Source organism: Tenrec ecaudatus, chromosome 14 (genome assembly GCF_050624435.1).
Source record: "Tenrec ecaudatus isolate mTenEca1 chromosome 14, mTenEca1.hap1, whole genome shotgun sequence".
In the NCBI taxonomy this organism is placed as follows: domain Eukaryota; kingdom Metazoa; phylum Chordata; class Mammalia; order Afrosoricida; family Tenrecidae; genus Tenrec; species Tenrec ecaudatus.
Window position 1 is genome coordinate 121,113,126 of NC_134543.1, and position 144,179 is coordinate 121,257,304.

The following is a 144,179-nucleotide window of genomic DNA, read 5'->3' on the forward strand; positions in this document are numbered from 1 at the left end:
GCCTGGCCCAAACCAGTGGGTCGGAATTGACTCAGTGGCAGTGGGTAAGTCAAGTGAAAGCAAGGAGCACTGCTGGCACAGCGGGGAAGAGCCTGGCTTCTAACTAAAAGGTAGGCACTTTAACCCACCAGCCAATCTACAGGCAAGTGATGTGGCCGTCTGCCCCCATAATGAGTACAGTTATGGAAGCCCATGGGCCAGTGCTACTCTGTCCTTGGGGGTCACCATGAGACAGCATTGACTCGGCAGCAATTGGAGTTCTTAACAGGGTCACTGAAACAAGTCTGAAGCTAGGATTGTGGCACAGTAAATAAATATGAGAGAGCTTCAAAAAGTTTGTGGAAAAATGGAATAAGAAGATAATCGAATTTTTCCAGGAACATTTTGAGGCCCCCTTGTATCATATCCATTAAAAATGTAAATAGGATATAAGTTGGAAGGATAAAGGTAAAAAAATGCTGGAAAACAATTGTTGGTTGAATATGTAATTTTTTAATTTTCAAAGAAATTGGTATAGGTAGGTGTATATTTAACAGCATAAAAAGGAGAAAATTAAGAAATGAAAATAATCAACAATATAGAGTGGTGTAAGAAAGAGTGTGGAGAATGTTCGGACGCATTCGAAAGCAATCCTCAACTGTGTGCTGTGCGTGAGCTGCCCTCCTCAAGCCTGGTGGTGCAGAATGTTGGCCAAGAAAAGGACAATTAAATGTTTCCTGCAAATGCTAGGAGAGGGGAAACTAAGTTAGTCACTTTAAGGTTAGACAAAATTGAATACAGGGTACAGAGCACCAAATGAGTCACATGTGGGATTCAACTGTGGCCACAGTACCGGTCACTGAAGATGGAAGCACTGCAGAGCACAGCATCACGATTTATACCTAAGATCTATAGGTACTGGCATCCTCAGCTTAGTCTCTCTCTCTTTCTCTCTCTCTCTCTCTCCTCTCACTGAGAAACATGTTGTCATGTCTTGGGGTGCTTCATCAGCACTGTGGATCCACATGGTCAGGAACTGAGTCTTCCAAGCAACAGCCAGGTAAACCAATCTCCTTCCGCCTCAGCTAAGCCTTCGAATAACCAACAGCCTGGCAGTAACTTCATGACAGGTCTGAGCCAGAACCACATAACTAAATTGCTTCTGGATTTCAAGACACTAGAAATGTTGTGAGATTAAAAGTTTTGAGATTAAATATGACGGGGCATGGCACCCCATCAGACTCGACCTGAAAGCATGCCTAAAGGTCAACAAGCAGACCTGGAACTATTTGTAGGCTTTCCTTTTTTTGTCATTGTTTGTTTACTTTTGTTGTTGTGTTTTGCTCTGCCTTGTTTTTGTGCATATTTATTGTCTCTGAATGTCTATCTAGATAAGATAGGTGGGATAAACAATCTGGAGGAGCAAACGAAGGTACTGACAGTTCCAGGGGCACATGGGAAAGGAGAGGTGGGGAAAGGAAGTGGGGTTTAACAAACCCAGGGACAAGAGAACAACAAGTGATCTAAAATTGATGGTGAGGAGGGTGTAGGATGCCTAATAGGGTTTAATCAAGGGCAATGTAACAGAGAGGAATTACTGAAACCCAAATGAAGGCTGAACATGATAGTGGGACAAGAGGAAAGTCAAAGATAATAGAGGAAAGACTAGGAGGCAAAGGGCATTTATAGAGGTCTAAATATAAGCATATGTATATGAAAATATATTTTATATAATGATAGGGGAATAGATCTATGTTCATATATTTATATGTTAAGTATCAAGGTGGCAGCTGGACATTGGGCCTCTACTCAAGTACTCCCTCAACGCAAAAACATTTTGTTCTAATAACCTGGCATTTCATGATGCTCACCTTCCTGACACGATCGCTGAAGACAAATAGGTGCATACCAAATGTGGTGAAGAAAGCTGATGGTGTCCAGCTATCAAAAGATATAGTGTCTGAGGCCTTAAAGGCTTGAAGACAAGCAAGTGGTTATCTAACTGAGAGACTACAAAGTCCACATGGAAGAAGCACACCAGCCTGTGTGATCATGAGGTGTCCATGGGATCAGAACAAAAAAATCATATCAATGTGAATGAGAGGGAGTACAGAGAGGAGACCCAAAGCCCATCTGTAGACAATTGGACACCCCCTTACAGAAGGGTCACAAGGAGGAGAGGAGCCAGTCAGGGTGCAGTGTAGGACTGATGAAACATACAACTTTCCTCTAGTTCTAAGATGCTTCCTCCTCCACCACTATCATGATCCCAATTTGACCTTACAAATCCGGCTGGACCAGAGCATGTACACGGGTACAGATAGGACCCGGAAACACAGGGAATCCAGGACAGATGACCCCTCAGGACCAATAACAAGAGGAGTGATACCATGAGAGTAAGGAGAAGGGGGAACCCATCACAATGATCTACATATAACATCCTCCCAGGGCGACAGACAAAAGAAAAGTGGGTGAAAGGAGACATTGGCCAGTGTAAGACATGAAAAAATAATAACAATTTATAAATTATCAAGGATTTGTGAAGGAGGAAGGGGAGGGGAGGGAAGGAAAAATGAGCTGATACCAAGGGCTCAGCTAGAAAGAAAATGTTTTGAAAATGATGACGGCAACAAATGTACAAATGTGCTTGACACAATAGATGGATGGATGCATTTTGAAAAGAGCTGTGTGAGCCCCCAATAAAATGATTTTTAAAATAATAATAATAATAAACCAAAACAACAACAACAAATGCTCATTGTTCTTTACAGTCACTCTGTTTGGTGGTAGTTTCTTATACACCAGTAGAAAACTAACACAAAAGAGAGCCACAAAGGATCCTAATGAAAAAGAAGGAAGCCTTTATTGCAGATAAAACCAGAAAGTGATTAAATAGAAAAAAACTAGGACAAGTTGATAAATGCAAAAGTTGATTTACTCTGAAGGGGGGAGTGTAGTACCTATTTAAATCTAGACAAGAATGGCTGTACAGAAGGACACCACACACGAGATGATAATGTTGGAGTAAGTTGTGAGGCCTTTCTTTCGAAGGTCCTCTGGGAGAACCAACCCTCTAATTTTTTGGTTAGCACCACGTAGGGGAACTGGAAAGCTTTGGATGCATTTCTGCATTTTAGGCCCTAATAGTACCTGAGACATGACAGTGGGTTTGTGTGGAATTTCCTGGGGCTGCAATGCATCGCTCTTTCCTTTATTGTCTCTGGTAATTTTACAAAACCCTTTAAACCCATTTTAGCCCAGTGGTTCTCCACTAGAGGTGGTTTGGTCTCCATTCTGCGCCCCATCCCCCACACCAATGGCAATGTCTTGAGACATTGTTGGTTGTCACAGCTGGGATAGGGAGTGCTACCAGAATCTAGAGGGCAGGGGCCCGGTGCACATGCTGCTAAATAGCCTTCACTGTGTAGGACAGTCTCCCACTGTGCAGAATCATCAGACCCAAAATGCCAGTAGGATTAAGGCTGAGAAAATAGCTCAGCTCAGTTTTTCCATTGGCTGCCTACTTCAGGAGGTCAACAGGGGCTGAAAAAATTTAAAAACTTGTCCTCAGTTCTCTAACACTCTCCATCTAGAAACACACACACACACACACACACACTCTCTTGTATGTGCTCACATGCTCATTCACTCATTCAGTACTTGCTTGCCTTCATAAAAATGAAGACACATCTTGTATAGGGTAAAATGAAATACAAGAGGCAAATCGAGAGTTTCTAACAATGATATGAAACCGTACATCAAGATTTCCTTAGGTAAATTGGGGCTGATGGTCACCTTAACCACCTGGCAGTCAACTGTAGGAATAAGACATGCAGCAGCCAGTGGAGAGGCTGGGACTCGGGCCAAAGGACCAAGTGAGCATCAAGCCTGAGGTCCAAGCTCATTTCTGGTTCATGTGTTGAGCTCAAGACATAAAGGAATCCAGAGCAAAGCCATAACCATTGCAGTCAGCTGTTTATTTTTGGAAAAGGGAAATTAGCCTGGAACTCCCAACAGCCAAGGGACATACGCTTTGCTAGACTCAAGAGGCCAAGAGGCCAAGGGCACAGTGGTTGAAGTGCTCAGTAGCTCACCATCAATGGAAGGTTCGAATCCACTAGCTGTTGAGGAGGAGAACGGCATGGGAGTCTGCTGCCTTAGAGATTGACAGTCTCAGAAAGCCTCTGTGGCACTTCCTGATCCCACAGGGTCACTCTGGGTGTGGGGACAGTCGCCATGGCAGTGGGTTAGGGTTTTGATGGTTGCTCGGAGCTGTTATTATGGGTTGCCGGTAAGTAACCTCATGCACAGACAGAGCGAACCTCTGCCGATCCAGTGTCATCTTCATGGTCAGTGGTATCTGATCCCACTGCCTGGATGCCCTCCAGCTCCAGGGAGCAGGATTCAGCAGAGCTTCCAGGCTGCACGGAGCAGGTGCTCAAGAGATGTCCGCTAAGGACCGCCCCCTGCGCTGTCCCGTTGGACACGTAGAGACCCTGTATTCATTCCGAAGGCATTTAGCACTTCAATTCGACTGGCCTCCTGCGCCGAGCCTAGGATGCAGAGATCAGGGCTACCATTGTGTCTGCACACAGTAACAACGAATTAGACATTTTGGTGTTGCCCCCCCCCCCAAAAAAAAGGAAATTAAAGTCCAAACTGTTCAGGCAGCATTAATAATTCTAAATGTCAGGGAAGCGGCTTTCCTGTTTTCCTTTTGATCTGCAAGGTTCCTGGTGGATGGGATCATCTTTATGTATATTGCATGTGGTAAAATGTTCGGAACGGGAGTTTCTGCACCCATCACACTCTTCCTTCGGTAATTAAGCCTGTAGGGCTGGCGGGCTGAGATTTTTTAATGCCGTCAATTTCTGTTAACACTAATTTAGAGTTCATAGCTCCATATAGCATAGAAATGGGAGGGCGGCACAATTTAAACAACACATGTTTTGAGTGGAGTTGGACCCACTAGAGATCCTTTCTGCACTGACCGCTGAGCCTCCCGGTTCGGATGATGGCCAGGTTCATGCAGCAGCTCAGGTCAAGCTCACCTCTCCGGGTTCTTACATTTGAATTTCCCAGGCTCATCGCCTTGCAACTCTCTTTCCCTTCTATACCTGCCCGCCTGCTATAAATAAACCGTATGTCTGGGTCTTTGCCACGTGTTGTCATTTTAATTATGCCCCAAACCCTAATATAGTCTGTCCAACTCCTGTTTTCCCATTAGCTGGGGAAGCAAAGAGGCAGCCTGCTGGACTTCACAGGAAACACTACAAGGGCAGTGCAGGTGGAGGAGGGGGTGGGACTTTGATCTCATCCCACCTGCAGCAGACAGAACAATAGGCAGCTCTCGTCTGTGATACTCACAACTAATTTATCCAACCAGAAGACAGGTACCGCTCTGCACTGCCCGCTCCGATCTGAAGAAGTGCAGTAAATTCGCAGCTTAATAGTAGCTTCCCAGGCAGGAGGGCAGCATATCACAGCACTTGGTTTTTATAATCTTCTCGGCACGCTGACAGCCAGGAGCACCCGGCCAGTGCATGTGCCCTCCTCCGTGGGGCTTAGAATGCATGTAACTGTTAGATAGTGACACATTGTGCCTGTAAGCAAATTTAACTATTTTATATCCCCTCTGATCTGCAGCTTTTATGCATCTGTTAAGCAGCCTCTTAAACTTCAATGGGCACATCTGTGGAGCCGCTGACTGGAAGTTCTGCATGCGGCTCAGACCCGGTGATGGGGGTTCTTTGTGCCTGCATCCTGTTTATCTGCAAGGAGTTTCTCTGTTACACTGCCGGGACACAGTTAAATAAGTTGTCTTGGCCACAGATAATAATAAGCCTCTGACCACCGGGAGGAATGTACTCAGCAAGGCTGACCAAAAATCTTGTCTGCAGAAGCAGCGATTAAAAAGCAAACGATCAAATGCACCTGCTGTCACCGAATATGACTGGAACAGGAGGGGGTTTCATTGGGTCTATTTTTGTGCCCCCCCAAAAAAACCCACAACTGAGCCCAGTACTAAATAAAACAAACACATCTAAAGCACCACAGAGAATCTTAACCAGGATGAAGTGGTCACCTCTATGACCTTTCAGAGAGACTCACTGGAAAATTTCGAGAGCTCAGTTCCGATTCGTCAGGTCCTGGGAAAATATTCCAAGGTTTGCAAGTTTAACTTCAGGAAAGAGCTAGCCGAGAAACTCGGTCTTTAAAGAAAATGTTCTCATCTCTTAATGCTGTAAACTGTTCTCGGGACAGATCCATGCCCCCAACTGAAGGCTGTAGGTGAATCAATACTCCAATAGAATCCCTGTGCATGAACTGATCATTTTTAGTACACACTGTCATGGAGTGATGGCTGTATCCATTCTGATGGCCAAGGGTCCATTGGCATAGGTCGGGGCTTATATGAAGCTGGATTCTCTGCAGAAGCAAAACACAAGTGACACCTAATAGATATATAAGACAGAACTTTATATCGAGAGAGAGACTCACATAGCCACAGAGTGGGCAAGTCCAGTCCATCCTAAATCTGCAGGTCAGATGCTAAGTTGGGGAATCCTTTCTAACTCATACATCTGCTGAGGCTGGAGAACCAGGAAGCAGGAAGTTGCACGAGGCGCAAGAGTCTGGTGGATGCAAAGTGGAATCAGGAGGTCAGGTATTTGGTTCTGATGACTCCCAGGTGACCAGGCAATATGGCAGGTCACTGAGAGCTGTAGGCAGGCAACACAGGGAGTCATGAACTCAAGTTCAAAGAACTGGAAGTAGATGCGACAGATGTAGGATATGCACCAGTAAGGTGAGAGAGAGCTATGTTCTCACAAATCTCCAAGAAACACAGGGCTCATAGACATTGAATGTAAATAAAGGACTTGCTCCAAGCTAAAAGAGAGACAAGACCTTCCTCTAGAGCAGTGGTTCTCAACCTTCCTGATGTTACGACCGTTTACTACAGTTCCTCGTGTTGTGGTTATGCCCCAACCATAAAATTATTTTCGTTGCTACTTCATAACTGTCATTTTGCGACTGTCATGAATCCGGCAACCCCTGTGAAAGGGTCATTCGACCCTCAAAGGGATCGCATCCCACAGGTTAAGAACCGCTGCTCTAGAGCCAGTGCTCCACAACCGGTATTTCTGGCTTCCTAAAAAGTAAATGTGAGAGAGTAAGTACCTATTTATTAAAGCCATCCATTTATGGAATTTCTGTTAAATTAGTACTTGGTAACAAAAGCAGCAACTATAGGGTTGGCTAGGCAAGTCAGGGATCTATAGGACAGGCCACCAGGAAGGAGGCTGGAATTTTACTGCTGAAGGCATCATCCACAGGTAACCCTGACCTTGGCATTTAAGGTCGTTCGACGGATTGACTTATCCACCCAGGTTATGTAGGAACGTCTCTCTCACTTAAAGTCAGCTGATTATGTGCTTTGATCCCATCTACAAAATACCATCACAGCAACATATAGATTCATGTTTTATGGAATAACTAACTGAGGACTGTCACCCGGCCAAGTTGATACATTTATATATAAAAATAAATATCATCCTGTGACTTTTGCCACGGTCAATCTTTTGTCTTTAAAATATATACATGTTATTGTTGAGAATATACACAGCAAACAGACACCAATGAACAGTGTCAGTGTGCACAATCTAGTGACACTGATTACCATCTTTGGGCTGTGCTGCCAATCGTGGACTCCTTTTCTGCATGGTTCCTCTCTCATTATGGCTCATTACGGCCCCCTAAGCTTCGCATCTGAGCTTTTAAGTTGCTCTTGTCCATTTGATCTTGTGAGAGTTAGGTTTTCTGTACATTTGGATTCCCCTATGATCTGATCCAATGCAATGTGGTCAGCTCCATGACCGGATCTTCTGTGAAGCAGCCAACCAGCTGTGGAGAGGCTAGACCTCCTTCATTGGGCCACAGCCTGGACAATGACTGAGAGAGAGTTCGCTCAGGGTGTAAATTGAGTGTGTGGAAGTTAGCTCACTTCAGCTGCAGGGTTTGGATTCCGCATCTGGTCTCTCGATGTGTCCTAGTGCCTGACAATCTCAGGAGCTATCAATGGACTGCCCATGACATGGATTCGTTGAGTATCCACCAGCCTGTGTTTTTTTTTTCTGCTTTGTCTTCCTGCTTCCTGTCCATCAACCTCATGCAGATATAAGAGTCAGGAGAAACCTTCTGCTGACATCTGACCCATGGTCTTGAACTGGACTGGATTTAGCCACTTGTACAACTGTGTGAGCCATTCCTGGATAGAACTCGCTTTTTCTATAGACAAGCACATACGAATGTCACTGGATTTGCTTCTCTACAGAACCCAACCTAACAGAGATCCCACATAGGAGGCAGACTAATGTTTACTAGTTAAGCTAAACTATTACTCAGTTTTAAGAAGAGTTCAAGGGATATTTTTGGTTTAATGTCATATCCAATTTGTTAGAAGCAAGGGGACAGTGATAGCTCAGTGGCAGGATTTTCCTCGTCCATTTGTGAGACCTGGGACCAATTCTTGGCCAATGCAAACTCTGGGGATCAGTACAATGGCTTTTTCCATTATAGGGATGGCCAGAGCTTCATTCCATTGTTCATACGGACATCACAAATCAGGAAGCAACTTGATGACAACTGATAATAGCATATCTTCTTCCTTTTTTCACTAATTAAGTTATTTTATTGGGGGCTTGTACAACTCTTATCACAATCTGCACATACATCCATTTCTTAAAAGTGAGTCTCTAGGTCCAGCCCACACTCAAAATTGGGGGAGCAGGGCTAGGCTAGGGGGTGGCTATTACATAAAGGTATACATACCAGCAAGCAATAATCTTTGAGAACCATTTTATAAGACTATCTAGCAGAGCCACTTTTTAGTTTTGCAAAATAACTTTTGCAAGGGCAAATTCTTTGAAAAAAATGCTCCTACCTCTAAAGAAGACTGCACAGTCATTTATATGTGTTGAATTAATTATAAGTAAATGAATGAGGTCTTGCTCAGTGGTTAATTACACAGGTTTGGTGAGCAAACATAGCTTGCAACTTTAAGTGAATAAATTCAGTTCTGCACAACAAACATTCTAATAAATGTGGTTTTCACTAACAAATATTTATCGTCTCAAGGTTACAAGTCAGGGTTGCTCAGAAACACTAAACCTCTGAATATTATAAGTAAGTCCTTTGGCCTTCTTATTTTAAAAATGGATATTGAAACTTCCTTGTAAGAAGGCAAAATACCCCCAAAATAACTATAGATCTACTTGAAATATTATGAGCATTAATTCATAAGTGTTGAACAATCTTCTTTCATATGATTATTATTACTATTATTTAAACAAAGGGTAATAGTAAGCCCAGTATTTCACTCTCAAAATCTTTTATGTCAAATAATTTGTCACTGATTTTATTAAAGATCGGGGGGGAGGAGATGAGTCAGTCAGGGTGCAGTGTAGCAATGATGAAACATGCATCTTTCCTCTAGTTCTTAAATGCTTCCTCCCCACCCACTGCCATGATCCCAATTCTACCTTGCAAGTCTGGGTGAACCAGAGGATGTACACTAGTACAGATAGGAACTGGAAACACAGGGAGTCCAGGACAGATGATCCTTTTAGGACCAGGGGTGAGAGTGGCGATACTCAGAGGGTGGAGGGAGAGTGGGTTTGAAAGGGGGAACCGATTACAAGGATCTACATATAACCTCCTCCCTGGGGGACAGACAACAGAGAAGTGGGTGAGGGGAGACATTGGACAGTGTAAGATATGACAAAATAATAATTTGTGAATTATCAGGGGTTAATGAGGGAGGGGGTGGCGGGGAGGGGGAAGGAAAAGATGCCAAGGATTTAACTGGAGAGTAGATGTTTTGAAAATGATGAGGGTAATGAATGTACAAATGTGCTTTATACAATTGATGTATGTATGGATTGTGATATGAGCCCCCAATAAAATGATTTTTAATACCAGAAATGTCAAATTTCTATCATAATTTCAACCAAAGGTGAATTAAAGAATTTGGAGCCCACCATGCTCTATGTCCATTGGAAGACCAGAGAGCTATTCTATACAATCAAGGGCCAGCCAGTTACAAGTGAACAACATATATGCACCTGTAGAAGCTTTGAGATGGAATAGAAGCACATGTAAAAGAGGCAAGCAGGCACACAAATGCAGAGCCTGGCGTAGAACAAAACCCAGTGTGGTTGAGTAGATTCGGCTCCTAGTGACCTTACAGGATTTCTATTCCACGGGGTTTCCAAGCTGTACATCTTTACGGGAGCAGACCATGACTATCTTTCTCCCATGGAGCTGTTGGTGCATTGGAATGACCATTGTTTTGGTTAGCGGTTGAGCAATCAATCACTGACCCATGCAGGGTTTTTTCCCCCTAAGAAGCGCAGGGGGAAGGTTATGGCAGTCACCAGAGCTAAGATCATGGAAGTTCAGCTGGTCTCCACAAGATCTTCTCCCATTTTCACTCTCGCCCTTGGACTCCTGTTTAGAGATCAGACACCCAACTCCCCAAAACCTTAAATTCGAACACAAACATCAATAGCAAAGATGCTACAAGCCAGTACCTATACATCATCATTAAGTGGCATAAACAGTAAGTGCTGTGCCTTCTGAGGGACTGCTATTGTGTGAAATTGCTTGGGAAATAGTTATGGAAGACTTCTACTGGGATTTGAATGATAGATAGGTTTCAGATCAGTAGAAAAACCAGTGAGAAAGCAGTGGGGTTCATCGATAAGTATTTATTGCATGCCTAATTGAAGTGAAGCAATGTGCTGGCAGCTGGATGTATATGAGTGAATAAAGGAACATCGTCGAGGAGTTGCCATTTGGAGAGGAACCCACGGGTAAAGAGGGTAGAGCTGTGCACATTAAAATAGGAAAGGGATGACTCAAGCGCTTCCAGAAAAATCTAGCCTGTGTTATCACCATCTCAAGAGGTTAAGCTAAGATACCTACAGTTTGGAAATTCAGGCAGCCCTTGCAGGTTCTTTTAGCAATGGGGAAATATTTCCTCTATGTGCCTCATAGAAATGGCTTCCATCTCCATGGACTTGCCCCTTCCCATCTCTGAATGGGTCATAGGAAGAGGTTACCTCCTATTGTAGAAGAAAGAGGAGGAGGAGGAGGAGGAGGAGGAGGAGGAGGAAGAGGAGGAGGAGGAGGAGGAGGAGGAGGAGAAGAAGAAGAAGAAGAAGAAGAAGAAGAAGAAGAAGAAGAAGAAGAAGAAGAAGAAGAAGAAGAAGAAGAAGAAGAAGAAAATCTAGGTAATGCCACTACTTTCTAGTGGCAGTTGATTGGGAGTAGAAGGTTTTGACTTTATCTAGGGGTATAGCAACTTGGATGAAACAGAGGCGCAGAGAAGGAAGCTGGTATCCGAGAGGGCAGACCGGAGCTTGCAGAGACAGAAGGTACTAAGTCCACAGTGCTTTAGAGTCTTATATGGATCAAACCTCATTTTCTGATTTCCTTACTATTCTCTGCCCCAAGAGAGAAATCCTACAGGGGAGAGATGATAGTCCACATTTATTAAACAGGCATTACATTTGTTTGTTTGTTTCTCATTTGTTTTCTTCTCCATTTTAAACCCTGAGCTGTTGGTTTACTCTAACACTTAGTGTTAAAAATGAGCGGTTGCTTGCTCTGTGGTCTAATGCGGAACAAGCACTCTCATTTCCGGTAACCCCACTTTTAATGACTCCCGAGGGCTTAGCAAATAGGGAGCTGGGGGTGGCGGGCAGCAGCAAGTCAATGTCGTATAATAAGATCATCAACAAGTGTTCTGCTAGGAAGGCCCTGGTGTTTCATTCATATTCCATTACCTTCTCGCCCTCCACACACACTTTTGGAAAATTTGGAGTGCACACATTCCTGGCTTGTTAAAATGAGGGCTTCTTGGTTCAGAAGCAAAGCAGGCCCTGTGGCATGCCAAGTTTCCACTCCTTGCTAACAGGCTCCAGGGAGATGGCTCCCAAGGGAGTCAGAGCAGCTTTAGGAGAAGGGAATCGGAACCTGATCCCACATAAGCTGGAGGGACAGGAAGGGTAATGAGGGAGACACACTTATTTATTTCACTGCCTTTACATATTGATGAGGTCCTTATCCCTGCCTCTCCCTCAAGCCCCATAAATCCCTACAAGGGGGCAGTGAGATCAGATCATACATTGAAATTATTTTCAAAGATGTCAAGCGATTCCAACTTCTTTAATACAGGAACCTCTTGAAGGAGCAATAAATCTCCCAACTGAGGAGGCTTCCCCCTTTCAAATTTTAGCGGCGAAAGACTGATTATGTATTTAAGCTTTGGAGCTGTGTAAAGCTTTGTTAGGCAAATCAGGGGCCAAACCGTCTCTAGCCAAAAAATCTACAGCTTCTATTTATATATGATGAATTTTCTAGGACTCTAAGAACAGGCTCCTTCACACGGCCATCATCAGTTCTCTGCTTAGCATCCGAAGAGCCAGGGACTTGGTGGAGCCGACGGCAGATGTTTCACTTCACCACATCTCACCACTACAATGGAAATCCAAAGGCCAGGAAACAATGTACATAGCTTCCCTGACTAATTTTATTAAGCAGACACACTTGATGGCTCCTGCTACAATCACACCCATGGTGGGAAACGGTCTGAGATTGTGACGATCACACTAAATTGACAAGGATTATCAGTCATTAAAAAGGAGCAAAATTAGCATCAAACAGTCATATTTTACACTTATGAAATCTTCTGCTGGTCAAGGTCCATTACTGTACGACACCATAAAAGCAAGAACCATCAGCTCATTCTCCAGAACATTTAAATCTCTATTGTATTTGTGTAGGATATAATTTCTGGTAGCAATAAAGCCTAATAAAAGTTACACCCCAATGAATAAAATCTTAATAAATTGACCCATGGCATTTAAATGGATAATTATATTTGAGATAAAGGAAGAATCTCTCATTTCATCGAAGAAGTGCCCGACTCAAGTTCCTCAGACTATGGGATAGTTTTACATAGCTTTCGAGTGATATAAAATACTAATGTTTCTGGATACAATTGTTTTCGATTTATTATTCTTTGGGTTTTTCCAGCAACGCCTGCCTATCAGAATCATCGAGACTAGATTTTAAATGTTTCCACATGTTAAAGAATTGTATGGAATTTGACTGTTGCTTGGGTTTCTAAGCACGGGTTTGAAATGTGAGGATTTTTCTTCCTCCAAACCGCCATTCCTGCCTCAGTTGTGTTAGCCTGTCAGCAGGCATGGTCTCCATGAGCCTGAGCAGTGTACAATACAATCAAGAAGTGACTAGGTGGCAACCGAAAGAGATGTAGCTGAAGGTGATGTCTTAGATCCAACTGGACCAGTTCAACATGTTATGTTGATGTTTCTCAGCTCTCGTTACAGAACCCGTGCCACAACTAACCAAACCTATCTGAGAAACACAGGACAACACCAAACAGAAGTGCTCGAGGCTGCAGGGGTGCAAACATGGCTACCTTTCAGACTCTTGGGTACAGCGTCTCATCTATAGCTCGTGTATTGCATTGGGCTCAGGAAACTAAGACTGGGCGGCAACACAACTCGTGCTAACTTGCTTCACCAATCAATTAATATTGAATTCATCAATTCATTCAACAAACATTCATGGCACTCATTATGTACACATTAGATTTTTCTTTTCATAGAACACTGGTTGTAGTTTCTCACATAAATAGAATATATCCATTAGTCTGCATTCTAAGAATAAACCCTAGAGAATTCAGTCACCAAGATTATTGTCTCTTTTAAAGTAGGGATTTAACTTGTATTGTCTTTATATGCCAAGTGCTTAGCATTAAGTATTCAGTTAGTAAATGAATACAATTTGTTTTGGGGAGCAAATTCCCTTTTTACCAATATGGTGGAGTAGAAGCTAAATAGATCACCATCGACGTTACAAGGACCCATTTCGAGAAGTAGTGTTGAGCTGGAAAGTTATATATATAAGTTATATATATATATATATATAAGTTATATATATATCTTTTTAAATGCCACAAATACATTGTAAGTCAGAATCCATATGTACATGCCTTTGTTTAGACCTGTATAAATGCCCTTTGCCTCCTAGTTCTTTCTTATATTTCCTTTTACTTTTCTCTTATCCCATTGTCATGCTCAGCCTGCATTTGGGTTTCAGTAATTCCCCTCTGTTACATTACCCTTGATCTGCCATACCATGCCTCCTACACAAGCCTCACCACCGGTTTGGATCACTTGTTGTTCCCTTGCCCTTGGGTTTGTTAACACCATTTCCTTTCCCCCACCTCCCCCTCTCCCATGCCCCCCCCCCCGGAACTGTCAGTCCCATTGTTTTCTCCTCCAGATTGTTCATCCAACCTATCTTATTTAGACAGACCTGCGGAGACAATAACATGCACAAAAACAAGACAGAGCAAAACCAAGCAACAAAATAAAACTAAACGATAATAACAACAAGCCAATGACAAAACAAAACACAACAAGAAAGAAAATCTTGTAGTTAGTTCAAGGACTGTTTGTTGGCCTTTAGGAGTGTTTTCTGGTTGAGTCTGACGTGGTGTCAAGCCCTGGCCCCAAAGTCTATTTTTGGTATTCCCTGGGGACTTCGTTGCTCTGTTCTCCTTGCTGTTCTGTTGCACGCCCTTAGTGTTTTGCCTTGGTGTGGTGGGATCAGATTGGGCGGAATTCCCACTTTGTGTCTCCAGTGTTGTCCCCTGTATGGCTATGGCCTGGGTCAGTGAGGGATGTTGTGTCTCATAGTGGGGCTGGCCATATGGTCTTCTCTGTGGATTGGCTGCTCTGAGCAGGAATATCGTTCTCAAGGGTTGGTGGGCCAGGTTGTGCTCCACTCTCTCTTAACTCCCCCTTCATTTGCTCCCATGTTCTCTTATCAGACATTTAGATTCAAAGGGACATGATGGGGAGGCCCTCAGGAAATGGGGAGCTAACAATATCGAGACCACGGAAAAAGGAATGCCCTGGAACTGAGTCTACTGATGGTTGTGTAACTCCTATGGAGCTGACCAAACTACCAAAGGGAATGAGATGTAAATTGTACGTCAGTGAAATTGTTAAAATTGTTAAATTGTTAAATTAATTTATTCAAACTAATGAATAAACTAATGAAAACAAGGCAATGTCTTTTAGACGGAAGAAAAAGAAATCCAACTGTAAGCTTAAAATTCTCTTTTTGAGAATATGTATACATATTTGAGAATATGTATATATATAGAATATGTATATATATTCACCATAGTGAATGAAGGGGGAAGTGCAGAGTGGAGACCCAGGGCCCATTTGTCGACCACTGGAGATCCCCTCATAGAGGGGTTCAGGAGAGGAGATGGGTCAGTCAGGGTGCGATATAGTACCGATGAAGAATACAGTTTCCCCCAGATCCTGGATGCTTCCTCCCCCCCCCCCCCCATCTACCATGATCCGAATTCTACCTTGCAAGACTGGATAGGGCAAAGGTTGTACACTGGTGCATATGGGAGCTGGAGGCACAGGGAATCCAGGGTGGACGATACCTTCAGGACCAGGGGTGTGAGGGGCGATGCTGGGAGAGTAGAGGGTGAGTGGGTTGGAAAGGGGGAACTGATTACAAGGCTCCACATGTGACCTCCTCCCTGGGAGATGGATGGCAGAGAAGGGGGGGAAGGGAGACTCCGGATAGGGCAAGATATGACAAAATAACAATCTATAAATTATCAAGGGCTCATGAGGGAGGGGGGAGTGGAGAGTGAGGGGAAAAAAAAGAGGACCTGATGCAAAGGGCTTAAGTGGAGAGCAAATGCTTTGAAAATGATTAGGGCAAAGAATGTACGGATGTGCTTTATACAATTGATGTATGTATATGTATGGATTGTGATATAAGAGTTGTATGAGCCCCTAATAAAATGTAAAAAAAATTCTCTTTTTGTAAATCATTTTATTGGGGACTCATACAGCCCTTATTAGAATCCATCCATCCACTGTGCCAAGTACATTTGTTGCCCTCATCATTCTCAAAACAGTTTCTTTCTACTTGAGCCCTTGGTATCAACTCCTCATTTTCCCCCTCCCTCTCCAATCCCCCTCCCTCATGAAGCCTTGATGATTTAAAACTTATTATTATTTTCTTATATCTTATACTGCCTGACGTCTCCCTCCACCCACTTTTCTGTTGTATGTCCCCCAGGGAGGAGGTTATATGTAGATCCTTGTAATCAGTTCCCCCCTTTAACCCCACCCTCACTCCACCCTCCTGGTATCGCCACTCTCACCACTGCTCCTGAAGGGATCATCCTCCCTGGATTCCTTGTGTTTCCAGTTCCTATCTGTACCAGTGTACATCCTCTGGTCTAGCCAGATTTGGGATCATGATAGTGGGTGGGGTAGGGGGTGGGAGGAAGCATTTAAGAACTGGTGGAAAGTTGTATGTTTCATTGTTGCTTCACTGCCCCTGACTGGCTCGTCTCCTCCCTGACACCCTTCTGAAAGGGAATGTCCAGTTGCCTACAAATGGGCTTTGGGTCCCCAGTCTGCACTCACCCTCATTCACAATGATAGGATCTTTTGTTCTTTGATGCCTGATACCTGTTCCCTTAGACACCTCTTGATCACACAGGCTGGTGTGCTTCTTCCACGTGGGTTTTTTTGATTCTGAGCTACATGGCCACTTGTTTACCTTGACGACTTTAAGACCCCAGACACTGTATCTTTTGATAGGCAGGCACCATCAGCTTTCTTCACCACATTTGTTTATGCACCCATTCGTATTCAGCAGTTGTATTGGGAAGATGAGCACACAATGATATGAGTTTTGGTTCTTTGATGCCTGATACCTGATCCCTTCGACACCTCTTGATCACACAGACTGGTGTGCTTCCATGTGGGCTTTGTTGCTTCTGAGCTAGATGGCCGCTTGTGTAAGCTTAAAGTTCAAGGAGAAAAGGTAAGCACAGAGATTGATAACTATATGGATGAAACGAAAGTAAGGTCCATTTTGTAAAACAACAATTGTCTCATTTGTTTGGATTGATAAAAAGTAAGAGATAGCTGAAATATTAGAAGAAAATAGTGAATAAGCTAGGCTGGGGATGATCTGATAAAATGGCATACACCAGAAACTAGGAGAGGGTCGCAAAAGAAAGCGACCGGCCAAGAACCCATTTTGGACGTTGAACCTGTACAACTGCGAGAAGTAAAATTTTGGTGCAGTAAAGCCACTCACTGCTGGGTCTTGGGTTCCAGCAGCATTCAGTAACCAGACTACTCGCTGTTGAGTTTATTCCAATTCATAGTGAAGCCACGTGTGTCAGAGTAGAACTGGGCTACATAGAGTTTCTAATGACCTTTTTTTTTTTCAAAAGCAGATTGCCAGTCCTCTCTTCCAAGTACCTCTGGGTGGAAATGAACCTCTAACTTTCCAGTTAGCAGCCAAGCATCACCTAGGGACTCCAAGAGAACTAAGACAATAGATACTTTCCCGAGACTACTTCTGACTGCAGTGTAGCCTGATGTTGTCATTGATTCAGCAATATTTGTATCCTGGTAACATTAATGAAATTTTTCCAAATTTCTCATTTGTTTTCAGAGAGCAAAATCCCCCTTCTATTTCCCAAATGCCATTTGTCCTTTTCATCTTCTGGCAACAAAGTGCTTGAAACCCAGACCTTGTTCCTATGACTCATGGGTGCTTCACACACATGTGCTTTCTGAAAGCAACCTTGAGATGGAACTTGAAAATCGTGCCAAGGTGATGACAAACACGAAGTTTGCTAACCACGTTGCTAACTATGTTGCTAATCCTTTTGACGACAGGCTCTGTTTCTGTTGCTGCTGTTGTTGTTGTTTTTAAAGGTTTCATTGTCTTCCTATGGAGGAAACTCAATGGACCAAAGACCTTTTGTTCAGTTACAATAAGGATCATTGTTGAAATGATATCTGGATATCTTTGATGTGGACACTTGGCTCTGACACACATGGCTTCACCATGTACTGGAATACAAATGATGTGGAATATAAAGGATGCAGTCTCCACTCACCAAGACTCACCAAGATGGTCAGGGTCCCAGGATGAATGGGATGAGAAAAGAAAGGCCTATGTTTATTTTGTTCTCTAATCCACAACCATCTGGTTCTCAGATCTGCTTAACCTTATAAACCACCAGGATAACCCTCTGCCATCAAGTTGATTCCAACTCATAGTGACTCTGTGCAGGGTGTCTAGAGACTGTGAATACTAACAGGAGCAGACAGCCTCATGTGTTCTTCTCACAGCAACTTGTGGTTTTGAAACACTGGCCTTGCAGTTAGCAGCCCAATGCAGTTAACAGCGCACAAGGCCGCCAGGACTCCTTCAACCACTAGTTTAAGTAAGCCTTTACTACTGACAACAGGGTTTAGAAAGCTTCTTTTTTGTAATTTGCTCATCTGTTTTTATTACTGAATAGATGTGTGATTTTGAGCAGATCACTTATGCAGTAGTCAATATAGAGTGGCTGCTATTAAAAATAATAATAATAACCCTACAGTCTTAGGGGCTTAACATAACAAGTGGCTATTTTTCACTTAGTTCAGTGTAGGCTCGGCGGATCTGCTCCAGAAGAAACCAGGACCTAGGGTCCTTCCATTTGCCTACATTGTCCTCACAGGAGGTCTCTAAGTTTCCATCGGGGGATGAGGAAGTGCCAAGAGAAGGCCCACTCTCCTACCTGCCCCAGCCCAGAATACAGAGTGACGGTATCACTTTGCTCCCATTCCATCGGCCAGACTGAATCAGGTGGCTCCACCTATTTGTTAAAAGGCTTGGGGAGATAGGCTAGCTCTGCGTCCAGTAAGAGGTAATGGGATTGGCGAGCATGCTGCCAATCACCATGCTCCTCTCATTCTTAGGGGGTTTCCATTGCTTTAGCTCTTAAATCGTGATGATTGTTTCTGCCGAGCCTAATTCATAGAACAGTCGTGATAACCAAATGAGAGCATGCTGTATAGAATGCATTTACCATTGAAAAGACATCAAGCACTATAATTTCTAATACTGACCCACTGGGTTTCAGAAATTATATTGTAGAAAGACTCACCCTGGAGTCCAAGTCAAATCCAGAAAACCAAACCCATGCCCATGAGTCACGTCCCACATGCAATTGCTCTAGAGGACAAAGCAGAACTGGCCCATGGGATGTCAGAGGCTGGCAGTCCTTGTAGAAGCACATGGCCACATCCTTCTCCCAGGAACATCTGGTGATTTTGAATGGTAATCTTAACCCACTCCCCCAGCTCCCTGCAAAGTCTATCCAATGCTGACAGAATCCAGGGCATTGCTTTCTAGGCAGAATTCCAATAGATACTTGATCATACTCCAGGGGCTACATTTGTTTCCTTTCTTACCCATTTTTCTCTGATCCTGTCGATTTCCTTTGGAGCTGAGCTGTCCCGTAACCCTCTAAGGGTGAAATACACAACAGATTCCAAAGGCTGAGCATGAAAAGAAAAAGAATATAAAATATCCCATTAATATTTTTTTCTATAGAATCCGTATCGATTTGACAATGTGTTGGACATGTTGGGTGACATATATATTATTAAAATCACTGTTACCTGTTTATTTTTTTTTTTACTTTATTGTGTCCGCCACCTAGGAAACTTAAAAGATCCTTGGAGATGTGATGGGTTGTGCACCACCAGGTCCGCTGTCCCTCCTCAGAAGAAAGGTGAGGTTTTTTGCTCCTGTAAAGAGTTGTGACCTCAAGAGCAGTTCTACCCTGTCCTGCATGGTCATGATGGGATGGCAGTGGTTAGGGGTTCGGCACTGGTACATCAAAGCGCCAAGCTCACTTCCATTCAATCAACGTTGACTCAATGGAACCCAACAGGACAGGGTAGACGTGCCCCTGTGGGTTTCTGATGTTGTAACTTTTGAGTCATTCCCACAGAAACGCGTGTAGGCTCAGTCCAAGGTATAGCCACTCTACCACCAGGGCTCCTGGTCCTAGAATAGAGGAGCTCGCATCTGTGGCAGTTGTCCCGTTTCTAATGGATAGCTGCCACTCTGGAACTTTCTCTGTTTTAGTCAGACATCTGTTGATGTGCTCATTGACTAGTATGTGCCCCTCACTAGACTGAAAGCACCAGGAGAGTAGAGACCCAGTAAGGTTCCACTTGTCAGCAAAACCATCTAGCAGTCTTCACTCACTCACTGCCTTTGAACCATTGTTGACTCACAGGTATCCCCTAGGGGAGGGTAGAACTGCTCTGATATGCTAAACAAACAATTGACCTTGTTTTCACACCCTGTTAATAGTTTGATCTTTCTCTTAAAAAACAAACAAAAACAGTTGCATTACACTTCATCTGCATATCATACAATTCAATCATTCAAGCTGGATCTCTTTTTAGGTCAGTTTCCCCACTCCCACAGGGAACCCCAAAGCTTCCTTTTAGAGACAGGCATTCTGGGTAATATTCATCTTTTTATTCCCCAGAGCTCTGGCCTGGAAGAACCCATGCAAGTAGCCCAATACCAGTGAGGTAAAATGGATTTTCAAAGTTGAATCCTAATACTTATGTTGTTCACATCTCCAGTTGCTCACCAACCCTTTGTTGGAATTAAACTATGCAATGTGGCTCATCTGTCATATAAAAAACTATTTTATTGGGGCTCATACAACCCTTATGGCAATCCATATATACATCCATTGTGTCAAGCACATTTGTACATTTGTTGCCATCTTCATTTTCAAACATTTTCTTTCTACTTGAGCTCTGGGTATCAGCTTCTTATTTTTGTTCCTCCCTCCCCCACCCTTTCTTCCTCATGAACCCTTAATAATTTACGAATTATTATTATTTTGTCATGTCTTACACTGACTGATGTCTCCCTTTACCGACTTTTCTGTTGTCCATCTCCCTTTAAGGGGATTACAGGTTGATCATTGTGATCGGTTCCCCCTTTCCTCCCCCACTTTCCCCTTGCCCTCCTGGTAATGGCTACTCTCAATATTGGTCCTGAGGGGTTTATCCGTCCTTGATTCCCTGTGTTGTGAGCTCTTATCTGTATCCATGTACATGCTCTGGTCTGCATGGATTTGTAAGGTAGAATTGGGATCATGATAGTGGTGGGGTTGGGGATGGGGCGAAAGGAAGCATCTTAGAACTACAGGGAAATTGCATATTTCATCGGTGCTGCACTGCACCCTGACTGGCTCGCCTCCTCCCAGTGACCCTTCTGTAAGGGAATGCCCATCCAGTTGCCTACAGATAGGCATTTGTCTCCACTTTATCTCCCTTCCCCTTCATTTGCTCCTGTGTGCTCTGATCAGACATGTCCCTCTCCCTGAGCTGTAGCTTCAGTGCTGTCCTCTGAAGTGAATTCTTCCATGGGGAGGGGAGGCTGTCCACGTAGTTGGGATTGGCGCCGGCCCTTATTTATATTTTTAACCTGAGATCCACACTTTACATTGGGCAGCATTTGGGGGACGACCTTCTTTGTATGTTGATCACACACCCTTTCCCACATTCCTCCTCTTCTCTCTTACTGGGCTGATTTACTCATTGCTTTCCCAGCCTCCATGCCACTCTCTTAGGAGAGGACCTTTCCATTTCATCGCCATATTTTTGCCTGTTCTCTTCTTGGCAGTTACCCCTTCCGAAAATGCTGAAGGTTCCCTGGCAACGCTGCCCTCCAGGAAGTCTGTTCCCTCACTGAATGCATGCTGGGTAAAGTAGAGGGTGGGTGGGAAAGAGGAGGTCCCTCCAGGAGAGGCGCCGATGCCGTGGCTGCTATGGTGGGCTCCGCCAGGGCCAAGATGGGGAAGGCGGGCAGCCAACGTCTCCTTCTCTCTACCCTGGGTGCTTCTGAGTCGGAACTGACGTGGCTACATCTACCAAGAACCCTGTGCAAAAAGATCTTCACATCTTAATCATCGAGTGTCAGATTTTAACTTAATTTCCTCTGAGCCTCCTTTCTCTCCAGTTGCTTTGTCAAGTCTTTGCGGGCTGGGAAGTCACTCTGAGCCGGGAAGTCACTCTGAGTCAGTCTGAAGGCCTTCCAGTGGTGCCGTGGGGAGCAAGGCACTTGGCTGTGGGAATCCACCAGCTGCTCCTAGGGAGGAAGATTATTGGAAGATCTAACGCTGCCCCATAGGATCGCCTTGAGTTTAAATGGACTCCCAAAGACCAGGTTGGTTTTGGATTTTGTTTGCAATTATATTGCATCCTGAATGTTCAATAGCTACTTGGAGAAATATTCATATGTGCATTATCTACTAGCAATTGTTGCTGTTATGAGTGTGCCCCCCGGGGTGGTGAGGCATATTCTTTCTGGGAGCAGGCCACCACATCTTTCCCTCGGAGTGGCTGGTGGGATCGAACTTCTGACTTTTCAGTTAGCAACAGTGCTCACCAGCTCCCCTACTCTAACATTCAGTCGGAGTCAACATCGACTGAACGGCAGTGAGCGTGTTTGTTTTAGGAGAGTGCATTCTGGATATAGGACACAGTTCAACCTACAGAAATGCATCTCCGACAGCCTTCAGGGAGGGTGCTCGATTCTCCGGGGTCTTTTTGCGGCACTTCCTATAATGCTGACTCGCAAGGAAATAGGGACGCGTTGTCTTTGCACTGCATGTTCCGACGGGCTGACACCAGTTCTTAACGACCAGGTCCCAAACCCAGTGGCCATGACCTAATTTAGCTCAGTAATTGCCTGCGGCACGCACTCTGCAGCGAGAGCTACGGGATGTAAACCACTGCCTATATCACAGACGGGCAGCACGGCGAGCAAGCGCGCACCCAAGCGTGTCACTCCTCTCCAGGTGCGCGGGTGAGCGGTCTCGGTGCCTCTGTGGCTCCCTTCACACGCAGACAGCAAAGTGTGCCGTCATGTCGCCACTTTGCTGCCTCCCTGTGATCAACCCGCATGATAACTTATAAACTGGAATATTCGAAAGAGGAAATGAGTTGCCAAAGATGAAAGTGCAGGAAAAAGGGGAGGAGTTTCCCCTCTGGACACGAAATTCGATGTCATCGGAGATCTGAAATAGCAAATTGCAGGCAGGGTGAGACCTTTGCCTGCATGAACAATGATATTAAAGCACGTTGCATGTTCTAATAAACAGACCGAAAAACTCCTATAACAACAAGGTAATGAAGGTTAGGATTTAGATCGAACATAGCTAAAATTATAGAAGGCATAGCTGGGCATGGGTGTGCTGATTTTGCCACTGTGCCATATCTAGGTAAAGTCTAGCTATGCCCTGGAAGCGTCCTTGGGTTGTGCAAATGCTCAACTACTAGCCAAAAGGTTGGTGGTTTGAATCCACCCAAAGATTCCTCATAAAGCAGGGTTGATGACTTGCTTCCCAAACCTCTAGGGAGCAGCTCTTCTCTGCACCCATGGCGTCACCACAAATTGGAGTTCATTTGACGAACATCAACTACTGTGTGCAAATAAGGCACAAAACGATAGCCTTTTCGTGCGGCACGATCCGGCTGGTTTCATTTGTGCACTATGCCGATGGTTTGACATGCTGATACCTTCCGTTTCTTTTCTCCTCTTCGTTCCTGTCCGGTGGAGGAGGACACCTTTGCCCTGGGAGCCTGCGGATGCCCAGGTTTGCTTCCCAGGCATAGCCCCTCGGCAACCTTTCGCTGAGTTTCTAAAGCAGCCCTTTGCCTGGCTCACTGCTCTGCAAACTGCTTTCTTCAATTGGGGCAGAAATCACTTTCTGCCCCAGAAACAGCCCTTGCTAGGGGGGCTGTCCCCAGACCAGGAGGTGCATGAGGCTGCACACCCCAGGCTGGGGAGGCCACTGCAGGCAGGGAAGGCCAGGCTGCTGTTGTTGCATTCCTTGTCCCCATTCTATCCCATCTCACCAAGGTCAAGAGGGCACCATGGGGCAGGCGGGAGAGCCTCAGGTACCAAAGATGTTGTGCATCCTTTGCTTAGATGAGACAGAGTCAACTGGCTGGCTGGGAACCCTGCAGGGCTGGAGGAGTGTGTACTCACACCCACACCTACTTGTGGCCTGACTTTACGTGGGGCGGGCACCTTGGGACTAGCCTGTGTTTCCGCGATGACAGCCCTGTGTCGAGCCTTCCACCCAACCCTCAGCCCCTGTCATACATGATATGGCAGGTTACGGGCTGCCACAGATGCACAGTGACCATGGTTTCATCTCTGAGGAACTCCCAAACCTCATGGAAGACTTCTTGATCCTGATTTATACTCTATAGAGTAACATTTTGGGACTATTGAATGAGGGTGAATGAGGCTGACATTCCCTGCTGGGAACGTCAGGAGATGTGTATGATGTACATGTGTATGGACCTGAAATGCCAGGTATTTTAAACACAATCTTGTCATCTCTGCCCATTGGCTGTATATACCTTTATTTACTGAAAACATGGTATCGACAGCCAGAGGAACTTCATGACGACGCTTACCAACACAACGAGGAAAGAGCGATGAAAAGATGAGGGCATCCTAGAAAAAGTGGACCCGTGAAGACATCTCCTGGCATCAAAAACCACAAACAATGAAATGTCAGCAGCTCAGCCAACCTGAGAAAGGAGACAGTGCAGCCTCAGTCCCAAACCTCCGCAGCAAGCCAGCACCACAGTAAAATGAGTCACGTGGGGTTTGGCTTTCACAGTGCATAGAAAAGTTATGTTCACATAGTACTGTAGTCAACTAAGGGCTCACATGTGAATGGAAAACGGGTATTGAAGGCTTATGCAATGCAGGGTGGGCACACATTGTCAATGCAGTCTTTGCAGAGCAGAAGAAGGGGAGTTTGCATTACATGGAGGCGTGCCCATATAACAGTTGGCCAATAGCAATGATGATGTGTCACCCTCGTGTCACCCTCATGACAAGGGCAAGGCAAGCACTGCACCAACTTCTCTCTCCCAGATCTCATCTTTCCGATGCGCTCCTGAGCACTACATGAACCACGGCAGAATATTTTCTCTTCCAATATTTACAAAAAAGATATTCACAAACATTTAAAACAATAAAAAAGATATTCACAAACATTTAAAACAATAAAAAAAGTCATTCACAAACATTAAAAAAATTAATTTATTGGGGGTTTGTACAATTCTTATCACAATCCATACATACATCCACTGTGTCAAGCACATTTGTAGATTTTTTGCCATCATCATTCTCAAAGCATTTGCTTTCTACTTGAGCCCTTAATACCAGCTCCTCATTTCCCCCCCTCCCTTCCTGCTCCCCCATCCCTCATGAACGCTTGATAATTTAAAATTATTATTATTTTGTCATATCTTACACTGTCCAATGTCTCCCTTCACCCACTTTTCTGTTGTCCATCTCCCAGGGAGGAGGTTATATATAGATCCTTGTAATTGGTTCCCCCTTTCTACCCAACCTTCCCTTCACCCTCCAGGTATCGACACTCTCACCACTGGTCCTGAAGGGGTCATCTGTCCTGGAATCCCTGTGTTTCCAGTTCCTATCTGTACAAATGTACATCCTCTGGTCTAGCCAGATTTGTAAGGTAGAATTTGGATCATGATAGTTGGGGTAGGAAGCATGTCAGAACTAGGGGAAAGTTGTATGTTTCATTGTTGCTACCCTGCAAACTGACTGGCTCATTTCCTCCCGGCAACCCTTCTGTAAGGGAGTGCACAGTTGCCTACAGATGGGCTTTGGGTCTCCACTCTGTACTCATCCTCATTTACAATGATATGATTTTTTGGTTTTTGATGCCTGATACCGGATCCCTTTGACACCTCGTGGTCACGCAGGCTGGTGTGCTTCTTCCATGTGAACTTTGTTGCTTCTGAGCTAGATGGATGCTTGTTTATCTTTAAGCTTTTAAGACTCTAGATGCCATATCTTTTGATAGCCAGGCACCATCAGCTTTCTTCACCACATTTGCTTATGCACACATTTGTCTTCAGTGATCATATTGGGAAGGTGGGCATCCACTGATAGGATTTTTTTGTTCTTTGATGTCTGATACCTGGTCCCTTCTACAACCTCATGGTCACGCAGGCTGGTGTGCTTCTTCCATGTGGGCTTTGATGCTTCTGAGCTAGATGGCTGCTTGTCTACCTGCAAGCCTTTAAGACCCCAGATGCGATATCTTTTTGATAGCCAGGCACCATCAGCTTTCTTCACCACATTTGCTTATGCACACATTTGTCTTCAGCGATTGTGTCAGGAAGGTGTGCATCATGGGACGTCAATTCAATAGAACAAAGTGTTCTTGCATTGAGTAAGTACTTGAGTAGAGGTCCAAATTCACGAACATTTTTAAGTGTTTCTATATCATCAGAGTGGTGATTTCAATGTAGAGTGATAAAACAAAACAAAAAACCCTCTAAGTCAGTGGTTCTCAACCTGTGGGTTATGACCCCTTTTGGCATCTAATGACCCTTTCACAGGGACTGCCCGATTCATAGGAGTAGCAAAATTACAGTTATCAAGTAGCAACAAAATAATTTTATACTTGGGGTCACCACAACATGAGGAACTGTATTAAAGGGTTATAGCATTAGGAAGGCTGAGAACCATTGCTCTAAGTAACTCATATTCTTTTTATTTTAAAACATTTTATTAGGGGCTCATGCAACTCTTATCACAATCCATACATACATCAATTGTGTAAAGCACATCGGTAACTCATATTCTTAATGAAGATTTCTTGTAGGTACTGTCAGAAATGTCTAACAATGTTAAAGAAACATCATGGGCACAACTTTTTTTATTGTTCCTAGAAACTCAGTAATTAAAAATTTAAAAAATCAGCCTGGCTAAAATTTTTTACCAGCATAATCCTCAGTACCCAAACTAAAAGACCAGTAAAAGGAAAAATACTCAGACTCTGTAGATATCACAGAAATTTCCTTTAAATGGGAGAGAAAAAGTTTTAAAAACATATGGGATCTACTAAAAGTTCTTTTAGCAGGTTATCCCGGGAGCTTAATTTAAAAATAGAAGTTAATGTTATAAAGATGTTTCAATGCAGCTCCAAAAATCTTTTATAAATACAACCATGTGGAAGGACAATCCTGGCTCAACAGAATGTTGATTCCTTGTGTAGCTACATAATGTGCCTGGCTCAGCTCAGCTGTGAGAGTTGTTGCTGTAATTTCCTCCAGAGGAGCCGTCATAACCACCCTGGCTGCCACTCTCATCTCTGGACGTTCCCTCGCCGTATCCAGATCCAGATCCCAGGTCCACTGCCAGACCTGCTGCTCCCATTGCCCTGGTCCCCACCACCTTTAGAGCAGCTGCGACCAGGCCAGTGAGCACCAAAGGCACCCCTTCTCATTTCCCAGACAGACTTGCCCACCTGCTCCACAATATCTGGAGACCATGCAGGGGACTCTCCCTTCCTGGTTTGCACGGCATCTAAAGCCCATTCGGAATCTGCGAAGGTGATGGATCCCAAACCCTGGGCTTGTTGTCTCCCAGTCCTTGACTGTAACTGCCTCGGCGACGGGCCTGAAGCTGCTGGAGTGGTCTTCCAATGCCTGCTCTTTGGTGTTGAAGGTGAGACTTCCCACCAAGAGCTTCCTTTCTTCACAAGACAGGGCAGTGAATTTGTATCCGGGGAATTTTAAAACAGAGCAGCAAGTCTGGAAGGGCAGAGAATGAATGAAGTTCTAAGTATTTTCTTTTTAAGAAAAACCACATGTAATGCGAATTGGCTGAAGACTTCTAGAGCAGAGCATCCCATGGACATTCAGCAAATCATCTACATTTAGTTTGAACGCTTTCACTGCAATCCACTCAACTGTGACGTCACTTAGCTGATGTCATAACTATACTTCTTGTTTCCGTCCCCACTTTCTTGCTTCTTTCCAGCTGCTCTGAAATTTGTCCTTTTGTGAATGCTGATCTTTTCATCTAAAATGGTTGACTGTTCCAAGAAGTGTGTCTACTTATAGACTTGTCTATTGTTTGTCTGAAAATTGAGTCACAGGAACGAATTTAGTCCTAGACCCGAAGGGTGAGTAAGGGCCATAGTGGTGGGGGGTCCACCCATCTCTATATGACCAGAAGACCTGGCTTTTTTTATGCCTCCCAGTTTGTCCATGTCGTTCTCCCACATTTCAGGACCTACTGTGCTTCAGAGCAGCTTGTAGTGGTGGTTGGGCACTGTTCAGTTCTTCTGATCTCAGGAACCTGGAGACCGATGTTCAGGACAGACCATTCGACCATTGGATGAATGTTTCCATGCATCTTCAATTTTTATCACCTTTCTTTTCTCCAGACAGGGATGGGTCAATAGTTGCTATTAGTTCATAGCTAATAGTTAATAGCCAGTCACTCATGACTGTTCAAAACACTCTTGTTAAGTTTTTACAATTAAACAGAATACTGCAATCGTCAATGTTTCTGGTGATTTAAATCTCAGGGTATTAAGTCAACATCAGTCTTACTATTTTTCACTCCCTGTGCATTTCTACTGCCAGCAAGAAAAATTTTAATGTTTTGACAAAAAATAATCATAATTAAAGATCATGGAACAACTGCATTCACACCTCTGCTCCCTACTGACTATTAAGATTTCTCTGTAGGATTTGAATGGCTCCATATGTTTATCATTCTTTTTTACAGTTCTTTGCTAACTCCCATGCAAAGCAAGGAGAGCCTCTATAATCTGTTGACTTTGTGTATATGTTTCACTTAAAATTTTAAACATTAGAAACAAATTTCCATATGGTTAGTTTTCCTAAGGGCTACTATTCTCTAGGAGACCAGTTTTGCTCCTGAAAAGATGATTAACACTGAGTAAACTTATCAATATCTAGAAAGGACTCAGCTGTAGGGAAAAATAGCTCCTTTATTGAAGAGCTGTCAGCAAGTCTCATTTATTAACCTTGTCATCTTCTTGACTGGGATCATGAATCTTGTATTAGTGATCAAGAAGAAAAATACTCGGAATGCCTGCCATGGAAACATTCTCCGCATATTTCCTAAAGGTAAACATATATATCACCTTAGTCTCCTACATGGGAAAGTTTGATTGCCTACATCCCAAGAGATGAGACCCCATGATAGATGTCACATGGGTGGAAATGGCATACCACCCCTTTAGTTTATGATAGGATTGCGATGCCAAAATGAACGAGCGATTAAAATGCCAACAGAGACAATGAAAGATGCCTTCGAGCATCTGTCTTTGTTACCTGCTGCTGCCATAACCAAATACTCCACCAGTGAGTAATTTTAAACAACAGAAATTTTAATTTTCTCACAGTGGCGGATGCGAGAAGTCCCAGACCCAGGGTGGATTGTAACACATGGTATTGCATGCGTGCCACAGAGCTGTGCTCACAAGCATTTGCATGGCTGATATTTCTTAAGCAGATTGGCAAGCTTTTCTTCCAAGGCACTTCTGTGTGAACTTTAGGATTTGGACCCATTTCTTGATGGGATTCCATTGAACTAATAACGATCCCTACAGTAGTAAAATGAGGTCATGCTTATTTTCTTTAGGAAATAGAACTAGGAGGTAAGGTGTTTATAGTAAAAAATAAGGAGGCTTAGGTCTGAGTCTGAGCTTTAGATCTTCGTGAGTTCATTCCCTGATGTCCCAGTTGCCGTTGGTTCCAACTGCTAGCCACTCCTAACACACGTGCGTCTGCATTGAACTGTGTCCCATAGTTTCGATGAATGGTTTTCTTAGGTGTAAATCTCCAAGCCTTCCCCCTCACCCCCAAGGACTCAAACCTCCAATGCCCACGTGTGTTTGAAAGCGTTCCTATGGCCCAGGTTGCTTTCAAAGAGGAAGAAGTGGTTTACCAGAAGGAACAGCTTTTATCAACTGGCTGTGACAGTGATCAAGTTCTGTGATGAGAAAGGCTCTCCCAGGCCGTGAGGATGATGTTCCTGATTAGAGCAGCCAGTCCACAGAGAGGACAACATGGCCGGGCCCACTATGAGACATGATGCCCCTCACTGACCCATGGTGCTTCAGGGGACAGCACCGGAGACACAGTGTGGTAATTGCACCTGACCTGATCCCACTACACCAAGGCAAAGCACTGGGGGAGTGCAGCGGAACAGCAAGGGAATGGAGTGCCAAGGTCCCCAGGGAATGCTGGGAGTGGACTTTGGGGCCAGGGCGTGGTGCCCCAACAGACTGGACTGGAAAACACTCCTAAAGGCCAACAAATGATCCTTGAACTAACTACAAGCTTTTCTTTCTTGATGTGTTTTGTTTTCTTCTTTGTCAGTGCTTTGTTGTTGTTGTTTTGTTGTATACTGTTGCTTTGTTTTCCTCTGTCTTGTTTTTGTGCATGTTATTATCTCCACAGGTCTGTCTAAATAAGACAGGCTGGATGAACTATCTGGAGGAAAAACAATGGGACCGACAGTTCTGGGAGGACTTGGAATAGGGGGAGGTGGGGGGTAAGGAAGTGGTGTTAACTAACCCAGGGACAAGGGAACAACATGGTATCCAAATTGGTGGTGAGGTGGGAGTGGCAGGCCTGGTAGGGAATCATCAAGGGAAAGGTAATGTAACGAAGAGTCATAGCTGTAACCCACATGGGGATGGAGCAAGATAGTGGGACTGGAAATAGAGGAAAGAGCTAAGAGGCAAAGGGCATTTATAGAAGTCTAGACAAAGATATGTACATGCAAATATATATATATGAGGATGGGGAAATAGATCTATGTGCCTATATTTATAGATTTAGTATTAAGGTGGCAGAAGGACCTTGGGCCTCTACTCAAGCACTCCCTCAATGCATGAATACTTTCTTCTATTAAATTGGCATTTTATGATGCTCACCCTCCTGACACAACTGCTGAAGCCAAAGCGGGTGAACAAGCAAATGTGGTGAAGAAAGCTAATGGTGCCCGGCTATCAAAAGAGATAGTGTCTGGGGTCTTAAAGTCTTGAAGATAAACAAGCGGCCATCTAGCTCAGAAGCAACAAAGCCCACATGGAAGAACACACCAGTCTGTGTGATCACGTGGTTCTGAAGGGATCAGTTATCAGGCATCAAAGAACAAAAATTCATATCATTAGGTGCACACCTCCATGATACAATCACTGAGGACAAAAGGGTGCATAAGCAAATGTGGCAAAGAAAGCTGATGGTGCCCGGCTATCAAAAGAGATAGTGTCTGGAGTCTTAAAGGCTTGAAGGTGAACAAGCAGCCATCTTACTCAGAAGCAACAAAGCCCACATGGAAGAAGCACACCAGCCTATGCAATCACAAGGTGTCAAAGGGATCAGGTATAAGGCATCATAAAAAAAAAATCTTACCATAGTGAATGAAGGGTGATGTGCAGAGTGGAGACCCAAAGCCCATTTGTCGGCCACTGGAGATCCCCTCACAGAGGTGTCTAGAGGAGGAGATGAGTCAGTCAGGGTGTGACGTAGCACCGATGAAGAATACAGCTTTCCTCTAGTTCCTAAATGCTTCCTCCCCCTCCCCCCTACTACCATGATCCGAATTCTACCTTGCAAGTCTGGATAGAGCAGAGGTTGTACACCAGTGCAGATAGGAGCTGGAGGCACAGGGAATCCAGGGTGGATGATACCTTCAGGGCCAGGGGGATGAGGGGCAATAGTGGGAGGGTAGAGGGTGAGTGGGTTGGAAAGAGGGAACCGATTATAAGGATCTACATGTGACCTTCTCCCTGGGGTACGGACAACAGAAAAGGGGGTGAAGGGAGATGCCAGATAGGGCAAGGTATGACAAAATAATAATTTATAAATTATCAAGGACTCATGAGGGAGGGGGGAGCAGGGAGGGGGGGAAAGAGGACTTGATGCAAAGGGTTTAAGGGGAGAGCAAATGCTTTGAAAATGATTAGGGCAAAGAATGTACGGATGTGCTTTACACAATTGATGTATGTTTGGATTGTGATAAGAGTTGTATGAGTCCCTAATAAAATGTTAAAAAGAGAGAGAGAGAGAGAGAGAGAGAGAGAGAGAGAGAGAGAGAGAGAGAGAGAGAGAGAGAGAGAGAGAGAAAGGCTCTCAGGCCTGGGCAGGACGCAGTTTCGATCAATGACGATGACTGCCGGTCAGAAGCACAGGCAGCAGAAGTGACAGTATGCACATTATGTAGCTGCCATCTGTGACAACCAGATTAGGAACTACTTGAGTTAAAGACCATGCCTAATTCATGCCCCACACAGCATTTGACAAACAGGAGTTAATAATTGTTGAAGAACGTAGAGTGAATTGTTGCCAAGGACTGTTTTGTTTGGTAAAATATACACAACAGAGACTCAATTAGCCCAAGCCCAGTTCATGATAATCTCAAAATGCTAGACTCTTCTGTCTCCGATCTAATCAGAAGTAGTAGTAATATTAATAATAATAATTAATTAATTAATCATGCAACAAGGGGCTCAAGCATAGGAACACGTATGAGGAGGGCGCAGGACAGGGCAGTGTTTCCTTCTGTTGTGCATAGCGTCTCTTTGGGTCAGTCCTGGCTACATAAATATGTAGAAACTAGCTTTCAGAGCTTCAGTCCGGATTCAGTCGAAAGTTTTTTAGCCCGAGTTTCATATGATGATGAGTGGTGTTGGAACCCCAGCCTTGGGAGCTGTAAGGACCCCTAGTTTTGAGTTTTCAAGATCACCAAACTATTTATTAAATGTAGAAAGTGGGCCTCTGCGTTTCTCGGGGATTTTAAATGGTAAGGCTTCATGCATTTTAATTTTATTATTTCAAAAGGAAGGACTCTACAGACAAGGCTGCACACATGGAAACTTCCCCCACGAGGCTGTAAACTCTTGAAGAAGAGAGATGGTGTTTCATTCAGCTCTGTCTGTATTCCTGCACCATCTGGCTCCATTCCTCCCACATTGGGATGGTCAATAAATGTCTGATGTCTGAGTAAATGAATGATCACTGTGGGGATTGGTTGACCACATATTTCTGCCCTGCAGAAAGCCAGAAAGGTGCATAGGAAAAGTCCTTGGAACTTAATTCTTCCACAGAATGTACCTGTAGACACTGTCGCTTTGTCTTTTGGGATTAATCTCAGCATCAACCTTTTTTTTTTTTTTAAAGGTGAGTAGCTCTTTGATAGGTCTGGTGCTTTGGTGTTGGGCTATGGCCAGGCCTTCCAGAGCTAACCCAACTAGCATTGACAGCTAAGTGAGGGCTTGGGAGGGATGCTGGGCTCAGAGCTTAGAGACCTGGATTTTAGACCTAGGGATTATACACCTGTGAGCATGCTTCCTTTAATTTCAGTTGGCTCTTCTGTCAAATGGGCTTAATAGAACTCTCCTTGTCTTCTCAAAGTTGCAGATCAAAAGGAATAAGTCCTATTAAAAGTCATTTGAAGACAGTGAACGCTCTACAACAACAGGTGGTGGTAGTTTTCTGCCCAAATTCTGCAGCTAAAGGCTGCATGGACTTGGGCCCATCCTGCATCCTTTGCCTCACCGGGGTAACTTCATCTTGAACCTGAGAAGGTGGACCTAGCGCCCCTGCAGTGTGGCCCCAGTCCTTCATCTTATGTCCACGCAGCTGGGGCTCTCATCTATGGGGAGCAGGAAGAGGATACGACGCTTTCCTGTACAGGCTTAGACAACTCATTTGTTACTCCTTGGCCCTCTTACAATGCGTAGCTATTCTAGGCTATCAGATTCCATTGAGGAAAGTGGGGCTGAAAAACGGGTGTTTGGGATGGTCAGGAGCCCTGCATTTAGTCCCTGGAGTCTCCATTTGGGAACTGGAGATGTTCTGAAACCACATGAGGAAGAGATTTGGATATTTAAACTTAGGTATGCTCGTCTTCCATAGTTTTCCTTAAGGTTCATTTCTCAGGTGCTGAAAACCAGTCCATAAGAACCTTATGCAGCACAACGGTCCAATCTCGTGGACCAGGAAAGACTAGGCAGCGTTCCCTGCCGTGATTCATGGAGTCCCCATGAGACCAGGACTGGCTCAAAGGTAGCTAACAACAACAACAACAAGGTGCATAAGTCAGAGATGGACACACAGATCGTTCTGATGTGTAATTGCATGTGAACTGGAAGACAGAGGCTGTAACTTTGTCTACAAACCTCTGTAGGCACAAATCACGGTGAACACACACACACACACACACACACACACACACTTCTTGGAGACACACTGCCATCTTACCACTAGGGATGTATGTAGATCCCGATGCTGTAGAAGATTGCTTATTCCCAAACACTTCCCCAAGTGAGGGTCCTCTGCTCAGACACCCTCCTTCCCAGGCTGCAGGCTCCCACTGAATCCCCAGAGGAAAATTCTAAATGACTCAATCCCCTATGTCTGTATTTACAACCTAATGATAGGGCATTAAGATGCAAATTAAGCAGAATCTTGGGAAGCAAATCATGTCACTTTCTAATGGATACATCAATAAAAGCAAGCACTGAGGCACCGCACTGTTGCCAAACCCTGGAGAAAGATGTCAGAGACCCACCTGCACACCCCAGGCACACAATGTGTTAGAAATTCTCTCACCAGAAGTACGTATGGTCAGGGTTATTCCCTCCCCCACCTCCTCCCCTGGGTAACTGAACGTTCCAATATTATCCTCCCACCACCCTCCCCATGCTAAGAGAGTCAGGCCTCTGCAAAGGCGTGGGTCTCCAAAGGTGTTGTGGTGTACAAGGTGATGAGGAACAGCACAGCCTTCTTTGAAGAATGCACTTCTGCCACCAAAATGTGGTTCCACGTCTGCTCTGTTTTCACTGTTGCTAGTTGACTGCTTCTCCTGGCTTCCTGCTTTCCCTCCAAAGAATCAGTTTTGAGCCTCTAAATTAAGGTATCTCTTTCTCTGTCCTCTCTCTCCTTTCTCTCTCTCTCTCCTCTCCCTCCTCCCCCCTCTCTCTGTCTCTCTCTGTCTCTGTCTCCTTCCCTCCCTCCCTCCCTCCACATAAGGATTTTCATAGCTAATTCCTCAGAGGTGGACAGTCTCTTCCTTCTTTGTAGTCTGGCCTTAGTCTGGAAGCTCCGCTGAAGCCTGTTCCCTTTGGGTGACCCGGCTGGCATTTGAAACACCAGTGACCTAGCTTTCAGCATCACGGCCACAGGCAAGCAACACTTGATAGCACCTCTCAATAGTAACTCTCTCGCTCTCTCTCGCTCTGGTTAGATCTGGCTTTGCCTGTATACAAAAGCAACCGCATGAACCTCATTGATCTGTGTCACCAAGTTTAGAGGCATCACTTGATCTGATGGTTCTCAGAGGCCAGAATGTGTGCCACACATTTCACCGTTTCCAGCCCTCAGCCTCGGACTGGTACTGAAGGCACTAGGAGTTTAACAATTGTTTGGGGGAAGTAGTCTACTCTCCTTAATTTCACCACCACATCCTTATATGACTGTGCCCTTAGAAAGCTAGAAGCCCTAAGGGCTAGTCCTAATTCAGCCCCTAAATCGGTGTGAGAATGGGCAAAGTCTTTTCCCTCTTACTGGGATATCTTCATCTACTGAAGGACCAGCATGGTGGTCTCCATAGGCCCATCCTGTGAGGACAGGTCCTTGTATGCCCTGCTCACTCTTGTCTCCATGGAATCGAGGACATACATAGAGTGGAGAAGACTCTCCCAGGACATTTGTGGAGGGAGAAAGCTTTTTAAACGCTGTAATTCTTGATTTTAAACGAGTGACATTGTTCAGTGTACTTTGAACTTGTACGCGGCTGGCAAAAGCAAAGCAAAATAAACCAGGTCTTTATTGTTTCGAGTGTTTCTGATTTCCTGCTATCTGGTTTTCAGATGTTAATACTCAATTGCTGGAAGCCTTTGAGTTTCTTTTACAAATAAAATGCTACATCTTTCTCCAAGCTGACTTACTTATCTGATGACAGGTGCTAGGATTTACAGGGCATCCAAGATAGGATGTCCAGATGAGGAATTCAAGTCAATGCATCTTAAAAAAAAAAAAAAGTATTCACTGGAGCCACCTACTGTCTGATGTGACTGTGAACAGCAGTTGCACTGAGAGGGCCATTTTTGGAGACTTTGTCCAGGCCTGCCTGGGTCCTGTTGCTTATGGGTCAGATGATGGGTGATCAGAAAGTTCATGGAAATGGAATCAAAGACAACGGAATTTTTGAAAACTCCCTCATATTTTTAGGGAGCAGTTCAGCATTTTCCAGCTCCTCCAAAAGCCTTTCCCAGACAGAGTCGGGACAGCTACGTTTTTACACAGGTAGCGTTGAATTTAGCTCTAGATCACAGCATTTTTGTAAGATTTTTTTTTAAGTTTGTTTGTTTGCTTTGTTTTAGCCAAGGCTCAGAAGTAGTTTCCAAATAGGGGGTCATGATTTTTGAGAATCATCTGTAAAATTGTATGTGCACAGCATGCATTTTTCTGAGATAGGGTTCAAAGTTTTTGAAAAATGTCCCAATGCCCCTGACATCATAAGAACCCTTCACGTTTTGTGCCTTCATCTCTACGACAGCAAGCATCCTGCTTTCCTCTCCCCCAAGGCCACACATTGTGTCGGGCATCCAATGTCCCTCCAGTCTCTTTTTGCTTCTAGAAGCTCTGAGACGCATTGCTTCAATTCTAAGGCGGCATGTTTATTGAGAGAGGACAGTCATGAGTTTCTCTTCGCTTCTCCATCAGAATAATTAAGAAAGATTCAAATCCATCAAGTGATTCATTACAGAAAGATTCAAATCCATCAAGTAAACTGAAAATCCAAGAATAATCCAAATGCCAAATTTTCATTCAAATTCTGAAAGAAAAGTAAGTTTTTCCTGTTGTTGGGAATGAAAAAGAATGGCCTAACTCCTTATGAGTACTGCCAACCAATGGGAGTGAAAGATGCTGGATTAAAGGACACTCTTGTGTTCAAGGTTGGGAGGCAAAGGGGAGGAGAGTACATCGAGAACAGAATTATGAACTATAAGATAGTCATTGTGTTAGGCTGGGTTGACTAGAGAAACAAATCCCGTGGCACTCATGTAGGTATATGGAAGTATTTTATATTAGAAGTAATTTTATATCCAGAAGACATGTCAGCTGAGTCCAACTCAAGTTCACAGCCCAATGCTAGCAGACGTCCCCTTCAGATCCACAGAGCTGCAGGCTGACGAAGCAGAAAGGTGAAATGGGAAGCAAGGAGGTCACAGGCTAGTAGTGTGGGGTCATGTGGTTCTCAGGTCAGTGGGAACCTGGCAGGGCTGCACCAGCTTCCGGGGTTGGTAGTCTACCCGGGGCTGGCTGTAGTGGCAGTCACAGAATCCAAGCAAGCCAGAAGACAATGAGCAATAGAGCAATAGAGGTTTCCCATGTCTCTATCTCTCTGAGAAAAAATAAAAAACCTCACCTCCATGGAGACATCATCAGGCTGTGTCCTGATAGACAGTTGGACTGCACCTCTACACTTTCACCCGGGTCTAAGTTGACATAGAATATCACTGCCACAGTCCAGTGTGTACACGATGTTATACATACTCCCATAGCTGTTGCTGTGCCTTCCAGAGTTTCTGGAGTAAGAGAATGACATGGATAAGTAGTGGTGCACTCAACTGTTTTTCTTGTGTAACCTAAATTGTTCCTTAGGGAAAGGAATATGTGTTGAGGAATAGCTTTCGACACTTAACCCTTATACAAACTCAGTTGATTAAAAAAAATAACAGCAAATAAAAACAAAGGAGAGGAGAGGTCTCCAGAAGAAAAGTGGGATTGTGCATGCCTTTTGCATAGAGCATTGTGCATTGTTTTGAAATGACTAGTTATGATGCAGTGATTTACTTGATAAGGCTCTTATAGCTATAGATGGTCTTTGTAACTCCCACCAAAATGACTCTTTTTTCCCCCTGATGGGTCCGAGAACAAGAACATAGGAAGAGGCCGATAGGATGATACGATTCAGTTGTGAGTCCGTGTGAATAGCGTTCATGGTGATCGTAAAGACTTAGAACTCTGACATGGGGATTGGTCGGTTTTGCCATCCTGCGGGGGATAAGGTCTATCTCAGCAGCAGAAGGCAAATCTCACCATCATCCAGAAAGAAGAGCCAGAAGCCGAGCATGTGATTCGAGCTCTGAGATCCCTGCATGCTGAACCTCCTCCATGTAGGAGCCTGAGAGTTGTCACCGGAGGAGTGTCAGGGGAGCAACAGCAGCAGAACCAAGAGACAAAGCACGGGACAGAGCACTGGGCTTCCTGGCCGACAGAACACGCACATCTGGGTATCTCTGGACAGGAGGCTCACTTGTCTAGTTGGGCGCCTCTAGACACTTAAGTGAGGAAGCTAAGGTTGCTGGCCCGTGGAGCTATAGCTGCGTGCCTTTGGACTGAGGCTTTTGACAGAATGGGACATTTATTGGCAGTACTTCGAGAATTTTGTAACATTGCCAGAGCAGGGAAGAGGCCATGGGGCTAAATGGCCGAGGGGCCAAGGACCAGTGAGACACATGGCTCTGCGCATAGCTAAGAAGAGGTCCTTCTAACCAAAGAATTGTATCCTGAGGATGTCTGAGCCTGACTATGATCTGCGAGCTCACTGTGGCCATTGTAATGAATTGCAAAATCCTTGGAAGGGGCAGTTTGTATCTGAATTGATACAGCAGGTTGGAGGGTAGAGGTGTATCTGACCTCAGCTTCATGGGAATCAGCCTGAGGGTGATTCTCCCGCTCCCCGTTGTGAACCCAGAGCAAGTTCGAGGTGACCCCATGCTGTTCTTACCGTCACGCAGGTGCCAAGGCTTCCTGGGAATGTGCGTTCTAGAAAGGTTGTCCTCAGAGCTTCTTCTCCGGATCTTCAACACCCAGCACAATGTCTAATCTAGTGTAGACCCTCAAATACCCACCGAGGCACACATTGCTCTCTAGTACTCACTAGCTCCGTGACGTGGCCTGTGCTTCCAGAGGACAGCTCTGTCAGCAATAGAATCCTGGATCAGAAGAACCTGGGGAGAAATGCTTATATTCCGATATCATTGCCTACACCTGCCTCACCTGACCCCCAAGCCAAAAACAAACACCATCCAACCAACCAACCAAACTCACTGCCATCGAGTGGATGCCAACTCATTGTGACCCCATAGGGCAGAGTAGAATTGCCCCTGCAAGTTGTTGGGACTGGAACTGTCTATGGGAATAGAAGCCCCATCTTACCCATCTGAGAGTAAAAAAAGTTATAGACAGACCTGCAAAAACAGATTCCTATGAAAAATACAACAACAATAAAGCTGCTGCCTCAGGTAGAAGGTTGTCAAGGATGGTAATCTCACGGAAGGGGCTCTGCAGGCCTTCCTTCCGCCCCACAGCTGGATGGATTCAAACTGCTAATCTTTTGGTTAGAAGAGAACAAACTGCTCCACACAGGGATTAAAAAGAAGGAAAGGTCTCTTTCCAAGAACTATAGATGGGTTTAAAAGATTCGTCCTAACAGAATCACAGAGCAGTAGCTAACCCTCCCTTCCCTTGTGCCATCACCAATTTTGCCCACACACGCAAATAGCTACCCAGTCATCACTTTCCCCTAAGTAGGTATAAACAGGTGAAGCTGAAATGAGATCTTCTACCTTAGGTTGGCACGATCATTCCCTCCATTTCCGACCGCAGAGACACCATCATTCACACCACGGAGCCTGCCTTCCTGTACACAAAGGCCTCTTTCCCAGTGACAAAACACTTCCCACACGAGTTAGCTCATGTGCATGCAATCAAGGCATGGGGCAAGGGAGCGGGGGGCCTGAGAAGATGGATCAGGTAGTTAGGAGCAAGGATTGGGGTAAATGGCATCGTAGTGATGCCGTGGGCAATGTGGTGTGGCCCTCACGGGCACAGGCAGAAGTCAGGAGGAACTGCATCCTTCTGACCTGTGCTCGGCTCTCAGGGACGTGCTCTTAATTGAGAAGTTGTGAAGACGAGCCCAATTTCTCCAGGTGAAACCCTGGTCTCCGCCAGGTGATCTTTGTGTACAGTGCCGTGTGCTCTGCTTGCCAAGCAGCAAACCCTTCTGGCTGCAGACCCCAAATTTGGTTGAAAATCCCCCTTATCAAGTACAAACTACGAGCAGTAGGTATGTGAGGAGAGGGGTGGGGCATGGAGGAAGAAGAGGGAGACCTTAGTAAGTGGCCTCTTTCTCACTGGCCTCTGTTAGAATGAAGGGGGCAGAAACCTAGGAATCCGCCTAAATGAGTTCCCTCCCCCAGACCCACCCCCACCATCCCAGGCATAATGAGGGAGGATAATTGCTAGCTCTAAGATGAATTAATTCACCAGCTCTCTTGCTCATGATACCCTCCAGGATAACAGGTGTGGGAAGTGGCCAGAAGGGACAGAGATTAACGAAGATGTCATTACCCAGCTGCCTTGAGGGAGCCCATGCGGACTCCATCCAGCCGTGCCGGGAAGTCCTGGCAGGGCCAGTTTCCCCTTGACTTGGCAGTTTTGAGCTGAGCTATGAACCAGGAATAATTTTAGCCCCATTTGAAGAAGAGTCGGCGTTCCTCAAGCACCCCAGACACGTTCTGTCCCCCCATCGTCTCATGACACGTCCTCAACAGTCCCCCAGAACACACTTGGGGCTCCTGGGGGCCTCAGTGGGAGCACCGCGTCTTCTCTTTCACTGAGCGTTCAGTTAATTAGGAAGGAGATATTTGAACAGAGACTTCACTGGGAGGCCTGCTATGGAATACTGAGCAAGTTTCACACTCATTCTTTCAATATTTGCCATGAAATTCTGGGCTCAATTCTAATGGGAGGCTGCCACTCTCCCAGGGCCCCCTCCCCATGTACCAGCAATGCATGCATTTCTTCGTCTCTTCTCACCAGACGCTGTTTCCAAGAGAGCTGACTTCAGCAGTGAGGCACCAGCTTCAATGGCCGGCTGCTAGGAACCACATCTGCCGAGAGGGGGAACAAGAAAGGAGGGACCCATCACAGTCCCAGGAAGGACACTGGGACACTGGGACCGAGACCATGACAGGGGCCCAGAGAAGTGGTGGCAGACGAGAGAGACAGCAAGGGCATGGTGTGAAAGGACTAGGAGAGGGAGAGGAGGATTGTAGAGGGCAGGTCCAAGGGCGCAATAAACGGACGGGGAAGACAAAGCCTACTCATGGTGACCATGCACAAGATCTCCACACAGATCACCAGCCTCACGGTTGAATATACGGCCCTGCTGAAGGCGGAGCTCAGAACATGACAACTTCGCAGTCTGGGACCCAGGTTCAAGGGGATCGCACTGATGTTAAGGGTTTATCCTCTTGGTTCTGCGGGAGTCCCCTGACTGCGTAAGAAGGACCACACGCCAGGCAGGGTTGACAGCAGACCTGGGGTGGAACCTGCTTTGGCCCTGGTGGCCCCAGGGGCTTCCTGGCAGCCTTTGGCTCGGGGCAGCATCACTTGTTCCGCAGCCTGTTTGTGTTCAGCTTGCTTTGTCTCTTCTTTTTCTTTTCTTGTGGTTTGGGTGGCAGTCTACTGAATACATTAGTACCCCACTAAAAACCAAACAAAACAAACACAAGAGCACTCATGCTGCCTCCCAAGGTGATGTGTTGACTTCTTAATGGATCAAAGCTCCAGTTCCTGCCCCTTAAAACCCACTTCTGTATCTTCCACCAAAACAAGAAAGAAAGCAAAGGATGAAGGAAAGAAAACGCCATATGCATCGGACTGTTTTAAAGATTAAGTGAGATATGCATGAATAGCTCTTGGTTTATACCAAGCACATGGGGAGCCATTAGTACATCTCAGATATTTATTACGAATATTTTCATGAGCATCCAGCATCTCCCTCCTCCTGGAGTAGATCCAACAGTTTGGAAGCCAGTGTTCAAATTTTCATAGTTAGATTATAACAGGTTCACTTCTCATATTAAGTTTTATCACTGCTCCCCAAATGAAATTACACAGCCATATATGTGTGAGTAGTTTTGCCTATTAGCTTTTTTGGCATATTATTTTTTTTTCAGCAACATGATCACAATCCCACAGCGACGGTGCCCAGGCTTCCTGGGTTTCATGTGGGTGGCAGGGCAGACAATTTCAAACGTCCCGTCCCACTGTGAAACCGGATGACCATGCGCACTAACTAGTGACACAGAAAGCAGAGCCTCCCTCTGCATACCACCACTCTGCCTCTGTGAGCAACCCTCTCTTACATGGATCATTCAGTCCAAGAGTTTGGGGTGTTGAGAAGATTGCCTTGAAATCTCGGCTGTTCGTGAACCTGAAAACCAGAGCAGTGGGTCAGGGTCAAGAGAAGTTGCGGCTTTTAAGGAGCGAGGTTTGGTATCTTTAGGATGATGTTGCATTTGCCTGGAAGGCTTGTGGTTGCTGAATCAAGAGGAGTTATGCCCCCACTCGCTCTCATGCCACCCACACCGATGAGACACAGCGGGGACCTTGGGTGTCTTCACGGCAGAAGACAAAGGTGGCCAGAAGTGTATGGGCCACCTGCTTGGCCTCTCCAATCCTGGAAATTTAGGACAAATGGACCCACCTGGACAAACTCAGCTGCAGGTGACACGACGGGTCAGGACCACTCTCCATTTGAGGTGCGAAGTATAGAAGGCAAGTCCCCAGAGGTTCTCCCTCTTTGTTTTTTGGAATCCTTGGCCCCTTACATACACAACACTGCATGCAAATTGACCTGTTTGGACACCAAAAATGTCACAAGATATCACCAGATCACTTAGGAAATCCAGAAAACCAAAGAAATACTAGAGCCTACTCGACTCTCCAGGCAGAATAAACAGGCTGAAGACCAGCCCATTCTGAGGACTTCCAAATACGCACAAAGCAAGGGGATTCATATTCCTTTACCTTCGTGAGCTGCGAGCCACCAAAGAACAAGCAAGACTGTGATGCCCATCTAATCTTATTACTTTCGTATTATCAGGGCCTTGCTTCTCCCAGCTCGAGAACATAAAGGAATTCGTTCCACTGCAAGCCCCTGCTCTCATCCGGGGTTACCACATGGTGAGAATAAACCACTGTGCTCAGATCAGCCTGGGGACTTGTCACACGTAGGTGGGGTATTGCCACCTCTGGCCTCCATAGCAGATGACTGAGAGCCGGAAATGATGCTTGGTCTGCTGGCTTCGTGGTAGGGCACTGCTGGGGCTTGCTCCACTGTTGCAGCCCCCTGTGAAAGGAGCTGGCAGCCCATTGCTAGTGGCTAGAAACCCCTGAGCTCAAATACAAGGGGGTCACATGTCTCCTTCTGCCAATCACACTACTCTCTGCCCACTCTTGGTACCTACCAAGTTAGGGCCAGGTTCCCACAATCACAGCACTGAGGCACGCAGGCTCCTTGATCCACAGTTTGAGGAAGTGCCAACTGGAATCTGCTTAGAAACATTGGTCTGACTTAAGGTCCAATCTTTCCCATTCACCTCATCATCATGATTTTTTTAAATGTTGGTAACTCTCCCCAGGTTGCCTCCACGTCTCTCTGTCTGGATGCCATGGAGTTAGGTGAACGACTAGACATTTAACACAAACTGGAATCCCTGGGTGGTGTGAAGTACTTGGATGGGAACTGTGGTAGATAAATGTTTGTCAATTTGAGGATTGAGAGTGGAGGGGTTAATAAAACTATTTAAAAAAAAGAGTGTAGGGGTGGAGTCTACCTTGTCAATCAGATCATAGTCAATGAGGCTTCCATGTGGGCATGACCTTCTCCTGAGAATTCTGGGAAATCTGGTAATTTCTCCTTGGAGGCAGAGACATCTCTCTCTCTCTCTCTCTGCTACTTCCTGGGAGACATTGCAGAAGACAAGCCACATGAACGTAACCAGACTTTGGAAGCCAAAGAAGCCACAGAGAGACCCCTGCCAGTGCGGAGGTGTTTCCAATGACACTGGGTCCAAAGACTTTCTGCCTGTGACCTTCTGCAATCGGCGCCATTGCATGTGTTTTGTGAGTCTTTATAGATTGGTATCAGACATATGGGCTAATATCGGACTTATGGACTTGATATGGATTGGGCTGGGATGTTCTCTCCATGTTCAGATGCTCTTGTATATAACTCTCTTTCTTATACACATGTGTGTCCATGGATTTGTTTCTCTAGTCTACCCAGACGAACACAGTAACCCAAAGAATTGCGACTTAGGTCCATCCAGAGGTGAACCAGAAGAACAGCCTGGCATTGACTTGGGGAAAATCACCACTGAAAACCCGTGGGGCATCGTTCTACTCTGACATACCAGGGGTCTCCATGAGTCGGAGCTAGTCATTTGGATGGCAATTTTGGGGGGTTGTTTGCTTTGGATTTTAGCACAAACTAAACCAATGTGTCACTCTGCTAAGAGATAGTTGCATTTTAGAAAGGTCCAAAAGATGAAGGACCCAACACACTGATGGGCTTTCAGGCAATCCGACCCGTGGGTGGAGGACAGCTTTGAGTTGCGGGGTCCTTCTGATGCTTGTGTAAAACTTCTCTGTGGAAGCCATGGCCTCTCCTGCCACTGGAAGGGCCGTCACTTCCAGGCAGAAGAATTGAACGAAGACTAATCTTTCTCAAGATAAGGTGTCGTAAAGACAGTGTCGTGGTATGATATTTGCATTTCATCGCTCCTATGTCTACATACTATGGACTGCCCAGAAGAGAAACAAATCTGCCTGGGAAGAGGTGCGATCAGAATGCTCCTTACAAGCCAGGATGATGAGACTTCATCTCATTTTCTTTGGACATGCTATCAGGAGAGACCTGTCCATGGGAAAGGCCATTGTGCTTGATAAAGCAGATGGTCAGAGAAAGAGAGGAAGACCCCCAATGAGATAGACTGACACAGCGGCTGAAATGATGGGCTTAGACATAACAATTGTGAAGATGGTGCAGGACCGGGCAGAGTTTCCTTCTGTCGGCCACTGTGGCGTCTACTGGATGGGGCCTAACCACCACATGCTTACATACAGAACCTGGGAGATTTGCACAGCAGTACCGGATGCGCAAGGAGGTCGAAGCATAGCATAATAACTAGGCACGAGGAGAAAGAGCTCTGCGATCTCTGTTCAGCTCTTCCACTTCTTACCTACCCGAGTCTCAATGTCTTCATCTGCATGACAGTCTCACAACACCAGCAGCCTCATGAAGATCCTGTGAGACTTGAAGATGATAACGTATACACATGGTACATTAAAAAGCACTCTACAGATGATACAAAAAACTCAAAACACTGCCACAGGGTCCATTTCAACTCTTATGGCTCTACTGAGCCGAGTACAACAACCGCTCCATAGCTTTCCAAAGCTACGATCTTTATGGCAGAGAAGTGCAGGTGGTGCGGAAGTTATGTGTTGGGCAGCTAATTGCGAAGTCACCAGTTCGAAACCACCAGCTGCTCCTTGGGAGAAAGGAAGAAAAGAGTAAGCTTCAGAAACCCACAGGGGCAGTTCTACCCTGTCCTATACTGTCACTGAGTCACCAATGGAGGTGAGAAATCTTTACAGAAGACAGCATGTGGGCCATCTTTCTCCAACAGAGTGGCTGGTGGGTTCATACGCCTGACCTTTTGGTTACTGGCTGAGTCTCTGCACCGCGAGGGTACTTCGACAGACACAGGTAATGTGAATCCATGACCAGGTATGACCGAGTGGACTGTTGAGTTTTCAGCTATGGATGGTGAGACACCATATCCCCTCATTGACTCACAGAGCTACAGGGGACAGTACTGGAGACACAGTGTAGGAATTGTTCCCAGTCTGAGCCCCCCACCCCCTCCATACAGGGGCAAAACAGGAAGGGAGCACTACAGAGCAACGAAAGGGGGTCTCCAAGGAATCCTGAAAGCAGGGCTTGGCTCCTCATCAGATCCCATCAGAAAACATGCATAAGGGTTAGCAGATAGACCTGAAACTATTTATAGGCTTCTCCCCACGTACCCCCACATGCTCCCCACCCCATGTCTGTCTATATAGACAGGATTGTTTATAATCCCAAGGAGAAAACAATGGAATGGGACTGATGGTTCCAGGGGGACATGGGAGAAGAGGAGGTGGGGGAAAGGGAAGGGGGAGTGTAGCTGAGAGGAATTACTGGGAGCTGAATGAAGGTTAAACATGATAGTGGGACAGGAGGAAAGCAAAAGGACATAGAGGAAAGAACTAGGACCCAAAAGATATTTATAGAGGTCTAAATATAGGCATGTATATATGTAAAAGAATTAATAAGTAACAATGGGGATAAAGGTCTGTGTACATATATTTATATGTTAAGTATTCAGCTAGCAGACAGACACTGGGCCTTTACGCAAGTACTCCCTCAATCCAAGAGCACTTTGTTCTAATAACCTGACATTCAGTGATGCTCACTTTCGTGACCCAATCGCTGAAGGAAAAATGGGTACCTAAGCAAATGTGAGGAAGAAGGTTGATGGTGTCTGGCTATTAAAAGGTATAGCATCTGGGGTCTTAAAATTTTGAAGTCAATCAAGTGGCCATCTAGCTGAGAAGCAAAAAAGCCCACATGGAAGAAGCACACCAGCCTGTGTGATCGTGCGATATCAATGGGATCAGGTATCACGCTTCAGAAGAGCCCAAACAAACAATCATATCAATGCAAATGATGGGGGTCAGAGTGAAGACCCAGAGGCCATCTGTAGACAATAGACAACACCTCATAGAAGGGTCACAAGGAAGGGACGAGCCAGCCAGGGTGTAGCACAGCACTGACAAAACAAATAAAATTCCTCTAGTTCCTTAATACTACCTCCCACACACACTATCATGACCCCAGTTCTACCTTAAAAATCAGGCTAGAGCAGAGCATGTACACTGGCACAGATAAACGCTCAATAATGGTAGTAGTGGTACCATGAGGGTAGGAGGAAGGTGGGGGGAGAAGAGGGGAAAATGGGGAGCTGATTGCAGTGATCAATGTTTAAATCCCCTCACCCCTGAGGGGGATGAACAACTGAAATGTGGGTGAAGGGAGACAGGGGGCACCATAATATATGAAAATAATAATTTAAAATGTATCAAGTATTCACAAGGGTGGAAGGGCGGGGAAGGGAGGGAAAAAAAGAGGAGCTGATACCAAGGGCTCAAGTGGAAAAAAAATGTTTTGAGAATGATGATGGCAACATATATACAAACATGCTCGATACAATTGATGTATAGATTGTTATGAGTGGAAAGAGTCCCTGATAAAATGATTTATTAGCAAAAGCAAACTACCAAGCATATTCTGTGGGGTTGAGGAGTGAAAAAGGGAGAACTTGTCTCACCTGTGGGGGAAAGGTAGGCACAAAGGAGGTAGAGGCTCCCAAATATGTTTGGAAGTCATAGCACAAGGGAGTTGGTACCTTATCTTTGAGGGAAAAAAGAAGACTTGCGTTTCGTTGAAGTCCCTGTTCTTCTACCAACCGATGCTGAGACGCTGTGGGGTACACGTGCTCAGACAGCTTTCTCCTTGCATAGTAAGAGATGTTGGCAAGTCAAGTACCAACAGCTGGCTATACAGATGTCAACAACAGCTGCATTTTGTCATCTCAAGATATGTGAGTCCCAGTGACTCTCTTCAACTCGAAACTTTGATGTCTCTGTTTAGAAACACTTCATGTTCCTGGTTAAGCTCATTTTACAATGGCACCCAGATGTATCCAGTCGCCTTGACAGAAAAGGCTTCTATTTTCTCAAGGTCCTGAAATAAAATGAATGAGCTCTTCAGAGAACTCTCAGCCGAAGGCATAATTAGCCAGTTGCTAAGTCAATCCAGCAAAGGGTCCGACTAACACATCAGCTAGCTTACTCAGCTGACACCCCCTTGCCAAGATAGTTCAGTAGGAAGTCTGCAGATACAACGGGCAGTCAATATTTTATCGTGCATCTGTCTTACAGCAGGTCTGCATAGCGGAACCATCACTCCCTAGATGTGGGAAATGTAGTAGAAAATGAAAATAAAGGAGGATACCAGTCACAGAGATGAGGTCTTGTCAGCAGACATGCTTCCGTTTTACACGCTGGTCACGTCCATCATCCAGCACGGAATGTGGTTTCAAGGGGAAACTGAATCTGATACACAGTCCTGGGCAGCATGTGTCAGTGGGTGAAGAATAAGCATTGCTGATAGTTGGAAGTACCCTCTGTCCAAATACAGAGACACCCCCATGCCCTCCAGGAGCAAGTTTTAAAACATTCTGTGTTCTTGCATAAGCAGAGTAATTCAAGGAATGTCTCAAAGCCTTGATGACACCAGTGACTTCCTTACAGATCATGCACGGTCCACTGCCCTGGATGCCACAGCGACTTCTCATGTGCCCTTGCTAAATCTTTCACTGAGAGGCATAGCCCTTCTTGAATCATTCCAGGCCTTATGTGTCTTGAGACATAAAACCACCTCCTTGGTCTTTGTGGCAGTTACATCATCTCCTGTCAACTTGTGAAGGGGTGGAGTCTAGCCTGTCAATTAGGTTGCAGCTTGACCTTGTTTGGAGGTATCACAGAGACAACTAGCTTACTGGAGGCCAGGTACACTCACTCTCTCTGCTTCATATTCCTGATGACAAGACACATGGAGCTACGCTCAAGCCCTGGAGCTGGAGGAGTATGTGCAGACCCGTCCAGCCCTGAGATGCTTACACCGCCACTGCATCCACAAGACTTTCCACCCCCGGACCTATGATCTTCCTGCATTCAGTGTCATTACATTTGTTCTGTGAGTCTGAAGCAGAATTTATAGATTGGTATTGGACATATGAGATAATATCAGACTTATGGACTTGATCTGGACTGGGCTGGGATGTTTTCTCAATATACAATTGCTCTTCTTGTATAAAAAGCTCTTTCTTGCACACATATGAGTGTCTATGAATTTGTTTCTCTAGTCTACCCAGACTAACACAGTCTTCTTGTAGCCTTCGACTTTGTCTTTGACCACCAAAGGAAGTTCAATCACCCCTCAACATGACTTTTGGACATGACCGGTGCTGATAAGGTGGAAGCAGCAAGAGCAGGGCAACTGGCAGAGCACAGCATTTCTGAATTGGTTCACTCTCCAGTGTCAATGGCACCAGGTTTTGGTTGGCGCACTTATGCCACCTCCATGATGCATATTTCCGAAAGGACTTTGGCCTGTACCCCAGAACTCAGTACTCACCTGATGCTCTGCTTATTCACTGAGAGTACAGGGACTGGCTGTTGTTTTTTGGGTGGATAGGAGTGAACACAATTTATGAGATCCAGTCACTGGGACTTGAACACACCAGGCACAGGACCAGTTTGGCCAGATGATTCACCCTTCTCAGCGTACACAGCTATCCACGGACAAGCGTATGTCATGGTGAAGACTCCTCCCAACCCAGTGGGTCCCACTGGAACGCCCCTTGCTATTGTATTTTATTTGTTTGGGAATTCTTTGAAAAGATATTGTATGACTGCAGAAAAGCAACTCTGAGTATTTTCTAATGTAATTAAGTATTCATAGAACACTGAGCATGTAGATTATGCTAGATTTTTCCAATAAATAATATTTGTAGGTTTTATGATGAGCAATTTCACCCATGGAGATAGTTGAAAGAGCGGCGCAATGAACACTGGCGTATCTATATTTTAGCCCTTTAAAAACATTTCCCCATATTGGCCCTCTTTTTTTGTGTGTGTCTGTATGTTATCCATATGGTATGGATTTGTGTAGTAAAGGTTTTCATAATTATTTTGTGGGATCCATTAAAAGTAAATTCAAAATATCATATATCTCACTTTAAAGACACCAGCATCTTTATTCTAAGAATAAAGACATTCTTCCATATTGCCACAATACCTTTATTATATCTAATTCACTAATACCCTCTCATATCTAGTCCATACTCATGTGTTCCTATTGCATCTAAAATGTTTTTTATAACTCTTTTTCTCTGCCAGAAATCAGGACTATACGCTGCCTTTGAGAATTGTGACTTTTCAGTCTCATAAGGATGCTACTTTTCTTTTCTGCTTCATCAGTGATTTTTTTTAAAGATACTAGCTTAATTGTGTTGCGGTATGCTCCACATTTTGGTTTTGCCTGATTGTTGCTTTGTGGTAAATGGGCAATTAGGTCTAAAATCTTATTTAGAAAAAAACAATTTGGCAAGAATATTTCAAGAGTGATTGCCTGTCACTAGGATATAACATCAGTCCTTACGATCACAGGAAACCGGTGGGCACACGGTAGTTAATCATGCAGCTGCTCCTTCAAAGGTCAGTGGTTCCCAGGGTCTCTGGTTTGGACCCAACAACCACCTTGCAGCAGAAAGATGGGGCGATCTGCTTCCATAAGGATGGTTGTTATCAGGTGCCATTGGGTCAGTTCCAACGTATAGTGACCTTTTGCACAATGGAACAAAATGCACCATCATTACAATGGTTGCCACGTCTGTGGGCCCTGTGTCAATCATTTCATTGACAGTCTTCCTCTTTTACTGACCCCCTACTCTTCCAAGCCTGCTACTATTCCAAGTCTTCCTCTTTTACTGACCCCCAACTTTTCCAGGGCCTGGGCTCTACTGATTACCTGTCCAAGGAACGTTGGGCAAAGTCTCACTCTTCTTGCTTCTAAGAAGTATCCCAACTAGACCTCTTTCGCGACACATGTGTTCGCTCTTCTGGCAATCCACGGTACATTTAATATTCTCCACTCTTATCATGATTCAAAGGCATCATTTCTTCTTTAGTCTTGCTTAGTCATTGTTCAATGTTTACATGCCTATGAGGTATGGAAATGATATGATTAACTAGAATCCAATGGCTGGCAGGTGGTTTCTAAGGGGACTGAAGTTCCTCCTGGACTCTAGCCCCACTCTTGTATCTCTATATAAAGTCCTCCTTGACTCTGCTCCAAGATTAATTCCACTGATCAGTTTATATCCTGACACCAACAATACAACCAAACCAGCAGCCACAGAGACAATTGATGGCAGTTCCAGGTGCTCCGAGTAGAAGTCTGCTTCGAAGGGCTTCCCCTGGCTGGGATCCTTTGGGGAAAACCTCCAGGCCTGTTTTGGAAGGCCCATCTGGGTAGATTTGAACTGCCAACCATTCCGTCAGTATCCCTGGGTTTAACCATTTGCACCACCCAGGGACTCCTCAGTTCTCCAATAAGTGGTTTAGTTTTCTAGAACAAGAGTTCTATGCAAATTACTGAAGCCCCGTGTGGGTGAGAGTACAATGCCAAGACAAGGTCTGCAAAGGAGCCACAGGAAGGGAACTTGACCTTGTGAATCCTAGAATAAAAGCCACCATCCCTCTGGACACTTTCCTAAGGAAGCGCCCCTCCAATCTAGGGCTGAGTGGGCTCAGGTCAAAGCATGCTCACAACAGATGTGCCCCATATCAGCAGGGTATCGGGTGCTCTTTTCTTGACATTAAAAAACAATATATTGTTTCTTTTCTCTTAAAAGGAAATTAGGTCTGATTACCATCCTTATAACACATTCTTTGCAGCCTTTTAAAGATTCAGCCTCTAATTTAAATGTGACATTATAGAGCTGTCTGGCCATTTGGATAATTCCTTCAGACATCTCAAAGTGGCACATATAGGGTCATTAATCAGTAACTCGATATTTTATTCATATACTGGCTGGGTAGGAGAGATATTTACATCAAAGATGAGGAGGAAGGAGTTATTAATAACATGGTGCATCAAAATCATCAGGTTTTTAAATGAGCAGGGGGCTCAAAAATCAAAATTAACCCAAAACAAGTTACCATGGCCAAGACCATAGGCTGCTTAAGAAGAAGTAATTACAAGTCTAACTGATTAACAAACGATGTTATAATTAAAGGTACAGGTAAAGAGACGCCTTATCAGCACAAATTCATAAGCTGATAGTGGTTTATACGCCCCTAGAGATCGTTTGAGAAGCTGATAGTCTCCTGAATCTGTGGCGCCTGCTCTTCCTTCCTGTTATTAGTACCTTAATTATTTACATCTCCCTTCTGCAATTTCATCAAAACCAGTCTCATGGCTTCTTGGCTCTCCCTTACCACTTCCCGTCCCTTCTTGCTGTCGGAACTAGCTTTCTAAAACCCAAAGCAAGCCATGTGGTGATTAGGTTTTATATTTTGTGTTGTGATAACTAGGTTTGTGTTAACTTGGCTGGGCGAGGCATGACCTAACCTAACATAATGTAATCACGGCCAAACGGTTGTAAACCTCAAAAATAGGACAAGATTAGAGTAGAATAGCCTTACTCAGGTCACAGCCCTGAGGCAATTAAACTTGCTTGGGTGGCATAATCAGCTTCCCATACCAGTAGACACTGCAGAAAACCTTGCTAGTTTTTTGATGAGTCTGAATCCTACATCATTCCGACTCCTTGACCTCTGACCCTTTGGACTTGAGCCAATGGCCTGCCATATTGTCTTCCGATCCTGGGAGTTGTCAGCAACCGGCCACCTGATTGGCTGCCTTTGGATTCACTGCCTCTGTAGCAACAGCCTGCCCTGCTGACCTTGGATTTACCTTCCTGTGCAGCCACCAACCTGTGGTTTTCCTGTCAATCATCAGCCCCCACAGTTACTACAGTCAGGAGAAGCCTCCAGCCTACTATCTAATCCATGGAGTTGGAACTTGACTGCTTCTACAACCATATGCATAATTTTCTTCATATAAATTTCTATATATATATATATACATACATAAGCATCACTGGTTTGCTTCTCTAGAGACCCCATCCTAAGGCACATGTATATTAAAAAGTAGTACATGCATAAAATGAAGTATTACTCGTGCATAAAGAGAAATGAGCTCCTGATACATAGGTGAACTTGAAAGCATGCTGAGTGAAATAAGTCAGTCACAAAAGGACAAATACTGCATTATTCCATTTACATGAACTCTCTAGCACAGGCAAATGTAGAGAGACCAAAGGCTAAAGAAAGGCATTGCTAGAGTCAGAGGTGGGGGTAAAGATGGAAGTACTGAGCTTAAGGTTAATGAAAAAAAAAAAGCAACAGATAGTGGTAATGGTTGCACAAAATACTGACTATAATTGACATCACTGAATTGTACATGCAAAATTGTGCACGGACACACACACACACACACACACACACACACACACACACACACACAAGAAACCTTTTAAAAACTCACCTAAAAATTCCCTGAGTATTTTGAGGCAACTTACTTACATGTTTTTATTTTTAAAAAGCAGGATACATCATTTCACCCCAAACTTCCGTGTTTTGTTTATTTTTTGTTTCTGTTATTGCTTGAGTCCAATATCAGTAAACTCAACAACTGCCATCAGGTTGAGTCTGAATCAAAGCATCTCTATAGGACAGGGTAGAAGCACTGGCCTGTGGGCTTCTGAGACTCTAACATTTTATGGATGAAGAAAGCCTCATCTCTCTCCTGTGGAGCCGCTGGTGGTTTCAAATTGCTGACCTTGCAGTTAGTAGCCCAATGTGTCACCACTATGAGATCCATGGTGCCAGGCAAAGGGCCCTCCTGTATGCCAATGCAGTCATGAGGGTCTACAAAGATTGATGCCCACAGGTTAAATGCTTGCTTCTAGACCTTGACCAAGATACTCTCTAGGGATACATATTCCATCTCATTCACTTTTGATTGTTTATTCCCATAAGTGTCATTGAAAAAAAAAACCCTGAAAGGTAGCTTCTGTGTGATACAGATGGGGGCCTCTAGAGTGAGAGCTACACCCCAGAACTGTCCAACCTGAGGTAGGGGAGCAGAGTACTCATGTTTCTATTCATCTATCATTGGTTTGGAGTTGTTCCAGAAGAATCTAAATACCTAGGAGATGCTAAATGCTAGTGTGGAGCAAAGCAGAGCCAAGGACCCTCTCCCCCAAAATAGGTGAAGGAGCTGGTTTTTAGAAGCGAGACCATAACAGTCTGGTGATGGAAATAGTAGGGGGGAGTCTCTCTCCCTCGTACACACACAGGGGAACCCACTCCTGGCCTGTGTGCAAGAGTAAAAAGAAACCTGAGACATTCTAATCCCAGTACTAGCGTTTTCCTTTTTTCATGAATGATATTCTTTTTTTCTTTCTTAATCTTTATATTATCCATATTTTTAAAAATCATTTTATCTGGGGGCTCTTACAGTTTTTTATCACAATCCATACATATATCCATCGTGTCAAACGCATTTGTACACATGTTGCCATCATCATTTTCAAAACATTTTCTTTCTACCTGAGCCCTTGGTAACAGCTCCTCTTTTCCCCCTCCCTCCCATAACCTCCTTCCCTCATGAACCCTTGATAATGTATAAATTATTTTTTTCATGTCTTACAACAACCTCTGTCTCCCTTCACCCACTTTTCTATTGTTTGTCCCCCTGGGAGGGGATTATATGTCAATCATTGTGATCAGATCCCTCTTTCTACCCCACCTTCCCGTACCCTCCTGGTATTGCTACTCTCATTATTGGTCCTGAGGGCTTTATCTGTCCTGGGCTTCCTGTGAATGGAGCTCTTATTTATACCATTGTCCATGCTCTGGTCTAACTGGATTTGTAAGGTAGAATTGGGGTCATGATAGTGTGTGTGGGGGGAAGCATTAAAGAACTAGAGGAAAGTTGTTTGTTTCATTGGTGCTATACTGTACTCTATCTGGCTTGTCTCTTTCTTATGACCCTTCTCTTAGGGGATGTCCAATTTGTCTACAAATGGGCTTTGGGTCTCCACTCTGCCCTCCCCCTCATTCACATTGATATGATTCTTTGTTCTGGATCTTTGATACCCGATACCTGATCCCATCGACAACTCATGAATCCACAGACTAGTGTGCTTCTTCCATGTGAACTTTGTTGATTCTTAGCTGGATGGGAAGGTGAGCATCACAGAATTCTGGGTGGTTAGAACAAAGTGTTCTTGCATTGAGGGAGTGCTTGAGTAGAGACCCAATATCCATCGACTACCTTAATGCTTAAAATATAAATATATGGACATAGGTGTATTTCCCAATCGTTATATAAAAATATATCTACACATGTGCATGCCTGTGTTTAAACCTCTGTAAATGTCCTTTGCCTCCTAGTTCTTTGCTCTACGATGGATGATGTTCTTGATGTCCTCCCACAGCTCATCAGGTCTTCTGTCATTAGTGTTCAATGTGTCAAATTTGCTCTTGAGTTAGTCTCAAAATTCAGGTGGGATATATTTGTGGCTCTCATGGACTTGGTTTAATTTTCTTCAGCTTCAGCCTGGACTTGCATATGTGTAATTGATTATATGTTCCTCAATCAGGCTCTGGCATCATTTGAGCTGCTGATATTGAGCTTCTTCATCGTACCTTCCCACAGAAGTAGTGAATTTGATTTCTGTGTATTCCATCTGGAGAAATCCCACTACTGGTTCTTCCTCTTTGTTTTTAACTTTTGTGTTAGAATTGCCAATAATTGCGGATGAACCTTGATTGTATGCTAGATCGATTTCAAACTTTAGATGTTGGTGGAATTCTTCGATTTCTTCATCACTAGAGTGGTTGATGCATAGATTTGAATAATTGTTGGACTGACTATATTTCCTTATACGAGGCTGGACATTTCCTATCACAGATGACATTGTGGTTCAAGTTCGATCTTGAAATGTCCTTTTTGACAATTCATGTGACACTATTCCGCTCAAATCTGTCACTCGCAGCAAAGTAACCTTAGATTTTTCTCATCAAAATGGCAAATACCAGTCCATTTCAGCGCACTAATGTCTAGTATATCAATCTCTATGTGTTCCATTTCATTTTTGATGATTTCTAACTTTCCAGATTCATACTTCATACATTCCAAATTCCAACCAGTAATAGACATTTGCAACTGTTTCTCCCATTTGAGTCATGCCCCATCAGCAAATGCAGGTCGCCCAGGCTTTACTCCATCGCCATCGTCATGGTTGACCCTTTGCTAAGGCAGCTCTTCCTCAGTCGTGTTTTGAGTTCACGCTGAATTTCTGGAACTATAGCTGATATTCACGAGGTACTCATTATTTGACAGTGTTTCTCTGCTACCCATAAGATTTGCAGTGGCTAATTCCTCTGAAATGGGAAGCCTCTTCCTTCTTTGTGGTTTGTTCTTTGTCTGGAACCTCCTTAGTTTGGGCGACTCTGCTGTTATTTAAAAATACCAGTGACCCAGCTTCTGGCAATACACAAGCCACCACAGTGTGACAAACTGACAGAGACTTCATAATTTAGCATTTTAAATCAACCAGGTGATCCTATGCAAATGGAAACTTTTTTTTTAAGTGGCAGGCAATTACAACTCAAAGTGAACCCATTGGACAGAGCAGAAGGGCCCCATAGGTTTCGCAGGTTGTGACTCGTTATGGTAACAGACTGTCTCAGCTTTCTCCTGGGGAACGATGGGTAAAGACCAATGGCAAAACTTTCCATCAGCTGCCAAGCACTGTAACTGCTATCCCACCGCAGTTCCTTTTTTTAAAAGTCAAAAGGCTCACATATGATTATCTTAGTGGTAATTTTTGCTTGTGCCTTCTTCCTTGCCTCTGTCTGCTGAGTCAAGTGAGCAGAGGTACCCACAGAAATTAAGCAGTTCTTCATAGCACTGGCAAGTCCCACCTTTGTAATAAACTCCCTGGGTGTGTGGGCACGTGAACATCCCTACCTCATTCTTGCCCCTTTGTCCCTTCATTAAACCGGTCCTATCAGCCAAGAGAGTCCAGGCAACAGAACTTCCACTTGTGAACAATTCTTCATGCAGCAAATGCCAATTAAAAAAAACCAAACTCACTGCCAGTAAATCAATAGTAAATCAATGCCAACTCATGGTGGCCCTATAGGACAGGGTAGAGCTGCGCCTGTGAGTTTCTGAGACTGTAACTTCTTGAGAGTAGAAAGCCTGGCCTTTCTCCCACAGAGTGCAGAGTAGTTGGTGGTTTCAAACTGCTGACCTTGAGGCTAGCAGCCCAGCAGCACAAGGCACCAACAAATTCATATAATTGACCTTAATCTTCATTGAGCATGATGCCACCTATTTGGTCCCGCTGGGCGAGCTGTGTGGCACCTGGCATAAAGCTGCCTCTCTCAAGAATAACTATAGCTTTCCCATGCACGAGATGACCAACACAGACTTTAGCAGAGACTTGGAAAGCCTTGAAAAGCCCACGCACCCTCCATGCACCGTGCAGGAAGATTCATCGCAGCGTCCAGCGGAAGAACCCGCAAAAATACGGAGAATCCCGTTGGAGTGCAATTGATATGCACAGACCCTGCCGTGGAACGCCGCTGTTCTTCACCAAGGCAGCAACCGCACATCAGAGGCCACATCGGATGAGAAGGACCTTCGGCAAGAAGCGTGTGGTAGGGACAAAGGAGAAAGGAAAGCCGCTGTTGTGTAGGAGCCCGGGGTGGGGAGGGAGAAGGCTGCAGCCACAGCGGAGCAGCAGCGGCCACAGAAGGAAGGAAACCTCGCCCATCAACCCTTACGTTTGGTTTATGCCAGTCGTTTCGGACAGCTTATTTTTAAGAAAGACCTGATTGAATGGGGGTTGGAGAAACGACCACGGTCAGGGATCTCCTAGCTCAAGTGTGGGTTTTGTGCTCCGGTTTTTTCCACGTGGTTTTCCGGTTCAGCCGGGAACTCGTGCACGGTTTCCGCGCAGCTCTGTCTGCTTTCCTGAAGCACGTGTACTTCTTGAGACTGTAATACCTGAAACTTCCCTTTTCCTCATTAACGTCATTTGGATTACAAACTTGCTTCTGCCCGTGAAATCTTTCAGCTCTGAGAAGGAAGAAGCCCCAATCTAGGAACCTACCAGTATGATATAAGGCAAGCTTCTGGAAGCCCCTTGGTATATATAGCTTACACTCACTTTGCTGTATGCAGTTCAAGCTCTCCTATTTACTGAGCATCTACTATGTGTCAAGGTAGGAGTGTAAGAAGAAAACATACTGAGGTAGTTAGTTTATTGTGCCAACCTGGCCGATAAACACATGTGGGGTTAATTGAAGGGTGGAGGGATAAATGGCTCTGTGAGCCTCACCTTTCTAGTTCTCAGGTCTCTTGCTTTCTGAAGGTCAGATGAGATTGCAGCTGTCTTAGCCAGTTCCTTGCTTCAACTGGCAAGGCTCACTTCCTGCAAGAGGTTCCTGAGGAGAAGCCAAATGGACCTACCCTGATACAGCCCTGGGAGCTGGAGCACCCATGTGGAGACCCCTGCCAGCGCTGAGATGCTTACACATTCACTGACTTGGCTTTCTTCCTGCAGTCAGCATGGTAGTGTGTGTTTAGTGAGATGGAGGAGGATTTGGGGGATTAGTATTGGAAATATGGGTTAATGTTGGAATTGTGGGCTTGGGCAGCACTGGGTTGTGATGTTTTCTTGATGTGCACTTAACCTTCATATAAACTCTCTCTTATACACGAGTTTCTGTGGATTTGTTTCTCTAAAGTACCCAGACTAATAATACACATACCTTATCATTACTAGGTATATTTGGATACTAAAGTTATAGGATTTTCTCACTAGCTTTAAATACGTCTTTGATTTATTTTATAATATATTACATACGATCCGTTTTATGGTGCAAACCACAAACAAGCAGCTGGTTTGGAAGCATTCCCACGGAACAAGGCATGAGTAAGAGAGGAGACTGGCTGAGCACGTAAGCACATGGCAGCTGCCCTTCTTCCAGCTCTACATCAGCAAGTCCGTTTAACACTCCCGGGGCCTCTCTGAAGTGATGCTTCTTACACCCGCATTGTATTTGTGAGGAAGCAAAGCACTGAGAGGTCCAGTGATTTGTCCAAGGCCATCATGTTCAGTGAAGTGGTCAATTTCACCTCCCTTTGGCAAAGGTGGAAGATGTTTGTCATTGGCACATAGAGGCAAGGTGGCCTGAGTGTGTTGCGGGGTAAGAGGCAGAGGTCACCCATGCCACTCTCCAAGCTACAATGCACAGGGCAGCTCCGCACATGAAAAGCGTAACAAGGCCCACATGTCAATTATGTGAGATGGAGCTACTAGGTCACCTGGCTGGTAAGGGGGAGAGGGCAGTTAGGAGCCCAGGCAACCTGACTTCCCAGAGCACATTCCTTACCATCATCCTCTCCTGCAGTGAGCACTGGGCCCTGCCATCAAAGGTGAAACTGTTTATTCAGGGAAGTGATTAGTCACAATAATAATTGCTAATCCAAACATGGATATTTTTAAATGCCGAGAAAATAGAAAAATGATCTTTTAAACAATTTTTAAATTTCAGATGTACCTAAATCCTAGGGAAAGGTGTTTTCTTTTTTTCAGGTGAACCTTCATAAAATCTGAAATATGTGCAAACAGTTTATGACCTAGATCTGGACAATTAAAACCTAAACACAAATCTGAGAGTGCCCCCAACACATTCTCTGTGTAGATATTAGATGAGAAAAATCTCCTCTCTGGCAATCTTAATGTCTTCTTCTCCCTCTGTAATGACTTGATGCATAAAAATTAATCCTTTCCCTCTGCTTTGATCCCTGGGCTCCTTCGTGAAGATCCCAATTTCTATAACACATGATGAAGCATTTTCCCTGTTTAATGTCACAACGGCCCTACCGAGCACAACAATTTGAGTCTGAATGTGCCACCGCCAAAGAGGAAATCTCAAGAGGCAATTCCACCTACAACGATTGGGCAAATGCATAAAAAAAGGCACATTAACAGGCTCTGAAAATCGTGTCCTTAAGGAAAAGAGCAGGAAGCGCAGTGTGGACTGGGGGAGGGGAGAGAGATGCAGTCTAGGGAAAACAAACAGGGGAACAGCTCACCATGTCCGCCTTGAAGTGTTGGACGTGTAGGTCAGTCCGTTTTAGCCAAATAACAGTTTTTTTAAAAGAAGAAAGGTATTTTCAGTTTAAAAGGAAAATAAAAAAACCTGTCAAAGGTAAAGGGAAAAAATCTTTAATTAGTTTACTCAAATATTAAATCTGACATCTAGAATCTCAATATTAGCAAAAATGTGATAATTATAGCTGGGAGCATTTTTTATTGAATGTAAATTCATGTATCACACTTTGAGCATATCGCACTCCCTATTGTTTTCTCTCCTACAGTGTTCACACTTAACTGGAAGCCTGTGGGCTCCATGCTGAAATCTGGTCTCGAATTCACAGCCTCCATCTTTCCTTTCAAAGTACTGTAGTTGCAGTGCAGCAGAAAGGAAGACAAAGGAAATATCAAGTCCTTCCTAAGTGAACACACAACCTTGAGAAATCTTGCCAGACTTGGAAGTAGGGAGTGGGGGCGAGGATCTGCGCACCCAGAAAGCCCAGGCGGCTCAAGAACGGGCTCTGTGCTGGATGGAGCTCCACATCACATCGCTGATTCATACACAGGAAACTGGATTATCCAGTTACCATTTGACCCACTTGACAGTTCAATTCAGTGAGTTTGGCCCCGCGATCTTTTATTTTATTTTTTCTTTTTATTAAATATTTTTATTGGGGGCTCTTACATCTTTTATCACAATCCATACATTCATCCAGTGTCAAGCACATTTGCACATATGCCGCCACCATCATTTTCAAAGCCTTCTCTTCACACTTGAGCCCCTGATATCCACTCCCCATTTCTTCCCCCTCCCTCCCCTGCCTGTCCTCTGTCATGAACCCTTGATAAGTTATAGATTATATTTTCCATCTCTTACATCATCCTCCATTGCCCCTCACCCACTTTTCCATTATTCGTCCCCCTCAGAGGGGGTTCTAGGTTGATGCTTGTGATCAATTCTCCCTTTCTTCCTCACCTTCCCCTAATCCTCCTGGTATCTCTATTCTCCTTGTTGGCCCTGAGGGGTTTCTCTATCTTGGATTCCCTGTGTTTGGGCTCTTATCTGTATGTGCATATTCTGGTCTAATCTGATTTGTAAGGTAAGCTGATGGTGCCTGGCTATCACATGATATAGCACTGGGGTCTTAAAGGCTTGAAGATAAACAAGCGGCCATCTAGCTGAGAAGCAACAAAGTTCATGTGGAAGAAGCACACCAGCCTGTGTGATCATGAGGTGTCAATGGGATCAGGTATCAGGCATCTAAGACCCAGAACAAAACCAAACCCAAGGTGAATAGGGGGTGAGCATGGAGTGGAGACCCAATGCCCATCTGTAGACAATTGGACATCCCCTCACAGGGGGGTCACAGGAAAGAGAGGAGCCAGTCAGGGTGCAGTATAGCACCGATGAAACACACAACTTTCCTCTAGTTCTTTGGTGCTTCCTTCCCCCAACTATCATGACCTCAATTCTACCTTACAAATCAGATTAGCCCCTCAATGTTATTGGCTTGAAGTTATTTACTTGAATTAGGGGAAGCAGAAGCATGTGTTGACTGCTAATGTGGGCCAGGCCTGTGCAAACCCCTTCATCTTATCCTCACAACACCCACTTTTACCAAGGGGGCATAGTGTCTGGGAGGGGTTAAATGACTTGCCCACGTCATGGGCTGTTGAGCTGACATGCCCATCAGAGCTGTCTGGCAAAGTCCAATGAGCAATACAGGGACTGCCAAGGAGCTTGTTTCAGGCTTCTCCATGCCTTCTCCTAGCAGGCTGATAGTCAAAAAAGCAAATGTTCTCAAGGTGCCACGAGGACAATTTCAAAGCTTAGGAAGAAACTAGGGTTTTGTTAGGGGTGCCTTCGTTTTAGGTATTAACACAGGGTCAGTGGGACTGTGCAGGCTGGTGGTTGGCATACAGTGTACCACAGGTCACCCACCGCAGAAAGGAGTCACTATGCAAGCGCATAAAGGTGGGTGGACCCTTGTCCACCTTCTCTCAGCTATGAATGCATCATTCTGTATTCGTATATTAAGTACTGAGATGAGAAAGTATAGGGTTTTTGCTTGTCTGGGGTGGCAGCCATTGACAATATTTTAGGACAGTAATCTTTTGCATGTTTACAGAGGACAAGCTCTTCTAACCACATCACACAGGGCAGGGGACATAGCAGCCTGGAGAGCATGAGCCCTTTCTAAAATGATAGTTACTCAGCCTCCTGTCTGGGTTGGGGGCCCCGTGTGCTAGAGCTTTGGGTTTCTCAAAAGCTATTAGAAAAAAGAATTTTTATAGGAGCCCATCAATTTTTAAAAAACAGTTGGCAACTACTACAAACTGCACCTTTTCAATTATGTTAGTCAAAGAAAGCTGTCTGTGAGCCTGATTTTCAACGCTTGGTCTTTATGATACACATGTACTAGAGGTGACAAAGCTAGGGAGACAAAGAGCCTCAGCCCATGTCCCTCATAGGTTCGATAGGCACTGTCACTCCACGTCACAGGCAGTGATGAGGGATCCTGTCCGCTTTAGACAGTGATTGTTCTGGTAACAGAATACCTTCCATGTGATAGGGTTTGGGTCAAGTTGGCTAGACCCCGGTTCTCAGTAGTTTGTAGTTGAGGCCTCTCCCATGATATGATCTAACATAATATAATCAAGTTCATGGTGGGGTCTTCTGTGAGCAGCCAAGCAGCTGTGGGAAGACAGGTGGAGTGCAACTCCTTCTTCAGATCACAGTCTTAATGGTGTTTCCTTGCGGGGGGCGGGGGGGGCTACTTCATACTTAAGTAGACACTGTAGAGCGCTTCTTTGTTTGCTGATCTGAATCCTCCAGCTGGCTCATGAACTTTCAGTTCTTTAGAGTTGAGGCAAACCCCTGCTATATTGCCTTGCCAATCCTGGGAGCCATCAGAGCTGCCACCCATGGATTGACTCGCTGTGGTCTTTTGACTTCCTGCTTTGTCTTCCTACTTCTTGGCAGCACACATGGCTATGTGATCCAGGAACTCTAGCTTAATGTATTTCAACTGGATGGGACTTACTTACCTGCTTCTAGGACTGTGTGATCCACTTTCTTCACTGGATCTTAGCCAAAAGGCCGAGAAGCAATGTGATCCACTTTCTTCACTGGATCTTAGCCAAAAGGCCGAGAAGCAATGTGATCCACTTTCTTCACTGGATCTTAGCCAAAAGGCCGAGAAGCAATGTGATCCACTTTCTTCACTGGATCTTAGCCAAAAGGCCGAGAAGCAATGTGATCCACTTTCTTGATGTTTCTTTATACTTATATTTCTTCATATCTATATAAAATTTTCATGTTTCTGTGTGTGTCTGTGTGTCTGGTGTTGCTTCTCTAGGGAAGCCAGTCTAACACACTATAAGAAAGGAAACATGAGTCACTAACTCCATGTAAAAACATGCTTACATTTCAAAACCAATGATCAAGGAAGTGAGCAAGAGGTGAGAAGGATTTTACAGTTTTAGTAAAATAGAAAAGAACATTAGCCAAAGAAATAACATGAAAGGCTCTAGTGGGCACTCAGCCAACACTTAGCAGATGTCTCATTGCCGTGATAAAGGGAAGACCCATCCGAGATCTCCGATTGGGATTATTTTGTTCAGAAAGAGCATGCTTACCAGTCATCCCGACCCTTCCTCTTCCCTTTCGACCTCATTACCACCTGGTTTCTCAGAATGCCGGCTCAGCTGGGGACCAATTGCAGCTGCGCTTTATTCCAGAAATCCTCCTGGGACAAATGAGTAGATCAAAAGTGAGGCATGATCCCGTGATCCGACCCATTTTGGCTGAGACACCCCACAACACAGCTTCAGACAAACTGCCTATCTAGTGAGAGGAGGGCTCTCACCTGAAAAGATGCTTTAGAGGAAAGTAGCTGCATGTACTTTGGGGCTCACATAAACATGCAGATGCGGGAAATCTCTTAGGGTGGTGTCTCCAAATAAGTGGAGGGGATGGATTGGAATAAGCTAATAGATGTAGAGAGTATTGGAGGAAAGCCTAATGACAAGCTTGTTAAATTTTCCTGAATGTCTCATGCTAAATGCTACATTATAATAATTCTAGAAGAAAAAAAATCTATTTCTAGGAAGATAACTCAGGTGCATGAGTCTCTGAATCTAAATAAAGCCACTCTGGTGCCACTTGTAATAGGGAGGCTTTGTTTTTTTTCCTGTAGCACAGCGGCACCAGAGTGGCCGGGACTAGTGTGAGAGAGAAGCTTTCTCTTCTCCATGGTTACTGGCCACCACTTGCCTGTCCGTTGTTGTACCGTGGCAGCTTGTGTGTTGCTGTTATACTGAAAGCTAGTCACTGGTATTTCAGAAACCATCAGGGTCACGCTAAGTGACCAGGCTTCAGCAGGACTTCTAGACTAAGACTGGATTGGTGTTGTCAAGGATTTCATCTTGCTTGGATCTGCAATCAAAGCTCATGGAAGCCGCAGTCAAGCGACCATTACATTAGGTTAGGAGGCATGACGTTAGGTAAAGCTGCTGCACAAGGTCTCTTGGAAGTGTTCAAAAGCAAGATGCTACTCTGAGGACTAAGGTGTACTTGACCCAAGTCAGGGCACTTTCAATCGCCTCCTATGCATGTGAAAGCTTTACATCGAATAAGAAGACTAAAGAAGCATTGATGATGCATTTGAACTATGGTGTTGGGGAGGAATATTGAAAGTACCATGGACCACCAACGAAGAGACAGCTCCATCTCGGACGCAGTACAGCCAGGATACACCTTAGAGGCAAGCATGAAGAGACTTTATCTCATGCGCATTGGACACATTAGAAGAACCCAGACCCTGGAGGACATCGTGCTTGGTAAAATAGAGGGGCAGCAAAAAGGAGGGGGGCCCTCAACAAGATGGATTGCCACAGCGGCAGCAACAATGGGCTCCAACATAAGAACAGTTGTGAGGATGGTGTTCTGCTCTGTGTACCTAGGGCCGCTATGATGGTACCGAACCACAACAAAGCACTTGCTCTGGTAGAACCAAGTCGTTGCTGTTGGGTCCACCAGAATCATCGTAACCCCATGCAAGTGAGAATAGAACTGTGCTCCAGCAGGGTTTCAATGGGGGTATTTTTCAGAAATAAATCTGCAGGCCTTTCTTCTGAGATAGCTGTGAGTAGACACCAGCCTCCATTCACATAAGAATGTTGTCCCTATTGAAGCTGTTCAGGAGCTTTCATGCCCCACTCACTACTCACCAAGGTAGGATGCAGCACACACTGTCTTTGTGAACTGCGTTACACCAGAAAGTCTTCATAGTTTTGGCCTTTGTGTGTCCCCCCACCCCATCCATCATGTATACGTGCAGCAAAGGTGAATACTCATGTATAAGCACCCTGTGTCAACCCTATATATGTTTCCTGTTACACTCCGTTTCCCTTCCTACTCACTCAGCATGCACATCTGTCCACCCATTTGCATAGATCACCATTGTTGCAGGGTTGTCTGTCTAGCTGTATTGCCCCCTGTGACCTTTCACTCTTGTACTCCAGTCAGTGTCTTCCCCTGCCTCCATCATTTATTTATTTGTCTATTTATTTATTGGCCTGGAAAAGAGAGGAGGGGAACTTCCCTCTTATTGTACCGGGCTTCCTGCTGACATGGTAGGTTATGCATTGTGCTGTTCATCTCAAGGACAGAAGTTCAAAACCTCCTGCCACTCCATGGGGCAAAGATGAGGCTTTCTACTGCTCTAAAGGGTTACAGTCTCAGAAACCCAAAGGGGCTGGTCTACTGTGCCCTGTTATGTCCCTGTGAGACAGAATTGACTCAATGGCAGTGAGTTTGGTTTGGGCATCCCTCTAATTGTATTTTGCCTTCCTTTTACCCTAGACTGCTCACCCCCTGCCCCAATGTTTTTTTTTTTCTTTTTAAAGGATGCTGGGAACCAGCAGAACCTGGAAGAAACAAGGAAAGGGCTTCCTCCAGAGTCTTCAGAGAGGGCAAGGTCCGCCCACACCGTGATTTCAGGTCACTAACCTGTTTCCATTGTTTTAAACCATCCAATTGATGACACTTTATGACAGCTCTAGGAAACAGATGTTAGTTGTAACATATGTAATACAGTTTTGAAGAGTCCAGAAAAATCCACTTATTATCTTTCAGTACTAATCTAAGTACTGAAAGATGTTTATCTGAAGTCAAATTGTGATTTCCTCCCAGACTGCAGTTCATTTAAAACTCATGGACCTGGAGTCTCTGTATTGGGATAGGCATTTCTGGGGAGATATTCCAGACCAAAGCAATGAAACAAATATTACAATAAAGAGAGGCATGTGAGAGAAGACAAAAGCCTGGGCTAGCATTCAATCTCTCCACGTGGACCACCAAGCAGGGCTGAGAGCATCGCGGACCACAGGAAATTCCCTTGGGGCCACATGAGGCCTCTGGGTGGCCGGTTTGACAGCTGCTGTAGAGGGTCAACAAAAAGGAGGAAGGCACTAACTGACAGTGTGGGGCATAGTGTGCAACTGCTAGACTCAGCAGAGGAAAAGTTAAAACAGGCTGTATGAAAGCCAGGGTTTGAGGTAGGCCTCCTTTTAGTTTCAAGTTCCTAGTCACTGATGCAACACATCACCTGATCCACCTAACCAATGTGACATCGTCTGACATCGCCTGATCCAACCTAACCAATGGGACACATCGCCTGATGACAACTTAGCCAATAGAGTTCGAGTGACAGCCCACCAGTGACCGACCAATCAGGAAAGCACGTGCGAACCAACTCACCAATCACTGCTGGACAATGCTGGAGCCAGAGTTTTCTCCAATAAGTTTAAAGAACAGCAACCCTGGACTGTCCCTTATCCCACCCCTTGCACCTGGCCCTATAAAAACCTGGAGAACAAAGAGCTCGGGGCTGATTCCCTTTGGACGCTGGGTCCCGGAGGAAGCCCTAGTTCGAGCTAGCAAATAAACTCCTTTGGAATCTCAACTGGTCGTGATTATTGCGTGCACCCAAGGTAAGCTCAATCTAACAACAGAACTGCTGAACAATGGGCTCAAGCATAGCCACAACTTCGAGGATGGCAGAGGTCAAGGGAGTGTCTCATTCGGTGAGTGTGAACTGACTGGGCGGCACTAACCACCACAGAGCCCAGAGGATGTACAGTAAAAGGCCTTCCTGGGAGTGCCGATGGCCTTTGGCTGAGAAAGAGCCAACAGGGTGGGGAAGAGGGCTGCCAGCAGAAAGGAAATCTGCAATGATCCCAACTTCACACAAAATGGAACTGGAGGAAGAAGTGGCAATCCACCAATCGTAAACCTTTATAACCAACTTAATCCTTTTCAAATGCAAGATCATTAACCGGAATCAATTACAGTACCTCAACCATCAGTATGAATAAGAAAAGGGGACCTTAAATGCTATTATTCAGACTAGTGTCAGGTCAACAACATGGAAATTGAAATATGTTCTAGTGGTACACTTTAAAAAAAATAAAATAAACATGAAATGGTTATATCATGAAAAAAAAAAAGAGAGGCATGTGATTTTGGGGGTGGGTGTTTCACGGTGCATATAAAAGTTATGTTTAACTTTGTCCATCGTCTACTAAGTATGCAATAACATTATGAAAATCTGGAAACTATTGAAGAATTACTATAATGCAAATCTTTATGGGGTTAGAGTACACAGAAACAGGAAGTAGCAAACGCTGTCGGGAAAATGGTATGAGCGGTCGTGCTTGACTTCGGGTTGTCCCAAGACTTCAATCTGTAAAAACCAATAAACATGAAAGCACACCTCCATAGCTGTACAGTGCAAGACAGTGAAGGATGTGTGCATTTTAATGATTGAAATAGCATGTGAAAACACACATGATAGCTCAGAAGTCTTTTCTCAGGCCTGGGTCTGCGTGGGCAGAGCGTGCAGACAGAAAATACAGTTCCTAAGAGTTGACTAAGGTAATAGGGCTCTGTAGTCCAGAGATCCCTGAGCCTTGACCATGAACCAGCCCAGAAGGGAAGGCTGGGGAGTCTGAGGACAGTCTTGACTACCTTTGAATGCATTTTTCTTACTGGAAAGCGAGCAAGCTACGAATTCTTAGTGATGATGATGACGGTAGCAGTAATACTGGCACGCTGTGTTTGTTGTGAATTTGTCAGCAAGCACAGATTCTGACTCACGGCAAACCTATGAGCTACAGCGCACACAGGCCGGCCTGTTCTATTTAATGAAAGCAGAGGGCCCGGCTTTCTGTTCCGCAGAATCACTGGATGGTTTCGTACCACCAACCTCCAGGTCCCAAATACTCCTAAGAGGTAGCAGGAGAGCCGTTTCCTCAGTCACACTTCAGGACTTCTCATTCTATCAGCTGTTCTGCCTCCACTAAAGCTGCAAGCCCAGCATACTAGGACAATTATAGCAGAAGTGGCGACTTCACATTTAAAGAGCGGAGATAATAAATCTATCCAAAGGTTTCATTAGTTTGGACATCAATATGTTGGAATGTGTGGCGCTCTGAATCAGGGCTGGGCTGACGCTCCCCTTGGCTAGGCTCCTCTGTGGATAATGCAAATTATGGCCGCAAACAGCATCTCTTGGGGGCATTTAGGGTGCTTAAGGGAGCACACTGCACACTTCAGAATCACTCCTTTTATATGCAATTAGTCTGTTCATGACACATCATTCTTATCGAGTCATTAAAGTAAGTCTCTGGCTTAGTTGGAGGCACATGATGGATTTGGAGTCTGGGACACTCCAAACTGGCTGGAGCGTAACGGTCATCAAGTTGACCACCCCTCCATGGGGAGCTCTTCGTCCCAGCATCCCTGCCCTGCGCTGCTGTAGTCTCTGATGGTCTCTAGGGGGAGGCTGCCTTTGACAACGGTAGGCTGGCCTCAGAAAGATCACGTACATTTTATATCCTGCCTTGGTGAGAAGCGACTGGAGTCTTAAAAGCTCATGAACAGTCATCCTTCAAGACCACACAATCAAGGGTCAGGTCCAACGATGTTAACCAGGCGTCAGAAGGACCTGGGTCAATTCCCAGTTTTATTCACAGCTGTTTCCTCACGTGGATTGCTACGGATAAATGGTTTTCAATTCCCCAGCTTCGTGGGGTTCATGGGCCTTGGGGAGCCCACCCAGAGTGGCCTGAGAAATATTTTGAACCCTGAGCTTTGAACAGACTGTGGAGGTGAACTCAAAACAACACGGCTAAACATCCAAGTAGCACAGGCCCACAGAATATCCAAGACTTCAATCCCCATAGAAACAAACTGGCACTTCTTTCACCCCAGAGCAGCTAAAGGGTGCAAGCCACCCTCATTTGAGCTTAACCACTGCAAGCAAAAGTCTTTCAACACCGGTCTTGCTAGTTAGTCAGGACCAGTGTGCCTTAGGTACTGTGCTCTTTGGAGAATTATCTCTGTACAGTCAGTTTCGAAAAGCAGAAACTCCAAGGCTGGACCGGAAGCTGTGTTTTAGAGGAAACTGTTCTTAGGTAAAGACCATTGAAACCTTGTCCTTGACGATTTGGAAAAGGCGAGTATCTTCGATGAGGTCAGCATCTCTGGGTGTTGGTCTCCGGAAGTCTTCAGTCAGTTGTTGCCTGATTTGCAAATCATATGTTGAACAAACTTCAATTTACTTGATTGACTTAATGGGAGTTTTAACAGCATAGAATGGACTTGGCATGTAGATGGAAAGGAGGTTGGTAGTTGCCTGGGGATTAGAAGAAGTGTGGATTGACCCCAATGGGTACATGTTCCTCCCCAGAACAATGAAACTGTTCTAAATTACCTTGTGATGATGGCGATACTTAGCCAAACCCACTGCCATTGAGTCGATGCTGACTCATAACAACCCTGTAGGACAGGGTAGAACTGACTTTGGAATTTCCAAGATGCTATTCAACTGTGTAAATTACTAAGAGTCATTGAATTGTACACTTAAAATTATTAGGTTTTATGAGATGTAAATTATCTCTCCATAAAGGTGTTAAAAATAAAATTAAAAAACAGTAACTTTTTTATGTTACAAAAATAAATATAAGGTGCTAAGCTTAATATACATGAGCTAGAAGTTCATTTGGGGCACTATAGGAGGAAGACTATGCGGACCAAATGCTGAAGGGATTTTAGAAAGCATCTGTCTTGTACTACAAAGAAAATTAACTCTATGAAAGATAAGAACTTAAAGATGAGAGCCGAAGACTGAGAAGATTAAGTCTGGATCTCCAGTGTCTTAAAAGAAATTCATAAACCCAGTGTGTTTAAGAATTCAGAATATTTTGAATTTTAGAAAGGTAATATGGGGCATTATTCATAAATTACATAACACCCCCAACAGGGTTTGTGGCAGCATCTCATAATTAAACATTAATATTTCTTTAATGGAATATATGAATATTCATACTGAGGAGAATAAATATAAGTCTATAAATAGCCTTATGTTAGTTCAGGTCTGGTTTTGCCACCCAGTGGGTTAGCTCTAACTTCAGGAAAACCTGGTTTTTTCAGACATGGAGGTTTTCTGGATAAGGAGTCGAGGCTCTGATTTCTCTGGTTCAGGTGCATCAGAGTCATGCCTTGCCATGACCTTGCCTTTCACATTCTGGATGCTTTTTCTTCTCCTCCCCTTTCCCCACAGCATATCCCCAGGGATCGAGACCGTCTCTCCACGGGTGACCCTGGAGTTAGGGACTATGTCTGAGAATGGATTAGAATCGCTTGCACCTCCACTACTGAGCTTAGAAGAGAATGGGAGACCCTGAAAGAAAAGAAAGTAACGTAGAAATTTTAAATGAAAATACCATTCAAGTTCACCTTGAATGGGGAAGAATGGAACGGATTGTTTTCTTTGAAGTCAAGATAGTGGATGTAGATTGTCTTCTTAAATAAAACACAAGAGCGCAAAATGCATTACATGTTTTTAAAATCAGGTCCGTTTTATTAATAAGTTCTATATATATTTTACTTCGCTTATTTATTTTTTTCAGCATTACTTTGCAAAAGATGGGCCACCCTACCGGCTCTCCTGTGCTTCTCTTTTGTGATGTATTGTCAGTGGTCCCCTCTTTCTGCTTCTCCCAGGAGACCCTGACCCTGCAGGACTCCAGGGACCTGTATCTTCATTTTCAAGAGACCTGGGCTTCTTCCTCAGTTCCCCATGGTGATAGTGATGGGCCCAGGAGCATCGAGCTACCTCCTTGAGATTCAGAGGAAACGCCATCGGCTATAGTCCACACTCTTTGAGAACAAGCACTGTGTCAATCAATTTTATCTGCCCAGGTTTTACCTACCAAACTGCTTAATGCATACATACTGATTGACACCCAACCTCCAACTCCACTGCCATTCAGTGGAGTCTGACTCGTAGCAAACCTACAGGCCAGGCCAGAACTGCTCCTGTGGCTTTCCAGGACTGTAACTCTTCACAGAAGTAGAAAATGTCATAGTTCTCCTGGTGGATTTGAACTGCTCAACTTGCCGTTAGCCATCTGATGTCCAACCATGACAGAATGTCAAAACAATGAGTGAACCAAATATCAAGTAAAACTAGTTTGAGAATTTATTGTTTTGAAAAAACTGCCAAGCCTTGCCAGAAGTATGTCCTGCTTTCCCTCAGATTCTCCCCATGCTCCCCCCAAGCGAGAGATGTGTTCTTTTCAGCACAGTGTTCTCCTGTGGATCCAGCACTGGGAGCTGTGGGAGGGCAGCTGGCTTTGAGGATGAATGGAATGATACACTGACATCCTAAAAAAAATAATTAGTGTAGCTGACTCCCATCCAAAGAATCATCAACTATGGACAGGAATAGAGCATTGAGTGTGTTTTGGTGCCCCCTCAAATTGACCACGTCCATCAAGGCAGCTCCCAGTTTTCTACATGAGACTGGGGAGGAGGAGGGAGAGGTTTGTGTTGATGCTGACGTGCCATAGCTTGCCGATGGTTCTTTTTATTAGTCTCTATATTTATTTGGATGTTTTTAGGGATGCTGATGAGATTGTGGTGTGGCCGATAAGGTCTCCCCAGCCAACCCGAGGCTGTTGCTTTAGAGAAAAACAGCACTACTCCATTAAAATGTACATAAATTATCAATATTGAAAGGATCAGCTTTATCCTGTGAGCTTTGTTTGCCTTATCACCCTACCCCCATCTCCCACCCCCCATCTCCACACGAACAAGTCACACTCATGCAGGTGTCAGCTGCTATGGGCTTGATTCTCAGTCACAGTAATGCCATGTAGAAAGAGTAGAACTGCTCCATAGGGTTTTCAAGGCTGTGATTTTCAGAAATAAATTGCCAAGTCTGTGTCCTGTGGTGCCTTTGGATGGATTTGAACCACCACCATTTCAACTCATATTTGAACATTTTGCTACTGCCATTACCCATGGATTTCTCACTCCCAGAAGTAGATGAAACTTTTAAGACAAAAAGACCACACATTTGTGGTTTTAACATCCCCTCTAATGTTACCTCAAAGAGCCTTGGTAATACAGTGGGCTATGAGTTACGCTGCTAATCACAGCATCAGCAGTTCAAAACCACCAGCCGCTCCTCAGGAGAAAGATGAGGCCATTTATTGCTAGATGGAATTACAGTCTCTGAAACTCCCAAGGGGCGGTTCTGCTCTGTCGATGGGGCTGCCAAGACCAGAACTGACTAGATGGGAATGAGTTTGGAATGCTTCTTCTAATATTAGAGAAACGGGGTTATATAAAGAAGAATGTGGCATCAGGATCGGAGGAAGGCTTAGTAAGAATATGCAGATGACACGCCTTGCTTCCTGAAAGTGAAGAAGACTTGAAGCCCTTGCTGATGAAGATCAAGGAATGCAGCCTTTAGTATGGATTACAACTGGACTTAAAGAAGATAAAAATCCTCAAATCTAGACCAATAGGTTAGCATCATGGGAAACAGAGAAAAGATTGAAGTTGCCAAGGATTTTGTCTTGCGTGGATCCATAATCATTGCTCATGGAAGCAGCAGCCATGAGATCGATTGGCATCGCATTGGGTAAATTTGTTGCACGAATCTTTTTAAAGATCTTTTTAAAGCAAGGGTGTTCCTTTGAGGACTAAGGTGTGCCTGGCCCGAGTCATGGTATTTTCAGTTTCCTCATATGCATGTGAAAGTTGGACACTGAATAAGGAAGACTGAAGGAGCGTTGATGTGTTTGAAGTATGATGGTGACAAAGAATATTGGAAGTATCATGACTGCTCAAAGGACAAACAAATCTGTCTCAGAAGAAATATGGCCAGAAAGCTCCTTAGCAGCAAGAATGGCATGAGATTTCATCACAAGTACTTTGTACCCAAAGTTGTCAGGAGAGACCAGTGTCTGGAGAAGGCTATCATGCTTGGCAAGGTAAAATAGAAGAAAGAGGTAGTGAAAGAGAGGAAGACCTTCAACAGAATGGATTGACACACCGGTTGCAACAATGGGCTCAAACACATGACTGAAGAACAATTGACAGGAAGGTGTAGTGTTTCTGAATCAGGTGGTGTTTCCTTTGTTGTACATAGGGCTGCAATGAGTCAGAATCAACTCCATAGCAACTAACAACATCAGCAACAACGTTACCTCCAGCTGCAGAGAACACAGATAAAGCTTCTGAAACATCTCAGTCATTTAAGAAAAATGAAGCGGCTTTATTATTTCATCTGACCCTTCTAACTTCCTAGCTTGTATTCCCTCCTACCTGGAGAAATACATAAAGACACTTCATGTGACTGGCACAGGATACAGTGAATACGAACCAGAGTGGGAAATAAACCCAGAAAGACACCCAAAGTCTGTGCTCTTAAGAGTTCCTTTGATCTGGCTTTAAGAAAATCCCTTCTTCAAATGAATTGAAATCATTGTCTTCAAACCTTTCACCCATTGGAACTCCATCTGGCTTGCTGGTCTTAGATGCCAGTGAGTGATTTTCAATGCACAGCAACCCCCTGTGATAGTGTAGAACTGCCTCCTTGGGGTTTCCTTAGTTGTCATCATGATAGAAGCACCACAAAGTCGTCCTCCCACCACATCACTGGGTGGGTTTTAACCGTTCAGCCTTTGGCTCAGCCATGGAGTGCTTAATTCATTGCACCACCAGGGCTCCTTCGGTCTGGTCAAAGAGGCCTCTTAGCCAATGTCTAGTAGCTTTTCTTCAGGCCAGCCTCTCCAGCGGGTGAGGACTGATCTTCCTGGACCAGCTCCTTCAGCAATACACCAGTGCCAGGCATCTCCTTGCCACGGATGCTTCTTCTTAGACTGGTGAGGACAGCGGAGTGGGCGGCAAGGGGAGTCAGCCAGGAATGACCACCGAGCATTATGGTCATAGCTACAGAAACCTGGAGAACACAGCCTTTGTTTTCTGAGCACTTCAAGTTGTGTCTGAGAAAGCTTCTTCCTCACCTCGGTTCCGTGGGCTCTAAACAGGACCATGCCCATGGGTGAAGGTAAGTGGGCAGATGCCCTTTGCCTGCTTCCCTGGTAGGACATAAGAGCTACAATCTCTTGGCCACCATATACACAGGCATTGCCTGGAGGCAGAAACTTTAGTGACCTTGGAATCTGTAAATTTAGGTCTGGTACCAGTTTGGGTATTCATTGAGGGGGTGATTTAGTCCCTGCAGCTTGCGGAGCCCCTGTACCCCACTTCTGTAAGAAGTGTTACAGTGACTGCAATACCCCTCGGTCTCTGTTACTCTGTCTGTTCTCACAGAAATACCACCAGTAGGGGGTTTTAAAGAACAGCAAATTGTTTTTCACCATTTAGGAGGCTAGAAGTCCAAATTCAGGGCACAGGCTAGGGCAAGGTTATCTCTTTCTCTTTGTCTGTTTAGGTGCCCTACCTCAGGTCCTTGGTCCTCAACAAGTGGATTCTCTGTATCCATGTCTCATCTGGGTTTGCCTACTCCTGTGCTGAATCTGCTCATTTTGAATTCCAGACGGGATTGACTTAGGACAAACCCACCATGAATAGGGCCTCATTTACAAAAGGGAATTCCATTTCCAAATAGGGTGCATCCACAAATATGATGCCATTGTTGTATGCTGTTAAGTCTCTTCTGAGGTCATTCTGGTGTAGAACAGAGCAAAGCTGCCCCAAAGGATTGCCAAAGCTGAATTCTTTAGGGGAGCCACTGCCTCATCTTCTGTCCACAGAGTGACTGCTGGATTTGAACTGCCAATCTTTTTGGTTAGCAGTCGAGCACTTCGCTATTGTGCCCCAAGGGATCCTCACATATACAAGGACAGGGGTTAGGTTTTACTGCACACATTTGGGGGAGGCACGATTCTTTCTACCCACAACACCTGTTGCAACAACTAAGCTAGATAAAGCATGTGGAAATACTTTGGAACTGTTAGTTTGTTTTGTTTGCTGATTTGTTTTTTATTCCAGAAGAGCGGGAGGAGATGGAAACCGCTGTGTAAGACGAGCTTACTTCGGGAGTTCTGGGCACTAACGAAGGTGCACTGATTACAACGTTCAGCTGTTAAATGACGGGTCAGCAGTTTGAGCCCACAAACTGATCCTGCGAAGAAAGCTGCAGCATTCTGGCTCTGGGAATTTGCTTGAGTAAGAGTCATAACTTTGGAAACCCTATGGGGCAGTTCTGTGAGCTGAAATGGACATCAGCAGGGTGTATACAAGCTACCATGCGTTGTCTTTCATACTCCAGGAGCCCTGCCTGGGGTTAGGGGCTTAAGGAAGGTGACTCGCTCTGTACATGTAGCATTTAGTTATAGTACTAATTAAGGAACCCTAATGGTGTAGTGGGTTATGGGTTGGGCTGCTAACCATGAGTTCGAAACTACCACCGGCTCTGTGGGAGAAGAGGTTTTCTACTCCTTTACAGATTTGCAGTCTCTGTAGGGCCTCCACTCAAGTGCTCCCTCAATGCAAGAACACTATGTTCTATAAACCTGGCATTTCATGATGCACACCTTCCCGATATGATCCTTGAAGACAAAGCTGGTGCATAAGCAAATGTGGTGAAGAAAGCTGATGGTGCCCGGATATTAAAATATATAGCATCTGGGGTCTTCAAGGATTGAAGATAAACAAGCAGCCATCTAGCTCAGAAACAACAAAGTCCACATGGAAGAAGCACACCAGCCTGTGCGATCACGAGGTGCCGAAGGGATCAGGTATCAGGCAGCAAAGAACAAAAAAATCATATCATTGTGAATGAAGAGGAAGTACAGATTGGGACCCAAAGCCCATCTTTAGGCAACTGACATCCCCTTACAGAAGGGTCTTGGGGAAGAGATGAGCTGTCAGGGTGCAGTGTAACAACAATGAAACACACAGCTTTCCTCTAGTTCTTAAATGCTTCCCCCCCCAGCAGCCCCCCACTATGATAATCCCAATCCTACCTTACAAATCTGGCCAGACCAGAGGATGTACACTGGTACAGATAGGAACTGAAAACACAGGGAATCCAGGACAGATGACCCTTTCAGGACCAGTGGTGAGAGTGGCAAAACTGGTTAGGATGGAGGGAAACTGGGGTAAAAAGGGGGAACCAATTACAAGGATCTACATATAACCTCCTCCCTGGGGGATGGACAACAGAAAAGTGGGTGAAGGGAGACATCAGACAGTGTAATATATGACAAAATAATAATTTATAAATTATCAAGGGTTCATGAGGAAGGGGGAAAATAAGAAACTAATACCAAGGGCTCAAGTGGAAAGCAAATTTTTGAGAATGATGAGGGCAACAAAGGTGCTTGACACACAATGGATGTAAGTATGGACTGTGATAAGAGTTGCCCCCAATAAAATGATTTTTTAAAAATTGCAGTCTCAGAAACTCACAGGAGTGGTTCCATCCTGTCCTATAGGGTGACGGTGAGTCAGAATCGGCTCGATGGCAGTGTTTTGAGAGTTTTGTGGCCCAATGACGAAGAAGCCAGCAGTTAATCAAATGGTGGCCATTGGAACCCACCCAGCAGTTCTGCTGAAGAAAGACCTGGCACTTGATCCATAAAGATCGGCACCTAGAAAACCCGATGGTGAAGGTCCACTCTGTCACCCAGGCTGCTATGAATTGACAGCTAGCTCGATGGCCCTTGACAATGACAATGGTCACTTAGTAGTAGCAGGAGGAGGACATTGCTTTGGGTGGCCGTGGCTCTTGGATTTTCAAGAGAAACACACTAGGGACCTTAGTACATTAAGAGCAGTTACGACAGATACATCTGTACAGTAAGTTGCCACAGGGCCACAAAGAAAATGGCAGAGTGGACTCTTGAGTGATACAGAAAGATGGTCCCAACAATGATTGAAATACGGTTGCTATGAAGCAGAACAGACATTATGGTCCCTTTGTAAATGATACACGCATCTACAGAGGGAAATATCTACTCCTAAGTATTTGCTTTTGTCAGCATTAGTCGGTAGAATTGTAAGTGAATTATTATTTCTTTTTTACTTCTTGGTATTTTCAAAATTTTCTAAAATAAAGATACATTGTATTTAAAATGAAAAAAAAAATTTTAAGTAAATAAACTCAAATCCAAAACCCAAACACACTGCCAGTAAATTGATTCCAACTCATGGTGATCCTGTATAGAGTTTGAGACTTTAAGTCTTTATGAGACCAGACAGCCTCATCTTTCTCCCACAGAGCTGCTGGGGCGGTGGGGCGAGGAGGGTATGGAACGGTTAGATTTATCAGGTGGGAAATACCTTGATTCTTGGCTTTTCAGGAGAAGGAAATTCACGTCGAAGCCTGGTTTTTGAGTGAGTTTTTCTAAGTGAGTTTTTCTAAAGGATAGAAGACGTTTCAGGTTTTACAGTTAACTGAACCCAGGGCTGCACCCCCACACGTGGCAACCTGAGGCGCCAGAAGGACACCAAGGTGACCGTGGAGGAGAAGGTGGAAAAGAAGGCGGGGTCTCCAGGTTCTGACCTTTGGGGGTCTTCTGCTGGGAGGGTGGTTGACGGTACCGGTTGACCCCATTGGCTGAATTAAGCCCACCTGTCCCAGTGTGGGGCCCACCCAGGTGTACTGGCTCAGGTACCTGAGTTGGCCCATGCCCTTGAGCCAGCATTGGCTTCCAACCTCCTGTAGCGGGCCGTGGGCATGGAGAGGAACAAGCCCCTATCCAGCTACCTAACAGAGCCATTGACCTTCTGAACAGCAGGAGACCTGAGTCTGATACTGGTCCTTAGACAACGTACCTTAAACACGGGCACGGCTTATTTGTTAAGAGAAGCTTGGGTGTTGTAAGATCTTAAGCAGGTTTCATCGGAGCTCCCAGACTAAGTAGGAAGAAAGATCTGGAAATCTACTTCCAATGAAAACCCAACAGATCGCACTGGCCTGATCTTTTGATGAATGAGGTGGCCTTGGATCACGAGCTGACTAGACAACATCTAACAACAAAATGCATCTTGGTGGCTTTGCAACCTCTGGTAATTTACTCCGTGGGCCTCAGTTTCCCACTCTGCCTCTCTCCTGAGATGCCATGCTGGGCCCCTAGGAGTTGTGCAATGGGAAGGAGAATTGCAGGTCTGAGAAGTGCACCTTTCACTTGAATGGGAGAGAAGAGAATTGAGTTGGATGATGCTCCACAGAGCACCACTTAGACCCAATGTGGACCTGCCAGAAAGAAAGGCATTGCTCTCCCGGTGTACATCTGCCAGGACAGGCTGTCACGGCGCACAACCTGCTTCACACACATGGCTTTTCTCATGAAGAAAACTCCCTTTTCCAGCAATGACATGTTTACATGTTGACTTTTGATTTTAAAAAAAACTTTCTAGGATACATTTTACAATAACTGCCCATTTCTGTTTGGTCTTCTAAACATCAACATCTGTCACCTTGCACTGATGCCTCAACTCTTGTTGCCACACTGTATCTCTTTCCGCTTTGCCTCCTCTTCCTTCCCCGGTTGAGCTGCTCTGATAATTGCTTTGAAACACAACCCTTGTTGGCTTCGAGATGCAATAAAACCTGTGTTGTAGTGTGCTCCAAGGAGCCCTGATGGCATAATGAGTAAGCCCTAGGCTAGTCACCCAAAGGTGGGTAGTTTGAGCCTAACCAGGGACTCTGATGGAGGAGGACCTGTCCGTCTGCTTCCATGAGGATTCCAGCCAAGAAAAATTCTCTGGAGCAGCTCAATTCTATCACATGGGCTCTTTTGAATTGAAATTGGCTTTTCAACGGCCAACCACAGCAGCGTGTATCCAGGGCAAGCTGTAGGAAATAAGAAGCAGATTTGGAGAGGTGGAGAGAGACAGCAGAGACCAGGGGTGTAATCAGCTATCCATTGGGGAACTGAGTCAAAGAGCTTCACAGGTATTGCTGGGTAAGTTAAAAAAAAAATCAATAAAGATCCTAGTGAAAATCTACTTAAAATAATCATCATAATCAAGGGAATGCAGCCAGGTGTCGCACTACCTTTCCCAAGATCCCCTGCCATCTCTTCTAGACATCCCTGGTGTGGAGAGGCCTGGGGCCGCAGGGAAACTGACCTCCAGATAAGAGGGGCGCCTTATATGCACATGCACAATCAGATCTGTGTGCACACCCAGGTACACACCCAGGCACCAACAGAAGAGGCTGGGTGGCCATGCAGACTGGCTCAGAGCACTAAGCCCCATTTAACCCCTGTTGGCTTAAACGGACCTTGTTTTAAACGCTGCACCTTGAGACAGCCTGCAGGGGACCTGTGCACTGAATGTGTTAAAGGGGCTTGAGAACTCTACACCACGGGGAAGGCAAATCCTATTCTCATTTCCTGCCGGTTTCTGCCCCACAGCTGGCCTCACCTGCCTATCTGAGAGCATGCCTTTGCCTCCGGGTGCCGCCGCAGCCCGCCAGCCAGGGAAGGAGCAAATAAGAAAACCTTAACAGCATCGCAAGCTCACCAGCCGCTGACAATCAATGTGAAAGTAATCCTCGTTTTTATTTCAAGCTATCTTGGCTTTAAGAGAACCTTCCAAAAAATGATTGATGCGATGAATTAAACCCATAGGTAACCCCTGAAATCTGCTTTGAATAGCAACAAATTCCTAACAATATCTCCAGTGCCTGCAGCAACGAGATCTAATCTCTGAACTCCTAAAGGTCAAGATTTGCTGTCTGGTAGCACGGCTCAAGAGTAAATGCTCCCTAATGCTGCGCTAGGCGATTGCTTTGCTCTCTAGACAATGTCAATTTTGTCCAAGGAGCTGCAGATGTGTCTAGCATTAAGTCAGAATGGTGTCAAGGGCCCTTCTCGAACACCGGCTGCTTCTCAGAGAAACTGGGCCTAAAGCCCTAGTCTATTACAGTCCATGCCCCAAAGACAGACATTTAAGGCTTAAAGGAGGATGGAGAATAAAGCTGCATTAGATTTTTTAATGTTTCTGAGTCAGGAGACCCAGAGGAAGAAATTCTCTGGCGAGCCAAATGTCCTTTTCCCTCCCCTCCCCTCCCCTCCATGCCAATGGCCCCTTGGCGTTCCTGAGGAAGGTGCTGCTGCAATAGCTATGGAGTGCTACCCTTGATAAACCTTGACAAACCATCCGTCACTGCCCCGTCCCGTTCTCGCTCAGGGGAAACCATAATAGACTAATGAACCCCATTAAATTAAGGAATGTATATGTTACGGGAAGGAATGTGCCCAGGGAAGGCATAGGGTGGGGCCGGGGTGAGGGGAGTAGAGAATAAACCAGATCCAAGCAGAGTACTCAATATAATGAACCCCCCCCCCACACACACACAGCCAACAGCCCCTCCACTCCCCACCTGGCAAAAACCATTACCCAGGACACATGCACAACATTTTTAGTTTAGGGGCTTTATTTGGTTGGGGGCGTGGGTGTTGGGGGAAGGAAGCAAAAAATATTACAACTGACTTGAAACCATACTTAAACCAGAAGACCAGATGAAGGTATTTTGCTTGTTAAACTAGGTAGGGCTGAGTGTCAATGGATCCACAGCGACCCTATAGGACAGAGCAGAACTGCCCCCTGTGAGTTTCTGAGGCTGTAAATCTTTAGGGGAGTAGAAAGCCTCATCTTTCCCAAGCAAGTGGAAGTATTAGTAATGGCAGATGGGCAGGGAATGAGGAATGGGTTTTCTCAGGAAAACAGGAGAATCTAGTAGTTTTGTTCTCCTGAGACACCCCATTCCTCAGTCCCTGTCCATCTGCCACCACTGCTACTTCTGTTTGGGGTAATCTACCTGTGATCATTTTCCTCCTCTGTTTCCTTCATCCAGCGAGCCTTAAAATAAATCCCCTTTTACTTGAGGTAGGTTGCTATGAATTCCCACAGCACATGCCTGGTCGATCTGTGGAGAACATAGTCCTGTCCAAAAAAAAATTTTTAAGACCCTAACTCATAGTCATGATTCTGATACGTAATGACCCAACAGGACAGGGTAGATCTGCCCACCCCTCCTCCCCCCCCCCGAGGGTTTCTGAGACTATAACTTTTTATCAGAGGGAAAAGTGGCTTGTGGTTTTGAACTACTGACCTTGCAGTTAGCAGCCGCACTGGTGCCTATTACACCACCAGCGCTCCACTTAGTCCTTAGGACAGAGAAATCTGAATGTTGTCCACTGTGTCGAGTATTGTCTTTTCTCTTTGGGAGCAGATCTCATGCTTCCACTTGGCTGGACCCATAAACCAGGAGCTGGGAATGTGTCACATAGTTTTCCAGCCGAACCTCAGTCTCCTTCTTGGTGGTAGATGTGGAGCAAATGGGCGAGGTTACCATGATTCTCTCTTCTTGACAGTCTGTCAAAAACTGTAATGCATTCCATCAAAGAAATGTTCGATGTGAAAGCAACATAAGGCGCAGGCCTGATTTCCCTGCACCTGGAAATGCTATGCTACTGCAAACCCTGCTTCTGATTTCCTTCTTCCTCTGCCCTGACGGCATTCATCCATCTGACGCTTCTTTGCTGGGAGTAAGGTAGTCCTGGTGCTAACTCGAAGGTCAGCAGTTTGAAACCATCTGCTCCTCGGGAAAGAGACAAGGCTTTCTTCTCCCGTAAAGAGCTACCGTTGCAGAAACCCACAGGGGCCATTCTACCCTGTTCTATAGGGTCATGATGAGTCAAAATAGACTGGATGGCAGGGGTGCTACTAAAGACTTGTGTTGGCTACCAAGTGTCGCTGGAGAGGAAGGCGAATTGAAACCAGGATTGCAAATTACAAGCTTGGGGAGGCAACACAAATGGGCGAGATGTTGCTGTGAGGTTGGTTCTCTCCGGTAGCAACCCCAATGCACCACGGAAGGAAGCACGAAGCGGGCCTGCTTCAGCTTCATGACTGGTCCCATGCTGGCACCTATTGTTGCAGCCTTGTGTCAATCCATCTCTTTGAGGGCTGTGGGAGTTACGTAATCTGCCGTCAACTTGCGAAGGGGTGGAGTCTAGCCTGTCAATCAGGTCGCACCTGGATGATCTCATTTGAGGCACCAGGAAGATACATAGCTGACTGGAGCCCAGAAACCCACACACTCTCTGCTTCATCTTCCCGCTGATAAGACACGTGGAGCTACACTAGAGTCCTGGAGCTGCAGGAGGCACGTGGAGATCCCTACCATCATGGAGATGCGTCCACTGCTTCTGGATACCCAAGACTTTCCACCCAATGGCCTTTCATCTTCTTGAATTCCGTGTCATTGCATGTGTTTCGTGAGTCTGAAGAGGCGTTTATAGATGGGTATCAGACATATGGGCTAATAACGGACTTATGGACTTGACCTGGACTAGGCTGGGATGTTTTCTTAATATATAATTATTCTTTGATAGAAAGTTCTCAATTACACACATATGAGTGTCTATGAATTTGTTTCTCTAGTCAACCTGGATTTACACAAGGGCCTTCTTTTTCTCTGCTCCTCCACTTTTATTTTATTTTTTATTAAATACTTCTATCGGGGCTCTTACACCTCTTATCAAATTCCATACATTCATCCAGTGTGTTAGGCACATTTGCACATATGCTGTCATCATCGTGTTCAAGGCATTCTCTACCCACTTGAGCCCCAGATATCAGCTCCCCATTTCTTCCCACTTCCTCCCCCATTCGCCCTCCCTCACGGACCCTTGGCAAGTATGATTATTATTTTCTTATCTTACATCATCCTTCATCGCCCCTCACCCACTTTTCCATTGTTCATCCTCCTGGGAGGGGGTTATAGATTGATCCCTGTTATCAATTCCCCCTTTCTCCCCCCACCCTCCTCTAATCCTCCTGGCATCTCTACTCTCATTGTTGGCCCTGAGGGGTTTATCTATCCTGGATTCCCTGAGTTTCAAATTCTTATCTGTATCAGTGTGCATGTTCCGGTCTAATCTAATTTGTAAGGTAGAATTGAGGTCATGATAGTGGGGGGAAGCACCAAAGAGCTAGAGGAGAGTTGTGTGCTTCATTGGTGCTATACTGCACCCTGACTGGCTCATCTCTTCCCTGTGACCCCTCTGTGAGGGGATGTCCAATTGTCGACAGATGGGCATTGGGTCTCCACTCCATGCTCCCTCCCCACCCATTCACATTCGGTATGATTTTATTCTGGGTTTTAGATGCCTGATACCTGATCCCATCGACACCTCATGATCACACAGGCTGGTGTGCTTCTTCCATGTGGGCTCTGTTGTTTCTCAGCTAGATGACTGCTTGTTTATCTTCAAGCCTTTAAGACCCCAGACACTATATCTTTTGATAGCCGGGTACCATCAGCTTTCTTCACCACCTTTGCTTATGCACTCACTTGTCTTTAGCAATTGTGTCGGAGAGGTGACTGCTCCTCCACTTTACCAAACATGGTGTCCTTCTCCAGACACTGATCTCTTCTGACATGTCCAAAGTATGGAAGACAAAACCATGAAGACTGAATAGGTATGATGAGAAGATACAACCTGAGACACACACCCCTTTTCTGATTTGAAATCATGAAGCATTCCCTTGTTCTGGTTGCACAGTTAGTACTCGATCCATGCACAGGTGCTTCATGAGCACGACAAAGTGTTCTGGAATTTCCATTCTTCTCAAGGTTCTTCATAGTTTGTTATGATCCACAGAGTCAAATGCCTTGGCATAGTCGATAAAACACAAGTCAACAGCTTTCTGGTATCTTCGGCTTTCCGCCAAGATCCATCTGACATCAGCAATGATATCCTTTGTTCCACACCCTCTTCTGAACCTGGCCTGCACCTCTGGCAACTCCCTGTCAATGTACCGCTGCAACAGTTGTTGGATCATTTTCAGCATGAGATGAGCAGGCATCAAATAATAGTGCTGGGCACTGTGGGACCTCGAGGAAGCAGCTGTTCAGCTGGGCCAACTGCTGCCCTGCAGGAATGCTTTCGTGCTTTGCTGAATCATTTGATTTTATTTTAAGAGAAAGAAATCTAGATTGTGTGTGTAAAAATGGCCTGAGGACAGAGGCATCTCACCTCTGACTTCTCAAGAAAGAACTGGGGTCAAGATCAACAGCTCAAGGCTGATTCCTAGGAGGAAGAGGGCAGACATGTTTCCATCCTCCAATCTTTTCACCAATTCTGTGGCCAACTATCCTTCCTGAGGCCCCTGTCTATTTCTCTGTAGGGTTTGATAGTGCATTGCAGTGGCCACACCCATTTCCCAGACAATATTTATCATTATGAGGTTTGTTAGAGAAGTAGCAACTAAGTTACAATTCAGGATCAGAAAACACTCAGGACACATTTCTTTGACCAGGATAGCCTCTTTTCAGCTACACCTGCAGGCAAGCCTCTCTCTAGCACTCAGCCCCTAGGCCTGGCCTCTGTGTTGCTTGGGCAAATGTTATAAAAACTCTTTTAGTTCTGCCAATTAAGTGCCCGGAGACCTCACTTCACTAGCAAGTCTCTGGCCCACAGGCACTCAACTTTCTTGTTCCCTGGGTCGGGAAGTCCAGCACTCTGTCCTGTGCCAGTCTCTTGCTTCTGTTGCCTCTGCTGCCACTCCTAGCCATCCCTCACAGTTTCTGGGCTCACAGCTATCTGTCTCTTGGATCAAGAAGGTTCTCAGGATGAGGATCCTTGAAGACATGATGACTCCCTCCTGGATCTTCTTTCTTCCTCCTGTTTTTCTCCAGGATGACTCATTTTAAGCCTAACATAATGACAAAGTGGATCAGTTTCCATCTTAGGGTCCTTTACATCTTATTTGCATGGCCCAATCCCTCCACAAGGGGCGCATACGTCTTATTCAAAGTATTAGCAAGCTATCTAATCCCCTTGGTAATGCACAAGCACTTCACATTTGCACGACCCTGTGCAGTCAATAGAGGAGTCCTGATGGTATAGTGGTTGGGCTGTGATCCTCATGGTTGACAGTTCGAGACCACCAGCAGCATCTCAGGTAAGAAATTGAGTTTTCAACTCCTGTAAACACAAGTTTGGAAACCATGAACTCAATGGCAGCGAGTTTGTTTTGGTGGCCATAATGGTTATGAATCTGGCTACTAACTGCAAGGCCATCAGTTTGAAACCACCATCTGCTCTGAGGTAGAAAGACAAGGCTTTCTGCTCCTATAAAGAGCTACAGTTTCAGAAATTCATAGGGTACAGTTCTACCCTTCCTATAGGGTTGCTATGAGTTGACATCAACTCAAAGGCAGTGCGATTTTAGTGAGTGATATAGTCATGAAGGAACCCTGGTGATGTAGTGGGCTATGCTAACCTCAAGGTCAGTGGCTCAAACCCACTAGCTACTCTGAGAGAGAAAGATGAGGCTGTGCCTGCTCCTGTAAAAATGTAAAGTCTCAGAAACCTGAATGGGCAGTTCTACTCTGCCCTATAGGATCACTGTGAACCAGGCTCCATGGCAGCGAGTTTGGTTCTTTTGATTACAACAACGATGGGTAGAAATGCCGTACTAAGTAATTCTCTGTGCTGCAGGCTGAACTATCCCAAATATTGGATCAGATCTTTAAAGGTTTCGGAAACAAAGCTCCGTTGCCTATCAGATCGGACCCTAGGGCAGGCAGTGAGCAGTCACAGGTCTGCTCACACGAGAAGACAGCTGCCTAATGAGGAACATTGGGGGAAGAGCAAGGACCATGAGGAGGCAGCATACTGGGGTAAGCCAGTTGGTTGCAAATCCAACTCATAGCATCACACAGACCTAGAGACTGAGCAATGCCCAGGAATCTGTGTACAGGAGTGGGTCAGAGGCTTTTATCCTCAAAGCAGGGCATATGGATAATTAGTGCCAAGGGGGATCTGACGCCAGGAGATGTAGCTATGCACCTTTGTGTAGAGGATAGATGTTGCTTCTATTTATTTGTTCCCGATGTGTCCCTGTGCATTTGGGAGACTTCTCCCCACTCCTTCCAGTCATGAGATTTAAGGAGCAAGTATCTACTGTGATGCTGCACTCCCTGGAAGTAGGAAGAAGCAAGTGACCCATCCTGGGTCCCCATGCCCTGTTCCGCGAGGCTAGGTCAAGGACTGGGAATAGGATTTAGGAAGAGGCAATCAGAGTAATGCCGTGGGATGTAGTAGAACACACCAAAGAGGTAGCCAAAAGGGCTAGCTCTCTCCGCCTATATCATAAGCAACAATCATGCAAGCACACAACGGTGAGTGCCCATTCACCTGCAGGAGAAAAGAGTGGGGCAAAGACATGAGAGGAAGTTATGAAGTGAATTAACACAGCACTGCCTATACCCTGGAATCTAGCTATGCTTGAAGTCAGAGTTGTTTCATGAATCCCTTACTTTGCCTGCACTACATTGAGTTGAGATCCCCATTATCAGCACCTGTAATCTCCTGTCTGAGTCAACCAGTCAGACACAGATTGAAATCCAAACAAATCACAACCCAAATGGATCACAGCAAAAGTAGAGGCAACCTGATGAGAGATGTAGACCACTGCCAAATCCCAGCAGAATAAGGGGACGTGAAACAAACAGAAAATGCATTCAGAGGCAGGTTTGGAAAAGCTTGTGCAGAAATAGAATAGAGAATAGAGGCAGTAAGAGAATCACTGATTGTCCCTGAACATAAAGACAAGTGAGTCCATAAGAATTGTAACTGGTATTCTTGGCTTGAGATCAAACCAAGGTGGGAGCAGAAGGCCTGGCCTGAGCTGGCAAAGGCAAGGTTGATGACTGGGGAGGCGCGGGGTCCAGGAAGGAAGGTGGAAGAAAGGGACTGGCCCCCTTTTCTTAATGCAGGATGTCTCCAGGTCAAGGAAGTAGCCACATCTCACAAATCCTAAACCGAGATTGTGCATCTCCTGTGAGCAAGATATTCAATAAAACAGGCATACAATTACTGTGTAAAATTTTGGTAAGGATTGCACGATTTCAATTATACAGTAAAACCCGCGAAAGCTGGAACTTGTGTGTAGATTATGGATTAACTGGAATGTGTACTATAATTCCTAACTTCTACACCCATGGTTAACAAGTGCTAGTGGCACTGTTGGTTAGATGCTGGGTACTAATGACTAATCACAAAGTCAGCGGTTCAAACCCACCAACCCCTCCAAGGGAGAGAGATGAGGCTGTCTGCTGCAGGCTCAGAAACCCTGTGTAGGGTTTCTGTGTATTGGCTTGCTATGAGTCAGAAATAATTGAGGGCAGCGATGGCAGTAACTGGTGAATGGGATGTCTTTATTATGTTAACGAGGCAGGGGTTAAGGTATGAAGTGCTTTGGGTCCCTCTGTTTCAAGATACACAAACTCATTGCCTTTGAGTTAATTCTGAATCACAGTAACCCTGTAGGGCAGAATAGACCTAGGTATCCATGGGTATCAGAACTGCAGCTCCTTGCAAAGATGGAAAGCCGCCTCTTTCTGCCAGGTCGTGTGTGCTGCACTGCCAGGGAGAGATGAGATTAAACAAGGAAGCGAGAACAGAAGAGATAGGGAAGAGAGGTGCTAAGGAACACGCAGTTTGCTGGGTAGCAGAAGCTCAGAGGAGACAAAGACCTTCCCCCCAAAGCTGATAGGGGGAAACGACCTTTCCCCGTAGGCAGCACCCTGAATTTGGACGCCTGGCCTCCTAAACGATGAGGAGACAAATGTCTACTTGTTAAAGCCAATTCCTTGGAGTATTTCTGTTGTGGCAGCGCTCGATAACTAAGACACTGTGTAAGGTAGAAATTTGTCAAGGAGGGAAAACGCAAGTATTTTTCCACTAAAACAATGATGGAAACACGGTAAGCCTGCAACCTGCCAAAGGTGGAAATCTCGTAAGACGTGGCAAAGCAAAGGTTCCTCTCGCAGATTTCCTGTGTCAGGACCCCCATGTTTGGCTCCACCGTCACTGTGGCAGGGGTCAGTGCTGCGTTCTCCTTGCTGTCCACAGGGTGACGATGAATCAGGACAGACCCAATGGCTCCTCAGAGCAGCAACATCCAGATATGCCCAGGGAGTGGGAATGGGCAAGAAGGAAAACAGCTGGAGTTAGAGACGTCCCCACCTGTGGCAGGCAGAAGGCTACAAGACAGAAACATCTGGAGACCAGGAACAACGTTACAGAGTCACCGCCCATCCCCTTTGACCGTGAGCAGGAAGGTGCCAACCAGGCCTGTGCTAGGAAGGCTGGTGGCATGTGGCTGACAGCCTGGCACCCTCGGCATGATTGATGAAGTGTTGACCTCAGCCCACGTCATTCCTCTGGGACCTGCTAATCAAGGAGCTGCACTCAAGGAGTGCTAATCAAGGAGTACAAACACCACTCCCGGGGTGAGGGGGTGCGGGTGAACAGCATCTGTGTGGGAAGACCCCCTCAGTTAAAATGTTCTTGTGTAAGCATGTTTAAAATTTGAAGAGAAGACCCAGTCGTTAAGTCAAAGGTAAACACTTTCTTCCACTCTGGGTTGTCGATGGTGGTGCAATGATGATATATGCCTGCTAGCCAGATCTGGGCCATCCACGGGTTGTTTGGTGTTGTCGAATGTTGTGTGTGAAGGAGAAAGCTGGAACTTAAAAAAAAAAGTATCATTTGTGGTGTACAGGCAAGAAAGATGAGGAGAGAGGAGAGTGATACTGTCTCCTCTATCCCCAAGTCCCCTGCCTTGAACTTCAACCCTAGAGGGGCCCTAGTAGAGCCAGGGCCCAAGTAGCCACTTCTAGGGATCAGCAGTGCTATGGGAACATGGGGGACAGATGGGCCAAAGTGGGCAGAGGACAATGCTCCCCACCCTCCAGGCACGGCAATCTCACTTCCGGTGTACTCTCAGCAGAGCGGTCCTCCGAAGCTGCTGATGTAGCTGGGTGCCAACATGGATGACTAAAGGCACCTAGACAGCCTAGGGCAGAAGATCTCCTGGAGCCTGGAGCTGAGAGACAGACTCGAGCCCAGCGTCCAGCTGGTCAGCGATCTTTGGGCCTCATTCCCCTTCGTGCATGCCCTCATCTCTACCTCAGCAATCTTAAGACCAAGAAAAATGAGAGTCCCCAAGAGAGAGGGCAGCATTAATCTTTGTCCCAGAGCCTAAGACAAGCTGTGCGTGCCTCCTCAGTCTCCCGAGGACAGCAGTCACTCTTCCACGGAAGGCAGCCCAGAGCCATCTCACCAAACCAGACGCAGCACAGGGAGCAATCCAGTGCGGCACACGACAGCAGGGCCAGAACGCTCCGAATCTAAATCTGAAAAGAGACGTTTGAAATGAGCGACTGCCTCCAGGGTGTCCACACGGAAGAAGCCAATCACAGCACCAGTGACTTAACTACTCGCTCTCGGCAGGCAGTGGAGAGGACGGAAGGGCTTCCTATCTCTCCCACCCTCAGAGGGTAACCAGAACTTGAGAGACTTGTGTTGAAATGGCTTCTCCAGGGGGCCTGTGCCATCAGCCAATTTCTTCCTGGAGCATAATCCTAACACGGATAGAGTCCGTTAGTCCCCCCATGATCCACTCACGTTATAAGTGATCAATATTTTTAATTGATCACTAGGACTCGTGGTTGCAAGTAGCAGAGGCCCCTTCAGGCTGGTTTTAGTGACAGCAGGGCTCAGAGGAGTGCTCTCTCGCATCACCACACCACGGGGGAGCCCAGGGATTAGTTGTCCTCCACCAGGCACCCCTGAAATGATTCTGACTCAAGGCAAGTTCATGTGTTTTAGAGTAGAATTGTTCTCCAAACAGTGTTCAGTGGCCGTGATCTAATTCTAAAGTAGACCATCAGGCCTTTTTCCTGGTGGATTCAAATTCCCAGGCTCCTTTCACAGCGAAACATCTAACCATTCGCGCCGCCCTGGGATGCCCAGTTGCCCTGGGTTTGGCTAGATCCTGGGAATCCAATGGTTTTATCAGGACAGTGCTTCTGACAGAGATTTTCTCTCAGTCTCCTGGCTTCTTATGGAGGCAAAACTGGCCCCGGCCATTCCACCGTGCCTGCCGAGTCTATAACCTCAGAAAGAAAGAACCCTTCCGCTCCAGTTGTTTTAGTGAAGGAGGAGAACAGCTTGGCATGAGTCCATTCCTGAACCAATCACCCCAAGCAGGAGGAGGAACGATTCTCACTGGCCAGGTGGAGACAGGGCATGGTGTCAGACCCAGTTGAACCATCTGGATTGAACACTGGACAGGGCGGTGGTGTGGTGGGAGGAGGGAGATGTCACAAAGGAAAATCAGCGCTGATATGAAAAAACAGAGGCATGCAAGGCTGGTCCAGCCAAAACAGATGCACGTTCAAAGTCACATGCATATACAATCGAATCCAAATGGTCAGCGATGGCAGCCTTGAGGTGAAATTACGTTACAGCAAGTGCTGACTGGGATGAGGGACGGAGAGAGAGGAACCCCTTGGATATTTTGTGACAGCAAAACAGAGCTCCATGTGGGCCAGCCACGTCCCCTGGACTCCCAGTTCTTACATGGCACCAACTGGCACGCAAAGCCAGCTTCTCCAAGGCCACCCTGCCTCCACTGCTACCAGCATGCGTCCTGGGCTGCTTGCCCTGGTGGTGCCAGTCAGGGTTCCTAGCTAGAACCGCCCTGTCCATGGCCCTCTGAGCAGAAAGGCTGGGCTCTTCTTTGCCCGCAAGTGGCCTCTCGTTGGACAAGAGATGTGTAGACAACATGAACGGTCCATCGGGGGACCTACGGGTGACACCAGGAGGTGTCTTCGGAGCAAGGGATAAACCAAACCAACCAGGTTGAGAAACTTTGAGGACTGGCGAATTTAGTGCAAGGGTGGTAGGAGGACAAGTCAAAGGCCAAAGAGATGTCCGGGCAAAGAGTGCCTGCAACCCAGGAGAGGGAGAAAGCTCATCTTGCCTGTGACCGCCCCTGCTTCCGGCGGCATCCTGCTTCCAGCTCGCGTTAGAATAACGGGGCGCCTGAGAACTAGCACCCCCTTCTCCTGATGCTGGTCTCAAGAGGGTCTCTGACTGTAGTTGAAACCTCTAATGCAGAGGGGAACATTTCTCCACAGCTCAGAGTGACAGGCTGTCACCCAGCAGCCCGGAGAGGAAATTCCATTGCAGCTACATTTCCAAGCTGGCTTTCAGGAAACAAGGATGCTCCGGTTGGCAGAAAATACCACGCGCTCACACCAGGTGCCTGGTGCTGGGTGGAAGGATGCATAGAGCCAGCTCCCTTCAGTCCTGAGCATGGCCCAGATCGCCTGAAAGGGGAAGGGAGAGGAGGGCAGGTGGTACACCGACCATCCTCCAGAAAAGGCCCTGAGAGAAGGGCTCCTTAGAATCGCAGCAGACAAAGCCGGGGAAGGTGCTCCAGGCCTCCGTCCTTGACCCCGGAACGTAGGTGTGCTTGAAAACACCGCCACCAAAACCAGAGGCAAGGACCAGTACCATAGATGAGCCAGAGCGCGATGCTCCCGGCCTGATGATCTACGCATCTCCTGCCAGGATCCCCCACCTCCCCTGGCCTGTCAAAAATGGAGCCCGCATCTCCTCTCGTCAACACCACACGCGCCCCGCCTAGTTTCACATTTGCTGCAGGAGTCAGGGGAGAGAAGCATACAGAATGTGCAGTAGAAAAAAAAAGCGCATTAACCCCTTTTGCCTGCTCCAGCTCCGGAGGGGGAGATTGAACAGGTGTGTCTAATAGGCGCCGAACCAAGTCCTTGAAATTCCCTGGGAAGCTAGGCAAGCAGATGCCACTCTGGTGCTAAGTGTTCAAGAACCCGCCACTGTTAACAAGCCCTGTGGCAGGCAGAGGGCAGGTTAGTTTTCAGAAGCTGAGCTCCTGCGGGGCCTATGGGGCTCTTAGGACCAACTCCCCTTCGTCCTGCCCCAGAGCAAACAAGGCGCTTGCTGCATGGTTTAGAATTCATGTTCTAAGTGTACCAGAGAAGGGTTAATGTAAAAAGGAGGGCATCTTATCTAAAGGACTCTTCCCACCACCACATTTCCCTCACTGTCCCCAAATGAAGGCCAAAGTCAACCACCTTCAGTATGCAGAGAGCGCCGTTTGTCAGGAGGTGACTGTCTTGGCTCTGAATTTGGTTTTCCTCTTTTATAGTCTGTGTGATGCTGGACGTGTCATTTTCCTGCTCCGTGCCTCTGGTTACTTTGCCAACTACTGGGACAACTGTGTCTCGTGTCTGGCACGTGTGATCAGTACAGGGATCAGGTGTTTTAATTTGTCAGATGTTTGCTAGACACCTGCACTGTCCCAGCCAGGGTGTCCTGGGGAGCAGGGTGTGGAGGGGAACAGGTCAGGTGGGACTCAGTCACATCCGTGGGAAACTCACCTGGCAGCCAGCGTACAGGAATGCGCTCCGCACATTGGAAAGCACTTCAGGAAGAGAAGCCATGCTGGTTCCCTTGCACATCTGCTACCACTTTCTAGATTAAGTGTGGAGTTCCCCAACCCTTTGTTCTAAGGAGCCCTGGTGACATAGTGGGTTTGTAACTGCAAGGTCAGCAGTTAAAAACCACCAGCTACTCCAAGGTGCCATTTCCATTCTGCATCATTGAGCTCTGCTACTTCTTTGTGTTTTGAAAGCAGAAAAGCTGTAATCTGTGGAAGTTAAGTCCTAGAAATGTTTCAAAACTCTCCCTCGATTGAGCCCATGGACTTCTGTGTGGTACAGAACATCTACCTAGGCAACATTTAGCTCAGACAGAAATTCCTGAAATTGTCTGTGGCTTAGTGCATTAGCTCTAATGAAGTTAACACAAAATCCCACAATTTTCACAACAGAGGCCCACTTCAGTGATTTACAGCACAGCGCTTGTGGGTGGATGAGGCAGTGTATGGCTATTGGATGAGAATGGTTATGTTTGTCCATCTCTTGGTTAATGCGAGCAATTACTCCTTTCTTAGACCCCACCATGCTAGGAGCACCCCGTTCACAGTTTGGCAAACCTTTTCATATATATCCTCTCCTGCAGTTGTTTCTTTGATGCTTTGCAGTGCAGCAAGCTCTTCTGTGACTTCGAAATAGTCATTTGTCCCACGAATAAAAATTAGCAATTGTGCAGAATCGCAAACATCATTACTTTCATCGAGTGCCAAGGAAAAAATAGGAACGATTTTTTGCGGAGTTTTGCTAATGCTGATGTAAATTGTCTCCCATTTCTTCAATCCTTCGTGTAATTGTAGGTTCTGAAAGACTTACTGTACTAAATAAATTGGCCTTCTCTGGACACATCTCTTTGGCAACAGAACGAAGGCATTCTTTAACAAATTCTCCCTCCACGAATGGCCTGCCAGTGCACGTTATTGGCTTGGCAACTTGAAAACTTGCTCGCAGTGATGAAATATTTAGCTGCTTCTGCTTCACAAAAGTATTTTTGCTGAGTTGTCAATGCATTTTTCAGTTTCAACATGTTATCTTTTCTTACTTATCTGACCATATTATCTTTATGTTGAGTTTGATAGTGTCAACACAAATTGTATTCTTTGAACACAGATACTATATTCTGGCATATCGAACACACAGCCCTTTCCTTGTACTGCATGAAAAAGTAATCATAAGTCCACTGTTCTCTGAATATCCTACACTCCGAGTCAATTTTTCTCTTTCTTGATATTGTTTCCTAGGATTCCAAATTTATATATATATATATATATATATATATATTCTATCTATCTATATATCACTACAAAAACAATATACCATCAATAACTTTGCCCACACAGAGACATATAGACTGCACTGCCCATCAATGCAGTCTGATCAGTGTCCTTCAATGCAGCCTTGCCAGTCCACATTATTTCAGCCTCACCAGTGCCCATATTGGTGGAACACCGCTTTTATCTCAGTCTCACACTGGTGTGGTGCGGAATGTGCACACATTCCACACATGTGCACTGCAGGCCCGGGATGAGTTGGCTGCTAAGCAGGACAGGCAGTGGTGGCAAACACACCTGGAGGGCTGGATAAATGTCCTTGGTGGGCCACATTTGGCCTGCAGGCTGTAGTTTGAGGACCCCTGCCATAAAGAGTTAGCTATATCATCTTGGACACTCACAGGGAGTTATATTCTGTCCTATGAAGTCACTGTGGGTCAGGATTGACTCAATGACAGTGAGTTTGTGGTTGTTTCTTAGAGAATTTTGACCCCTCTTGGCCCTCGGTCCTTTCTTTTAATTCTTTTAAGTTATGGCTTCTGAAAGAACTTCCCTTGCCGGCAGGGATAGTCCCAGTTACTTCTTCCAGATTGGCATTCACTGAAGGTGACCCCTAGAAGGGGCAGCTCTTTTACTTTGAACTTCTACTCCTGAGTCTGGGGCAAATACTTGCTTCACATGGAACTCCCTTGCCGATTTCACCTCTCCCAGGATCGGAATTGGAAGGCCCTGATGGACAGAGAGCAACAGGCACGTACAGAGCCAGCACGTGAATGCAGCCATTCTTCAACAGAACCATCCCAGTGAGCTCAAGCTCATCCCTTCACTGGAAGGGAGGGAGGCCTCCTCTTCCCTAGGCAGCCTCTCACACCCACCAGCTGCCAGCAGGAGTCTCATTATTCATCCATCCTCTTAGCTAACCTGTCTACTCTTTGGATGAAGAAGGGGGAAAAAAACCCAAATCCCTAATGTCACGAGCTCTCAGGAAAGCAGAAGAGACCTACACTTCCATGAATAATCACACTTCTTTGTGATAAACGCAGCCTTAAGATGGAGAGCTACTAAAGAGAAGGGAGTAACCAGCAATACTGGGAGAGAAAGCAGGAGAAGCTTTCTGGAAAAGGCATTTGGAAATGGAACAGGAGTGTGTCATGAAATAAGGAATCAGTACCATGGTGTGTCAGAGCAGGGCTGGGATTCACAGGATTTCTTTCTTTTAATAATAGTTTTATTGACTTATCTTATACAATCCAATATATGGATTCACATACAATTCTCAATGCTGTTGTTCAGTCCCCTAGAGAGGAGTTATATAGTCATCAATGCTATCAGCTCCCCATCTACCCTCTTCCCATGCCCCTCTTCTCCCGTGCCCTCCGGGAACTGTTACTCCTGTTACTGTTTCTGAGGGGTTGTCAATCTTAACTTTCATGTAGCAAACAATCTTACATCTAAGAAATGAGCATACTCAAATCTAACATGATTAATGAAGTAAAACAAATAAATGCCTTAATAATAAGGGGAGGAAATACTGAGTAACTAGAGGATATTTATGTGGTTTCTCAGTGCCATACCACTCCCTGGATTTATAGTCTGTTCTGCGTGACCCTTCTGTGAAGGATAGTCTGATTACTTTGCAGGTGAGCTTTGGGTCTCTATTGCACCATGCCCCTTCATATCTAGTTGGTTGTGTGCTTTTGACCATCTGCTACCTCTTCCTGTCGACACCTCATGATCACACAGGCTGGTGTGCTTCTTCCATGTGGACTTTGTGGCTTCTCAGCTAAATGGCTGCTTGTTTAATTACAAACTTTTAAGACCTCAGACACGATATTTTTAGATAGCTGGGCCCATCAGTTTTCTTCACCACATTTGTTTATTGCACCCATTTTGTCTTTAGTGATCATATCAGGAAGGTGAGCATCATACGCCACATTGTTAGAACAAACCATTCTTGTACTGAAGCAAGATTTAGGTAGAAACCCAAAGTCCATCTGATTCCTTGGGATATATGTATGCATGTCTACCAAGAGTTATGTCTACCCAAGAGTTTACCCATCATTCCTATTTCAATAATTCCTCTCGGATACAATCCAGTTGTTCAAAGATGTTGAGAGAAGCTACACATTCTTTGCCATCAAATTTGGAACACTTGGGGGGGCTTGGTGGGGGAGGGAGGGGCTAAAGGAGAACTGATATCAAGGAGTTCAAGAAGAAAGAACATGTACTGAAACTGATTGTGGTAGCAATTGGACAATGTTGCTTGGTGTGACTGAACTATGGCTTGTTATAATAACTGTGAAATCTCTCAATAAAATGATTAAAATTTTAAAAATTAGAACACTTACTATTCTCTTTTACCCTCGTTGTTGGCTCCCCACTCCTCTCCCCCTTCCTGCCCTCTCATGCCCTCCAGGGACCATCAGCCCTGGTACTGTCTCTGTAAGTATGCCTGTGCTGAATTTAATGTATAGATAAACACAAACATATATATACACACAAATAGTCCTAAGTATATCAAGAATGATGACATAGAGCAGATAGATACCTCTATGTTAAAGAAAGAAAAGGACATGTTAAAAATCATCAGCCCAGTCCCCATTTCTTTCAAGGTTATCTGTCCTGGGTCCCGCTTGCCTGACAACATAAAATAAATTAAGAACTGTCTCAAACTAGAGTGAGTTGCTTGGTTCATCAGCATAATACCACACACTGTATTTCCACAGGTTTTTTTTTTTTTTGCCTCCCAATGGCTGACTTTTCAGAAATTGATCACAAGACCTGTGTTCTCTGCAGGGCTTCTAGGAGGACTTGAACCTCCAACCTTTTGGATAGTAGCTGAATGTGTTCATTGTTTTCACCACTCAGAGAGTAGGATGCAAGTAAGGGGAAGGAAAGAACATTTGTGGAGGAAGGAATGGAGCATGGTCTCCTACCTACCATCAAGGTGATATTGACTCATAGCAACCCTATGGAGTCTACAGAATATCACTGCCCACATGGGCTTGCCAGACTATAACTCTATGGAAATAGGAAACTTTCCCATGGGCCATTGCCTGGGGCCACAATAATTCAATTTCCACCTGACCCTCAGGATCACACCCCCACCACCACCACCAATGCAGGTGTCTCTTGCTGCCATGCACTGTTTGACAAAATGAGCCCATTGAAATAGCACCAGGATTGGCCCCACCTTCCTTTCTGCAGATTAGATGTGCTGGATCCTTAGCCAAACTTTCAGAGGCCAATCGGTCCCTGTCACCTGTAACTTTCTCCAGGGTCACCCTGTGGGTCCCACTTGGTCCTCTTCTGGTCCTTTGGCTGAGATCCTTATGAGTGTTGCTTCCAAATTCACCTGAGTTGTGGAATGAGGATGTCAGCAAATGCTTGTTAACTGGAGAGGGTGTGTAGTAGTTACATAATCTGGTGTCAATTTGAGATTATTAAGAGTGAAGGGGTAGAGTTTAGCCTGTCAATGAGGTCGCAGATTGATCTTCTCATTTGGAGGCACAAAGGTACATAGCTCACTGGAGGCCAGATACATTTTCTGCTTGTCTCCCTGCGAGACATTCCTGTTGACAAGGCACATGGAGCTACGCTCATGTAACCAGAGCCCTGGAGCTGGATGAGCCACGTGGTGACCCATGCCAGTGCTGAGACGCTTCCACAGCCACTGGATCTACGGGACTTTCCACCTAGTGGCCTGTGATCTTCCTGCATTCAACATCAATGCAAATGTTGCGAGAGTCTGAAGAGGAACTTGTGGACTGGCATCGCACATAGGGGCTAGCATCAGACTTGCGGACTTGATCTACAGCTGCTCTTTTATACAAAGCTCTTTCTTATGCACATATGAGTGTCACTGGATTTGTTCCTCTAGCCTACCCAGATGAATACAGGGTGCAAGCAGGGAAAGGGTTCAGGAAGTGCTGAGATTTCATTGGGTGGCAGAGAGAAGACACTCACTATGGGAGCATGGGGAGAAAGAGACCCTGCCCTGGCCTCTTTGAGGGAGCGATATTTTCTCATTAAACACTATGAGGGAAAATCTAAAGAAGCATGCATTTATGTCCCCCCAAAGGCTCTATTTCCCCCAGTCACACCAAGAACACAGTGTGTCCAGCCAGTCTCCAGAAGATGGGAGCATGTCCCCACCCTAGGTCAGAGTTGAGTGACATTCTAAAGCTCCCATTTGTCCCGAGTGAACCAAAGGGCAGAACTAACGAGGTCATCCATTTTTTTCCCCCAGCTAATGAACTCGTCAGGAAGGGTGTGATGCGGGAAGATGATGAGATGAGCCACCAAGCCTGATTAAATAGTTTCATCTTCATCAAAGACTCAGACACCGAGCTGAAACCCCATTATTCACTGGAAGAGGGATAATTACACAGAGGGGGCTGCCGACAGGCTTCCCCTCCCCTGGCCCCACTCTCTCCACTGCCCCAGCTACAGCGAGGGTGGTAAGACTGACAACTGGCAGGCATTTAATTCAACAACTCTCTAGGGACAGCCTGCTCCGTGCCAGGTGTGGACTGAGAATAAAGGATGGAGACATTTAAGACCCTGCCCTTGCTTCTAAAGGAGTTTCCTGTCACCTTACTGTAGACAACAGTTGGCTGAACTATGCTATGAAAGTGCTCTCCCAGCTCTGGGAACAAGCCCTGTAGGACAGATGGGAGTGGAGAGAGAAGGGAGTCCGGGAAGTCTCTCAGGTGGTCACCATTGAGCTAAAGATGAGCAGCATTTCTTTATGGAAGAAAGACGGGCATGGACTGGGCATGCCTGGCAGAGGAAATGTTGTCAGTAACCATCATGTTGATTCCAACTCCAGGATCTTACAGGGCAGAGTAAAACTACCCCATAGGATTCCCAAGGGTGTAGTCTTGGTGGGAGGAGCCCTGTGCTGCCATCTGCATGGTTGGCAGTTCAAAACCACCAGCAGCTCCGCAGAAGAAAGCCTGGGCTTTCTACTCCCATAAACAGTTATAGTCTCAGGAACCCAAGGGGGGTCAGTGTGAGTCATCTTGGGGGGGAGACCTCCAAGTCTTTCCCCCTGTAACTTTGAACTGCCAACCTTTAAGTTATGCAGCTGAACATTTAATCATCACACCACCAGGGTTCCTTGCTGAGAGAAGCAAAACAAACAAACAAACTCACTGCCATTGGGTAGATTCAGACCCATAGCAACCTTATAGGACAGGGAAAACTGCCCCTGGGGTTTTCCAAGACTGGAACTCTTCACGGCAGTAGAAAGCCACCTCTTTCTCCGGAGGAGCAGCTTGTGCTTGCCAACTGCCCACCCTGCAGTTAGCAGATCCGTGGGTGACATTACACCACCAGAAAATAGCTTGCGTATAAGAGGTGGGATGATGGCTTCTGATCTGTTTAGAGAAACAACAGTTCTTCATTCAGCTGGTAGATCATGAATCATTCAGAGCCATTTGGATGGACTTAGAAAAAGAATAATTCATTTTCTTCACATGGCCCAAACTAGGCCAGTCATTCCCCGACGTCTTGGTATTGTCACCATGTTAAATTGATTTCAAGACAACTTTTCTGTGGGCCATTTACTTATTCTCTTTTTAAAAAAATCTTGCATGGATGGACATGAATTTTATTTAAGGGCTTTTATGATCACCTTGCCTTGGATGAGATGTTCTGAAATTATAGACGATCTGAGACTGCCTCCATGACTGAAAGTCGAACTTTGCCAGAGCTTTGCCATCAAAGAACGCAACCACAACTTCTCACGGTTCCTGAAATGCATGGCAGAACTGACCTGTTTATTTTAAGATGGGATCCTTGGATCACTTGGAATTAAATGCCCTCTGATCCGGAGAATTCGTTCAGATGAGGTTAAGCTGCTATGGTGAAGACACCGAAAGAAATCGAGCCATAAAAATAGAGAAAGGTACTGCTGTCACGTACAGGTTAGGAGGGACTGCCCTGTGCAGGACACCGGTCATTCCCGCAGCCAGGCTCTCCATAAGCTGTTCTCAAGCCTTCCCTTTCTTCAAGCAGAGCTGTCATCTGCACAGAGGAAGCATGGCTCCCAGCACTCCCAGCTTCCTAGAGAAGAGGAAAGGGAGTACAGAGGGGACCCCCACACTTAAGACCCCAGATCAAAAGTGATAGACATCACTTCTGTTCACCTTCCAGTAGTAATGGAAGAAGTACATAGGCACATACTCAGACAAAAAACAAACTCACTGCCATTGAGTCAATTCCACTCAAAGGGACCCTATAGGACAATGTAGAGCTGTACCCAAGGGTTCCCAAGACTGCAACTATTTATGGGAATCGAAAACCTTGTCTTTTGCCTGGAGAGCAGCTGGTGGTTTCAAACTGCTGACCTTGCAGTTAGCAGCCCAATGCGTAACCATTATACCACCAGGGCTCCATACTTAGCCACCCTAAACGTCAAAGGTAACTTGTGTCCTGGGTGTCCCTCACCTCTCCCACCCCCAACCTCCTGCTTTGTGAGGTGTGGTGGGGGAGTGGGGAGTGAAGGGCGAGTTGTAAATCTAATCACGTCTGAGTTATGAAAAGAACAGATCGGACAAGATAGTTGCCCTGGGGGAAAGATGGATGCTTGGAGAAGAATATCTACCAAAACCACAACAAAGGTTGCCCAGGACTGCTTACACCGAAGGAGTCAACAGGACTTAGAGCCCGGCTGGGCCTTTTAGCTTCTAAAATTGTGAGAAACGACCTTTATGTCCTTTAAAACAACCCACTTGTGTTCTACATGTTGCAGCAGCATTAGGAATCTCAGACAGCCGCACAGCCAATTTTACTATAGAGAAGGATGGAAGGGGACAGACAGGGCAAGGGGCAGTTCCTCCCAGCCCCCATACTGCTCTCCGTGTGTACATTCTTCCTCCCTGGAAGACTACTCAAAGTTCCAGCAAGCTCCAAATCTATGACTTTAGTAAGACACAGGCTTCTTGGGATTGCATGTAACTTCTCAGGATCTGGAAAGCTCTAAACAAGAAGACATTCTGTCTGTCCCGTAGCCTATGCACAGTGATGGAGCAAAACTGCAATCACCGGACCACAAAGCTCAGCCACTGGCCCAGAGCAATGATTAATGCCCCCTTCCACCCAGAAACCACGACAAGATCATCTGCCCCTGCAGGAGGAGGTTCTTGGTCAGCCTCTGGATTTACTCACCAAGAAGGACTTACCTTGTTTATTTTCTTACGTGGCCTCTGGCCTCATCCTCTAAAGAGTCCTTCTTTGTCCTTCACCCACCATGGTCACTATTCCCTGCTGGCTCAAATTTGGGGGCCTAATACGGGTTGCTTTAATGCTGAAATAATCTCATGCTCTGTGTAGGACAGGATGGCCATTTTCTGGTTTTGTTTTTCCACAATACACTTCCCTCAAAAACTCGGTAGGCTCAGGTGCTTCCAGCTGATTCATCACGCCAGGGATGATGTCCCAAGTTGCTTTCCAGACATAGCTTGGGGGCCTGTTTCATTTCTTTTCTTTCTTTTTTATTTTTTTAAATTATTGTTATTTTTTATTTCTTTTCTTGATCCATGTTCCCCCCTCTACTTTAATCGTGGCTACCATTGGCTGTGTGAAAAACAGGGGCTGAGGTGATGGAGACTGCAGCGTTCTCTGACCTTCCGCTAGTGTTTGAGCAACTCTAATTCTACTTCCTGCTGCTGGAGCACAGGACCAGCTGCTTTTTTCCAACTGGTAAGACATCAAATTTTCAAGCAAGTCCTTGCATTTCTTGTTACCAGCCTTTCTTATAAGCATCTCCCCCTCGCAATGTTTTACTGCAAGCAAAGATAACACTCACAGTCTGGCTCTTTCAGACCTGTTTATTTATTTATTTATTTATTTTGGGGGGGGGGTTGGTTGTTGTTGTTTCTTTTGATCTATAACCTTGGTAGTGCTAGTGTCTGCTTTTAAATGATCAGGATCCAGTGTTACCAGATAGTCTGCCATGGTATCAAAAGGTCACCAGTTTCTCAGTCTGAACTACTGCCATCGGAAAGCGAAGGAAGTGAAAGTGTAACAGAGGAAGTCATGGTGAAGACCAGTTATGGTGCTTCCTAGATTAGGGGGGATTACTAGTTCACTCTAGCAGAAGGACACAAAAGGTGGCATGGTTAAGAAATGTAGGCATTTGTTTCTCTGTTCATAACAGGAGAAGAGTGGGTCAGGGTGCTTGGCCAGTTCTCCTCCTTGAAGTCATTAAGGACCTCGGTCTCATCCAATGAGGAGACTGCCACTGCTTTCTTGGGGCACTGTCACCAGCTGCAGGTGTGAAGGTGGGTCTCCATCATGCCCAGACTCCAGCCAAGGGGAGGAAGAAAGAGACCTGGTGTGTTAGGCAGGGTTTTCTCGAGAGACAAAACCAGACAAAAATATAATAATGTTATAAAGATAGATAACACAAGAAGTGAACAGTTAAATTATATACCGATAGATATATAATGCAAGAAATGAACAGTTAAATTATAAAGCAGTACAAGTGTCTCAGTGCAACTCACTCCCATGAGAGAATTGTGAGACACTGGCAGTCCTTCAAGTCTTGAGAGCCACCAGGTAGTCCTCTGTAGAGAGAGGTAGGCTATCCTGGCACAGGCAGCAAATAGCAAGGCAGGTCACCAACCATCAGCCAGGACAACAACAGTCAGTCCCAGCTCCAGAGATGCACATTCCAATTCTGTGGCGAGGCAGGTCTTAAAGGGACCTCAAATTACAGTGACACAGTCTACAGGTTAGGTGTCCCACAGGTAGTGTAGCTTGCAAATTGAGGTCCAGAACAAGCACGGCAGCCGCACACTGGTCTGAAGCTCAAAGAGTGAGAGACAAGAAAGGCGAGGCTCGCCGAGTCATTTATCTCTCTGCCCTTCAATTAATCCCACATGTGTTTATCGGCCAGGCTGGCACAATAAACTAACTATCTCACCTGGGAAAAGGCATCATAATGTCTAACTTATGTCTTCTGCTCACAAAAGGTAAGTGACACCCATGCATCTAGCTCAAGTTCTACTGTCAAGAACACAATCACATGGTCAAACTGAACTGCAAGAAAGGCTGGGACTTGGATGTAATTGGACAGCTATAACATTAGCGACAATTGCAATACTGTGGAGCAGGAGACTGAATTTTGGTGGACAGCTGACAGCTTTTACAACACTAAAATTGCCCAATATAAAGCAAACCTGTCTTAGATTGCCTTAATAATTAAATGAACCCTGGTGGTATGATCAGGTAAGCATTGGCTTGCTTACCGCAAGGTGAGCAGTTCAAACTGACCAGTTACACCATGGGAGAAAGATGAAGTGACAGCCTTGGGAGCCCTCTGAGAGTTGCTGAGAGCTGGAAATGGCTTGCTGACGTTTGAGGACTAATTCCTATCGTGATTCCTCACTCAAAGCCTGGGTGGTGCAAGTAGTTTGCAATCATCTGCCAACTGCGAGTAGGTTGGTGGGTCGAATCAACACAATGACTCTGTGGAAGAAAAACCTGGAGGTCTGTCTCCATAAAGATGACAGCCCAGAAAACCCTCGGGGCATGCCCATAGGGTCAGTAACACATGGAGTCCCCGAAAGTCCAGGGCCAAATTTGACAACAGCTCACAACCCCCACCACGAGGCCCTAGGAAATGTGCAATCAGATTTTAAATCTGTCTCACTGTTGCTGTGGTTGGCTGCCGTCCAATCCGGTGGATGCGTGGCCGCCTGTGTACAGTGGAACAAAATGCTGCCGACTTCTGCCCCATGGGCAGCTGCACATCAGGCGGTTGTGACCCATAGGTTTTTCATGGACTGAGTTTCAGAAGACTCTGGGGTCTAGCTTCCTTATCCGTCTGCCTCATCCAGGAAGCTCCACTGACACCTGTTGGGTATCCAGTAGCCCGTCAGCCTCCTTTGACTGATGGATGGGGCCTGAAGGGCTTTGGCTAGATACCAGGTCTGGGCTCTCCTACCCCTGATCTCCCCTTTCCCCCACTCCAACCCTAAAAGTCAGTAAAAGAGTGTCAAGCAGTCACCATTGAGTAAATGACAGTGGATGAGAAAGGAGCTGTGATAAAAAAATCAATAACCTCTCGCCACCTTAAGCTATAACCAATCAATAAGCAAATCGGTGCCATCATGAAAAGAGTTAGCGCTTGACTGCATCAGAAGAAGCACCTGTCTAGGGAACCCAGGAAAACCCCCGAATGACTCTTCTATTTCCACTGAACACAACCGGAAGCCTTCGAAATTATGGGTAAGACAGGGTGGCAAGTTTATCAAGAATGCACCTTGGGATTTAGACTCACGAGCAGCTCTCCGTTTTTGTGAACAGAATGCCAGCCTCTGCTTAGCTGTGAACTAGGAGAGCTGAAAGCTTTGATGCGTTTGGAATATTTTAATGTTTAAAAGCAAGTGTCTGGTACCTATAAAGTAGTCTCTGAGATCCACACAAGGGCAGATAAGGCTCATTTCTACCTGGCTCTGACCTACCTTTCCCATTTCAACTCTAATACATCTCCCCATATACCCTGAACTATTTGCTTTTCCATGAACCTTTTCACAGCTCTTTGTGTCGTTGGGTTAAGTATTGGGCTGCTAGCCACAATGTCAATGCCTCAAACCATCAGTCACTCTGCAGAAAGAAAACGGGTCTGTCTGGTCCCACAAAGATTTACAGTCTCAAAAATTCCAAGGAGCGGTTCTACTCTGTCTACCATGAGTTGGAATCAGCTCAAGGCAGTGGGTTTGGTTTTTGGTGTCGTTTTTATATCTTTCTATCTGTGCATGTGTTGTTTTAAAAATCTGATTGAAACACTGTTCTCCTTTATTTCTGCCTATTTCAACTCTTCTTTCTTATTATTATCACATCCATCAGTTCTTTCTGGAACTTTATTCCAGAACTTTATTCCTCTGCAATTATGTTATCTCTGTATTCATTACATCTGGAAGCATATTTCTTTTCTTAATTAACTCTACTACTAGACTCTAAGCTCTTCCAGGGCTGGGACTGAGTCTTAGTTACCTCTTCATTCCACCATGTCTATGTAGCATGATATACTGTGGTAGTAGGCACTCCATTTTTCCTTTTGAATTGGATCTCCATTCAGAAGCCTTGAGACACTATGTATGCACAGATACATTAGTTTACATTCTATCCCATTTAATGTCAATGCATAATCATGGTATATTTGAAAGATTTTTGAGGCTGGTATTTCATCTGTAACAAATTCATTCAACTATTCACTTAATAAATATTATTTGAACAGTTCCTATTGTATATACGGAGAATCCAATATTGTATAAGATGGACTTGTCCCCATTTCTCTGAGAAGCAGATGGTGTCGCCTGTCACAGTGTCACCACATTTATCACCAAACACGAGTACCAATGGGGAGTTCTTTATGCACCAGACACGACGCCGCAGACAGTGTTGGGAGGAGCCATCCAGAGTTACTCATACCTGGAGGTCAACGTCGGGTTGAAGAGATCAGAATGCACCAAAATGGAAAACTAATAAGCAGCATATGCTCCTAACCACCCAGGAAATCTGCCATCACGGGACTTCGTCTTCAGTAGTGAGACTGCTCATGTCAAGGCCAGGTAAGTTCAAAAGACTGTCTGGTAGTGGTGGGACTTGTTTGGGCCTTGGCAGAGTGGCTAGAACTTGGGTCTATAGAGAAAGAGAGAGTAGGAAGCCATTCAGGAAGAGAGAGAAGAATATACGGTGAGTTTTGGAAAAACTAAAATATTAATTTGCACATGGCATAGCATTCCCCCATCTATTTCGTCAATAGTATGTTATCAGTACTTAGAATGTGCACAGTGCTTGTTGAGGGGCTAGGAGATAGTTACATAGATGTAAGGTGTGGCCCCTGCTTCTGAGGAATAAAAAATATAGATTAATGTAAAAAACATCTTCTTTTGGTATTGTCTCATTCTCTCTGACTTAGTTTATTGTGCCAACCTGACCGATAAACACATGTGGGGTTAATTGAAGGGTGGAGGGATAAATGGCTCAGTGAGCCTCGCCTTTCTAGTTCTTGGGTCTCTTGCTTTGTGATGGTCGAACCAGGGTGCAGCTGCCTTAGCCAGTTCCCTGCTTTAGCTGGTAAGGCTCACTTCCTGCAAGACACCTCTGAGGAGAAGCCACATGGACCTACCCCAATGCAGCCCTGGGTGCTGGAGCAGCTGTGTGGAGACCCCTGCCAGCACTGAGATGCTTCCACATTCACTGATTCGGCTTTCCTCCTGCAGTCGGCATCATAATGTGTGTTTTGTGAGATGGAGGAGGACTTTGTGGACTGGTGTTGGACATGTGGGTTAATGGGTTAATGTTGGACTTGTGGGCTTGGGCAGCACTGGGTTGGGATGTTTTCCTGATGTGCACTTACCTTTATATAAAACTCTCTCTTATACATGAGTTTCTGTGGATTTGTTTCTCTAAAGTACCGAGACTAACACATCTCCTTTGACTCTAAGGAGCAATAATGAAAACACATTAGCTCTAGGAGATGCACTTTTACTTCCTGGTGATGAAGGAAGGACATTAAGGAGGCAGGTGCTCAGCTCATTACTTTATCCTGTTTGCCAGCCAGTACCCTCAAACCAAAAGACTCCCTGCCATCCGGTTGATCGGACTCACAGAAACTCTATACGACACGGCACAACTGTTCCTTAGGGTTCTCAAGACTGTGGCGCTTTCTAGAAGTAGAAAGTCTCTTTTGTCTCCCATGGAGCTGCTGGTGACTTTGAACTGCTGATCTCACACCAGTCCAATCCATAACCACTATGCCACCAGGACTCTCTAGGAGACATTAAATGATGATTTAGTAGGTGTAGGAGTGCTAAATCAATTCCACCACGTTGGAAAGAAATCAACCAAATTTTGCTTCTCTCCACTGCATCGCCTCCAGAATCACTCAGCCTCTCTTTCTGCCCCTTGTTTCTGGAATTCACTTCTTCCCTCCTCCTTCGTGTAATAGTGACTCCCGGAACTGAAAAAGCAGAGTGCACTGCTGGAGGATTTCTTACAGTAATGCCAAAAAGGATAATAAAAGACCCATTGAAATAATGAGTCACCTCAGAGCTAAAATGTCCCTGGGAGGAGAAAACAATTCATCATAAAAATACAGTGGGGGCTGTCATGTATCAAGAAAATTATATCTTATTGCTTTCTGTCTTTCTTCTAACCTCTCTGCCTCGGCCAACGATAGGTCGATTCTTGGCCAGAGTGGGCATATTTTTGGTTTGATCAACATGGTAAATACGAATTGTATAGAAGTTTGCTTCTAATACCCTATTCATTTTCCTTGTCTCTTTTGTTTTTTGCTCAACTATGGCTGGTTATTCCACAAGGCCTCCACTGTGGTCGTACCTTTTTATCAGAATTATTCTAGAGTAGCATACATCCTCACAGATGACCTCCGTGTCTTGAAATGATCGTTTTCTTGATAAGCCCCTTGACTCTCCTTTGTAAGTCTGGCAGTGTCGTTTATTGTCTTTGTAACACAAGGCTGTCTCCATTAGGGACTGAGCTGAGATCACCAAACTATTTCCCATACATCCTTAGTTGGGCTTTGAATCACAAAAGTAGTAGAAGGCCCAGCATGATATCTTCTCTGAAATGAGCAATCCCTTAATTAAACAGAAGTAAATAGAGGTTACAACGCGTTCCTTAATTAAATAGATGTAAATGCCCAATCACTGGGCTTTCCATGCACATCAATTTTGCATCATTCATTTTCCTGTTTGCCCAGTGGAAATGGAAATGTTGAGGCTCTTATTTTGGTTAAAATCTCCCGAGTGTGCCTGCCTGAATATTTACTTACTGGCTTAGAGAACTCTGCAGCAAGTATCTACCTCCATTGACACAGCGAGTTTAGGAATTAGGAAACACCTGGGCCATCCCAAAGAAATGGTCCTATCAGTGCCCAACAAAGCATGTTGACTGCTGCCTTGGGAAAAACATTCCCGGAGCCCTTGTCGGGGGCTGTTCCAGAGGAGCCCTGTAACACAAAGTATGAGTTTTCGGCATTGATCAGCATTGGGATCACATTGCCTCAGGCCTGCAGCCTTTCTGTTTGTCCTCCACTCAGTATTTTATGTAGGCACGTTTGTTATGAGGATTGGACAAGGACCTCAGGGAATCCATCTGCATGCGATGGGAACACCCACTTTCAATTCAGAGAAAATAGCCCATTTCTAATCACAGCTCAAGGCAAACTAACTGATGGGGCTTGTAAAACCTTGAGTCGGAGGTGACGTTAGGGTGGAGAGGAGAGAATCGAGGCCAAAGCAGTCCATGTGGCAACCACATTTATAGATGGCCCCTGTCTCCTTGCTAGCTCTGGTGAGGTCGGCAATCTGCGAGCCATGAATTGGATGGTTACCGAAGGCCAGCAGGGAGTTAACATCATTTTAACTGAGTCAAACTGGTAATTGGAACAGAATCCATCTCAATGTATTCCTAGGGACAGTTCCGTTTTTCTGAGGTATTAGGAAGAAATTGGGGTGGATCTTGTTCTAATTAGAAAATATGATGAAGGCGATCATTTCAGGAGAACAAGCTAAGCAAAGCCAAGAGCATGTGGAAATCTATAGGATTGAGGGGTCTTCAGTAAAAAGGTTAGACACCAAGGAGAAAGCCATGATAATCCAATCTCCCCACCCTCCCTCAAGTTTCCAGCAAAGTCACCCACGTTTGAAGGCTAGGTTCCGGGGTTATTTTTCATTGACTCATGGGATTTCAGAGCTGGCAGAAACCTTTGATAAATGAAGGAACTGAGCTCAGAGATAAGAACTCGCTTGCACAAGGACACAAATCAGGAAAGTCTTATTTTATCATCTTCTCACCGGCAGATGAGGATACGTTCCACTTCAATTTCTAGAGTAAAATGGGACAAGGATTGAAGCAATTGTCTCTGGCAGTCTCTCTAAAATCACTGCTGAAGAATTGGTGTATGTGCGGAAGTGAGTTTATGGTGTCAACCTGGCTGATAAACACACGTGGTGTTAATTTAAGGGTGGAGGGATAAATGGCTTGGAGAGCCTCACCTTTCTAGTTTTCGGGTCTCTTGCTTTGCGATGGTCGAACCAGGGTGCAGCTGCCTTAGCCAATTCCCTGCTTCAGCTGGCAAGGCTCACTTCCTGAAAGACATCCCTGAGGAGAAACCACATGGACCTACCCCAACACAGCTCTGGGTGCTGGAGCAGCTGTCTGGATACCCCTATCAGCTCACTGACTCGGCTTTCCTCCTGCAGTCGGCATCATTGCATCTGTTTTGTGAGATGGAGAAGGACCTTGTGGATTGGTGCTTGACATATGGGTTAATGGATTAAAGTTGGACTTGTGGGCTTGGGCAGCACTAGGTTGGGATGTTTTCTTGATGTGCACTTATATAAAACTCTCTCTTATACATGCATTTCGGTGGATTTGTTTCTCTAACGTACCCAGACTATCACAGTATGCTTTTTACCTTTGACTAGTGAGTCAACGGATTAGAAGGCTGATGCAGCTGGAACCACATGGATTTCAGATCCAGTTCCAGCATTTGTAGGAAAATTCAGCTATAATAGGACTTTCCAGGTGTTGGGCTGCCAACGAATAATAACTTATCAGATATTATCAGAGCACCTAGTACAGTGCTAGATACTTTACAATCAATCTTTACAACAATCCTATAGGGTCAACATCCGTAAGTGGTAGGTCTTATTTGTATACACTCTTGATGCTTCAGCAAACTGAGGCACAGAGAAGTTAGGTAGCTTACCCAAAGGCATACAGATAGCAAGTTGCATGGGTAAGATATGAATCCTAGTAGCGTAGGGCCAGAATTGGAACTCTGCACCCCACGCGTTCCAGTCCATTTCTCATAGAAATGACCTTCACGCAGTTGTCCTCACTCTTGTCAGGCAGACAACATTCTCACTGTTGTGTAGGCCATCTGTCCTCAGAATGCGCTTGCTGCTCACCGGGAACCTGTCTTCCTGATCCTCCCCCAGCCGCTCCTCCTCCTCTTCTTCTCCCTGCTTGCTCTTAAGACTTCGACAAATTGAGTTTCTGAATTCGTGTACGCTTTGCTTGTGAGAGAGATGCATACAGGTCACTCCTGCTCACCGGGAGTTTCCAAACCTCCTGAAAATAATCGCCTTGTTACTTGCAGTTCTGAAGCCCATGAGAGGACCTTGGGAAGAGTCGCGAGTAACAAATGGTCTCACGTGATTCGGGGAGTCCACAGCATATGGGAACGATGGGCCGAGCTGACATTTCTTGCTACCTTAACGTTGTCTCCCCCAAATGAAATGGCCATGCAATTTCAGATAGACCTGGGTTGGAATTCATGGGTTTACTTCAGAAAGACTTGATGTAGTCCCGGCTGTGTTATTTGCCAACTGTGTACCCCATATAAATTATGTAGCTTTAAGCCACCCCCAGGTTCTCCTCTGAGAAAGGGGAAGGCTAGCAGTGTCTACCTCCTGGTATTATTCTGATGAGAAAATGAGATCAAGGGTTGAAAATATTTTGTGTCAGCCCTGTTGTACATTGTTGTTGTGACTCACAGTGACTCTATACGACAGATTGAAACACGGACCGGTCCTTTAGCATCCTCACCATTGTTGTGTTTGAACCTGTTGTGGCAGTCACTGTGTCAATCCATCTCCTTGATGGGCTTCCTCTTTGTGTGTACCTTCCACTTTACAAGGCTGGGGTCCTTCAGCAAGAACTGACCTTTTCTGAGAACATGTCTAATATTCGTCACCTGAAGTCTTCCCATCCTCGCTTTGCAGGAGCATTCAGGGGGCTCGTTTTTCAAGACGGATTGGCTTATTCTTTTGGTGGTCCATGGTACTCTCAGTACTCTTTGCCAACAGCATAATTCAAATGTATCCATTCCTCTTTCGTTTCCTGTATTCATTATCCAACTTTCACATGCATATGAAGCAATGGAAGGGTCAGTAAATATGCAGTGTTGTTGTTAATTATTATTGTATTTCTCCCACTCTGGAGACCTCACACTCTCTAGGAATTAGTGCCCACAGTTCTCAAAGCAGGAATTTCAGTTTTCAGCAGTAGGACCAAGAACCATTGGGTGAAGGAAGGGCTCTGCTATTTTCAGGTCCCCCTGGAACCACACCACACACATCTCAGGGAGCACCTGAGCTCCAAACAGCAAGATTCCACTCATCCCTGGGATACAGAGCTCACCTCCACAGCATCAAGTCTCATATAAACTTTTTATAGTGTTCATAGTTCCTGAAAGGATTAAGTCCCTTGTCATGAAAATGTTTCCAGAGGACTAGTCCCCTTTAGTTTCTTGAGATATTCCACACCTTACTTCACCCAACAGCAATCATAGATTGCTACCACATAAATACGTCTATTCCCTCCCTTTTGAGGGATGGTTTGATTTCACTCTGAGATCCAGACTGCTTTTGAATTTTCAGTAACTATTTTTGCATTTGCTTCAAAGACAAAACACAAAACCAAGAACTTGCCCAGAGCCAGGGAGGAGAATCTACCCATTATCCTTATTCCACAGAACAACAAAGTCCTGGGACGTCAGCCCACAGTGCCAGCTCCTAAATCAACACAAGCCTACCCCCAAGTCACACACTTTTGGTGGGGGGTGAGGGCAGATGTGCATCCATTCATTCGCTTCCAGAGACAGCTTGTTTAGCACCCGCCATGAAGCAGCACTCCTGACGTAAGGCCCTACCTCTCTGGAACTTACAGGACAAGCAAGGGGTGCTGACATGTCCTGGGGGACAGAGATTATAACAATAAGAAGCTAAGTCACACTGTCTCAGCAAGTTTATTTCAAATTCCCATTTTGAATCCTTAACCCAGGCCATATGTGGGTCCCCTGGCCCTGGTTCCACACACTATTGGTCTTGTGCCCCATCCCTCTCCCATTTGCCAGTTCTACTCTTTCATCTGATGTCCATCAAATGTACCCAGACATGCTCAGGTTTTAGGACCAGGCTCTGGCCCCAATCCTGACCCTTCTTTTCTCTAGACATCTTGTCTCTTCCACAGGCATGCCTCTCTTGCTCCTTAGGTCAGGAAGCTTCCAGTCACACTGATCTTTGCCTTCGTAGCACCTGGCATATGGGGTGCCATGACTTTTGTCTTTGAGTTTCAGGACTCATTGTTTGGATCGTTGTTATTTAGCCTCTTTATTGCCTTACAATTCACATACCCTATCATTCGATGGTTTGAGTATATTAAAAGTCTTCTGCAATCATCACCATAATCAATTTTAGAACATTTTCTTCATTCTTGTAGTAGTTATTAGCTTCCCATTTCCCCCAACCTCCCTTGCTATAACCCCAAGAAACTATTAATCTATTATCACTATTATTATTACTAGATATTATTATAACTCTATAGTTATCACTATAGAGTTACCTATTATGGATTTCATATAAGGAAAAGCTTACCAAAAAACACAGAGAAAAACTTCAATCCAAAAGAAATCAGAAAATAATAAAAGCTAGAGTAAATTTAATATAAGTTTAATGATTTGATGTTGATCCTTTCTTCCCTCTTGTCCCACAGCTCCAAGCTATCCACATGCCTAGGTCTCCACCATCTCTCAAACCTTTCCCTTTCTGCTCTCTGTTCAACAGGAAATACTCTGCTCCAAGATGCCAATCTTGGACAGAAAAGAAACACACAACTCAACAGATGAATTATGAATTTTCTCTTTGCATGCACCAACTTGAATGATCTTTCTTGAGTAGAGTTGTTTCCCCCTACTATGAACAACACAGCGTCATTTTTAAAGGAGAAACAGCCTCCGTCTGTGTGTTTTTTTCTATTCTATTTTCTATTCTATTTTTCTATTGGCTGTGGTGGGTGTTTATCCTCTTCCTATTCATTGGTGGGCTGCAGAGGATGGCTAAATTCTGGAGATTATTTGTTATCTATAATTAACATAGCATACAACTCAATGGTTCAGACATATCCAGAGGAGCTGTACAATCATCATCACTATCAATTTTGTAGCTCTCCCCACCCCCTACTCCCCATCTTTTACATAGTCATGGGAAGCCCTGGTGGCTGAGTGGTTACACATTGGGCTGCTAACGGCAATGTCAGCAGTTTGAAACCACCAGCTGCTCCGTGGGAGAAAGATGAGGCTTTGTCCTCTGGTAAAGAGTTACAGGGCCAGAAGCTCACAGAGAGCAGTTCTGCCCTGTCCTATACGTCTCATGAAACCAAACTGATGGCAGTCAGCTTTCCCATCGATGTTGATTCCTCTCTCCCTCCTCTCTCTCCCTTCCTGTCCCCGGATAACCATCTACCCCATTATTGTCTTTGTATTTCTGTGGATCCCACTTTTCCCAGACAGGCGACTGTAGAAGAAGAGGACACACACCAAGCAAGGAGCCATCAACAATGACCATTCAAACCCAACAGGGATCTCACTTTAAGAGCAAACAGAGACCATTAAAAGTCTAGAGTAAATCCACGTAGGGTTTCAGCCTGAGTACCGTTGCTGAAGTCCCCTTTACAAAGCTTATCAGCTGATTCTGGGTCATGGTCACGTTTAGCCGCCGTGTATTGCGTATTCCTCGAGGCTCGTCCCATGTAGTGAACCATCTACGTGCATCTATGGACAAGGGGACGGGATAATGAAGGGATGAGGTTAAAGAACAACTAAAGCATGGCTCGTGTTGTCGTGAGGGGTCATTGGGTCAGTCCCAACCCATAGCGGTAACACTGTGACCCTACAACAAAACACTGACCGGCCCTGACCATTCTCACAACTGTACTCATGCTTGATGCCGCCTCTGTGTCAATCCCTCTCCTGAGGGACCTTACTCTTTTTCACTGCCAACCACGATCTGTGCTTCTCCGGAGACTGATCCCTCCTGACATGTCCAAAGTAAGCGAGAGGGAATCTCACTAAGGAGCGTTCTGGCTGGATTTCTTCCAAGACAGACTCGTTGGTACTTTTCACAGTCCGTGTGCTTTCAGTATTCTTTGCCGGCCCCATAATTCAGATGTGTCCATTCTTCTTGGGTCTTGGAACAGCCTGAGGCGGACAAGAGGGGAGGGCCGGCTGAAGAGGAGAAGAGAGTTAGAAGATGTTGGAAGACTGACTCAGGGCAAAGAAGGAGACCTAGAGAAAGGAGAAAGGAAGCAAGGAGAGGAGGAGAGAGGTGGGAGGGAAGAAAGGAGAGGAGACAAGAGGCAGTAAGGCAGTAAGAGAACGGCTTGAAGAACATCCCGGGCCTAGGTTTGAATTCAGGCCATCACTTCCTCTTCCTCTCTGCACCTGATCTTTTGTAGCATGGCACTAAGAAGCCCTGCACTGCACCCTGATCCTCAGGCCAGAGGAGAGGCGCAAAGAGGAGGCCCCGCCGAGTCTACTCAGGAGGGTTAGACATGCAAGGGTGTCCACTCTGGGTGTGGTTCCAGAATCCTCTCAAGGAACACGATTTCTCCACTGTCCGGGGGCTGCTCCCCATGGAAAACCAATCCTCCACATCCACCCAGCCGCAAAAAAAGCGACCCCCTGCACCGACCCCCCGGGCTTCTCCACGGGAGCGCGAAGCCAGGGTTCCCCGCGGTTCACTCGGCCGTCAGGGCCCCGCCAAGGCGCAGGCAATGAACTTTCCACAAAGACAGTTTACTTCGCCCGGATGTCAATCCATAACCTTTACTGGTCTCCGCAGACTCATTACAACCATTAGGCTGTGGACTCAGCGCTGCTTTAGCTCTTAAGTTAATACAGCCGAGACTTTTTTACTTTCCTATTGGGAAGGCCCGTGTGCAATTGCGGTGATTTCTTAGATCATTCCATAAGTAAATCAAATATTCTTTCAAGCCCAGTTATCAAAAGTGTGTCCTCTGATACCACGTCTTTCATCAAAACCGCGGTAATCCAGATCAACACATTTTAAACCTCTGCTATCTCCTAATATCATCCCGACTAGATAGAGTAATTAAATGTGTACTTTTTTTTACAAGTCGTACTCAATAAATCTGAATAAATTAACAACGCATTACTAAGACTGCTACATTAAATTTGCATAGTGCATTTAATGAATATGCAACTGCAAGGGAAAAGGTCTGCCAGTGCGAACCTTCACATTAGCATAACTACTTTCAGCATGTTTCTTAAATAATGCACTCATTTGCACATCACTGACTTGGCTAATTCTAACTTCAGTCAGGGTAGCCTTGTAATTAAGACTCTTGCTTTAATTTTTAATGAAGTTTATGTTACATCAATCCTGACAGTAATGAGGGGACATGGAAACAAAAAGGCTGCTAATAATTAAATTCACAAACCAGTTTGAGGGATAATAATTCCTGAGGAGAAATTACATGACTAATTATTAATTAAATATTCATACTATTGCACAGCCATCTCACTTAACTGCTCTTCTTGTTGTAATAATGTTGAGCTGTGGATGCCTTTTGCCAACCATTCTGAGTTTAAGGTCTCTGGCTAATTTTAGTGCGCCATTAATCAATATGACACAAAAAATAAAATTGTTTTAATTGGTATCATTTTATTGTGTCTAAATATTACTACAGTTGGTTTAGTTTGTGGAGAATTAATCTAGTTAGTCGGTGCCTGTTTTATGGAAACATAAATCCAGTTTATATCCATAAACATCTAGTGGCAGGACAACTTGACCTTTTTTTTTTTTCCCGGTAACATTACTGTTTACAGATAATTACACCAACTCTTTAAAAGGTTATTTAATAGCTTTGCATTCATCACAGTAAAATGAAAAACATGCACTATTATTTCACTCCAGCCGGTTCTGAGGAGGTTTGGAAGCCCCTCATTTACCCCTGCTGAAAAGTAAGCAATATTAATGTGTGGGTTTTTTAGGAAATGTATGAGCGTGATCTCGGATGTGTACAAACACATCTCCGTGTTTGGGTCTGGATCCTCCAATGTCTAATTCATAACGGCTGTGGGGAGTGGCAAGGAGGGAAATTGTTCCCCGAGTCACAACTTCTCATGGTCAGACGACACGATGATGGCACCTTTATGATTCCAGAGCTCAGAAGTGACCATGATTTTCCCCTTCAAAGCCCAGTAAACAAACACTACAAAACTGGAGAAATTATTATGATGAAGCCCAATTGGCTGCAATATCTATGGTCTCAACATTTTCCCCACCGTTCTCCTTTCTATTTTCTTAGTGGTATTTAGCAATCTTTTAGAACCAGCAAGTCCCCATCGATGGGTAGTGTAGCCAGGACAAGAGGAGATCTACTATATTCAAATAGCTGGCCTGAATCATTAAACTGGGACAGATCATGACATTTCTTTAAAGCTCTGATGAATTTAGGACAAGCTGCTTTGTGGAGAGACCATTTTGCATATTATAAAATTAAATAGAAACAAAAATGTGACTTTTTTTTTTTTTATCCTGCAAGGGCATTTGGAAATTCTGAACCAGGGCAAACATTTCCATTCATTTTTCTAATCAGTCAAACTAGTTGATTCATCAAAGAGAACCACATTGAACATCATAAACTGTGGGGGCCATTCCCTCAGCTACCTCTTGTCAATGTACTCCACACTGACGGGTCCCTAGAGCATTATCACTCAGTCGGATGTGTATCAATCACCCTCGTTTACTAAATCTTAAAAATCTTTGGAATGTCTCATTTTCATCGACTCTCTTAAACTAACACATGAGGGCAATTTGAAAAGACCCCTCATCACGAAATAGTCCGTTGGTGTGGTCAGCATAAAGATGTCACAGTAAGTCCTGGAACCCTCGTCCTGCTAGGGAGTGTTATATTTAATATAAAATAATGTTTAAATAGAAAAAATCCTGTTATTCATTTAAAGAAATCCTTCTAGGCATAAAACTCTCCTTTGGGGTAGCAGGGAATCCCCCAAACTGAGCAAAGTGCAGACCACAAAGCTGCCCAAGCTTATTGGCCAACCATTGGAGATCTTGCTCTGGAAGAATCTGCACGGTCCTGCCACTTGCTCCTTCGTTGCCAGGAGCATGCTGCACCTGTACCAGTGCTATGGGCAGGGCCAACTGTTTATCACCCTAGACACCTAGTAGGACCCTTTTGTCTGCCTCCACCACCTGTCAGTCAGTAAGTCATATCATGGTGGTGACTTACTTGTTGCTGTGGTGCTGGAAGCTCTGACAGTCATATTTTAAGTACCAACAGGATCACTAGTGATGGACAGGTTTCATCAGAGCTTCAAAAAATCTAAGAAGAAAGCAGGTCATCTACATTTTAAGAATAGCCCATGAAAACTCAGTCAATATTCTGCTGTGCTCCATAGAGTTTCATAGAGTGTGAGCCTCCCCCAGCCCCCACCCCTCAGGTTGGAAATGATTCAAGATGCAGTGGCCCAACACTGGAATTGAGCAGATGAATGATGGTGGGGATGGTACAGGATAGGACAATGCTCTGTTCTTTGGTACATGGGTTCTCCTAAGCCTGAGTCAAGTCAGCAGTGATGAACAGCATCCCCCTAAAGGGAGAACCAGACCACCAGCAAAGATCAAATCTCAGAGACCAGACATATGGTGGCACTCATTTTCCTCGGCCTTGTTGTTGTTGTGAGTCATCAAAATTGTGTCATCTCTCTTGAACTGTGAATTCCTTTTCTGAATGCCGAAGAGCGCGACCCCTTTGAACGTTAATGTGAGAACCTGGGGTCACAGACATAAATGCCTAGTACCTGCAGACCAGCAGAAAATGCCACTCACAATTATCATTTGGCTTTTTGTTTTGCTTTATCCAAAAGAGGAATATAAGGAATTCTACCACCGGGGCGTCATTCCTTTGAGATAGACCCGCCCTCTCGAAGCTATTTAAAGATGTAAGTTCTTTACCTTGCAGACGGCTATCAGCTGAAGGCACTGTTAGCCAATAAAGCCTTGAATGCTGGAGTCAATTCTGAGTCATAGCAGCCCTAGAGGATGGGCTCAAACCGCTCCATAGTGCTTCTGAGACCGTGCATCTTGATGGGAGCAGACAGCCTCGGGTTTCTGCTACAGCGTGACTGGTAGGTTTGAACTACCAATCGTGCCATTACCAGACTAACGTGCCACCAGAGCTCCTTAAAACAGCTTTCCTGTGAATGACTCTACTAGCTCTCTTTTGTCTGTGACAGGAGTGAATAAAGCAGCACTAGAGAGGTGAGTTAATGCAGGCATGGTGAACACTGAAAGGGGAAAGGGTCTATAGGAAGGGAAGATAGAATTTGTGGGGAACATGCTATTCACAGGTGGACTGTTTAATTACTAAGCCACAATATAAGAGACTCAAAACAAGGTCAAGAAGCTACCCTGTTGTGTTAGTCTGGGTCCTTTAGAGAAACAAATCCACAGAAACTCATATATAAAAGAGCGTTTTATGTAAAAGTTAAGTACACATCAAGAAAACATCCCAACCCAATGCTGCCCAAACCCACAAGTCCACCCTCAACCCATATGTCTGATACCAATCCACAAAGTCCTCCTCCATCTCACAAAACACACGCAGTGATGCTGACTGCAGGAGGAAAGCCGAATCAGTGAATGTGTGAGCATCTCAGCGCTGGCAGGGGGTCTCCACACGGCTGCTCCAGTATATCCAGGGCTGCATCGGGGTAGGTCCATGTGGCTTCTCCTTAGGGATGTCTTGCAGGAAGTGAGCCTTGCCAGCTGAATCAGGGAACTGGCTAAGGTAGCTGCACCCTGGTCCGACTATCACAAAACAAGAGACCCAAGAACTAGTAAGGTGAGACTCACTGAGCCATTTATCCCTCTGACCTTCAATTAACCCCACATGTGTTTAATGGCCAGGTTGGTACAATACACTAACTACCTCATGTGTGCACGTGAATTTCAAAGTTCTTTAGCTTTGGACCTGCAAAATGATAACTATCAAGGGTTTGATGACACTACTTCCCAAATTTTCTAGGACAGTTTCGTTTCAGTTAATTTTGATCAGAATGGATTTAGTTGGGGGAAAGGGGGATTTTAAAACTGCATTATATTTATACTTTGTATAATAATTTGTATTCCACGTACATACAGATTTATAAACTATATTTCAATTGCGTCACCTAAATTTCCTTTTGTGATAGAACTCCAAAGAGGAACAACACATTGTCTCCCATCAATATTTAATGAGTCCATCCAGATAAAGGAGTCCTGGGTGGTGCTGTCTGGTAAGCATTAGGCTGCTAATTGTAAGGTGGGTGGTTCAAACCCAGTAGTTGCTCTGCTCCCATCATGATTCACAAAGTCTTGGGAAGCATCCATTGGGGTGCTGTGAGTTCGAATTGACTTGGTGGCACTGGTTTGGGAACTTTGGGGTTTATATTTAGATATTTGAAATACCAAGCTCCCAAAGGGCATGACCATGTTCTCCTGCCTCCCTGCTCCACATTCTGTAATAGAGTGTCTGTAGCCGTGCCAGTTTGCAGTGGCTGGAGGGACATTCCTGGTGGCAGTTGCTCTTTGATCCTTTTGTAGGATGCTGGGCAATGGAAGAGCTTCAGTTTTAAGTTGGACAAATCCTAGCTTCTTCACTCTATCTACTGTGGCTTTATGTAACTTATATGCTCTCCCTATGTCTCAGTTTCAAAATTCTTGACTATAATATGACATTTACCATGTTTGGGGTTTTGTTTCATTTTTTTAACCAACCATTCTAGATTTTTTGTTTTTATGTCAGCCCCGATTTCAATTCTGCAGGGAGGTCGTTTGCCTGAAGTGCTAGGAAGATTAAGTGAGTTAGTGTTTATAAAGCACAACAGTGTCTAGTAAGTGGTAGGTGTGAATAAATAAATGTGAAGACCATGCATGACAAGTAGAGCCTCCATTCCTGTGTTGTGCCCCTCTGTCCTTTGTCGCACCCCATTAGTCACTAAGGGACAGGCGACATGCTATCTCCCACCCCTTTGCCTTTTCAAAAGCTGTTTCCTTTTTCTCAAATAGTTTTCCCTTTCCACTTGACCACCCATCAAACTCCTACTGGTCCTTCAAAACCGAGCTACACAGAGAGTTCTCCTGGAAGGGCTTCCTTCATGCCTCCTTTCCGGGTGTCGCTTTCTCTGCTGTGTTTCTCCCACAGCCTTTCCACACCATCTTTCGGACTTCTGCACATCATGCAAAGATCGCCTATTTACCCTTCCCCCGACAGGAAAGGACCAGACTTAAGCTGCCCCGCCGGACACACCCAGCACTCCTCAGCAATCCGCTAAGTCCAACTCACGGGACACCGAGAACTTTCATAACCGTTTATACAACCGAGAATCAGAATTTCAATACGCACCCAATAATAACACAACCATTATTTCATGGACAAGCCTTCCTCTTGTGTTTCTGTTCTTTTTCTTTTGAATTAAGAGTCAAGAAGACCGAGGCCTGGAGGCGGGACTACGAGGAGAGCAAGGAGAGCGATGGGCAGGGGACAAAAAGCAAAGACCAAAAGCATGGGGCGACACTAGAAAAAAGAGAGTGGAATGGAGATGGGAAGAAGTGGGGGAGACAGTCCTTTGTGGCTCCTGAGTGGCAATTTCCTACAGGTATGATCCATTTAGAACTGACTATTCACTGGCCTTATCGATGGGTATTCAGTAACAAATCCAAACCACCTGTCTGAATTTTAATTAAAAAAGCAACTAAATGTCGCAATTCAGTACATTTTTTTTACATTTTTTCACTTACATTTTTCATGTATATTTTTTTTCACTTTATAAAAATTGCCTGTCGTGATGTTGAAATTCGCCTGAACCCAAGAGTGTTTGCAAGCTAAAATGCTGAACTTTTTCTTCCTTAATACAAAACCAGAAGGCTGCTGGGTGTGAAAGCAAACAGCTTACCATTTGTCGAAGTCAAAACACACTAGTACGTGCTAGGGATAGACAACTGAGGTATGCCCCAAACAACTGATTAATCCCCAGTATTTATTGAGCACCTACAGTGTGTATGCCCACACTGTGTATAAACACGTGGCGCCTACTCTTCTCCAGGAAGGGCTGAGAGTCTTCACAGCTAAGGGTAGGTGCCAGTAAAACGTGCTGCTCAACGTGAGATGTCGGGAATGCTCACTCCTTTGGATCCACTCTTAACTTTCCCATCTGCCAGGGGCTTGTACCCCCAAGAACTCAGATGCCAGAGCCAGCCTTCCTGGCCACAGGCAAGCTTGGCCATTGAACTTCCATGTAACCAAGTACAGCTTACTTCATTTCCATGTGTCTTGTCCGAAATATGATATAGTTATGAGAAAAAAGCTAGAGAGTGCTATATTTGATGTAATAGGGTTTTGAAATAGGAAAACCATATGCTGGCAGTGTACTCTTGTGTGAGAATAGAGAAGGGGGTCAAGATGTAAATCAACCGTTACTATTACTTACTTGAGTGAGGGTGGGGAAGAGAGTTAATGCTTTCTTTATTTGACTTGATGTTGTGACAAATGAAGATTGGAAGACGGATGGAGACCACTTCTCTTTCTAAAAAGAGTTCTTGATAGGTTGAAGGGTAAGGGTGGTGTAGTACAATGAAACTGCAAGCTACTCAAGCAGTACATGATTGCTATAAAGGGCCTCTAAAGCTTGAGTCGCTCTAATCATCAGGGAAAAAATTAAAACAGAGGAATATATCCTCTATCACCAAATGATACAATTTTCTACTATTTGTTTATTCTTAGTCCCCTGTAAATGTTAATAATAATTGCACTTTTTCATTAAGGGAATTGGAAAATCTATCTCCATCCGCAGTGAGTCAATTCCACCTCCTCCTGGCCCAGGGGACTATGAATAGAACTGCCCTCTAGGGGGTTCCACACTTCTATTTTTAAGGAAACACTCTGCCACATCTTCTTCCACAGAGGTTGCTGGTGAGTTTGAACTGCAGACTTTTTGTTCGCAACCAGGTGTTTGCTCATGGTGTGTTAGTCTGGGTACTTTAGAGAAACAAATCCACAGAAACTTATATGTCTAAGAGAGAGTTTTATATAAAGGGTAAGTGCACATCAAGAAAACATCCCAACCCAGTGCTGCCCAAGCCCACAAGCCCAACATTAACCCATATTTCCAACACCAATCCACAAAGTCCTCCTCTATCTCACAAAACACACACAATGATGCCAACTGCAGAAGGAAAGCCAAGTCCATGAATGTGTAAGCATCTCAGCACTAGCAAGGGTCTCCACATGATTGCTCCACCACCCAGGGCTAGCTATATCAGGGTATGTCCATGCGGCTTCTCCTTGGGGATGTCTTGCAGGAAGTGAGCCTTGCCAGCTGAAGCAGATAACTGGCTAAGGCAGCTGCACCCTGGTCCGACCATCAGACAGCAAGAGACCTGAGAACTAGAAAGGTAAGGTTCACTGAGCCATTTATCCCTCCACTCTTCAATTAACCCCACATGTGTTTATCAACCTGGTTGGCACAATAAACTAATTACCTCACATGTTGTCACCAAAAATAATCTATATAGCTATGTAAAAAGTAGAGAAATAACATTTCCATCCAAATAATATTTGGATGAAATGATTCAAATGACATTGAAATCCTTATTGTCTAGTGTTTTATACTTTGAAAAAATTACTTCTACATAGATGGTACCACTTATTCTAATTCACACAATACTATGAATTAGGTAGTATCCGTGCAAGTATCCTTATTTTGTGTACGAGGACCCAGAAACCCCACAGCCAAAGTGCTTACCAAAGATAGGACTGCTGGTCATCTTGGATTTGGATCTAGTAACCACAGAGCCAGTCAGTGCTTCTTGGAGAGTGACCACATACATCGATAATTATGTACCTCAGAACGTTCCATAGATAAAATAGAACTAATCCAGAGAAATGCCTGGTTCTCTCCAGAATTAACTAGAATATACCCTGCTTCACCACGTTAAAAATGAACTTCTGTAGGAGTATCATAATGCACACGATCTAAAAGGAGATAGTAAAGACGACCGCCTTCTTTATGCATCAGGAACTGTGTCAAACACACTGTCAGGATCATCTCATCTAGTCCTTTGAAAACACCTTTGAAGGAAGGGCTTCTTTTACAGATAGGGAAGCTGAGAGAGGGAGATGTGTAGTAATTTGCTCAAGGTGGTGAAGGCAGGATTTGAACCTGGGTCTGGTTTGAAAGCTGTAGCTCATAAACACAGTTCTCCTTTGTCCCTCCTAATCTCTCACGACCAGAAGTCTGTTAGATCTCAGGATTGAGTGAGGAACGTGGGTGTTCTCCACGTTGGGCTTAGTCGGGAAATGGTATTAGACATGGCACTCCCATTGAATTCCTAAATCATTTCTCACGATTCTGCTAAATCCATTCAACACCAGCGACCCATTCTATAGGCGCAGGGGTCCTCAAACTGCGGTCCATGGGCCACATGCAGCCCTCTGAGGACATTTATCGTGCCCGCGGGGTGTTTTTGCCGCCTCTGTCTGTCCCGCTTAGCAACCGGCTCATCCAGTGTGCATAAGAATTTGTTCAAAGCTCTTTTTTTAATAATCCGGCCCTCCAGTGGTCTGAGGGACAATGAACTGGACCCCTGTTTTAAAAAGTTTGAGGACCCCTGCTGGGGTTCTAAGACTACACATCTTTACAGAAGCACACAGCCTTCTCTTTGAAATCTCTAGAACAACTCAATCGACTCCCTTGTCCAGGTATTAATTAGAAATACTTTCTTTATGTTGATGAAGCCCAGCTCCTGTGGGTTTTTCCAGTCAAGGAGCCATTCCACGCTGTCCTATAGGCTAGCTATGGGTCCAATCAACTTGGGCAGTGGGTGTTTGGGGTTTGTTCCAGGTGTGAACCATAAGGCCCCGTACCCAAATCCTCACATTGCTCTTCCATGTGACAAAAATTGAAGACAGTGACAGCGTGCATTTTCAGTGTGGCCTTCTTCAGGATAAAGATCAAACCCCGTCAGCTATTTTTCCAACTTCAGCCTCACCAGGCTGGTGAACTAGTTCAGGCGGTTTCATCTGAATGTCTCCCTGGCTGTGGTTCAGGAAGATGATCCTCGACCCTCTTCTAAACGCTCTGTAGGTGCTAACTCTCTGGTCTCCACACCTTCGCGTTAGGCGACCTTGAGTTTAAGTTCTACAAGAGCCCCAGTTCAAGAAGCCGTTCCTAAGGTATGTCTCTCCGATCCTGTGCAGACATGAACAAGTCCACTGAGCTCATCTGAAAGAACTTGAAGTCATCCTTTGTAACAGCTGCATGCCCCATGGTTCTTAGCATCAGCGAGCCACAGCATATGCTGCTACCCCATGTCAACCACAGGGAGCTATTTTCCTTTTATTGTTTTTGTCCTTGGATTTGTTTCACTCCATGCTGCAAGGGATGTATTGGAGCATCTATTCTCACACACTGGTGTTTTATTTCCCAAAAACAGTCTCCAGAGTCGCATGGTTGGGTCAGAGGGTGTGTGCACGTGTAATCCTAAAAGATAACACCAGCTTATTTTACAAAGAGCTTGTAACAATTCACACTCCTGCTGGCAATGCATGGAGGGGTAGCATGCGTTAGAAAGAAACAAATTAGCATTAGAAATAAACAAATTAGCATAAAAGAAGAGTAAAATGAAGCTACAAGCAAAATAGGCTCTTAAAATAAGCTACAATGCATTAGAAATAAACAAACTAGCATAAAAGAAGAGTAAAATGAAGCTACAAGTAAAATAAGCTCTTAAAATTTTCTACCCTGCACATATATCCCCTTGATAAAGAGGAACATTTTTTTTTCACCAATGAAGAATTCTCTTAAAGCTGTTTGTTACTAAGTCTCCTAAGTAATTGTCTTCCTCCACATGGCCGAGGGATTTCTATTTACCATGGTTACTATTAAGTTCATCACAGAGGATCTCTGACCACCAGCCCTCCAAAAACCCAAACCAAACGCACTGTCGTGGAGTCGATGCTGACTCATAGTCGCCTTGTGGGACAGGATAGAACAGCCCTGGGAGTTTCTGAGTCTGTAATTCTCTCTCTTTTTTCTTTTTAAATAATTTTATTGGGAGCTCGTGCAGGATCTGGGTCATGGAGTTTAGAGTGTGGAGGCTGGGCAGCAACAGCTGCTAACAGTGAGCATATGTGCAATTCTGGAAGGTGTCGGTATGATGGTGAGATGTGACTGACCAGAGTGCACTGCAGCCATCTCCCGTGAGATGACTCCGTATTGGAGAGACAGGTTTAGGAACGTTTCTGCTGTGTTCACAATGGGACTTCAGTCTCTCTGCATTTGGAGTTCAAATCAGACACCGGACTAAAGCTCAGAGGTCACCCTATTACCATGAGGTGCCAGCGGTTGGATAGAACAGGCCAGGCTTTGGGAGTTCACTTGTGGTGTTGTTAGGCGTGGTGATTTTAGGTCACTTGTGGTGTTGTTAGGTGTCACGAGGTCCGTTCCAACCCACAGTGACGCTCTGTGCAACAGAACAAAACACTGCCTGGCCCTACGCCATCTTCTTAATTGTTGTGTTCAAGTCCAGCATTGCAGCCACTGCAATCTCTCTTGTGGAAGGTCTTCCTCTTTTTCACTGCCCCTGTCTTTTACCACGTGCGATGTTTACAGCAGCCTGCCACGAGCCTCCAGGCCTCTGAGCCTGACACCAGGGAACATTGGGAGTAGAAGGCAGCTGAACTCATTTGGAAAAATCAATGTGTATCTATATCTTAGCCAAGTGTAAGCCCAGAGAATATGCTGACATTTTAGAATTAGGTTTCTGCCTCCTGTGTTTTGTGTTTTAGCAGGTGTGTGTGTGCGTGCGTGTGTGTGTGTGTGTGTGTGTGTGTTGAAACCTGCCCCTCTAGCTCTTGATTCAAAAGAATGCACTGATTGAAAGTTACAACCAAAGGCTCCATCAGGTATCCCAGGACAGCAGCATGGGTGAGTCTTTGTCTGTGATCTTCGCACCAGAATTCACACTGTCCCTGTATTGCTTTCTCTCTCTCTCTTTCCTCCTAGACTTCAGAGAATTACAACATGCCTCTCTGTCAGGTGACCACTCACACAGCCCTTCCTCCCACTCCCTTAAAATAAGTCCATGCACTTAGCTTGATAATGTTTTCTAGACCAAAATTTGTACCCAACACTTCAAAGGATCTCAGTAAGCCTGTTGAAACTACCACTGAGAAAGCTTAGAAATGCTCATAGGCACGAGATGACACTCACAAACCCGTGTTGCTTGCAGTCCTCTGCTGAGAGATCCAGGGAGACTAATTAGAAAACAGAGATAACACACCCTCCAAATTCAACCAGTGCCTGCCTCGCTTACGTTTTTCATTAAATGCAGGAGGACGAACACTGGGCTGGGGTCAGAACAGGTAGACGGAAGCCCTTGCCCATCCACTTGCTTGCTGTGTGACTTGGGGTAGCCGGCTGGTCTTCCATGAGGAATGACACCCCCAGAGGGGGTCTCTCTCTAGGAGAAGCAGCCCCATGGCGGTGGGTGGCAGTTCTTTTGAAATCTTTGCTCCCTCATTTATAAAAGGGGTGTTAAAAAATCTCACAGAGTTTTGGGAGGATCAACTGCAATGACATATAATGAAAGCTACCAAACTATGGAATACTTCATTTCCTCAAGGCCTGTTCGTTGGCAGTGATTTGATTATCAAGAGAGGGCCACGTGACACCTCTTCCAATGGGCTACTCGGTGGAAGGGAAGACTGAGGACACGGGCACACTGAGTCATCCTGGGAAAGCAACTTTGATCTCTGTCTCCTTAGCTGGGAGACGCACCTTTTGAGCAGCTGGTCATGGGGCAGCTGGGAGGATCAGCCTTTAACTAGCCTTGTGACACGACTCAACTGAATCCATGATGAGATGACAGCCTTCCTCTTTCTAGGTTGGTGGCTTTGGGATGGTGGGTTCCCACTTACAGATTTGCATCTGACTTTGCTCGATGCTTTTCCAAGATGCGATATCATTCCTTTCTCCCAACGAGCTCCTGAGTTTGGCTAGGAAGATATGACAACCTACAGTTTACAGGGATGACACTGAAGGGCCAGGAGGGTGGCAAGATCTCCCCAGGTCATCCAGGTAGTTGGAGGGCAGTGTTTGAGCAGGAAGTCAAGGCAAGCCAGAGAACCATTGCACTCCCCTCCCCTGCTCCCATCCTCATTGTAACCACCATCTTCTCTTCCCTGGGTATTGTAATAGCTTCACAATCCATTTCAACACATCCCCAACCCCCCTACATACAGAGGAGAGGGGGTGGTGGTACCTTTCAACATAGCACTTAGGGCAGTGGTTCTCAACCTTACTAACGCCTCCACCCTTTAATGCAGTTCTTCATGTTGTGGTGACCCCCAACCATAAAATTATTTTTGTTACTACTTTTTTAAAGAAAGTAATCACTTTATTGGGGACTCATACATCTCTTATCACAATCCATACATACATCCATGTGTCAAGCACATTTGTACATGTGTTGCCATCATCATTCTCAAAACATTTCCTTTCTGATTGAGCCCTTGGTACGAGCTCTGCATTTTTACCCCTCCCTCTCCACTCCCCCCTCCCTCATGAACCCTTGATAATTTACAAATTGTTATTATTTTGTCATATCTTACTCTGTCATTTTGATACTGTTATGAATCTGGCGACCCCCTGAAAGGGCCATTCGACCCCCAAAAGGGACCACAACCCACAGGTTGAGAACCACTGCCCTAGAGTGAAGCTTTCAAGTTTTAAATCAAAGAATATCCCTGACCCGGGCCCCACAAGACTACTTCTCTTCCTACAGCACTCACTAACTGTCACGAGTCATTGCTAACTCATAGCAACCCCCGGGGGTCTTCTGAGACTCTAAATGTTTACAGGAGTAGAAAGTCCAGTCTTCCACAAAGCTGATGGTGGTTTCGAACTGCCAACCAGTCAGATGCAGCCCAGTTCCTAACCACTCCCCCAGCAGGGCTCCTGTAGGACACACTGCTACCTAATCCACTCTTTTCTAAGCCTATAAGTCTCCTTAGAGTTCCTTGAATATGCCAGGCAATTCAGACATCTACCTTATGACATCTTTCCATAGATACCGATACACATTCTCTCCTGTTTTCTTTAGACATCTCAAATACTACCAAATTAGAAAGGTCTTTCCCAACTGCTATATAAAGGGGCAATCTAGATTACTGGTATCTTCTGGTACTTTTTCTCCCCTACGACAAACACTCTGATCTGAAAACATATACAATAAAACATTTCAATAAAAACATTTATTGTGCATGAGGTGGAGGTTTACAGAGCACACCCTCCGTTTTGCATTCAGCCCTTCACACATAGTTTGTCTCAACGTGTACATTGCAATCACTTTAATGTACCATCACTCATCCTGTTTCCTCTATGTGTTTCTGGTTTCCACTTCTCCTGGTTTAGCCAGATCTACTTTGTCCTTGGGTAAATGCTGCCCTTTTAATCTTGACTGCTTGATTAGAATGGTTGATTTGTCTAGCAGGAGAGGGAGCTCCATTCCAGATCTGAAGGGTGGCTAAGGGCATCGTCTTGGGTCCCATCAGTCTCTCCTCCTCCTCCTCCTCCTCCTCCTCCTCCTCCTCCTCCTCCTCCTCCTCCTCCTCCTCCTCCTTCTTCTTCTTCTTCTTCTTCTTCTTCTTCTTCTTCTTCTAAGAGAACATGTATTAAGTCTTAAATGTGGCAAGGACAGGATAACTTCAGAGACGAATCATCTGGATGAAGGGTACCATTAGCCTGAAGTTAGAATGGTGTCCAAGGGTTTGCTGTAATACATAGTTTTCAAAAGAACATGAAAGGTCAGAGAAAACAGTCATGTAGAAATGGTTAGCAGCAGAGCAATACAACAGGGTTACCGGTTGGATTACCAAAGTGGAAATGTGACCATGATTGGGATGCAAACATTACATAAAGCAAAAGAGCTTATATTGGTCCAGGGGATCCCCTAAAGCAGTCAAAACACAACTCCTGACTATGCAAACCTGGGTTTGGGGATCTATATTAAGGCCACACCCAAGAAAGCCCCTAGGAAGCGGTTCTCACCTGTGGGTTGCGACCCCTTTGGGGTCTAATGACCCTTTACCAGGGGTCACTTAAGACCCCTGGAAAACACCTATTTCCATTGGTCTTAGGAAGACACCTCTCCAGTAGCCATCTCCAGGCGGGTCCACCCACATGCAGGTACACCCACATACGAGTACCAGCATGTAGACTGTTACCCATGCTACACCATGCTTCAAGACAACATTTCATTTGTTTGTAATTAGAAATCAGTATTTCGCAATATGTAATTACATATTATTTTGTCATTCATCACTATGCTTTAATTATGTTTGATTTGTAACAATGAAAATACATCCTGCATATCAGATATTTACATCATGATTTATAACAGTAGCAAAATTACAGTAATGAAGTAGCAACGGAAGGAATTTTATGATTGGGGGGTCACCACCACATAAGGAACTATATTAAAGGGTCTGGGCATTAGGAAGGTTGAGAACCACTGTCCTAGGGAGATTGCCCCTTCCTGGGCTGTTCATGGGGCTGGAGGTAATCCACTTTCCAATGCACTTTGTCTGAAGGCAACACTACTCAGATCCCTGGTCAACAGTCAGAGGAGACTCCATGGAGGCTCAAACCACGTGGGGACCCTGCAAATGGATTTTGGACTTTCACTGTCACCCATAGCCTTCTGCAAACTGGGTACTCAGAAGTGAGGCTCTAATACAATTCACTCTTCGGATAATGAATTTAATTACTAACAATCCTTGGATCAAAGAGGTGAGTGTGCTCCTCCCCTGTGAACTAATCTGACACCTCCCTTAGATGGCTGTTTGCTTTAAGGTAAGTCTTTAAGACCTCAGACGGATTCTTCTTTCTAATAGCTGGGCATCATCTGATTTCTTCACCACCTTTTGCGATAGCACCCATATCTTCAGGGATCATTTCATGAGGACCACATCATAAGAACTAATTGTACATCTAACTACTTTTTAACAATGTTTGTTGTCATTTCTTGTTTCCCCTTCTAGAACACATGCTCTGTGGGGCCAGAGGTGTTTGTGCTTAACCATTCCAAGTTTTCAGAACTGTTCAGGTACACAGCAAGTATAGGGACAATGCTTGCTAAGTAGATGAATAAACCAAAACAAATCACAGGAATTTGGGCAGGGAACTATACACAACAAACTATGAAAGATAGCTGTTTGCCAAGCTATATAATAGGAATATCTCTGAGAAAACAAGTTATTTAGCAGACCTGCAAGGTGAGACTTCATGAGTTCATCGAAGGTGGCCTGGTCTTTCACAAAGGGGAAAATCCTTATTAATCTATCGCCATTGTTTATGGATTACTGAATCTTGCTTTGTTCAAGTGGAGTTGCATCCAAATAGAGCCAGAGCTCTAAGTAGGGAGGGGTGTTTTCATGCTCATATACCTCTGTACTTTTGGACATGCCCCCAAGCTTCAATGCCCCCTTCCCCTCCATCCCTACTGCCTGAACTGGTGACCCAAGACCAACCCTGACCTTGTTTTTTCTGTCCCCTAAGAGTGTTCCTTGTGGTGCAGTGGTTATGTGTGGGGCTACTAACTGCAAGGTCATTAGTCCAAAACCACCAGTGGCCCCATAGGAGAAATATGAGGTTTTCTATAGGATCTCTATGAGTTGACATCAAGTGGATGGCAGTGAGTTTTGTTTTGGAAGGGTGTTTGAAACCATGCGCTGCTCTGATGGGAGAAAAATGAGGCCGTCTACACCCGTAAAGAGTTACAGTCTGGAAAAACACACAGGTGGGTTATACCCTGTCCTGCAGGGTCACTGTGAGTTGGAAGCAACTCACAGACAGTGTTCACTGCATTGTACTACAGTTCTTGATCTACAGCTCCCCTGCGGCCCAACTCCTGACACCGTGAGGGTCACACTTTGGGTGCTGAGACCGGGACTGTGAAACCAGGATGGTGGTCACTCAAACTATAAGCTTCCTAAGAGATCCTGTCTCGCTTTTCTTCATCTTTCCAGTACCCAGTGCCTCCCATGGATATGGGAGGGTGTGTTCATGTGCCCCAGTTTGTAGGCGATGGATTGGGTTCTCTGTCCACCTCTTGAAGGTGTGCTCTATGCAGTGTGGACAACGTAACTGTCCACAGGAGTAGATTAGTTTGGAACACAGGGGTCACACCTGCTCACCCAGCACACTGGTGGGTCCTGAAGGGAAGAGCCAGAGGACATGCCAACTAATTGTTTATCCAAATGTGTTTCCTGTACCAGAAGCACTGGCAGCACTTGGAAACTTGTTGAAAATGCAGAAGCGCGGGGTACTGAATCCAATTCTGCATTTTAACAAGATCCCCAGCTGGTAAGTCGATACACTACAGTTTGAGAAGCACCACATCAGGGAACACAAAAAACGCCAACTTCACTCCAGCAAATGGTGCTTCAGTAGGTTGACAGCTAGTGCCCAGACATCTGATTCTGAAAAACATCTTGGGTAATTTTCGGTATGTAACCAAGACTGGGAACTACTGGGAACATCTTTTTCAATTGCCCTCATTTTTCAAAATAGGTATGTGAGGTCGCCCACTTGCTTGGGTTTTTCCCAGTGGGGCAGATTTCAGGGCAATGCCTGAGCATGCGCAATCAGAACGTCGGAGGAAAGTGTGCGGCTGGTTGGTTCAGACTGAAAACAACAGCACTTAACAGAATGGGACGGCTCTGCTGTGCTTTTATGCCTGTGATCCTGTGTTAGGCTGGGTAGACTACAGAAACAAATCCATGGGCACACATGTGTATAAGAAAGGGATTTATATACAAGAGCAATTGAACATGGAGAAAACATCCCAGCCCAGTCCAGATCAAGTCCATACGTCTGATATTAGCCCATATTTCCGATATCAATCCACGAAACACATGCAATAATGCCGAATGTAGAAGATCACAGGCCAGTGAGTAGAAGAGAGTCTTTGGAGCCCCTAGTGTCCTTGGAAATATCTCCGCGCTGGCAGGGGTCTCTCTCTGGCTTCTCCAGCTTCCGGGGTCTGGTTGAGTCCATGTGGCTTATCTTCTGCAATGTCTCCCAGGAAGTAGCAGAGAGAGAGAGCAGTGTCTCCCACCACCAAGGAGGAAGTAACAGAATTTTCAGGAGAAGACCATGCCCACACAGAAGCCTCATTGGCTATGATCTGATTGGCAGACTAGACTCCACCCCTTCATTCATAATCCTCTCAAATTGACACCAGATGAGGTGACTACCACAGTCCCTCACAGGGGGCAATTGCAAGGGCTTTCTCCCATGGAGCCACAGGACCTTTAAGGTTAGCAGCTGAGCACTTAGTCATTGTGTCGCCAGACCTTGTTCAGGCCCAGGAATTTGTATTTTCAATAAAATTCCCATCGGGTTTTTATTTTGCCAAAGTTTAACACCCTCAAGATCTACTGGACATAGAACAACCACCAGCATTTTCAGACTCTCAAGTTCCTTGGGACGCTGCTGTCCCAGTTGTACTTTGTGCAGCCATCTGGAAAACAAAACAAACAAACAACAACAGAACCCTCACTGCCACGGAGTGAATCCCTGCTCACAGCAGCCCTCTAGCACAGGGCAGAACTGCTCCTGAGGCTTTCAGACTGGGAACAAGAAGCCTATCTTTCTTCTGAGGAGTAGTTGGGGGTTTCAAACCACTGACCTTGTGGCTAGCAGCCCAACCAGTAACCACTATGCCACCAGGGTCCCATAGCCACCTGGAGGGCATCTGTATAACGGCGAATCTGAAGAGGGAGGGGTCGCCCCACCCCTCCTACAAGCCTATTGGAGGGTTACATAGAACACCTGATTGCACCAAACTCTGTATTAGCTCAAAGAAATGTCTCCCCTTGATTCCAGCATGCCTTCCACTACTGAAAGTGCATGATATCAACAAAAATTCAAAGCAGAAAATAACACCCTAAAAGACGGAATGGTGCAGAAGGCATCTCAACAGTTGCTTGTCTGCCTGCTTAGAATTCTTTCACCACTGCCAGCACCCCTGTTTTTAATGCTGTGCTTTTTAGGAACCAGCCCTTCCCATTATGTCTTAGATGCAATGGTCTCTTCTCCGAGTCCCGGTGTGAGCCTGCGGCTCAGGCCTGACCAATGCAAAGATGCTTTCCTAGGGTCATTGAGTTGGTTCCGACTCATGATGACCCACCACGTCCAGTTCAAGCCCACCAAATGGCATTGCGGGACAGCAGCCTGGTGATCTGCTTCTGGAAGGATTCCAACCAAGAAGACCCATAATGTTATCAGGTGTGCTTGAGTCACTTCCGGTGCATAGCGTCTCAGAGTACAACAGAGCAAACGCTGCCTGGGTCCACACTGTCCTCACAATGGTTCTTATGCTTGAGTTCCCTGGAGAAGTTCTATTCTGCAATATAGGAAGTCACCCTCAAGCACAGCACAGCTGACGTGGTTTGAAAAGGGTTACACACATATTTAATAAGCAAAAAATGTATTTCTATTTCCAGGGGAGAACTATTGGTCCATGCCAGGAAACTAATGCTAGAGAGGTTGGGGGAGTTGGCCAAGCCTGCCCAGCCAACTCATGGCCAACCCAGATCCGCTGCGGCCAATTAGAGCAGGATGAGGGTGGCCGGGCATATCCTGACTCACTACACTGAGCTTGCCGGTGCCCTCTACCGCCTGGAGTGCGAAATCACCTGAAATGAAAGCCAGCCCAGGAGAGTTGATTAGTCTGTATGCCCAGAGGAAGACTACAAGGAGTTATACTTATGCACGTTGATGCAAACCTAGTACAAATAAACTTGTGACCTCTCAGGTGGCGTCTCCAAAAAAATCTTTCCAGGAACCTATGTTCTAGGAAGTTAGAAGCTCGAAAGGCCATTGTTCCAAAAACAATACAAGGAAGTTCTAGCCACTGACTTCAATTTCAGTCAAGGCTACTCTGAGATTAAACAGACACATGAGTAGTAGGCTTGGATACATTAAGTCCACCCCCTTCCCACCTGCCGATGTTGCAGCCGTGTCATCAATCAGACTCAGGGATCAGTTTGAGGATCTGGCTTTTCTCCAGAACATGTCCAAGAAGGTCTCACATACCCTCCATTCATCTGTGCTTTGAATACATTTGTCTCTCTATTCCCACTAGGGGAGACTTAAGAGTTTAGAAGGTTACACACTAGACGGCTAAAATCAAGGTGGCTGGTTCAAACCCATCAGCTGCTCCCCGGGAGAAAGATGAGGCTTTCTGCTCCCACAAAGGTTTATAGCCTCAGAAATCCACAGGGGCAATTCTAGTCTGTCGTATAGTCTCTCTAAGTTAGAACCAACCCAAAGACATCAATGAGTTTGGAGTTTTCTGACCGATTCATACCTTAATATTCAAGGTGAGAAACCTGGAGAGTAAAACCAAGTGCCCCACCTTGAAACCTTAACTTAGAACCTGTTTGTTTCCCTTTAAACCCCTGCTGAGAACTTGCCTTTTCACCCCAGAAATCCCAGATCAGAACATACATTTTAACAAAATCCTCTGAAGATTCTTATAGATACATCATATATTCTTATATATATTCTTATGTATACATAAGAATCACCTGGTGCTCTTATTAAACTATAGATTCTGCTTCAGAATATCTGGAGCGGAGATATGCAATTTCAGCCATGAGTCCAATGAACTGGTCCTCAGCCATGCTTAAAGAGACCTGGGGCGTAGTGGTTATGCGGTCAGCTGTGATCTTCAAGAACCCTAACTGGAAGCCCCTGGGACTCTAGGAGAGAAAGAAAGACTTTCTACTCCCATAAACTGTTACAGCCTTGAAACTTGCCTTCTGGGGTCACGATGAGGCAGGGTTGACGCAGTGACAGTGAGAGTGAGAAGTCCCGATTGAGACCCAAGCTCTTGCCACGGCAGCATGTAAGAAGAATTTAAAGGGACAGGATAAGGCTGAGAGATCAGCTTCCCTGAGATGGAACAGTGACTGTAGACAAGAGACAGCCTTTCCTGGCCATTTTCCTCATCTGTCCAATGGATTCAGTGAGGACTGTTCATTTGTTTGCTATGGGTCCAAATGACACAGGAAGCATAAACTGCACATCATAGTCTATTACAACACACAAGTCAAATGTTATTTCTCATTCTTAATTAAGTCATTGCTGCAACCGCTACCAGTCTATCACTTATACGAACCCATCTCAATAAAAGTATATACTAGGGTACAGAGAGAGAGAGAGAGAGAGAGAAAGGGCAACTTAATAAGATGGAATCTCATGCCAAGACGTAAATGCAACATACCAGCATAAAGCAGCAAACCAACAGAGAGGTCTGCGGGGCACGGGACAGCCCAAGTCCCAACTTGGACCCCCCCCACCCACCCAGCCCAGAAGAATGCACTTCAGAGGACAGCACTGAAGCTACAGCTCAGGGAGAGGGGGGCTTCTGATCAGGAGCAAACAAAGAGAGAAGGGGAACGATTGGCACACATCCTGGCCCCCCAAGCCCCGAGTACGATATTCCAGTGGGAAGCAGCTAATGCAGACAGGACCATAGGGCCGGCCCCACCACGAGGCATGATATCCCTTACTGACCCATAGTGCTATGGGGACAACACGGGAAACACAATGCGGGAATTGTGCCTGATCTGGCCCCACCATACTGGGACAAAACACTAAGAGAGCACAACAGAGCAGCAAGAGGAGCAAGCAATGAAGTCCCTGAGGAATACCAAAAATAGACTTCGGGGCCAGGGCATAGCACCCCATCAGACTCCGCTGGAAAACACTCATGAAGGTCAGCAGACAGACTGGGGAGTATTTATAGGCCTTTATTTTTTGCTGTTGTGCTGTTTTGTTACTTGTTTTCTTTTGGTATATTTTGCTTTGTCTTGTTTTTGCACTTATTATTGTCTCTGCATTTTTATCTAGATAAGATAAGCGGATAAAACAACGGGACTGATAGTTCTGGGGCACACAGGAGAGGGAGAGGTTGGGCAAAGAAAGGAGGGTGCTAACAAACCCAGGGAAAAGGGAACAACAAGTGATCTAAAATCGATGGCAAGGAGGGCATGGGATACCTGCTGGGGCTTGATCAAAGGCAACATAGCCAAGAGAAATTACAGAATGAAGGCTGGATATAATGGTGGGACAAGAGGAAAGTAAATGGAAATAGAGGAAAGAGCTAGGAGGCAAAGGACATTTACAGAAGTCTAAATACAGGCATGTATATATGTAAATATATTTATATATAGCAATAGGGAAAATAGATCTATGTACATGTATTTGTTAGTCTGGGTAGACTAGAGAAGAAAATCCATAGAAACTCATATGTGTATAAGAGAGAGTTTTATATACAGGGTAATTGTACATTAAGGAAGCACCCCAACCTAGTCCAGTCCAAGGCCATAAGTCTGATGTTAGCTCATATGTTCAACACCATTCTATAAAGTCCTTTTCAGACTCACAAAATATATGCAATGATGCTGAATGCAGGATGATCACAGGCCAGTGGGTAGAAAGTCTTTGGATCCAGAGGCATTGTAAGCATCTCAGTGCTGGCAGGGTCTCCACGTGGCTCCTCCAGTTCCCAGAGCTCAGGGACTGTCAGTGTAGTGCCATGTGTCTAGTCAGTAAAGCATCTCCAAGGGAGTGAGCTGAGAGAGAGAGTGTCTCCTGTCTCCAAGGAGGAAATAGAGGCATTCCCAGAATTCCCAGGAGAAGGCCACACCCACACAGAGGCCTCAATGGTTATATCTTCATTGACAGGCCAGCCTCCTCCACCCCTTTACTCATAATCCTCTCAAGTCCCAAATTGACATGATTATGTAACTACCACAACACATTCATTTGTTAACTATTAAGGCAGCGACTGACATTGGGCCTCCACTCAAGTATTCCGCCAATGCAAGAACACTTTTTTCTAATAACCCAGCATACTGTGATGCTCACCTTCCCTGGCATAATTGCTGAAGACAAATGGGTGCATAAGCAAATATGGTAAAGAAAGCTGATAGTACCTGGCTATCAAAAGATATAGTGTCTGGGGTCTTAAAGACGTGAAGATAAATAAGCGGCCATCGAGCTGAGAAACAACAAAGCCAACATGGACGAAGTACACCAGCCTGTGTGATCATGAGGTGTAGAAGGGATCAGGTTTCAGGCATCAAATACCCAAAACAAAAGATCACATCGATGTGAATGAGGGGGAGGGACAGAGTGGAGTCCTAATATCCATTTGTAGACAGTTGGACATCCCCTTACAGAAGGGCCACAAGGAAGAGATGAGCCAGTCAGGGTGCAGTATAGCACCAATGAAACACACAACTTTCTTCTGTTTTTTTTAATGCTTCCTCTCCCCACCCCACTATCGTGACCCCAATTCTACCTCACAAATCCTGCTAGATCAGAGCATGTACACTGGTATAGATGAGAGCTCGCAACACAGGAAATCCAGAACAGATAAACCTCTCAGGACCAATGAGAGTAGCAGTACCAGGAGGGGAAGGTTGGGGGAGAAAGGGGGAATCTATCACAATGATCAAAATATAACCCCTCCCTGGGGTCAGACAACAGAAAAGTGGGTGAAGGGAGACAGTGGTAAGACATGAAAAAAATTATAAATCATCAAGGGATCATGAGGGAGTGGGGGTGGGGGTGGAAATGAGCTGGCACCAAGGCTCAGGTAGGAAGAAAATGTTTTGAAAATGATGATGGCAACAAATGTACAAATGTGCTTGACATGGTGGATATATGGACTGTGATAAGAGCTGTAAGAGGCACCTCCCCCAATGAAACTAAAATCAATTAATTAATTAATAGAATGCAATGGGATCTCTTGCCCCTTTACCTTTTCCTCATCCAGGTCTGAAGAAAACAATGCTAATTATCTTTCTTGTTTAAGATGTGGTTTATGAAAATACAACAGACATCTCCAAAGATATTCATGGATGACCAAGTAAGTTCACACCTGTTATGTGCTCTCATTAGTCCACACGTTATTTCCTGGGGTGCCCCATGCCAGGCGCTGAGTAGGGGATCAGTAGAGCTTTTACCCATTAAGCATGCCTACTGGAAGAAGATGGTGTGTGAGCCCAGTCTCCATCAGGCACAGGCACTTCACAGGCCTGCTGCACACCTGTCTCTGCAAGCCCAGCCCAGCACCTCACAGCAATCTTCTGTACGATTAAAAGAAGACTCCCAAGATATCTGTTAGGAGTGGTTCTGGTTTCCAACATTTCCTACCCTTTTCTGACCATGAGACAGATTTTTTTTTTAATGCTGAAAATTTAGTTACCACTATTTTAACTATTCTGAGTTTTCTCCTGCTTTTAAGAGCCTAAGTTGGCATTCAGAACCTGCCTTTCCCTCTCAGAAGTGAGCTGCAAAAAAAACAACAAAAAAATAATTCAGCTGCAAGTGTGGATGTAAGGATCAATGCAGCAATGCGGTTCAAGCCATCTTTATGGAGTGCCTTTGACTATGAGGCATTTAGCCAGGTCATGTCCTTCTCCCAGCAGGTCAACCACCCAGGCGGACCCCTCCAGCATGGCCACCCAAGAGCCCACAAGCCCAAGCCAAGGGAAAGGACCTTCTTTCAAAGACACAAGATACAACCCAAAAAGCAAAATGCCATCTCTGTGATCTCAGGTCTCCCTTTTACTTCTGGGCCAGGCGTGCAGAGGAACCTAGAAATCTCTCTCTCTTTTGAATATTTTAATTGCGAACCATCCCAGCTAAAAATCATCCTCGTGGCTGGCATGTTTAATGGAGCTCCTGAGAGGCTGTGTCGGTGAGGCTTCGGGATGAATCACCGCGGTCCCACCGGCCTCACCAAGAACCCATTGATGTTTCATAAATCCAAGTCGGTACAAATCTAATTGAGTTACCATGCTGAATTAGCTCCCATCTAAATGGCATTCGTGTCTACAAATGGAATAATTACAGTCTAGAAAATGGGATATATCAAGTGGCATCCCCAGTGACAACACTGGGGTATTTGTAGTCATTCAATCAACTGCTTTTAAAAAAAGCCACTGTGAGTAAGATTTGGCCTGGGCTGGGTGATTTGATGTGGCGATTGCATGTTAAGTTTCTCTCCTTTGATCTCCACCCCACCCGCCTTTTTCTTTGTATTTACCTCTGAGAGGCTCTTTGGCTTCAGATATATGAAAGAGAAATGCCAGGCTTGAAGCTATTTTTGACTACTTGGTTGAAACACACACACACACACACGCACGCACGCACGCACGCACACACACACACACACACACACACAGTAAAAGAGAGAAAATGGTCCCATTTCATCCCACACAGATTTGTTTGTTTTTGTTGATTGAAAACAGCTCCTTTGTTTTCATTCTTTTGAGCTTTTTTTTTTTTCTTCTATTTTTCTCCCTCCGCCCCCACCTCCACCACCCTCCCAACCCATTTGCTTCTAAGTACACTGGTTCCAATGAATCCTCACTCCAGGGGGGAGGAGGATTCAGATGTGAATGCCAAACAGCTTCTATTTGAAAAGCCCCTGAGTACCTTCATCATAGCAAAATAAAGTTTGCGTCCTTGTCCATCAAGGATCTCCTTAAATGGTTTTTCTTTCCCGGCTATTTTCATTGTGAAATTTTAGGATATTGAGGAACTGAATGCTCCCCCTGATTAACAGCTCAACTCAGCAAATATTACTGAGCAGGAAGAAGGCTTTCTGACGAGGCAGTCTAATGGCTTCCTTCTAATTCACACTGTAGCCTTCAATCTAATTTACATGCTTAGTTTATTTATTACCCCAATTAAGTTTTGCAAATAGTTTGCAATGAGGTCTCCATGACCTCATAACTCACAATTACTCTTGGGATCTCCTACCCACATGGGCACGTTTTGAATAATACTGCAATACCTTCCAGGCCAGGATGGTACTTAGAGAGTGACAAATGGAGACTGTGGGCATCTTGTCCATAAAGACAGGATCGAAAATGTGTCTTTGGTCTGTTCCCTGGTGTCTAGTTGCAGACACTTGGAACACTGGGCAACCGAAGCTCCCTGTGGCTGTTGGTTTTCTCATCATCTGAGCTCCCCTGGGGCCCTGGTTTCTCACTGTGAGGCTGGACTTGGCTCTGGCTGTGATTGGTCTGCAGCTGTGGGTCAGCCAATCCTTGTACAGAGCACAGGTCTCTTGTCTGGTGTTACTAGACAGAAGCCCAGCACACCATCTCTGACTCTATTCCCACGCTCCAGTGTATTTTCATCTCTCCATTATAAATTTGAACCGGTGAAATCCAAATGTAGTCCGTGGGTTAATTCATCAGTTTGTGTACTATGCCCCATGATTGAATAGACGCTGATTCTGACTCACGGTGACCCGAGGTGTGCCGGAGTAGACTGTGCGCCGTAGTGTTTCCTACGGCTGACTATTCAGAAGGAGGCCATCAGACCTCTCTTCTGAAGAACCTCTAAGTGGGCTTGAACCTCCATTTCTTTGGTTATCGGTTAACTCATGTTCACTGTTTGCACCACCTGGGAATCCCAATATTGTACCAATGCGAAGTTCTTCATTTCGACAAATGCACTGCGTTGTGTAAGATATTAGGAGGAGCTGGGTGAGGGATACACAGGAACTCTGTTCCATCTTTGTCACTTTGTGTAAACATAAAATAATCTCAAGACGGAAACTTAAAATAGGAAAAAGCAAAAGAAACCTATCTGAAATTGCAGAGGGTGGTGATGTGTTATTCGAACAAACAAAAAACCCCAACCTCATTGACAGCTAGTCATTCATAGAAACCCTATAGGACTGAGAACTGCCCCCAGGGAGTTCCCAACACTGTAACTCATAACAGGACCCAAAAGCCTCCTTTTTCTTCTTTGGAGCCGCTGGTGGTTTCAAACTGCTGGCCTTGCAGTTAGCAGCCCAACGTTAGAGTTCTCTTAATAAAACCCCAGGTCTCTGGGTGGCACACATGATTTGTACTCAACTACAAGGTTGGCAGTTGAAAATCACTCGGTTCGACTCTGTGACTTATGGAATTGCCATAAGACAAGATCGAGTCCACCGCATTGGGCTGGTCATCAAAGGTCACTCGGTACAAAGCAGCCTTTAATCTTTCTGTGCCTCAGTTTCTTCATTTGACTGTAGATGCAGTCAACAGTGACACTCAGAGGGGGGAAGGCACAAAGCTGGGAAGGACTGGCTGTGTTCTTAGAAGATAACATGTGTGCACATTCTTATTAGACAACTCTAGTGGGGGAAGGGTCAAGGATGACATAGAACTGGAGTGTAAACAATACCTTAAGCTATTTTAGAAATCACAGCAAGAAAAACTAGTGAGAATCGTTGCCATGACACAGCCCAGTCCACCTTTACAGATCCAAATACTCACTGTCATCCAGTGAATGGGAACTCATAGTAACCTCATGTGGGTTTTGGAGACTGGAACTGTTTATAGAAGTAGAAAACTCAAACTTTCTCCCAAGGACCTGCTAGTGGTTTTGAACTGCCGACCATGCGGATCACAGACCAATGTGTAACCACTACACCACCAGGCCTCTTGCACAATAACTAGAATAGCCAAGTGTAAAAAGCTATGTGATGTACGGTCACATTGCTGATCGGAGAGAGAACTCAGGTCTCCTGATCCCCAAGCTTGGTTCTTTCTCCACTGGGCCATGAGGTGACACCATGTTCTGTTTCGGACTGGAAGTAACATAAGCAAAATGATATTCCAGGTGTTTCCTTTCCAAGCACGGTGTGAAAGATTCCCCACACGCACTTCCTACACCTGCTAATACCACTCCTTTTCCCACATTCTATTAATAACTAAGCGCAGTGAATTTCCAAATGCTTCTAGACATATTTTCCCCCAAAGAATTGCCTGTTGAGAACGGTCTTGTTATTAATCAGAAATGATTTTTTTGTTCAAAGCAATGCAATTGGAGTACCGCATGAACATGGAAATTCAGCAGCTTGATGAACCCCAGTTACATAAAACATCTCTGCAGACTTGTCCTGCAACACTGAAATCAAACCTGCCCCAATCAGAAAACGGAATCAGCTCCCAGTCTCTGCTCCTCAATGCGGCCTCACTCTGCTCAGAGCTCTGCAGGCACAGAATCTCAGCGTGGCTTCCTCTTACTCGGTCAGGTCTTCGGTGTCTCTAATGGGGTTCTCTTGGGGGCAGAACCCAGGTCTGACTCTTCTCCAAAACTTCCCCGCACCTTCCAGGAAGCCTGATGCCATGCATGTATCAAGGGTTCAAGATTGTGGCACGAATGTATCTGTGCAGGAGCTCTTTTGTGGAAACAAAGACTTCTAAAAGCTCAGCTCCAGCTTCCTCAAAGTGTCAGGAGCCTTCCTTTTACAACTGAGACCACGCATGATTAACGGACCAATCCCTCCATTTCACTGAAAGTTGGGCTAACTGCCTCACATAAGCTGGATCCCAGGTGAACACTCAGGTAAGAATCTCCCCAACAGCCAGGTGCAACAAAATCTGCACTCATAGTAGTCAATATGAGTCCACTGCAGGCTACTATACATTTCATTTACTGGTTATGTGTGGGCTATTCTAATCAGTGGACACGTCCATTTATCACCGTCTGGTAATTTACCATGTGCTATTTACCTTGTTTGTGTTAACATCTCCTACTGGTAATTCAATTCCTGAATGTGTACTTTTTGAAATAATCAAAGGCAGATTGGTTTAACCTTTCCAATGCGGCACCCAACAAAAGTGCAGAGGTGTGGAAAGTGTTGGGGGGGAAGGGGGGTGAAGCAACCTGGTTGAAATCTTAATTAGACTTTGCTAACCTCAAAACTGGAGCAGAGCAGGGGAGAATGCTCTGCCTCAGCCGACTGATGTGCTAGCACACATTCTATCATATCATAACTTTCAAGACATGACCTACCCCAGGAACTGTGATCCAGCAAGACAGCTTGATAGAGGGCAATCTGAGCCCGCAGTGACAGAGAGGTCCGGGACAGTTTTGTGAAGCTGCTAAATTCTGGAGTCATTTACTCAAGCCATTTATTCCACTGGAAAAAAATAGGAACAATGTAATCAGTAGGCAAAATGCAAATCTCAGGGATCCTCTAGTTCAAACACAGAAAGAATAAAACATTCTTTTATAGAATATATAAGTCTGTGCTCCCTTCACAGACTCGTGTGTGTGTGTGTGTGCTTCAAAAAGTTCATGGGAAATTGGAAAATTTCCACAAGTTCTTAGCTCAAAATGTATTTCTGTTGAGGGAGGGGGAAGTGGGGAGTGAGGGGAAAAAAAGAGGACCTGATGCAAAGGGCTTAAGTGGAGAGCAAATGCTTTGAAAATGATGAGGGCAAAGAATGTACAGATGTGCTTTATACAATTGATGTATGTTTATGTATGGATTGTGATAAGAGTTGTATGAGTCCCTAATAAGATGTTTTTTTAAATCTAATAATCATAATTTGAAATGTGTGAAGTATGACCCTAGGAAAATTAGAAGTTGTTGATAATAAAATGAAAAACATATACAGATCAATAATAAAAAATGAATTTCTGAAAATCATAGAAACCTTTATTAGATTAAAAAAATCAAAATGTGAAAGTATTGTTTCTTGACCTATCATCCATCTAAGTCGGCTCACTGCTGAAGGGAGTGTTTCCAGCTGTCTAGCCCTTCCTCCAAAGAATCCTGGGGTCTTCAATTCACATCACCTCCAAGTTACAGTTTGAGCATTCCCAAGGATTCAAACCATGTTCTTTTCCAATGTTCTTTGAATTGGAGGAACACAAAGGGAATGTGAAGGTGCAAGATCAGGGCCACAGAGTAGATGGAGTACAGTTTCCCAGGGCAATTCTCAAAGAACATCTCTTGTTACACTCCAAGAATGGGCACGTGTGCTTTCGTGATGAAGCTGCCTCTGTGAGTTTCTGAGACTCTAGCAGTTAAGGGGAGGAGAAAGCCCCATCTTGCTCCCAAGGAGTGTTGATTAGCTTTGAACTGTAGTCTTTGGAGATCACAGCCCGACGCGTAACTATTACACCACCAGGGCTCCTGGGTTGGATCATATATGCGTACATATTTTTACCAATCTCTCTATCAAGGATAAATGCTCCCGTTGGTATGTATGTATATATATGAACTATAACAGTGGAACTAATTCCAATAGTTTCACTAAAACATAAACTGAATTGCAAGACCTACAGTGAGTTCTGTGTTCAGCAGCCCAGGGCTGCCCTTCTGCCAGTGGTGATGTTCCAGCTTCACCCTCAGGTTGACTTAACTCATGCACCAGTAGATACAGGGTCACTGCCAAAGAAAGCAATGGGCCATTCTTCTTCATGTCTCAGTATTAGAGAGGGAATCACTTCTAGAAACTTCAGTAGATGTCTACTCAGAGTGCATTGATTAAAACTCAGCCATAGCATTCTTTCAAGAAAGATTTATTTTTCCAGAAGTTCATGGTATATTCAATATTTTCACCACACCAAAAAAATCATTTTATTGATGTTCTTAACCTCTCTTATGACAATCCATACATCCATGCATTGTGTCAAGCACATCTGTACATATATTTCCATGATCATTTCAAAACATTTCTACTTGAGCCTTTGGTAGCAGCTCATTTTCCTCCTCCCCCACTCTCCCTCCCCCATGAACCCTTGATAATTTATAAATTACTATTTTTTTCAGGTCTTATACCAACTGCTGTCTC